The sequence below is a fragment of the Vigna unguiculata genome, chromosome 6 (assembly GCF_037176805.1).
Source record: "Vigna unguiculata cultivar grain cowpea cultivar isolate G323 ecotype 2 chromosome 6, ASM3717680v1, whole genome shotgun sequence".
NCBI lineage: Eukaryota > Viridiplantae > Streptophyta > Magnoliopsida > Fabales > Fabaceae > Vigna > Vigna unguiculata.
In genome coordinates, this window is record NC_140797.1 from 35,317,687 (window position 1) to 35,432,723 (window position 115,037).

At 29.8% G+C, this 115,037-nt stretch overlaps 7 protein-coding genes and 1 non-coding gene across 50 annotated transcripts; 4 read left to right on the plus strand and 4 right to left on the minus strand.

Moving 5' to 3' along the window:
* Window positions 1-39,474: 39,474 nt before the first annotated feature.
* On the plus strand, window positions 39,475-49,817 carry LOC114186901 (uncharacterized). Of its 31 annotated transcripts, none has more exons than XM_085675209.1 (12): window positions 39,490-39,687; window positions 39,870-40,057; window positions 40,156-40,308; window positions 40,386-40,908; window positions 46,692-46,757; window positions 47,544-47,681; window positions 47,787-47,823; window positions 47,923-47,963; window positions 48,114-48,256; window positions 48,874-48,959; window positions 49,051-49,078; window positions 49,272-49,817. In XM_085675209.1, the coding sequence occupies exons 9-12, from the start codon at window positions 48,241-48,243 to the stop codon at window positions 49,502-49,504; spliced, it is 363 nt and encodes a 120-aa protein (XP_085531335.1). In that variant the 5' UTR covers window positions 39,490-39,687; window positions 39,870-40,057; window positions 40,156-40,308; window positions 40,386-40,908; window positions 46,692-46,757; window positions 47,544-47,681; window positions 47,787-47,823; window positions 47,923-47,963; window positions 48,114-48,240; the 3' UTR covers window positions 49,505-49,817. The 31 variants fall into 31 exon arrangements, 14 of the variants coding, with proteins under 14 accessions (XP_085531341.1, XP_085531335.1, XP_085531337.1 ...); XM_085675211.1 differs by having other exon boundaries at window positions 40,182-40,308; XM_085675206.1 differs by having other exon boundaries at window positions 39,491-39,687; window positions 39,870-40,308; window positions 40,386-40,479; window positions 40,774-40,908.
* A 23,214-nt stretch (window positions 49,818-73,031) lies between these two features.
* On the minus strand, window positions 73,032-74,912 carry LOC114186967 (DNA sliding clamp PCNA). The gene is made up of 4 exons (XM_028075055.2): window positions 74,517-74,912; window positions 73,759-73,911; window positions 73,581-73,678; window positions 73,032-73,473 (listed from the first exon to the last, which is right to left on the minus strand). Exons 1-4 carry the CDS (start codon window positions 74,833-74,835, stop codon window positions 73,246-73,248), a joined length of 798 nt encoding a protein of 265 aa, XP_027930856.1. The 5' UTR covers window positions 74,836-74,912; the 3' UTR covers window positions 73,032-73,245.
* A 5,657-nt stretch (window positions 74,913-80,569) lies between these two features.
* On the plus strand, window positions 80,570-85,664 carry LOC114187792 (mitochondrial uncoupling protein 2-like). The gene is made up of 9 exons (XM_028076161.2): window positions 80,570-80,847; window positions 81,978-82,196; window positions 82,282-82,360; window positions 82,799-82,932; window positions 83,022-83,120; window positions 83,548-83,652; window positions 84,065-84,139; window positions 84,571-84,657; window positions 85,245-85,664. Exons 1-9 carry the CDS (start codon window positions 80,776-80,778, stop codon window positions 85,266-85,268), a joined length of 894 nt encoding a protein of 297 aa, XP_027931962.2. The 5' UTR covers window positions 80,570-80,775; the 3' UTR covers window positions 85,269-85,664.
* Window positions 85,665-85,794: 130 nt separating this feature from the next.
* Window positions 85,795-88,497, minus strand: GIL1 (glucose-6-phosphate isomerase, putative (DUF641)). Of its 2 annotated transcripts, none has more exons than XM_028076160.2 (3): window positions 88,338-88,497; window positions 87,185-87,885; window positions 85,795-86,927 (listed from the first exon to the last, which is right to left on the minus strand). In XM_028076160.2, exons 2-3 carry the CDS (start codon window positions 87,837-87,839, stop codon window positions 86,152-86,154), a joined length of 1,431 nt encoding a protein of 476 aa, XP_027931961.1. In that variant the 5' UTR covers window positions 87,840-87,885; window positions 88,338-88,497; the 3' UTR covers window positions 85,795-86,151. The 2 variants fall into 2 exon arrangements, with proteins under 2 accessions (XP_027931961.1, XP_027931960.1); XM_028076159.2 differs by having other exon boundaries at window positions 85,795-86,930.
* A 1,090-nt stretch (window positions 88,498-89,587) lies between these two features.
* Window positions 89,588-90,232, plus strand: LOC146885835 (uncharacterized). Its single transcript, XM_085675109.1, has one exon. The coding sequence runs from the start codon at window positions 89,588-89,590 to the stop codon at window positions 90,230-90,232; it is 645 nt and encodes a 214-aa protein (XP_085531235.1).
* Window positions 90,233-93,870: 3,638 nt separating this feature from the next.
* LOC114187004 (uncharacterized) lies at window positions 93,871-95,980 on the plus strand. Its single transcript, XM_028075105.2, has 4 exons — window positions 93,871-94,221; window positions 95,019-95,111; window positions 95,516-95,650; window positions 95,741-95,980. Exons 1-4 carry the CDS (start codon window positions 93,991-93,993, stop codon window positions 95,780-95,782), a joined length of 501 nt encoding a protein of 166 aa, XP_027930906.1. The 5' UTR covers window positions 93,871-93,990; the 3' UTR covers window positions 95,783-95,980.
* TRNAG-UCC (transfer RNA glycine (anticodon UCC)) lies at window positions 94,338-94,409 on the minus strand. Its single transcript has one exon. It is a non-coding gene; the product is annotated as a tRNA-Gly (tRNA).
* Window positions 95,981-99,294: 3,314 nt separating the features above from the next.
* Window positions 99,295-112,713, minus strand: LOC114187045 (uncharacterized). Of its 12 annotated transcripts, XM_028075156.2 has the most exons (14): window positions 112,567-112,713; window positions 112,359-112,471; window positions 110,364-110,440; window positions 110,175-110,289; window positions 109,348-109,388; window positions 109,046-109,261; window positions 108,758-108,850; window positions 107,941-108,100; window positions 107,340-107,428; window positions 100,929-101,032; window positions 100,425-100,537; window positions 100,079-100,336; window positions 99,771-99,879; window positions 99,295-99,696 (listed from the first exon to the last, which is right to left on the minus strand). In XM_028075156.2, the coding sequence occupies exons 1-9, from the start codon at window positions 112,593-112,595 to the stop codon at window positions 107,397-107,399; spliced, it is 876 nt and encodes a 291-aa protein (XP_027930957.1). In that variant the 5' UTR covers window positions 112,596-112,713; the 3' UTR covers window positions 99,295-99,696; window positions 99,771-99,879; window positions 100,079-100,336; window positions 100,425-100,537; window positions 100,929-101,032; window positions 107,340-107,396. The 12 variants fall into 12 exon arrangements, with proteins under 12 accessions (XP_027930957.1, XP_027930953.1, XP_027930954.1 ...); XM_028075152.2 differs by having other exon boundaries at window positions 99,771-100,336; XM_028075153.2 differs by lacking the exon at window positions 100,079-100,336 and having other exon boundaries at window positions 100,402-100,537.
* Between the last annotated feature and the right edge of the window lie 2,324 nt (window positions 112,714-115,037).

Sequence of the window (115,037 nt, forward strand, 5' to 3'; positions counted from 1 at the left end):
CCATTTAATTAGAGAAAAGGTCAAACAAGGTCTCATCAAGCTTCTTCACATCAGCACCCATCACCCGCAAGCTGATATTCTAACGAAGGCTCTTTCTCCAGCTCTTTTCAACACTCTTATATCCAAGCTGGGTCTGCTTGATATCTATGCCCAGCTTGAGGGGGCTGTCAGAATAATAAGAATAATGGTCAGGGTCACATTGCTCAGCCTAAAGATCACACAACCAATGATCAGTTTGTTAAAACTGATTTTACGCATTCTGTTATTCCTTGCATCACTTAGTCTTTGTATATATGTTTGTCTTCCTTTCGGAAAAGTGAATCAATAAGACTCTTTCAGTATCTTTTTCACACAATTAGTTTTGCCTCTCTCTCTTTCCCTCTTTCTTTTGTTTCTTGTCTTCTTTCCCATGGTTTCCGCAATCCCGTTCAATTTTGTTCAATCTCGTTCAATTGTTCTCTGCATCAATTTCATTCTTTATACGGAATACAGGTTTATTAAGATATTCCATTTTTTTATTTGCTATGGTTTTACGCTATGATGACTGTACTTAATAGTTTCAAAGATGCAGAGTTATTAGTAATTGCTATTTACCACCCTCTTTTTTGTAGAGTATAGCGATGTCTCTGCTTACTGACTATCTCTATCAGAGGATACAAAAGCTCTGAATCAGCTGGTATGCAGCTCTTGAGCTATTCTTGTTGTTTAATCTACAATTAATTTATAGTTAGACACCCATTTTATTTATATTTACTACATGATCATGTTCCAATTACTTACATTTTTTTGTTTCTTTTATTGTTGATTTATCATTACATCGGAGTAATTAATTCAAAAAATAATTACTACTATTATTATATATTATTTATATTATTATTATGATTAAAGAAGTAATTAGAAAAATTATTAACTATAATATACGAAAATTAATACTTAAATTAGTAGTGAAATTATTAGTATTACTATTAGTATTATTACTATTATATTTTGTTATTATAAAAAATATTAACATTATTAGTAATAGTAAAATTATTATTATTATTATTATTATTATTATTATTATTATTAACAATATTAACATATAATATATTAATATTATGATTATATAGGATTGTTGTTATTATTATATTTATTGATAATATTAGTAGCAGTAAAAATATTAGTATACTATTACTTATAATATCAATATATAATATATTAATCTTTTTATATATTATGAAAAGAAAACTAGAAAATTTATTATTACTAATAACATTAATATTAGTAGTTTTAATGATATTATTATTAATAAAATTACTATTATTATTATTTACGGTTTTTAGTACTATACTTATCATAAATAATATTAGTATTATTATTATTTCAATTTTTACATAAGATTATACTTTAATTACTTACAATTATATTAGTTAGATTGTAGTATTTAGATAAACATTTTATTTTTATATACTATGAGATTATATTTTATTTACTTACATTTTTATTTGCTTTGTTGTTGGTTAGTCTTTATATTTGAGTAATTAGTTGAATCAAAAAAAGTAATTACTAAATTAGTAAAATAATAAAACCAAAATGTAGTTTTCTAATTATAAATAATCATTTAAATTTAAAAAATAATAATTAGTATTAGTATTAATATTAATATAATAATAATAATTATTATTATTATTTGTATTTTTATTTTAAATAATATTAGTATTATTATTATCATATTAATATCAATCTTAGTGTTATTATTTGAATTATAGTATTTAGATACACATTTTACTTTTATCTATTACAGATTATATATTAATTACTTGCATTTTTATTTGTTTTATTGTTGATTTATCTTTACATCCGAGTAATTAGCTGAATTTTAAAAAAAAAAGTAGTTACTAGAATTAGTAAAATAGTAGAACTAAAGACTAATTTTTTTATTATCAATAATAATTTAAATTTAAAAAATAATAATTAAGAGAATATAATAAAATAGGAGACCATGTATCTCTATATATGTAGTTGTGTATTATTATTTTTATTTTTATTTGTATTAATACCGATAAGCTTGATAAATACTAAAAACTTGTTAACTTATTGACAAGTGTACCAATTCGTTTTCAAGTAGTAAAATGGTAGTCCAAGTGTCAATTTCCCAAGGGATTTGTGTTTGTTAATTTACTTGTGATTATTTATTGATTTTAGCAATTGTGAAAAACATTTTTAATTCAAAGTAAAATAAAGTATGCAAAATTGTAAAAATAAAGATGTGATTCGGTAAAATGCATCATTAGGATTGGATTTCATGAATCAACTTAATGTAACGCTACACAATATATAAATATCTACGTACTCACATTCATGTTAAAAGCATACTTACTCTAATCCCTTAGAAGCAAATTCTAAATCATATGTTAAAACTATAATTCCTTAGTCATTTTAGCATACAATTTGCATTAAGATCACATTTCTAGAATGACCAAGAGATAATGTCTATTCCTAGATCATAACTCTTGGGATGGTCTATCCATGTCTAGTTCCAAATTCATTTTCCAATGATTTAGTAACAACAAATAACATGATATTCCTATCATACACATTAATAATCAAGATAGAACAATTGAATACGAAGGAGATTATATTGCATAGGAAAAGTTACATAGTGTATGAATTCATTACATCCAATCCTAATGAAAATAGAGATTAGCTACTCCTAATCATCTAGAACATACGGATTTGATGAATTCACACGAGTAGATGGAAGAATTCGCTGTAATTTCATCCACAAGGTGCCCTTGACCGAAGCTTTCGAGTTTTTCTGCGTTTCCACAACAAAAGAACTAACTCATTTCCTTTGATTCTCGAAACTTAACCAACCAGAACTGTCTGCTCGTTGGGCGAGCCCTATCTCTTGCTGGGCGAGAGATCACTTAACTGCCACATTGTGTCTCGCTGGGCGAGACAGACTTCTCGCTGGGCAAGTGGGGGGCCTCTGGCTGGACGAGATGGTCCTGACAGACAGCTTTGTAGTCTTCCATTTTCCTATACAATTACCTATACAATGATCTAAGAAAAGAAAAATACTCCTAACTAAACAAAACACAAAATACTAATAAACTACCTAAGAAATAAACACAATACACATGAAATAAAGACAAATAAGAGAGGTTAATAAGCTTAAATACCAAGTATTTATCAAGCTTATCAAATACGGGATATTATTATTATTATTATAGTTAGACACCATTTTATTGATATTTACTACATGATCATGTTCCAATTACTTGCACTTTTTTATTCTTTTTGTTGTTGATTTATCATTACATTGGAGTAATTAATTCAAAAAAATGGTTACTACTATTATTATATTATTATTATTCTTATGAGTAAAGAAGCAATTAGAAAAATTATTAACTATAATATACGAAAATTAATACTTAAATAGGTAGTAAAATTATTAATATTACTATTAGTATTATTATTATGTTTTGTTATTGTGAAAATTATTAACATTATTAGTAATAGTAAAATTATTATTATTATATTATTATTGTTATTATTATTATTATTATTAACAATATTAATATATAATATATTATGATTATGATTATGTATGATTGTTGTTATTATTAAATTTGTTGATAATATTAGTAGTAGTAAAAATATTAGTATAGTATTACTTATAATATCAATATATAATATATTAATCTTTTTATATATTATGGAAAAAACTAGAAAATTTTATTATTATTAATATCATATTTAAATAATTAATTTATAACTATGACATAAAATCATGTTTAAAATATATAAATAGTAAAAAAATCGAATATGATAATAAAATGTGAAATATAAAAAGTTGCAAGTACTTTCTTATTTTAATAAACAAGATTAACTTACATATTTTATTTAAAATAAAAATAGAGTTACTTCATCTCAATTAAGTAGAATTTAATTAAACACTGCATCAACATGTTGACCAATTATTCATATCTACTTGTTCAACTGGAAATCTCAAAGTCCTTCGGACTTTTTACTTAATTCCAGCACTAACTAGGAATGTTATTTTCCTTCTTGCATCTTTTCTATTGAATTATGGTAAGTACGATTTTTTTTTCACAATATTTATTAAAAAATAATTTTTAAGTCTAATTTATTCTAACTCTACTTGTTTGTAGGGATGACAAATAAACTCGCTCTGTGGGTATTGTCAGAACCCATCATCGGTGTGAAGGAGAATCTCCACATTGACTGAATATAAAGATGAAGAATCTTCGACTTTTTTCAATTGGGGGACATGGGTATAGGTATGAGGATGTACATATCCGCTCCGTCCCCATCCCCATACCCGTCCCTACCGCATTCTCGTCCTCATTTAAATTATTAAAGTATTCATAGTCAATTAAGTAAATATCTATATTACTACACACTTTCTATTTTTTATTTCTTCTAATTGTTTAGTTTTTCATGAAATTTATTCGCATTTCTAATATATTTTACATCTTATCATAACATTCATGCAATTATATTCAATTGATGTATGTCAGTTAAATATTTTTCCTGTCTCACATTTGATGTATGTCAATCTAACATTTGAATATTTATTGTATAATTTTCTTTCACATTAGAATGTTGAACACTCTAAATTTAAGTGTTCAATAGCATAAACATTTTATTTATTAGGTAATATGCAAAATTTATCGTCTTTAGTTTATTATTATTAATTTTTATTTTATTTGAAAAACATTTTTGTTTCTCTAAAATAATTTTCTTTATTTTTCAACAAAGACTATGTTGATATTTGAAATTTTTTCTTAGATCTCTAAAGTATTATTTATCTTATCATATCCTTAATTATATTTTTATTTTTCTTTGTGTGATTTCATTTTATAGTTTCTCAAATTGTTTCTAAGACACACATTTGATAATATTTTAATATTTTTATTTATTGTTGATTTTTATCATGAAGAATACTATTTTGATACATTTTATATAATTTTTTTTTATATTTTAACTTATTATCATATTGTAATTTTGTCACTATAATTGTATAAATAAATTTTATTTAGTATAATATAAAAATGTAATGTAATTGCCATGAATTTCTTTTATCACCATCCAACATATATTGAATCTCAAAAGATACAAGATCTATGTTAAAATTTTATTATTATTAGTTTAATCTTTATTTTTGCGTGATTTTGATCAAGTGATCCATTATAACTTTTATTAGTGTATAAAAAATAGATTCATTAGAATTTAAAAAATTGGAGAAAACAAACATTTAAAATATATTTTGATTTGAATATTTGTTTTCCTTTTATTTATTTTTTAAAATATTCTTAAATTTTATGAACTATGTTTCATTAATGTTTGTAAATTTAATAAATATTTTGGTTTTTGTGAAATTTTATTTAGTATTCTAATTTGATACGTATACAATTATAATTTTTTTCTAAAAATTTTGTAGAAGAACAACCATTCTCTTACTATTGAATATTTGATAATATTTTGTTTCATTTACTGTATTTTTTATTATTTTATAAAAATTAATTAATTAATATTGAAACAGTAGACAAACATGTGAGAGTATGTGGATGAAACAAAAATTCGATATCCGTTAGTTTTTTATATGGGAATGATAATGAATTTTTCTATAAAAATGAATATGGAATAGCGAAGCTCGTCGTCGTCCCGTCCCTTGTCATCCATAGGTGTTTTCTTTAATGATCAATCATGTCTTAAATATTTTATTTATATCATCAATCTTATTTACACTTAATTTTGTAAACCCATTTGAAGATAATCAGGTGATTTTTAAGGAAAAAATCATCAAGGATGAATCACTCTTTACTTATAGATTCTTTCCAATAATTATATAATTATATTTAGACGACTTATTAAAGAGGTGGTCTCAGTTTGAAATAAAATGTTCGAAGAAGAAAATAATTATGAGCAAGACTTTTTAATAATGATTATATACTTTCGTATTATTCATACATGAATTTAATCTACAATTTAATTTATTTAACCAAAATATTATGCAGGAGTGTTGTGGAAAACTCGTTCTGAAAAATATTATACATGTTTCGAAAAGCTTTTTTTAGAAATATTATTTTGGAGAATCTTTTTAAAATGTATTTTATGTATTTTGAAAATCTAACTCCAAAAGTTCTATTTCGGAAATTTGATTCTGAAAATTTTGTTTCGAAAATTTCATTTTGAATATATTATTCTGAAAATTTCAAAAGGCCTCTTCCAAAATATATTTTATTAGTCACTTTCTCAAAAGGTAAAAAATGAAATTTTAAAGCTTTTGGGGGGTGTAAGAAGAAAGTGTAAAGATAGAGAAGTAAAATCCTGATATGTGTTAGCTCCCTTCTCTTTCCACCCACGGGTTGGCCTTGTGGACTGAACCCAACGAGTCAAGTAACTCAACAATGTAGTGGCACTGCGTCTCTCAAAGCGTGTATATGAAAAAGAGAGAAAAACAAAAAGTTACGAATTCCTGTGTGCAAATAAAAAGTGTTTTGATGGTGTGGAGTGGGAGAAAACAAATATATGAAGAGAAAAATATATTTTGTATTTTAGTTACTAAATCAGATATTTTGAAAATAAAATTTTTAGTTTTTAGATACTTATTTTATTATCGTGTGTTTACTTTTAAATGTGTGTATACGACAAAAGAAAGTACAAGATTTAAAAATATTATTAAATTAAATAAAAAATATTTCATTATATATATATATAGTAATTGATATTATAATAATTATTAATAATTATAATATGATAATAAAATACGAAAAAAGTTAATTTATATATGTAAATTTTTGTATTTGTGGGAGGATTCATTTTATAAATTCTTTTCTATAAATCTGTGTTAAATTATTTATTTTAATTTTTTCATAATAATATAAGATGATCAAAATGATAGATTAAAAGTGGATAAAAAATAAATTAAGATATTCTTGTCCGATAGAATTTTCATTCTTAGTGTTGTTGGAGAATGAGGTAATAATCAACACTGTATTGCATCGGTGTTTGAATTATCCAAAAAGAGTTAGATTAAGAAATGATAAGAAGCAAATGCATGCAGAATATAAGTCAGTGACCACTGACCCATCTGCTTCATGGCGCAGCTTTCAAACTGACGAGTGTGTGATTGGTGGGTCCTTCTTGTGCCCCCATTTGCTGACATGAAAATGATAAGTTAACTCTACATCCTGGTGACATCACTTGTGACTTATTTTAAATTTTCATTTTTTTTTTATTTCCATATGCTGACAGAGAAAGAGGAAACAAAAGACAAAAGAAGCCGGAAAGTTTTCCTTTATTTAAATCTTTATTAAATAAATTTATTTTTCATAATAATAAATAAAGATAAACTTTAATAACACTACTCAAAAATAAATTAACCAACATTAATTTATTAATGATTTAAAATTGTATACATTCATTCCCACGTACATTAATGTAAATATATAAAAGAAATATGAAATATTGAAAATTCTTATTTTATATCAATGTAAATATAAAAAAAAAAAAAACCATCAAAATTGTCTATAAAATGATTTTCAGTAAGCTTCCAAACTTTTAAGAGACCCTCCAAATCAACTTGAAGAACATAAATTGTTTTATATTTAAAAATTATTAAATTGCCTTCGACTATGAATACATGACTTATATTTTTCATAAAAATATTAGTAAGAATTAAAAATAAAAAAGAATTTATAACTATTCCAAATGACGACAAAAGTAAATTTTGTACCAAATTATCTTTATGTGTACAACCCGTTACCTAGAGTTTATGAAGTTCGATTTTTCTGTTAAGAGAAAACATATTCTGCGTCTGCCGGTTCATTTGAACGACACCATTTCAGAGTATTACAATTTAAATAAATTTATTTTTGACAAACATAAAAAATTTTGAGTGTAAAAAATTATAAAAATAAAAATGCAAAAAGTAAAATAATTTGAATAATTAAATGAAATAATTTGATATATAAATTCAAAAAAATTATTTTAATATGTATATATAAATTATAATTAAATTTATGGACTTAGGAAAGTAAAAAAAGAAAAAAATTGATCCTTTTGAAAAATAAAATATTAAATTAAATCAAAAATTTAAATAAAAAATTAAATTAAAAATAATTATTATCATTACACATATATATATATATATATATATATATATATATATATATATATATATATATATAACTGTTATATAATAAAAATTGACACATTTATATATTTAAAAAAATTATTAAATTAAGAAAAAAATGGAAAACGAGAAACTCTGCAACACTTTACTTTCATTGTAAAATTTTTATAGCATTAAAGTGATGATCACCGTTTAACCACATTAAATATATTTGTTTAAAGGGTTTTGTTAACCAGTGCCATGGCAATGGTTAAAGATAGTTAATATACACGAAATTTTACAAAAGTACATAGTTAAGTGTGATATTAATTAAAATCTGACCTAGTAATTATTAATGCAATTTTATTTTAATTAAAAGACAAAAATATCCAAAAATGCTGTACATATATGTTTAATATTTTATTTAATATTCATTTATAAAAATTAAAAAATAAATGTATTTTAATGTTTAAATACAATTAAACAAAAAAAAGTTGAAATTAACAAAAAAATCAAGAAAAAAAATAGTGTTGAACATTTAAAATTATAAAAAAAAAATAATTAAAGTATCAATTTTGAGTAGAGACTTTAAAAATTTTAAAGTCCTAATTGTATCAAAAATATATTGTCTAAAAATTAAAAGGATATTTTTGTTTTTAAAAAGATTGTAATATGCATTTATACTATTTTAATTAATGTATTTAATTATTTCAATTTTCAATATAAAAATTAGAATACCAATACACATTAATAATTCCTTAACCAGTGTTTTGGTCAGCATTCTCCTTGTTTAAATCATAATAGTTTAACCACATTAAATATATTTGTTTAAATCATAATAGTGAAACGGTGTCGTTCATGTAAATCACAGAGCACAACACGCTTTCTCACGGGCCGAACGCGAGTCTATGACTCTGTCTTTTAAATGACTTGAAATAAACTGGAAATTACCCACTCCACGCGTTTCAACCAAATAAAGAAAATCAAAACTAAAATGAAAGGCCAAACGACCAACCACGTTCTGACATTTTCCTTATTCTAATTGTACTTGTGTGTTCTTTTTAATGAACAACCGTACTTTAAATATTTTATTCATATCATGAAATTTATTTACATTAATTTTGTAAACCTATTTACATATAATTGAGTGGTTTTCTAGGAAAAAAGCATCAAGTACGTTTTTGTTTCTGTCAAAAGCAAGTGATCAGTGACTACATATGGATTCTTTCCAATAAGAACTAATGTAGTTGAATAAACTGATTATCGGTAGTTTGACTGAATAATATAATATTAAAGGATTATATCATTATACTTTCAAGTATAATCACTTTTTTTAATTATTACGCATTTATGGTTGAAAAATACAACCTGGACAATGTCTTGTTAAGATAACTTTTTCTCGTGCTGTAAAAGAATCAGACAGACACAGCAGACCACTCTACTGATATAAACACAAAGGTAATTATTTTTCAAAATATGCTACCTCCAGCAACAATAAATTATTTTTTCTTATATGTAAAAAACATATACTAGCTTTCAAATGTAATAATTGTTAATTTTTTTATGCCATTAATTCATCATATGACATGTCAAAGTGTGTTTATCATGAAAGTAAATGATTACACCACCACTGAGTTATGTTAACTGGGTGAAAGTAGATCCATTAACAATAACAACATAAGTTATTTTAAATATTCTTTATTTAATTTATTACAGCATAAATTAAAATTCTATTTTTGTGGAGAAATATATTGTTAAAGTTGCATGGTGTTGAAAAACATATCGGAAAAGTGTTGGTTTGAGAAACCTAAAATAATAAAAAAATCATAACTTTTATAATTTGACTTTCATCTTAATTTAATGTAAAACATTAATTAAAGTATCACAATTTTTTTCTTAAAAAATTAATTTTCAATACTAAACCACATAAAAAAATACAAAATAAAAATCAAATAATAAGAATTAAAATATAATTATCCAAAACATTACTACAAAACAACGCTCCATACTACAACAATATTCTGCATAACCGACAACAATTAGTATAATATATTAATATCCAGAGGTGGTGAATGAACCACGTACGCACAGTCCAGCGTGGCCTTCGCTTCAACACTCCGGAATAATATCTAAACACAAACAAAACACTTACCGTTTTTTGTTTTTAATGTTCCACTCATCTTTTAGGACGAAGAGCAACAAAGCTTACCTTGACCTTACGACATTACTGTTAACTTGTATTGGAATAAAGTAGGGATTTCTTCAAATATATTTTTAAAAACTAACTAATGTATTTAATTTAATTTATTTCACTTTATTATTTTTTTTTTTTACTTTATCACAGTACTTCTTAAAAATTATTCAATTTATTTTACAGTATTTGTAGAAAATATTAGAATATGAAATAATTTTAAAATATTAATGAAAAATTGTAATTTTGAAAAACAGTAGACTAGAATTAACACTCTTTTCCCGCAAGAAAGGAGTAATCACATACAAGTTAAATTTCATGCAGTTAAAGAAACATAAAAGGCTAGTGTAGTCTAATACATATATAGCAAGTAGATTTTGAGAGAAGTTGGAGTTTGAGAGAAAAAGAAAAATTGAAGATTGAATCTAAGAATTTATTTCTTGATTAAAAGTATATGCAGTACTTGTATTTATAGTCATAAGGAATGTAAGAATTTAGAACTGAGTTTTAGGGCTTGTCTAAAAGCTTCAATTTTTACAAGTTTGCAGAATGAGGGGCTGTTACAAGTTGTTGCAGAATGAAATTCTCTTTCAACAAAAAATCCTTTCTTAGAATGGAAATTGTTGTAAATGAAGTTGTAAAATCAACTATTAATGGCAGAATAGAAATTGTTGATAGAAAATATGAATGACAAAAACAAGTAGTGACTCTCAATTCATTTCTCTGCTAGAGTAGAAATTGTCGAGATATTTGAATAAGAAAAACCAAACTAAATTTTATCTTTTCACTTTAGGGCAGGAAAAACTGCTACAACTTGGTCTTTCATAAGGTGCTTTCAGTTTAGTTAAGTTCTTCTGGTATTCTTTATATATCAAGCTCCAGCTAATAGTTTTAAGTCCATCAACATCATCAAGAGCAATCTTTCCAGCAACTACTCAATACGGTTTTCTGTTTTAACAAAACAAAAAGAAAAATAGGATTGCTTTGAACGTGTGAGAATTTAATACATGTTATGTTATGTTTCAACTTTCAATTTTACCCAATGATATGTTTAATACTTAAGACGAAAATTTTAAACTTTAGATGTCTTCTTTTATTGTGTTTTTTAACTGCAGATCTTTTTTAAACACCGGATGTTATTATTATGTGTTTCCTTTAAAGGATTGTTTTTCTATGTTTGATGATAAAACTATTAATGTAGTAAAAATGCATTAAAAAAAACTTTTCTATTTGTAAACTCAATTTAATATTCTTAAATTATTAGATGGTTAAAACGAACTTTATAACACAGTATAAATGCAACACACACGCATTTTAATTTTTTTTATTTCTATTATAATTTTGTATTTTGACGAAATATTTCAATAATTTCAAAAAATTGAAATATATGATATTTGAATTTTTTTTATTTTCTAAATAATTTATTTGAATAAATTAATTAAAATATTTTAGATTTTAATTTTTTTTTAATAAAATAATTTAATTTCTCTTTTAAAACAAAAATTATATTTTAAAAATATTTATATAACTCGACTCTATCTAACTGTATCGAAAAGAAAATTACAAAATTGCATCGAATGGTGTTGAATTACATAACCTATTTTCACATTATGAATTACTAAAATATGTTTCTAAATATTTCTGAAAATATATGTATAAATTTTTAAAAATCTAAAAGTATAGTTTGATAATTTTATAAAACAATATTATTTATAGTTTAAATGATCTGATAGAAAATATAACATTTTTATGAAGAAAACTTTGTTTTAATTCGAGAAAATTAATTTCTATATATTAACTTTTCTTGTGAGATAAAATTTTAAAATATGTAACTAAAAAACATTATCATATATGGTATTTGTTAAAACATAAATCAATATCAGTGAGAAAAAAATAATGAAACATTTGGAACTTTCTCTTCATGCATCCTACGTAGGACACTTCCCTCACTGTTTCAGGGACGTGTACATATGTCATTGACAAATAAGTCTGCTAGTCAAAACTTAACTGAATTCAATTTTTCATCCTATTCTCTTACACTATACAAACCAATATTGCTAACCCTAATTCTATTATAATCACCTACGATTCCTCCAGCAAAAGAGGAATATGTGAAAGAAATAATACTGTATTATTGATTCATTTGAAAGAAAGAAAAAAAAACTGTATAAAAGTGTTTACAGTGTTTTATTATACTACCCACTAAACACTAACCATAACAAACTATAAGATCAGAAAGAAAGCCATCTCCGGTCAAAGAGTTTACCGAGGATCTCGTCGGCAGAGGTTTAGTAACGGAAGGAAGAGGATGATTAATGTTGGATCTGGGCGGAGAGAGTTGTTGACTTGTTCCAATGACTTTGTTGGGAAATTAGTTATGATAGGGGTTTTTTTTCCCTTCTAGGCAGATCAGTCTTCAATATTATAGAAATAGGCAGGTTTTTATAAAATTACGGAAATGGGCAAAACGTTCTGGGGGTGCACGTTTTTTGGGTGAAGAAATCGTGCAACCCCCAAACGTTTTCATGGTCAAGCGGGTCAAAGGGCGAAATCGTGTGGGGGGCACGTTTTTGGCTCAGTAATCGATTACAGCATGGTGTAATCGATTACTGCATGATGTAATTGTGCAGGGGGTACGTTTTTCATTGTGTAATCGATTACCACATGTTGTAATCGATTACAACATGCGTTGCAGTTTTCTGGGTGTAATGTAATCGATTAAGAATGAAGTGTAATCAATTACATGATTAGTGAAGTATGTTCGAGGGCAATGTAATCGATTACAAAGGTATTGTAATCGATTACAATGACAATTTTTTTTTAAAAAAAAAGTGATTAAATTAGAATTGGATACAGAGGCAAGCATAATAATTTGTAATGATTTTATACAGTTTTTTGGTCCATCAAAGAATAAAGTATTTGAAATTATAGTTCATGAAGGCATAAGAAATATTAATCTTCATAAAAAGTTGTCTTAGTTTTGACATTGTACAAAGAAGAAATAAACATTGAAAAGTAAATTAATTGAAATAAAAAATGTACAAATTATTGGCAAAATGGACATTGTCCCCTATGATGACCCTCAGTGCGACAATAAGAGCATTTTTTTGGCTTATCCGTAACGGGTTGATCCATTTCGTTATGGATCCTATTTGTTGTAGGTCGTCCGGAAGCCTTGCGCCTAGTTTGGGGGTCTGGAGTGAAATTAGGACCTGTAATCTTTTTTTTTTCATTATTATCATCGTTTTTAGTTTCATATTCAACTATGTCATATATCATTGCTTTCCTATCCACTAAAATGTTTGTTAACGTTTTTTTTTTAAATCACGCATGTAATCGATTACACTTCGTTCGTAATCGATTACATTACACCCAGAAAACTGCAACGCATGCTGTAATCGATTACAACATGCGGTAATCGATTACAGAATGAAAAGCGTACCCCCCTGCACGATTACAGCATGCAGTAATCGATTACACCATACTGTAATCGATTACTGAGCCAAAAACGAGCACCCCCCATACGATTTCGCCCTTTGATCCGCTTGACCATGAAAACGTTTGGGGGTTGCACGATTTCTTCACCCAAAAAACGTGCACCCCAGAACGTTTTGCCCATTTCCGTAATTTTTTAAAAGCCTGCCTACTTCCGTAATATTGAAGACTGATCTGCCTAGAAGGGAAAAAAAACCTATGATAGGGGACCGGCGTTGCACTGAGGTTCTAAAAGAGGGAAGTCATAATCTAACCTCGCAGTCAATCAAATATAAAAATTAAGTATCGGGTGAGATCTCTGTCTGTTTTTTTGGCTTCATTGGAAGAATATGATGGCGTTAAACAAACTCCGCTCACAGTTAAAAGAAAACATTCCGTTTAATCAACTGTAGGAGATTAAAAGTGAGAATAGAGCATAAGGATGATGTGAAGAAGTGCAGGACATAAAAAAAAGTGTATACTAAAACAATCCAAAAACTTACAAGGAAGAGAGCATTACTTGCTTGAGGTCACCAATTGAACAACTTGATAAGATTACAAAAACATAAGAAAAGTGGTATAAAGGGAAACAAACCAAAGGTTGATAGAGTGCGTTAAGTTCTGAGTTCCACGTTGTCAAAATTTTCAGTCTGTTGTATTTGTTGAAGTTGTTGGTGCTGGGCTTCCAAATCTGTGACGTGATGAGGTATTGAAGTTGGGAGGAAATGGATGAAATGATGGTTGAAGAAGAAGCATGCGAGGAGGAGGAGAAGGAAGGCATTTAGGAGATAATAGTAGCATCGCCATGAGTGAGGTAGGACAACGAAGACGAGGGTTTGGCATGCAAGTAGCCCAGAAGCGTGGAGGGTAATTGTAGCTATGAATGAAGGTTGAGGTATGGAGATTGCAAGAGTGTGGAAAAGCGTGGATGCGAGGAAGAAGATGATCTGGAGGTCAGTAATTGGGTAGGGCTTGACAGCAAGTAAGTTTATGCAGACGGCTATGAAAGCCGCGTAGCCAGCATAGGGTTTATGCATCATAAGAGAGAGATGAATCCTTCTTCAGTATATAGAATTGAACGCTTGTTTCAGTGTTAGAAAGGATGGAAACCAGAGGGAGGGAGCAGTTTGGTTTTTATAGACAACGGCTCTTTGACTAATCAATCCACGTATTTGCGTGAGACATCGACTTTAAGCAGAGTTGTCGGGGATGGGGTTGGGGGGCTTCCAAACGGAGAAGGAAAGGGGAGGGCCAAGGTATAGGGTAACTAACAACTATGACAAACTTGAGACAAATCTAGCTGGCTATTATGTGTCACCTGGCAAGAGAAAGAGGAAAAGAGAGAAACCCTCCTTTCTTTTGAGATTTTTGATTTCCAAACATTTTGAATGTGTATCTTTCATATCAAACTATCTCGCTTTCATGCTTTCTACTCATCTTTTAGGATGAAGAGCAACAAAGCTTACCTTGTCCTTACGGTAACTTGTATTGGAATAAAGTATGGAGTCTCCAAAACCGATAGTTTTCAACAACCAACACTGCTGGTTTTCCTCATTGCTATGTTTTTTCATGTTCTTGCATCCACAACTGACACAACTAAACCAATTACCATCATAACATTTCATGTCTCAGGGATAACTGCATGTTAAACACTCCTATGGATTCTCATTGCTCAGCTTTGTGGTGCTCTGTCATCAACTTTTTTCTTTTACTGCTACCCATTTTTTCTTCTTCTTCGACTCCCTCACCCAGCTGCTCCTTTGCTTCATCAGTTACATCACTTACCCGTTCCTTTGCTTCACCATATTACTAGAAATTTTTATATTTCGTGAAAATTTTTCTACAAAATTATTATAAAAATTTGCAGGAAAAGTATTTACCCTCATTTTATCTATAAATTTTGATTAATAAGAAATATCTTCGTGGATAATTAGTTACGTAGAATTAAAAAATTAGCAGCAACTTTTCCTAAAAGAAAAATCAATTAAAAAAACAGCAAGAAATGTTTCCTACAAATTTAAATCTTACAAATACTTTTATTTTTTTTTTGCATATTTTAAATTTGCAAGTTTTTTTTTTGCAAAAATAAATTTATAAATATATTTTTTCTATTAATAATTTTGTAAGAAAATTTGCAGAAAATTATTTTTATATTTTAAAAAATACATAATTACTCTTCAAGTTACGGTGTTGTTATTTAAGTCTTTGTACATTTTTAAATGTAATTTTATCTAATTTCAAATTATATATATATATATATATATATATATATATATATATATATATATAATATTATTTATTGTAGTTTTAGTTTGACAATATCTTTATACAAGATTTCAACTTCAAAGCAGATAAAAATATATCTAGAATGTAGACAGGGAAAAAAAAACTACCATGAATTTAATTACCAGGATGCCCCTCAAATCAAACTTAAAAATATAGGAAAATGTATGGTAACATTATTGTTAGAACAACTAATGCTCCTTGACATGATGTCTAAGGAAAGTAGCTTAATCAATTTTAGATCAAGAAGTGGTCCATGACTAGATGCTCTAAATTTAAGATGGTTCATGTCACACATCAATTTTCTCTTTTTTAATTTCTCCAGTTTTTCTCTCTAAATTTAAGATGGTTCATGTCACATCAATTTTTTCTTTTTTAATTTCTCCATTTTTTCTCTGGTGTCACCTAGTTTCAATTTTTTCTTCTTTTCACACGAAAAACACAAACTCGGACAACATTTAATTTTACAATGCACTCAACATTTCGTGAGGTCAATTTCGCTCCACATCTTCCCTGACTTCTCATCTTCCTGTGCTTCCCATGTACATAAATTGCAAACTTGCAATGGTTCCAGACTCAGTTAGGTTTTGAGTTTCTTCACCCTCTGATTTTATACTCTTTTCTATTTACTCATAAAAACTTCAAAAAAAATGTTGCAAAAGAGTTCATGATTTTGGATTAAGTAAAATGTAAGTCGGAAATAATATTAGTTATATTAATTAAATAATTATTAGTTAAATAAATATAATTGATATTCATGACGCATCTTTCTTGATCTATTTAAATATGGTATAAAATTATCTCATAAAAATATTATATTTTTATAAATTTGTTAATGATATAATTAATAATATTTATAGGTTTTTTTTCATTTTTAATAGAAATATTTAAATAAAATAAAAATAAAGATTATCAATTTTGATTAAATAAATATTTAACATAAAGAATATTTTTAAAATATTTTGCATGTTTAAAATATTTAAGATTGGAAAATGTGTATTCAGTAGTGTATTATAATACTTTTAATAGATGCAGTTATAGTGTTATTAAAAATATAAAATAATGTAGTGAAATGAAATTTCTATAACAATAAAGTATACGAAAAATATGAATTACTTCAAAAAATTTAAATAATTATGGTAATTTTTTGCAAATATAAATTTTTAGAAAATTTTCTAAAAAAAATATAAATTTACTTTGAATTTAGATCTGGTATGAAATAAAATTAAAAAACAAATAAGTTTCCAATAATTTTTTCATGAAGATCCTGAAAAAAAAATGTCAAGTGAAAATCAGCAAAAAAAATTACTACTTTCCTGCCAAATTTTAAAAACCATTTAATATTTTCTTACTAATTTAAACTTGCAGAACATTTTTTCATGAAATTCCTGAAAAGAATGTCAACTGAAAATCGGTAAAAGAATTTAGTATTTTCGTGCCAAATTTTAAAACACATTTAATATTTTCTTACTAATTTAAATTTGCAGAAAAATTTGCAACAGATATAAAAATTGTGTGAAATTTTTCAGAAATTTAAACTCTATAATGATAAATTCGTAACAATTTTTGCACGAATTTCCCGTAAAAAAAAATCGTAACAAATTTGACAGGTAATTAATAAATTTCTGGTAGTGTCAACTCCATCACTCAGTTCTTTCTTTTCTTCATCAACTACATCACCCAGCAGCTCCATCCTACACTTTCAAATGCCTTGCAGATGCAACCACATGAAGACCAGGTTTAGCATTGAAACACATGCAGACCAGGTTCATGAATATATTGCCTTTGACTTGTGTTTCACCCTCTATGCTTGTACTCTTCTTTTTGGCTACCAACATGTTTTATTACTGTAATGTTCTCTTTATGTTTATGTTTTTTTTGGAGTGCTGTTAAGGTTCCTAATAATTTTACGGTTTTAGGTTCACCTCAGTTATTTATTTTATCATGAGTCAAATCTCTCGGTCTTGAAATTTTTCTACTTAGATTTGGTTCAACATTTATAGTTGCTGCAAAAATTTCAACTCAAAAATCTAATACAAGCACAAAACTCAGTGGTAGTCCTCGTTAGATTTGATGCATCAATATTTCACAATCAAGAGGGGTGAATTACAAAAAGATTTATACTGTTCGATTCAATTGAATCCACATTCAGTCTCTAGTTTTCCTCACTAGAAATTCCACTATAACAACAAGAGAAGGATTATAAGAATCTCCTATATAAATCCTAAATTCTAAAAACACAACTCTTGAAACAACCCTTCAAAAAATACAAAAATTGTAATGCTCCAAGCAATTACAAGCAACTATTACAATCACAGTGATAAAAGGACAAAATTTCAGATCCAAAAAAACACAGAAACCGATTAAAAGCAATAGCAGTAATGGAACAGTAACACCTTATTCAGTACACAACTTTGATGTCAATATTACACCCTCTTCATTGGATCTTGATGATCATTCTTGATGAACACTTAAGCACTGCTGCAGAATTTGCTCCAAGAAAATCTTTAGCACACTTTTTTTTTTCTTTTGGTTGGAAAAACGTTCCACTTAACAGGTGCAGTGATATGACTATATGAATAGGTTGTTGTCTGGAAGTATAGTTGATTAGGTTATCTAACTAATCAACTAAAGTATGACAGAACTCAAATTCATGTTCTATAATTAATCTAGTTGACTAGATCAGTAATCTAATTGACTAGTCGCGACAGCAAAACAACAATTTTAACCATCACACACATTAGACATGACCTAATAGATTAGATTAATATTCTAATCAACTAAGTGTGAAAGATTTAACACATTTAACTTGATCCACATCAAATTCATACAAACATCCATGTCTTACTTAATTTCTATCTATTTTAGACAATTATTTCCCTATAAACATCATCAAAAACAGCATAAATTCTCTTTTTAGGAACAACAGTCCTATGAATCTCACGATGTGTAAGATAATCGGATGTACTTTCCATCAAGATTACTAGAAGAAATGAAGAAGAAATGAAATGAAATACGAAAAAAAAATGAAGAACAAATGAAATACTTGTAAATAAACCCGTCCCCGTGGGTATTGTCCGAACTCGTCCTCGTTTTGACGGGGAATCCCCACATTGACTGGGTATAGGTATGGGTATGGAGAATCCCCGACTTTTTCAATTGGGTATGGGGATGGGTATGGGGATGTATATATCCCCGCCATAATACCCGTCCCCGTTTAAATTATTAAAATATTCTCAAATAATTAAATAACCATATATATATATATATATATATATATATATATATTATTTTTTATTTTTTCTAATTATTTGGTTTGTCATGAAACTAATTCGTATTTCAATTATATTTTTCATCTTATCATAACCTTTATGTAATTATGTTAAAAAAATGTATGTCAATTAAAATTTTTTATGTCTCACATTTGAATATTTCTATTATTTTTTAATATTTGTATTAATTGTATATTTTTCTTTCACATCAGAATGTTTAATACTCTCAATTTAAGTATTTAATAGCACAAATATTTTGTTTACTAGGTAATATAAAACAAAATCATTTATTTATTATTCTTATTATTAGTTTTTGTTTCATTTGAAAAACTCTTTTGTTTCACTAAAACAATTTTTGTTATTTCTCAACCACTGAGTATATATGTTGATATTTAAACAGTTTTCTTAGATCTCTAAGATATTTTTCAACTTATCATAATTATACATTTGTTTTCCTTAGTGCGATTCTTTTCAATAGTCTCTCAAATTGTTTGTAAACATTTGTTAATTTTTTAATATTTTGATTTCTTGTTTATTTTCATTTTGTTATTTCTCAACCACTGAGTATATATGTTGATATTTAAACAGTTTTCTTAGATCTCTAAGATATTTTTCAACTTATCATAATTATACATTTGTTTTCCTTAGTGCGATTCTTTTCAATAGTCTCTCAAATTGTTTGTAAATATTTGTTAATTTTTTAATATTTTGATTTCTTGTTTATTTTCATTCTGTAGAATACTATTTCGATATATTTTATCTATTTATTTTTTATTTTCTAACTCATTATCAATCATACTGTAATTTTTTTACTATAATTGTATAAATAACTTTTATTTACTACAATATAAAAATTTAATGTAATTGTCATGAATATTGTTTTATCACCATCCAACATAATTGAAGTTCAAAAGATACACGATCTATGTTAAAATTTTATTATTATGATTATTATTTGTTCTTTGTATCATTTTGATCAAGTAATGTATTATAACTTTTATTAGTTTATAAAAAAAAGATTCATTAGAATTTAAAAGATTGAAGTAAATAAACATTTAAAAAATATTTTAATTTGAATATTTGTTTTCCTTTTGTATTTTTTAAAAATATTTTTAAATTTTATCAACTAGGTTTCATTAATGTTTGCAAATTTAATAAATGTGTTGGTTCTCATGAAATTTTATCTGGTATTATCATCTAAAATATAAACAAGTATAATTTATTTTAAACTTTTATTATGATTATTATTTGTTCTTTGTATCATTTTGATCAAATGATGTATTATAATTATTAGTGTATAAAAAATAGACTCATTAGAATTTAAAAGATTGAAGTAAACAAATATTTAAAATATATTTTAATTTGAATATTTGTTTTCCTTTTGTATTTTTTAAAAAATATTTTTAAATCTTATCAACTAGGTTTCATTAATGTTTGTAAATTTAATAAATGTGTTGGTTCTCATGAAATTTTATTTGGTATTATAATCTAAAATGTAAACAATTATGATTTATTTTAAACTTTTATTATGATTATTATTTATTCTTTGTATCATTTTGATCAAAAGTATTATAACTTTTATTAGTGAATAAAAAAGATATTTATTAGAATTTAAAAGATTGAAGTAAACAAACATTTAATTATATTTTAATTTGATTTTTTTTCTTTTATATTTTTAAATTTTATCAACTATGTTTCATTAATATTTAAAAATTTAATAATTGTTTTGGTTCTCATGAAATCTTATTTGGTATTATAATCTAAAATGTAAACAATTATAGTTTTTATTAAGGTATTTGATATCGAAGAAACAATCATCATTCTAATATTGAATATTTGATAATATTATGTTTCCTTTATCATAATTTTTTTTATTATTTTATAAATATTAAATAAAATTAATATTGAAGTAGTAAGAAGATGAATATGGGTATGGGTACACGATTATACCCGTTACCCGGTGAGGATGGAGATGAGACAAAAATTTAATACATGTTAAATTTGGATATGGAGATGTATTTTTTTTACGGGAATGGATATAGGATAGCGGAACACATGTCCATCCCGCACCATTGTCATCCCTATAGGTGTCCCAAATGATCAGTCGCCACAATAAACGCAAATCAACACAAAAACATCATAATTATCCTGCACATTTACGGCTATTCTTATTTAAATTGCTTGTTTTTGTAAATTGAGCTGATTTAATTTAAATGAGGAGGGTGAATTTATTATGACTAATTTATCCTGCAATTTACTATCAGAATTATCCATCTAAGATAAGAAATATTTTCCAATCACCATACTATAGTTTTGTGGTGACTAAATATTTTATTATTATTATTCTTTATAAATGAATATAAATAAATCAATTTTTTTAAAAGTTGTTTTATGCTATACTTTTTTTTTTACGTAAGTATAAAATTATATAAATTAAAATTAACAAAAATAAATTAAAACTCTATATAAATATATAATTAAATTTAAAAAATAATTCTTCTTTAATTACTGCACTGAGGGAATAACTACGAATGTTACTTTCCTTCTTGCATTTTTTTTTTCTTTAATTATGCTGAGTGAAAGTTTTTTATAATATTAATTAGAAAGTAGATTTTAAGTCTAATTTATTCTAACTCTACTTGTGTGTTCTTTTTAATGATCAACCGTGTCTTAAATACTATTCATATCATCAAATTTATTTACATTAATTTGTAAACCTATTTACATATGATTGGGTGGTTTTCTAGGAAAAATTCATCAAGTACGTTTTTGTTTTTGTCAAAAGCAAGTGATCAGTGTCTACACATGAATTCTTTCCAACAATGACGCCTTATTTATTAAAAGAGGTGAACTCATTTTGAGATAAAATGTTAGAAGAAGAACTAATGTAGTTGAATAAAATGATTATTGGTAGTTTGACTAAATAATATAATATTAAAGGGATATATAATCAAATCTGATTAAAATCCACATATACCAGATATCAATAGGACATATGATTAAATAATATATTAATTTTTTTATCATATATGTGATAAATTTTTATTATTTATTAATATTCTTTATTTTATACCATGCATTACATTACTGTCGCTCCGTTCACCATCACCGCCATTTTAGAGAAAGGAGAGGGAGAGAATGCTACAGAGGGGAAGAAAAGAAATTGTAAAAAAATATATATATATTTTGGAAAATTCTTTCTAAAACATATTTGATGTGTTCCAAAAAAGATTTTTTTTAAAACATATTTCATGTAGGGTTGTTTCGAAAAATTCGTTTTGAAAGATATTATACGTGTTCTGGAAAATTTGTTTCAAAAATTCTACACTAGAAAACCTTTTCCAAAATGTATTTTACTTGTTATGAAAATCTAATTTCAGAAATTCTATTTCGAATACTTCATTCCAAAAATATTATTCAGAAAATTTTGGAAATCCTATTTAGAAAGTTTTCCGAATATATTCCCAAAGTCACTTTTAAGATAATAAAATGGTCAATTTGAAAATTTATTGGAGTGTGCAAAGAAATTGTGAAGGTGCAGGATGTAAAGTCTTAATAGCACCCTTGTCTTTCCACCCACGGGTTGGCCATGTGGAGTGAGCCCATCGAGTCACGACAGCTTAACAATGTGTTGGCCTGTGTAGTACACTGTTGCCTTTCCAAGCGTGAATGGAATGTGTGTATGAAAAAGAGAAAAGTAAAAAAAGGAACCGATTATGGATTTTGATTAATTGGTTGATATGTTTTTTTTTTTGGAGGATTTTGCTTTTATTTTGGATAGTTGACAGGGTTTATAACATTTACATTTACCTCATTGTATTTTTGAAGCAGATCCTACTTTTTTTGTCGTATAAGAATGTTCATTTTGTAAAAGAATTTGCAATAGTTACTAAATGTGTTAAGATGAGAAGGAAAATTATAATTATGAATAAGTTGATGAACGAGTTCAAACTACAAGAAAACATAACTTGATTGAGATAAGTTAAAGAAAGTTAATATTAAATCTTCAAAAATAAGATATCTATTGTAGTGGTTAAATTTTTTTCATTTATGTATTTGTTTGGATTTTTAATAATAGGTATTTTTTGTCTATGTGTCTAATGTATTTTTATTCTAAGTTTGGTGTGGTCTCCCATATTTTTATATTCTTTTTATTTTACACCTTTTTTTGTGGATTGTGAGTAAGTAATAATAAATCTCTTAGGAGGAATTAGATTCTTGAGTTTTAGTTTTTTAAGGATATTGCAGTGGTTTAATTTTTTTCCATTTATGTATTTATTTGGATTTTTTATAATAGGTATTTTTTGTGTATGTGTCTAAAGTATTTTTATTCTAAATTTGGTGTGGTTACCCATATTTTTATAGTCTTTTTATTTTTATTTCATTTTTTAATAAAATTTTCATATTAGGACGATGATGCCTGATATGAATTTATTTGAAATTTTCATATTAAAAATAAGTGTTGTCTTGTTTGGAGTGGGAAAAAAAAGATAGGGAGACAAAATATATTTTATTTTGTATTTTAGTTAGTAAATCAGATATTTTGGAAACAAATATTTTTTAAAAATTTTTAGATATTATTTTATTAGGGTTAAAATACAAGTTTGAAGAAGACATTATGCTAGTGACAATTGATTACTAGAGCAATTGAATTAAATTAAAAAAAAAATGAAAACGTTTGCGGAAGCAAAGACTTGTGTGAAAATGAAGATGAAGAAGATATTCACTTTTGTTTTTTCTCTTAACACAGCACAAAAACTAACCAAACCATTCTTATTTAATTTAACCCTATAATTTAGCAAGAGTATTAAGATAACTTACGGCTAAAGACTAAAATAATTTAACCAGAGGAGTTAGTATTTAGAGAACTTAACATGTTATGTATAATATTAATATCATTTCTTGATCTTAACTTCCTATAATTTAGTTATAAGGATTAACTTGCATAATATAATCCTACAGTTTAGTTCTTATAATTAGTCTAAATACTAATGATTTTTAAGCAACTTAAAAGATTTATTCATATGAACTAATATTTAGTCCATGTAATTTTGAAAAATATTTAGCTTTCTTTTAAAAATAGATAAAGTTTTCTTTAATTTCGGAAGTTTTCCAAAACTTCAACATAATTTCAGACTTATTAGCAACCAATAACACACAACAATAATATTCTGTTACGAAAATATTAATCTATTGTTCATGTTTAAAATTTTCAAAATCATACAGGAATATTCATTTTTAATAACAACATGGAGATGATGCAACCATCTTGGTACGGTGGCAACCGTGATCAAATTTGAAAATAAAAACTTAATAAGTTATATTTACACTTTTGATTTATTTTGATTTTATATTAACTTTTTATTTAATTGAGTCTCAACTATTATTCGATAGAGTCAATATTATTCTTTTTTTTCTAAATTGGTGTTAATATTATTTGAAATATGATCACATATCAATCTAATAAAATATTTAATTAATAATTTGGTTTCAATATATACATGTCAGTCTAATATACATAAACAAAAATACTAAGTTAGGTGATATTTTTTTTAGAAGAAATAGATAATTAAGATAAATATAAAGCATATTTTGTCATTATGTCTTTTAAGTTTAAATTTGTTTTTAATAATTATTTTCTTAATTTACCATTACTAGAAAATCATATATTATTGATAGAGACAATCAATTATTAGTAATAACAAATATTCATCGGTGACATAAATTTGTCAATGGATTATCGAAGTAAAAAATTTATCGATAAAATAATCATCAATAAATTTTATTGTCAGATTTTGGTCCCAATAAAATTTGACGATAAATTTTATAATTTGACTTTCTTTTTCTTTTTCTCCTTTTTCATTGTTGTTGTCTTCTTTGTCATGGTGACCTCTTTCTCTTTCTCCACATTTTTTTTCTCTTCTTTCTTTCCTCCAACTTTGACTGCCATGGTCATCACTACTACTGCATTAGCATTATATATATATATATATATATATATATATATATATATATATTATTCTTTTTCTTTTTATAGATCTTTTTTAAGCTGTTTTTATGTGTTGGAAGTCCCTAAGGGTGTGTTCTCATGGAAGTGATGATTTGAGGGAGAGGAAGATGATTCATTTGGATTAATTAGAATGTGATATTTATGTTGTTTTTTTTTTATGGATTTGGGGATGATTGTAGAGTGAATTTGTGAATAATTTTTATAAAAGTTTGTGAAGGATTTGATTGATGTAATAGATAAAAAATGTTTTAATAAATAGAAATTAAAGATTACTAAATTACCCAAATTAATAAATATAATATAAAATAATCTTTGGAAGAGTTGAAATAATATTATTTAGAAAAGAGGTTAATGAATAGTTTTGAATAAAAGTTATTATTATAATAAATAAAGAATAAAATGCATTTGGTATAAAAATAAATATAAAATATTTAGATATTAAATAATATAGTGGTTAAATTAAAATGTAAAAATCACATTTTATTATTTATTTTGTATTTTTAAAATAGTTTTGTTTTCATCTTGATTTATTTATTTTTCCATTTTATTTAGAAATTAACATATGAATTAAAAAATTCAAAACTTTTTGACAGTGAAGGAAATACTTGTCTAGGAAATGTTTTAGTCAATGTCCATTTTTTTCGCTTTTTTTAGAAGAAAACACAATCTTACCATGGAGGTGTCCAAGCCATTCTATCCTTGCTGATTTTCCACCCTTACATGATAATAAAATAGGGTTATTATGGTAAAATATAATTTATCACCTTTAAATATGAGCTTTTCAAGAAGATGGGAGAATGGAAAAATCTCGCAAATACACGCTTTCTATCACTCGCAAATAATTGAAAACGAACATCAATAATCAGCGCAAATTCATCTTCACTGATTCTCTTCAATAGTAAATCAGTTCATAAGAACATAGTCTAAATTATCCATTATTTTATATATTTTTTCAGGAAAAATATAGAGCTATAAACATAAACAAAGCCCATATATTGATGAAGCAGGGCTAGGTTTGAATGCTAAACGTGAGCTTCATGTGGTTGCAGTTCAATATTTGGCATCTGCAAAGCATTTGGAGGTGTAACACGGAGGTGGTGAGTGATGTAGTTGATGAAGCATAGGAGCAGCTGAGTGAGGGAGTGGAAGAAGAAGAAAATGGATAGCAGTAAAAGAAGGAAGTTGATGATAGAGCACCACAAAATCTGTGCACTGAGAATCCATAGGAGTGTTTCACATGCAATTATCCCTGAGACATGAAATGTTATGAAGATAATTGTTTGAGTCATGTCAGAAGTGGATGCAAGAACATGAGAAAACATAGCAATGAGGAAAAGCAACAATGGTGATTGTTGAAAGGTTTCGGTTTCGGAGACTCCGTACTTGATTCCAATGCAAGTTAACAGTAATGCCATAAGGACAAGATAAGCTTTGTTGCTTTTCATAGTAAAAAAGATGAATAAAGATGCGTCTAGATACCGATGGAAGGATTTGTAGTGTGTCTGTGTGGGTTTATATAGTGTGGCAAGAGATCGTTTTTCCCTTTCAACACTCCCACTTTCCAGCTAAGGAAGTTTCGCATAAAGTTGTTCGTTTTTCAGCTCATAAATGCTTCAATACACTACCTTATCTTTTAAAAGAAAAAGAATTAATAAACAATCACTAAACATGAGTCAACATCAGTCATATCAAATTATTGACATGCATCAGTCATATACACCAATCCATTTTTTCGAAAGAGAATTTAATTTTAATAAGACATAGAGATAATTAATATTATTTTTAATTCTAAATTTTAAAATGATAAATTTATAAGTTTTTATTTTTAAATAATGTTTAATTTTCTCGATTTTACTTTATGTAAAACTTAAATTTACATCTAAATTTCCGATCTAACGTCACTATCACTATGGATAAAAGAGAGGATGAGTTTACTATACTCTCATTCATGATCAGAGAAGACCGGTGTGTGACCAATTTATCTTGAAATTTATTACCACAATTATTTATGTGATAAGAAAATTTTTTCAATCACCATACTGCAGTTTTTTGTGGTGACACAATATTTTATTATTATTCTCCTTTATAAATGAATAAATCATTTTTTTTAAATTTGTTTCATGCCCCGCTTCTTTTTTATATAAGTATAAAAGTATATAAATTAAGATTAACGAAATAAATTAAAATTCTAAATAAGCATAAAATTATTTTTAAAAAAATAATGAATTTTAAATTCATATAAATTTATTAATAAAAAATTAAATATTATTTTCATTTATATAAATTAATTACTTTAAAATCAATTACTTTATAAATTCAAATTATATATTTCTTCTTAATTTATAACAAAAATCATTTTGATAAATGATTATATAATATGATTATTTTATTTTATTTTATTTTTTTACATCAATCATGTTCGGTGCAACTTTTTAACTTCGTAATTGATAAGTTTAAATATGATTTTTCAAAGAATTTGTTGTGTTTAGTTAAATGTGTATATTTACTAATTTAGACTAGAAATATAAATATCGATTAATTTAAATTTTGCAAGTGATGAAATTATACAAAAGCAAAAAAAAAAAAAAGAAGCTACTAAATCAGATTGCTCACAACAAAGTTTTATAGGTTGAATTTCATAAATTAACTTTAATGCAATAATCTATGCAGTATAATTCTAACATAATTTAAGCATTCATATTATAAGCTAACAAGTTCTAAATTTTTAGAGACATATGTGAAAATATTAATCCTTTATTTATTTTAACACAAATTTTGCATTAAGAAAATGTATCTAGAATGACCAAAAAATGTTAAGTGTTTAGATACCACAAGATAATATAGATAGTAAATCATGCATATGAAGAGTAAGGAAAAAAAACAACAATAATGCAAGAGATTATATTCCATATGAAAAATCTACATAGAATTTTGATATATCATATAAGGCCCAGTTTTATTTCTCTGCCCTAATGTTTAAGGGCTGGCCTTAATCTGTTGGGCCTAAAGGCTGACCCATAGGATGCTAAGACCCTAAAGCTGCTAGGGTTTCCCTTTCAGCCTCACTCTTGCAAACAGAACCTAAATGTTGCCTCTCTTCCGTTTCAGAGCTCTGCTAGGGTTAGCCGTCAAATATCTCCAAGCGAACTTTGACTCTCCCACTCCATGTAAGTTGCTTCTGAACTCGTAGTGGTCTTCCTCTAGCTCTATTTTGGCGTTCCCTTGAGGCTCATCTCAATAACTCGTTCTGCTCTGTCTTTTTGTTCCCTTTCCAGCCACTTGTTTTGTTCCTAGAGCGGCTACGTTCTTACGTTCAGTGTCGAGGTTGCGTCGGGATAGTCTACTAGCTTATTTCTAGGTAAGGGAAGCTAGAAACCTTCTATTTAATGTGATTGGTGTTCGTTTTGTCTTTGTTCCGTGATTTTCGAGCTCGTATGCTACTGTAAATGCATGTGCTGGTTGATTCTATTGATTGGGTGTGAAAATATAGTTGTTGTAAGATGAACAATGGGTGAAACCTGTTATTCTCGCCCAAGTTACCCCATCTCGCCTAGGCGAGACTTGCAGAGGACAAACCCTAGCTAGTGCTTGAGCTCTCGCTCAAGCGGAGGGTCTTAGTTTGAGCGAGGTACCATCTCGCTCAGGCGAGAGACGCTCGTCTAAGCGAGAACGCGTGGGAGCTCGAGGTGTGTCACTGTAGTGCAGCCTAAGCGAGGGACCTCACCTTTGGGCGATGAGTGGGCTCGCTCAGGCGAGGGAGGGCTCGCCTAAGCGAGTGCGTGAAAACCTCCCAGGGCCTCTGTCGTGATCTCGCTTAAACAAGGGCCTGTCGCTTAAGCGAGGGAACTCCTCGCGCTTGAGCGAGGGCTTCTGGCTTGAGCGAGATGCGTTATGGGCCTTGTTGTTTTCTTCACTTGAGTGTTATAAATTGTTTGGTTGATTGATTGATGTGTTTTAAGTATGAAGTATGAGAAATGGCATGGAATATATATGGTATGGATTGAATTGATATATTGATGTGGTCTTAGCATGTAAAGTGAATGAGATGGATGTTATTGAAATGGCAATGGTATTGGTATGAGATGAGACTTTATACTCATGAAATTGGTGAATGAGGTGGTATGGTACAACATGGAATACGAATGAGAATTTGGTTACAAATGTTGACACGAGGTTCGAATGCATGATTATTGTTACTTGGTTGTATGAATATATTTGGTATGTGTCAGTGCGTAATTCCTTGGAGTTTCTAGGTGAGACTTCAGGGTCATGCTCCAGTGGTCGGGACGTAATTCCATGGCCCCTATTAGTGGGTGTCCATGGTGGTGCCCCATCTATATAATTTGGTAAGGATTCAAGGTAAGGATTGCATCCTGACACTCTAAAGAGTCAATTAGTCTCACCTAGAGCAGACTGACTCTTGTGGTGAGAGTAGCAGGAGGTCCGAAACCCATTAAGGACTAACCTTGTGCGTGGAGAATTGATTCATTGTAACACTTGTAACACATAGCTCGGGGGTGAGCAGAGATATCCACCACAAGTGCAAGCATTCGCTGAAACCAACCAGATTATATGTATCCGAATGAGTCGAGTCGAGTCATTGTGTATTGATGGAATGTTCATAACATACTTGGATGATGTATGTGTTGTTGACTGTGAAAGTATGTTTGACTTCATGATAAAATCACTTATGGGCTCTAGCTTACCCTTCTGTTGTTTGTTGTGTGTTTTGTATGTGTGGTTCTCTCTTTTGCGATGATCATCAACTTGTTGATGTGAGCAGATGCGAGGAACACCCGTGGTAATCAGGGAGGTGATGGTTTCACTGCTTAGTCATTTGGATCTTTCTACTCTGGGCTTTCTTTTTGGGTTGTGGCCGCCCATGTACCGCTTAACTCTTACTTTACTATTTTGTTCGTATTAAACTTTGTATCAGTTTAGTTTTGGCATCATGGTGTGTCTTTAATAACTATAAGGAGTTAAGTTTAAACTCTAGTACTGCACGGTTATATATGTTGTATGACGCTTTAATTTAATTATGTTCATTAATTAAATAGGGTGTTACATATTACATCCAACTCCAATAAAAAATGGGGGTTTATCTGCTCTTACACATTGCAACCATGGATCATAAGAATGAAATAGATGAAGGAAAATAAATTTTTGAGCTTTGGATGTCTCTTTGCCTATGTTATGATCTCTGGTTGCGTTCTCTCACAGGAAACTTAATTTTTTCATTCACAACCCGACTTTTAACCAATATGATAAGTAACTTTTCGTGCGAGCAAATCCTTTGCTAAACAATTCATAAAGCTACTTTAAGTTAAGTTGAGCATAAAGATCCTAGAAGTTTTTCATCAATCTTCTTTAATCTTCTATTTTTTTACAAAATAATGTAACAAAAGAATAATTACATTTATATTAAAAAAAATCTAAATCTTTTCTTGAAAATAACACAAATTTTTCTAACAAACATGAAAAACATGTAATTGGCACACTTGTCTATACCTGTTCATTCATTTCTCATACAAATATTTATATTCCCTTTCACCTTCTCTTTAATGGGTATACTTTCACATGTTGATATAAGTGGTATTTATAACCAGTTACTTTTCTGATAGCAAATTATTTTGTCTTTGATATATTTTATAATGAATTAATCGCATACAAAACTAACAATATTATTACATTTTAAAGCTGTTATTATTTTATATATAGAAGAAATTATCGTAGTTTGAGGTAGTATATTTTAAAATATGATTTTATTTTCTAAAGTAAAATTTAAAATATGTTTTATTAATATATTATGATGACCAGGACGGATAACTGCCGTAGGGATTGGACAAAGGAGATGTGGTTGAGAGATTGACTTGCCTATAGTCTTTTCAAATTTTCTACATATTTTTTATATTTAATAAATTTTGACCTAAAATTTTCATTTTTTTTACATTCTTTTTAGGTGAAAATACTTTTTTGTCCCAATTTTTGTCAAATTTTTTCAAATAAGTCGTAATGTTGATTTTGTGTTCAAATAGGTCCTAATTTTCGTCAATTTTGTTTAATTGAGTCCTTTTTTACTAACACTGTTTAAATCATTAACGGTCATGAACATTGACTGCCACGTGTCATTTTGTGGTTTTTTTGATTTTTTATTTTTTTATTTTTTTTTATTTTTTTAATTTTTTTTTAATTTTGTTAATTTTTGTAAATGTACACGTGTCAACCTAGCAGTGTGCCACGTGTCACTTTGTGGTTTTTTTTTGAATTTTTTTTGAATTTTTTTAAAATGTTCACGTGTCAACCCAGTAGCGTGCCACGTGTCAAAGTCAATATTCTAAATTTAATTTGGTCCCTATATTTGTTATTTTTGTTCAATTAGGCTCCAATTTTTGTTAACATTAACCAATTTGGTCCCTCTCCAAATTAAAACCAAATTTAATTTTTATATTAAAATTCATATTTTTTATTAAATATCTTTATATAATATATTAAAATTCACATCATTATAACTTTGATATAAAAATTAAATTTGGTCACATCTTCTATAGGGACCAAATTGGTTAATCTTAACAAAAATTAGGACCTAATTGAACAAAAATAACAAATATAGGGACCAAATTGAATATAGAATATTGACTTTGACAAGTGGCACACTACTAGATTGACACGTGGACATTTAAAAAATAATTCAAAAAAAATAAAAAATTTTAAAAATAAAATAAAAAAATTCAAAAAAACCACGAAATGACACGTAGGCGTCACTGTTCATGGTCGTTAATGATTTAAACGGTGTTAGCAAAAAAAAGACCCAATTGAACATAATTGACGAAAATTGAGACCTATTTGAACACAAAACCAAAATTAGGACTTATTTAAAAAAACTTGACGAAAATTGGGACCAAAAAAGTATTTTAACCTTCTTTTTAATATTTTTACCTTTTAAATTGATTCATTTTAAATTGTTTATATTTTAAAATAAAAAATTAATTATTTTATTAGAATTAGATATATATTAAGTAAGAAAATGATTCTTTATATATATATATATATATATATATATATATATATATATATATATATATATATATATATATATATATATCATCCTTATAATAATTATTTTAAAATTTATATTAATAATATTCATAACCATATGAAAATATTTAAATTGTTAATATATGAACAATAAATTTTATAACTAGTTTAAATTATTTAAAACATAGTTAATGAAGTTTTATTGAAACAATTCCTCCATCGAATTAACCACTTTTTATTTATAATTAAATAATTTTTATTTTAAAAATGGTGCTAGCTTGTATTGTATCCATTCATATGTTGTTGGACAGCTAGTTCACTGCCTTACATATATGTGTTTATTATTTTCTATAAATAAGGTATCTGTACGCAATTTATTTTAATTTTTTAATATAGTATCAATTATTTTTACATGATTCTTCATTTCTTACTAAATAATTTCAATTTAACATTTAACTTTTTAAACATATGAATAAACTATTTTTACATTTCTAGAATTACTCACTAGTATATATATTAAAAATATTATATGTAATTTTAAAATAGTAACTATTATCTTTTTATTTTTCTATTTTTAAATAATTTAAAAACAAAATAAAAACGAGTTTGTTAATCAGATGTTAAATACACCCTATATCAATTCTTATTTACATATATAAAATGATAACACATATAACTTATCATTTAATAAAAAATAAAATAAAATATACGCATTCAACTTCTTTAAATAATATCTTGTTGGAAAAAAGTAATCACTATTTAACAAAATAATATAAAAATGTATTGTTCATAGAAAAACTATGAAAGTAAATTAGATGTAATTGTTTAGAAATGGTTCATTTATTGATTCATTTGACAAAGCAAAGTTAGAATGTCGTATTCTTAGTTTTCTATTTATCCTACCCACTAACACTGAGCGTAACAAACTAACATCATCAAGAGACCACTTTCGGTTTTAAAGAGTTCGGAAGATAAGAAGACTGAAGATTGGTGAGGAATCTCATTCTCATTTTTTCAGGAATCTGATCATATCTATCTTTCCTGCATAAATTTATGATTCAGATATTAAATATATAAAATTTTCACATTTCTTAATTATTTTTTTTATTAATTAGATATTAATTGTTATCTTATTTAGTTATTATTACATCTTATCTTATAATTTTATTTTATAATACTATGTCATGTAAAATAAACCATTGTGATTCCTTCTAGAAGGATCAAGGAAAATCCGGTTGGAGACAAATGAATCATACTAGGATCCCACGAGGATCCCAGACAATGGCTCATAATTGGTCTCACCCATCAGTTTTGAGATGGAAAATTTGCATGGTCGTCCAAAACTGTTACTATCTTTATAACACGCCTAATATAAAAGTAACATCTTTAATTTTAGGCTTAATTATCATTTTAGTCCCCTAATTTGTTGGGTTAGTTCATTTTGGTCCCCTTATTATTTTTAGGTTCACTTTGGTCCTCTAATTCTTTAAAAGGTTCAATTTGGTCCCTACCGTTAAGTCAACTTTAACACCGTCTCCGTGCATGTCACGTGTCATTTTGTGAAATTTTCAAATTTTTTTTTATTTTTCTTTTCAATTTTTTTAAAATTTTTTTTTTAAATTTTCTTTTTAAAAAAATTAAACTGCCACGTGTCACCTTATGGTTGTGACACGTGTAACCTTATGGTTGTGACACGTGGCAGGTCACGATTGTGCCACGTGTCAAACTAACATTGGTTGTTTTCAATTTAGTCTCTCTTTTTACAATTTTGATTCAATTTAGTCCCCCAATTTTTTAAAATGATTTAATTTTGTCCTCTCCAATTTGAGACCAAATTAATAATTAAGCTTAATTACAATTTATACATTCATGTTTAAATAATTTTTTACCATTTGTACATCAAATCACTCCCTAAATACTCATGTTATTTCATTTGTTATATTTTTCACTTGTAATTTTTTACACTTGAAAGTTTCTATACATGTAAAAAAATAATAATAATTTGAATAGTTAGATGGAGTAATTTAATCTATAAATATAATAAAAATTATTTTAATATGTATATATAAGTTGTAATTAAGCTTAATTACTAATTTGGTATCAAATTAGAGAGGACAAAATTGAATCATCTTAAAAAATTAGGGGACTAAATTGAATCAAAATTGTAAATAGAGGGACTAAATTGAAAACAACAAATGTTAGCTTGACACGTGGCACAATCGTGACCTGCCACGTGGCAGTACATTTTTTAAATAAAAAATCTCAAAGTAACACGTGTCACAACCATAAGATGACACGTGTCACAACCATAAGGTGACACGTGGCAGTTTAAATTTTTTTTAAAAAAAAATTAAAAAATTAAAAATAAAAATAAAAATAAAAAATTGAAAATTCCACAAAATGACACGTGGCATGTACGGAGACGGTGTTAAAGTTGACTTAACGGCAGGGACCAAATTGAACCTTTTAAAGAATTAGAGGACCAAATTGAACCCAAAAATAATAAGGGGACCAAAGTGAACCAACCCAATAAATTAGGGGACCAAAATGATAATTAAGCCTTAATTTTATAGTTGATTCTTTTTAAGTTATTTCATATTCTAAATAGTTTCTATTTCTTATAAAATTAGAATTATTTTATATTTTGAATTTTGATATATTTAAATTTTAAATATTAAAAGTAATGAAGAACTGTTTTAATTTATTGAAGTTAATGTTTTCTATACATTTAAAGACGTATAACATTAACAATTTAGTTAGATCATATCAAACGTTGTTAACATTTTAAACATTCATCTGAAACTTATACATAAAAACTATTTAATTTAATTTAATTTAATTAAAAAAAATATTTATTTTAAAATTTGAAAACTATCAAAATTTAAAATAAAAACAAATTTAATTTCACATTAAAATCTAAAAATTAAAAATATATTTAACATTCATTTTATTTATTATTATATATTTATAATATTGACAATCAATTCTTCTTCCCTAATTTGCTAAATACTATATTACATTTCTTAACAAATATAGATTACCAGATCATACATTTTTATCGTATATTTGTATAATAAATATAATGAATTCGAAGAAGGAATATCTTTTTTCTTGTAAATTTGTTTGTCTTGTATAAGTTGATAGTATAATTTGTTAGGTGACTCATTCATTCTGATGCAAAGTGGATGAAAATGATAACATCGTACAATGTTATTTATATAACTTTATTATATAATTATTTTTTATTTATTTTTTGATTATTATAAATTAATATTAATTAATAAATTATAATTTGTTAATATTAATTATATTGTACAGTACTATTAATTTTATAAATAATAATATATAATTTAAATTTAAATTACATTGTTAATATTGGAGGGTCGTCTTCTTCTTGGGTGGGTCATCTTTTATGGCAACCCAAGTGTCGTTCCTTCGCCTTCCGTGCCAGCTTTGTGGTGGCACCTCCATCATACCCAACACTTCATTCTCCCTCACCATGTTTTCTAGCACCTCACCACCACACAACACCCACACTTCTTCTTCCCCTTTACACCCACAGGTTTCCAATCTACACACATACACCTTCACCAACATAAATCACAATCCCAACCACACTCACAAAAGACAGAAACTTCTTCTACACCACCCACTTTATGGAAAAAAGGCAAAATTATAGCTCCACACCTTACTTCGTGAGTTCAGAAAGAAAAGAAACAGGAAACAAAAAAGACCCGCCCAATCCCGCATTTGAGTTTAGAAAGCCGAAACGAAACGCCAAATTGGAATATTTCACGAAATTCCTTCTGATGGTTGAAAATAGTTCAAATGTGAGTCAAAGTCTCATATTGGATAAAATAGATAAAGTTAAACATTACAACATTGTCTTCAGATTTTAGGGTTAAAAGTGGTGTCTAAGGTCTTATATGTGTAAGACTAATGTCATATAATCATATAGAACCATCATCTCTCCATGACTATAACCATGATTATAACCATAATTCACATATGAAAGAATACTAGTTTTTATACCCGTGCAACGCACGAGACATTTTAAAATATATTTTTTTATTATAAATATAAAATTTAAATAAATGACAAAATAAAAATACTAAAATTTAGAATTTTAAGATTTTGATTGTATTTAAATATTATAACGTGTAAAAAAATTAAATAATATTATATAATTTGATTTTTTTTAAATTTATACGTTTTAATTTATATTTTTAGTAAAAAACCTTGTATAATTTAAATTATATAAAAATGATGACTTCTTTTTCAAATATCTAAAGTTTTTAAAATAAAAATTATAAATGAGATAGTAATGTAAATGTTTCGTACCTTTATTGTCGTCTTCAAAGAATAAAAGATTCAACCTTGATTGTGTTCTTAAAAATTTTCATCTATCTCCCAAAAAACATTTATTCATCAGAGGAAAAAATATCAAAAAACATTCAGATTTTAGAGAAGAAGAAAAGATTCATCGATCCGCTAGATTCAACAACTTTCGTACCTTTAATGTCGTCGTGAAAGAGTGAAAGCTTCAAAGATTCAACATTTATTGTGTTTTTCAAATTTTTCATCCATCTCCGAAAAAAAAATTATTCATCAAAGAAACAAAACATTCAGATTTTAAAGAAGAAAAGGTTCATCAAATTCAACAGCTTTCGTACCTTTAATGTCGTTGTGAAAGAGTCAAAGCTTCAAAGATTCAACCTTCATTGTGTTATTCAAATTTTTCATCAATCTCTGAGAAAAAAATTATTCATCAGAGAAAAAACATAAAAATACATTCAGATCTTAGAGAAGAAGAAAAGATCTGTCAGATTCAACAACTTTCGTACCTTTAATGTCGGTGTGAAAGAGTGAAAGCTTCAAAGATTCAACATTTATCGTGTTTGAGTAAAAAAGGTGAGGACGAAAATGATGAAAATAACCGAAAGTTGAGTAAAAATAAATGCTTTACATACCGTGGTCATTCTGCAACCAAAAAAAATCAAATCTTGTTCAAAGCTTCCACTGTTTGAGAGTCTTGCCTGTCTTCGACCTTTTCATCTCAGCCATTTAGACAAAAAAAAGCTTGTTTTTTCTGAAGCATTCTTGGCCGTAAACGATGAAGAATCGTAAAAAAGAAAAAGAGTTCACAAATCTGAATGTTTGAGTCAGAAACACTGAGATGAAGTTTTGTAAAAAAGGTGAGGATGTATGTAAAATGAGAAAAATGGTGTTCTGTGTGAGTGAGAAAGAGAGAGAGATGAAGCTGAAGATTTGATGTTCGCCATGGTGTTGTGTGTGAGTGATCCAGAAACAGAGGAAGAAGCTGAAGAGGTTTGAGAAAGAGAGAGAAGAAGCTCTGAAAAGGTTTGAGAAAGAGAGAGAGAGAGAGAGAAGACAATGAAAAGGTTTGAGGAAGACAGAGAAGAAGCTAAAGAGGTTTGAGAAAGAGAGAAGTTTGAAAGAGATGATATTCTGTGTGGGATACAGAGAGTGAGAACAAAATGTGTGAGATTGTTTTGTTTTTGATTTATTTTTTTATCTTGAAAATTTTGAGAAGATGACACGTAGTCATTTTTTCCTATTGTAGAAAGAAAAATTTGAATGCAAATGGTTCAGAAAGATTAAAATATTGAAAAAGTTACCCTTTGTTAGTTCACAATTGAAAAAGTTAAACACTATATAAGAATAAGGACCCATAACAACATTGTCTTAAGGTTTTGGGGTTAAAAGTGGTGTCTAAGGTCTTATATGTGTAAGACTAATGTCATATAACCATATAGAACCATCATCTCTCCATGACTATAACCATGACCATAACCATAACTCACATATGAAATAATATATAACTCATCAGTGGTATCAGAGCCGATGGTTCGGAGTGACTGACCGCATAACCACAACCAAAGGGGTCACTCATACACCTGAAGGGAAAGGGAAATATATCCATATGAAAAAGAAAAAAAATAAGGGACTCACCCTTGAGGGGAGATATTGAAGGGACTCACATTGGATAAAATAGACAAAGTTAAACATTATATAATAATAAAGACCTATAACAACATTGCCTTAAAATTTTGGAGTTAAAAGTGATGTCTAAGAATGTCATATAACCATATAGAATCACAATCTCCCAATGACTATGCCATAACCAATTGCTATAACTATAAAACTATATATATATATATATATATATATATATATATATATATATATATATATATATATATATATATATATGAAAAAATATAACCTATCACTAATCCAGCGAGACACAATTAAAATTAGGAAATCGAGGAGTGAGAAAAGCCCTCACAAAGAGAGTGAGTGAAAGCATATTCAAAATTAAAAGAAATTGAAGAGAAGGGGAGAGATAGAGAAGGAGAAGCTCACCCATCAAACAAACAGATCGTGTAGATTTGTTGAATTAAAAATACTTTTTAAATTAATGAAATATATTTTATATTAATGAAATTTAGTAGTAAAAAAATTATTTTCCATTTTATAATGTACAATTCAACATGTATTTTTGAATTCGAAAATAAAATATGTAATTTTCAATGTAGACTTTTTTTTAAATGCGCTCCGAATCATAATTTAGAAGGTATTTTCAAATTGGATTTCATCATAAAGAATATTTTTTTTTAATGTAATATATAATTTGAAAAAATATTTTTAAATGTAGAAATTATTTTGAATGGTTTAATCAGAAATACATTAAAATAAAGATGCAACCATAATTGTTTTTTAATTATAATATTAATGAGAGGCAGTTTAGAGTTTATAACTTTTATAGAAATGCAAAATGAAAAAAATAAAAAAGGAAAGAAACAACCTTTGGAATGCCACTGCATCACTTAGGGACTAATCTAATCCCAAACTTCAATATAAACATAAATAATTAATCTCACACCAATTAAGAGAGTCCATAACCTCACTTGATTTTATTAACATCAATAAGAAATCATTGTTTTTAAAGATCCCTCATTTAGACCTAATTAATATTACTCTTCCTCTTGTTTTTTTTTTTGTCAAACACATCTCTCGAATATTCGCGCTGTCAGGTTATTGACATTCTTAATCTGTTTATTCACAGTAAATTATACAATTTAATTAATTAGTAAGTGGATTAGGGATTGGTCGAGGCGCGTATGTGAGTAAAGATAAGTTTCGACCCAAGTCCTCATCCATTTTTCAGCTTCTGTCGTCGCTCAAAGCACATTGAAAGCATGAAGATTTTAGTTTGCTACCACAAGATTCTTCTATTTCCCCTGTCCATTGAGGCGCATTGGAAAGAAGAAAGGTTTGTGGCTAACCCTTTACGCATTTGTATTTCTTTTTTCCTCTTTCGTCTTCTGTCGACGATCACGAAACTCTCACGCACTCAAACAGTTCACGTTAACTTCTTCCTGTGGTTCGCCATTTGTTTTTTGCATCCCAGGCTTCGTTTTTTTCATTGTCTTTCTTTTGCTATCTCTGTTTCAGAAAATTGATATAGGACCTTGCCCTAAGGTGCACTCTCTTCAGCTTTGAAAAGAGTGTCTTCTCGATCTATAGGGCTTGGGTATTGCAATCGAAGCACAACACAACAATTTGGTTGAGTATTTAGGTCTTTTCGATATAAACTACGCCATTTCGTTGCATTGATTTTAAAATTAAACAACGAAAAATAGGTAATAGTTTGCGATTCCGGTGTCATTTAGATGTAGCAGCTTTTTTGTGTTTGTGTTACCTTCGTTGCTTAACTGTTCTTATATACGACGGGGTGAAGGTGAAAAGGACTGATAATTATGATAGGGAATTGGAGCATGTCATAGATAAGCTTATTGGTGAGTGTGATAGGAAAATTAGCAGGGCTCTCAAGCGGTTCGAGGACGAGGATGCAAAGGCTTCCATTGTGATTTCGGTCTCCACAGTTACTCAAGTGAGTGTTGATTATTGTGTTAGGTTCCCTTGTGGCAAGTTGTGATAAGTAATACTAACCTGTTTTTGTGTTTGCAGACCCTTGAGGTGTTTGAGATGTCAAAGGAAATTAAAGAGAAGTTGAATTTGGAAGAATATATAATCATCAACAAAGAGGAGGATTAAATTGGTGGTTGTGCCATATTTGTTTGTTGAATGAACAAATATCATTAAAGTTCTTTTTGTTTTTTTTTTCCTCATTATATGCATTTCTTTTACATGATCCTTAAATTTATGGATAATCATTGTTTAGAATAAGTGTTTACTTTTATGAATTTAAAATCACAGAAGCAAAAAGATGTGTGTGCCTCTGATTTAAGGAAAACATAAATTAAGTAGATGCTGGAATACTCTGTTTCACACCCAAATGGGGAGTTCTTTTTACTGAAGTAAAACTAATATATCATTTATGAATTTGTTATGGCAGCTGCATACTTCTGCTGAATGAAAGGTGAATCAAGAAGAGACACCTATGTGGTTGAAATAGGGAACTGCTAGTCTAATTGCTCAAGCACATATAACTCCAATCGTATTGTCAATTGTCCATCATGGTTTTCATGAGGTATGTCAACTTCTTGGCTTTCCCTGTAAATTATAAATCCTTCTACACTTCTAGCTATGTTTTCTACCAAAGTTGCAGCATTGTCAATTTAAAATTTACTAGTTAGCTTGTAAGTCAAAGAAACTTTTTTATTACTTGGTGCTTTTTTATTGAACTCTTTTACAGATTAATATAAAATTGCTCTGATAAACATAAATTCATGAGTTTTAAGGAATATGAAGTAAGATGTGCCAAAAACAAACTCAAGCATGTAGATAAAGCGTGTTTTTAATAGGGTTCTCTCTTTTCTTCCATTTGAGTGGGAGAAACGTGTTCAAATGCTTTTAACGTGGTTTTGAGGATCGGTGTCCATGGAAATTATCACTTGTAACTTTCACAATTTTTGCAATTGAACTTGTCTAAACATCTCATAATATGATAAACAAAATTGTAAAATTTAATCATTTAAGAAAAATAAAATTGATACTTTTTATGTTTAATTTGGAATTTGAAAACGGTAAAGTGGTTTCAATAGCCTGTTGCAACTTGTTTCTTCTTGCTTGCAAATTGTATTTACTTGATAAAACATCTTTTAATCATGACATGACAATAAAGCGAGGTTAATCATTCCATATATAACAACACAATAATTAATATCCAAGACAAGGGCAAGGCTTCCCTATAATATCCCTGTACCACTTTAGAATATACTATCAATAAAAAAACATGCTCCAAATCTCATATAAGTGAAAATAACAAGAAACCATTATATTTTGATGGATAAAGATATGATTGTATCTAACATTTAACCTGAATTTTTGAGTCACAGCTACCTTGAATCATTTATCATTGAACCTGAATTTTTAAGCCATTTTGATTTGTTTTTGTTGACTGACCCACTCATTTCAGCCTTAAACCTGTAAAACCAATATGCACCTTGCTATTGAGTGATGAAGAAGTCTTGGAATTGTAGTGGGAGTGTGTTGGTGAAATTCAAGTGTGAGAATTGTGCTGTTATAGTGAAAATAACTAGGAGAGTTGAGAAAGAGAAATGTGAAAGTGGTTGAAGAAAGAAAAGATGAGAAAAAAAAGATGTGGTCTGCAATGAAAAGAAAAAGAAAAAAAATGCTGAAAAAAAAGAGAACGAGAAGGAAAATGTGAGAGAGATTGATGTGAATTGTGATGATTTTTAAGTAACAAAGTAATGAAAGGAGAGTACTATTTTTTTAACCTTTATATTGAACTTTTTTTCGCATAATGTTATAACAATTTAATCTTGTGTTAAATGTTATATCTTCTTCTTTTATCCCAAAATGAATGGTCTCATTTTTTTGGTGAATTTTGTGTCATACTTCCTAAATCTGATGTTTAGAACTTTGGCTAATTTACCTTACTCTCAGGGTAAGGTACTCTCATTCTATTCTTTCTTTTATTATACGAATTATTTTCTTTTAATTTAGTGTATTGGGAGTGAATGAAAAATAATAAAATTAATAGTGTATTGGGAGTGAATGAATGTTGAATCTTACGCAACAAAATCTTACGCAGTAAAAAACAGATAAATGTACACATAAAAGCATTTATGTCTTTACTTCAAATTAAACTATCTTTACGTATACAAAATACAAATATATGTCTTTGTTGGGTGTGATATTGTGTATAAATAACTTTGCAATTGATGGTTTTTGAACTACTGAATTGAATAAGCATAATCTTATGTATAAAATCTTATGCAATAAAAAATAGATAAATGTATTTATATAGATAACTCTGCACATTGATGGTTCTTGAACTACTTAATTGAATAAGTATAATCATGTGGACTTATGAACAAATAGATAAATAGATAAATGTATATAGAAAAACACTTATGTCTTACTCGGTGATATCTTCTACAGATAAAAAATTTATATGACTTATGAACAAATAAACACTTATAAAAGAAATTGTCTAAAGAAATTGCCTTTACGTGTATACAATAACACGATAAAAATGTAAATGACTTTATGCGTACAACAATTTGTTTTTTTTCTTTCTAAGATTTTGTACACGTACTCATTCAATTAGTCACGGTAAATGGTTAATCTGATAAACTATTAATTATCATTAATTGCTTGTCCAAGTCAAACAATACCACACTATCTATAACAAACTCAAGTGTCTTACTGCAATGTCATTTGCAAATTAAGTGGCTTTCTGTGTACAAATATCTATTTTTTTTGTTGTAAGTTTTGGTACATATGTGTCTTTTCTTGTACAACTATTTGTCTTTTTTGTTGTGAGTTTTGCTACACAAGATCATTACTTACAAAGATAATGTGTAGATTGTACTTTTTTTTTTTTCAAAACATATTACTCTCATCTAGTTGTAATTATTTTTACTTATGAAAGTCAAGACAATACCACAAAATATAAATATATATATATATGGACAAAAATTAAATTTTATTATATATAAGAAAGGTTTTGATTAATAGTTTAAATTTTATTTATTTTTATAGTAGAATATATTCATTTTAATTAATTTTCTTAAAACAAATGAATTTTTTCTTTATGTTCATTTTTATTTGTATACTGAGTTGTATTTTTTTTAGTTTTATAATTTCCTTTATATAATTTAAATTATCATTATTATAATTTTTTTTATTTGTTTTAATTATAATTTAAATGATATACGATTATCATTATATAATTATTTATTTTATTTATAATGTCTTCTATTTGTATTCTGCCTTATTAATGTACATGAAATTTACCACTGTTAGTTATTTATATTGTCCAAAAAGTACGAAAAAGGAGAGAAAGGAGAGTAGTTATGTGCATCCAAATTAGAACCAAGTGAACCAAAAAAATCCAATGATATGTTGGCATAAAAGCATTAGTGGTGCCTCAAATAAGTATGTCACACTGAACTTTATTTTGTACAAAATAAAAAAAATCTAAAATAGGAAGACAATATTAGTGATCCTTCAAACAAGTATGTCACACTGAACTTTATTTTGTACAAAAAAATTGAAACAGGAGGACAGTTACTATCGAAGTGAAATTCAGTTGTGTACAATCATCTGTCTTTTTATTCGTAAGTGTTGTTTTTTGTAAGATCTTGTACATACGGTCGTGTTTATTCAATTAAGTAGTTCCTAGTAAATGGTCACTCTCAATACACTATTCATTTTCATTAATACATTCACCAACTCAATGTTCACTAATACCACAAAAGTACATGTGAAATGCTACTTCAATACCACATTAGCGATGACAAACGTAATTGTCTTTTTGTGTACAAGTAAATGTCCTCTTTTTGTGACAGTTTGTACACATGGTCATGTTTATTCAAAGTAGTTCTAATAACACTAATTGGTTACTCTCAATACGCAATTAATTTTCATTAGTTGCTTCACCAACTGAATTGTTCACCGCCACTACACAAGCACATTGTGAAGGCTTACTCTATACCACAGTACAAATGAAAGACTTAAGTGTTTTTTGTGTACAATTATATTTTTTCTTCGTAAGATTTTGTACACATGGTTGCATTTATACACTAAAATGGTTCAATAACACTAATTAGTTCCTAAACGTACCTTCACACTTTCCTTGAAGCAATAAAATAGAGTTGGAAGAACAAAATAAAGCCTAAGTACAAAGCTTAGTGCAAAGGAAAGAAGGTTAGAGTTTGTAAAACCTAAAGTTTACTCAAATTAAACCCCACAAACAAGAATAGCACGAAGGAGAATAAAAACCTTTCAACAACACGAAAGAGAAGAAAAAAACAAAACAAATGTGAGGCATAGAATCACAAGGCTAAAAGCGAAGAACTTACCAGCACCAAATGAAGAACTTTGACTACTTTCAATGCGTGAGCGGTGATCGACGACGATGAAGGAGAGACATTCGCTTAGGGCCAGCGACAAACCTTTCTTCTCTCAGACGCGTATCTAACAAGAGAGGAATACATAATAACGTTCTTTAGTGGTTTGGTGAGGGTTGAGCTATGGACGACGAAGAAAAAAAAAAAGATAGGAGACGCTCATCTCCAAATGTTTCTTTCTAACAAACGCGCCTTTACGAATTTTAAGCCCATCACGGGATATAAATGCCACATCACATGCGTACAAAATATTAAAAACTAAAAATAGTAATACCATGACACCTAAGCAGGTAATAAAAGACCAAGACCAAATTAACAAGGTCATTGTATCGTTATCTATTACAACAATATATTACACGTGTATACAATAATCATAATCTTTTATAAGTTAAGTATATAATTCTCTAAATTTTTTTACTTAAATTTTGTTAAAACTTAATTAAATAAAGTAATTAAATTATTTATATTTTCATATATTTCACACATACATAATCAATTTTATTGTATATAAATGAAATCATCATGGTTCATATTTAAATAAGTTAAGTTATTTATATTGTTCATCATTGTATATAAATGAAATCATCATAGAGTTGTGACTTACCATGGAATCAATTCTAATATCCATAATACTTTTATCCAATGTACATTTATGTTCAAATAATACATGTAAATTAAATTTTTTTATGTCTTATAATTAATTATTTCTATTTTTTTTAATATTTTTTATTTATTTTTATTATGTAAAATATTATTTTAATAATTTAATGTAATTATTTTTATTTTTTAACTTATTATTATAAGTATAATTATATCATTTTGTATATAAAAAAATTATTTACCATAATATAATAATTTACATTAAAAGGAGTAATTTTTACACCATTATTTTATGGCTATGAAATAGACAGTGAGAATTTTATTTTTTTGTGTTAATTTTATACAATAGCATCAAGTTTTTTATAATCATTTTATGATATAACAGGGTAAATATAAATAAATATTAATAAGTAATAATAATGTAATGTTATTAAGTTAATATATAAAATAAATTTATATTTATTAAAAATTAAATTAAATGAATATGTAAAAAAAAGAAAAGATAAACAATTTTATAAAAAATAATAAAAATAACCGTTAATTTTAAAAAAATTAATAAATAATTATATTGTAAAAGATATAATTGGTATCATGAAAGGTGGACAAGAAATATTTTTATATATTTTGTTACGTATCATTAATTTAAGTTTACGAACAAAATTGGATCAACAAACATGTCTCTTCCTATGACTTCTTTTACTTCTTTATATACTTTCTAGGGGTGAACCTACTCCAATATATACTTTCGATTTATAGAATGTTGTTTCTACTAAGTCAATTCGAGCAACGGTTCATTCTCAAATTACGGTGGTCTTACTTCTCCATTAAAGTTTAAAAACCCTAATTCTGACTCCCTCCACCTGACTCAAACAAATTGAGATTTGTGACTGAAGCATTCGATGGAGACGAACGAAAATGATGCAATCAATGAAAATATATTTTCTGATTTATTCTTTATTTAACTACAAATATATTCCTATTCCTGTGATAAAATGTTGTATCGTAATATTTTTTATGCGTGTAAACGAGAAACAAATGTCTTAATTCAAGTTTGATCAATCTTTGGTCCATACTAGAATAGAACAGGAAGATTTACGAGTTTGAAATTCATTCTGCATACACTAGTTATGAATGCAAAAAAATTCTTCCAATATAGTCAAATTAAGTTAAGGTTTTTAACTCCATCTATTCGTATTCTCTTCAGATAGGTAATAGTGAGCTATGGAATTTGTTCATTATTTATACACATACAAAAATTATCCAAGCATTCATGGCCTTATTGCATTTGTCTGAATTATTTAAAACTAAAGAATAATTTCGGTTCTTGATGCAGGACATTGTATGAATTGCATCTTGTAATTTCATCCTTCCAAGTAAAGGCCACCTTCTGTACAACAAGGTGATCAATACTATTCATTCTGACATTTAAGAATCCGCTACTAAATAGAAAAAAATGCTTCTAGTTTCACTGTCACTTCTGCAAATTGCACATGTCTTTTACAAATACAAGCTGTGCATCTTAATTAGGTACTATAAGACAAGAATTTTGATGACTGAAATTTATAACTTCTCATTGAAATATTTTATTTGACCCTGACATAGTTAATCATTAAAGATGGAAATCAAAACTCGAAATTCTGAATACTATAATGGATAGGATTTTATGTTCTGGCATACTTAGTTATAGGAACTACATTATATAAACTAGTTTTACATCTGTTTCAGTAGTTTCATAAAATTTACTAAACTGCCAACTATTTTGACGGAAAAGAAAAAATTTCTTGAAATGATTGCATGTGTTTCGTCACGTATATGAGTAATTAAAAGTAATAAATCAGGCTAAGGAATCTAGCTATACGTAGCAGAGAAGAACCGGCTAGAGTGATGTGCATGTGGCTCAATCGGTGTTAAGAATGCCACAACTTAGTCTACTATGTTCTTTTGGTTTATTACATGTGCCAGCCTCATTCTGTGGATTTGACCCCTCCAATATGACAAAATGTTTCATTTTATCTTTCATGAATTCTGTCATGAACTTGCATCGAAGACTTCATTTTAATTTTGTTCCGAATTGAAATTGTTCAATATCTCTCTGATTTCTTTCCAGTTTTCCATGTTCACCTAAAAACTATCCTAACGTGGTTTATATTATATTGTAATTTGGTCATTTTTTTCTCGGATGAAGAAATCATAGGCTATGGATGAACTCCAACGAAGCATGTTTCTGTCATAGTTACACTGCCAGAGAATTGTTGATTTTCTATCCCATTGTGTTCTTGGTGTTTGGCCTTTGGTCCTTGAAAGATGCATTATTTGAACAAGGGTGATTATTATTTATCCATCATATCAGCTTGCTCACCCTTTTCTATTCACAATAAGCTTGAATCTTGGACTTGTGTTGTGCTTATTGATTTTATTTGATGGACAGGGATGCTGAAGAATTGGCTGAAGTTGAAGCTAAATAGGTTAATATTTTTACCTCTCTTTTTCTGTTTCTTAGCACCTCAATCTCAATCTCAATTTTCTTATGTTTGTTTCACGTGATCCCCATTTTATTCTCTCAGGTCATGAAAAAGGTTTACGCAAGAAGCATTCTATGTGAAAGGTCTAGTCTTGGTTGTATGGTTTTTGATTCTTTGTAGTGTGTCTGTGTGATGAGTGCCAAGATTTTGTTTAGTATTGTGCAGAATACCGAAAATGTTGTATACTCTTTAACTGTTAGACATATCTAAAGGGTTGTTTTTCTCAATTGTAGATGAAGATGGCAGAGTGGTTGAGATAAGGGGAGAGGGAGCAATGAAAAATTGAAGATAATAACACTAATCCATGGCAGTGTCAGGAGAATAGCACTGGAATAAACTTCAGCATGCACGCACTGAGTCATGACAGCTGGAATAGGTAATAACAATGAAATCACTGTCAAGTTAATCAAGCCAAGAGCCATCAGCAAAACAATATCAGGAAAAATCATTAAGCATAAAATTTACCTGTATCTGATGAGTATGTAGTATGCCATTGAAGTTTTATTTTACTATCTTTATTTCAGTATAAAAACTCTTTTATCTTCCTATGCAGGTTACATTGTTGGTACTGCTTCTTTATCACACAGATTAGGTGGCTTTTATTCAGTATAAAAAGCATGTTTTTCATATCTCTGTTGTCAAAGCGGTGCGTAAGAAAGCAAGGGATCAATGAAAATTTTCGTGCCTTTGTTTACATGCTGGTGACTCATTTGGTCTTCAGTTTTTCAAGCCTGATTTAATATCCATGATATCTGTTCTTTTGTAAACCTTAATACCAGATAGGATATATGTGAAAGAGTCATAGAACATGATCTGGTATACAGGTTTAGCATTTGATATTTAACTTTTGGTTCAATTCATGATTCACTTCATATGATCATGAACTTTAACGAATGTTAACTTAATTTCAATCTGTTAATGTTGTGAATAGAATATGGAACCATTTTATTTACCAAAAGTCTAACAAATAGATTTCTTAATTCCAATGAAAAGGATCACTATTGATGGCTCCTGATATAGTGATGACACTGGTCGGTAATAAAGTTGATCTTCAAGAGAAGCGGGAAGTTGCTGTCCAGGTAGTGCAACCTTCCTCCATAATACAGTTGTCTTTTAAATAAAACAATTTGTTTCTTACCTCGTACAGTTTACTTTAATGTTTTCATGAAGGATGGCATTGAATATACCGAGAAGAATGGTATGTTTTACATGGAGACATCTGCAAAGTTACGCTTGGTGTTTACTTTCTTGTTTTGGTGCAGCTAATTCAATTTAATGCAGCTGATTGCTGTGCAGATTTTGATGAATAAATGTTGTTGACTTCAGGTAGTGATTGACATGATTCTTTCTAATGCGGTATACATATTGATGTTAAATATTCTTCATTGCAGGTTTTTCAGTTCCATTAAAAACATATCTTCCGGATGGAGATATTGATTTAACTGCACTCAATTGTCACAATATTGAGGATGGCTTGGTATTTGATGTTCGTGTTGTTCTTCATGGAGAGAAAATTAATGAAGCTGCTGAATATGAAGTGAAGGATGTTATTTTCATTGATGCAGAGGTTATTTCCGCTTTCTTAATTGATGGCTTATCAGAAATTGAATGCATTTTAGTTTAAGTTTATTTTATGCCAACTGCCAAAGTAAATTAGAAATACAGAGTTGTCAACTTGGTTGAAGGAGGCCGTATGCTCTTTTAGCATCTTGCATCAAGTTAAACTTATTGCCTTTTGATTGCAGATGTTGTTGCCTTATTCAGCTCACATTCCATCCTAAGTTGACATTTTGGGATTGATCATGGTAAATATCGCTGATAATTCATTTCAAGTTGTTTAACTATTGGATAGAACATCGTAAGAAATGTAGCTTAACACAGATTTTGAATACAACAGTATAGAAACTTAACTGTGATGCCATGGACATTATTGGTAAGATCTTGTATTTGGAATTTGCTACGTTAAATTTGTCATTATGTCATAGGATTATTTATGGTTTATTTATATAATCTTAAAATTATGGTATATTATTAGAGGCACAAATATATGAGATAATTAATTAAAAGTTGATTTTGTCTAATAATGCAATAGAAAAGAAAAAAGTGAATTATGGAGATAACTAATAATTAATAAATATTTTTTGGAATTTTTAAAATTTAAAAATAATATAAATAACTTTTTGATAGTTCGTGAAAATATGATATATTTTGTGATGAATTTTAATCATTAAAATATAGTATATTTTGTGATGATTTTTAACCGTTGGTTTTAAATTATTAAAATATGATAAAATATAATTCAATTATCATATATTTTGTAACAGTTTTTAATTATTATTATTTTTTTTTCTAACAATAATAATAGTCGTTAGACTATTTTTGTCACAAACTATTGGTTGACATGAGTAATTATGATGATTATTTTAACTGTTGAAAATTTTATTTGTGATAATGGTTAATTATTAAAATTTATAATTTTAACCTTTACAAATAATAATTATATCATTATTATTGATAATATTTAATAATTTTGATTGGACTTTGGATATACTATAAATTAATTACCAATCATATGCGCTTAACTTCATGTATTTGAATTAGATTAATTCATATTGAAGTTATTATATTATTCTATCCAAGATATTGTATTATTCTATCCAAGTGAAACCTATTTCTCAAAATATATTTTTACTAAAGAATTAGACAAGGCATCCTCTAATATTATTATAGTTAGTGATGTATTTAAGACCCTTAATTAATGGACCAATTAAAAATTATTTGAGTCTTGGTAATATTTTAAAGTAAAAGTTAGAAATTAGAACCTAAAATTAGAAAGACAAATATATAAAATAAGAAAAAAAAATAAAAACATTTCTTTTCAAATATTTAATAATAATTTTAAATTAGATGACCCGCTAGCACACCACTCATGTACAAATCTTCATAAATGATGTAGGTCTAATTAAATATTTTTTTCGCCGGCTCTTAATGTTGCGTTTTTAATAATTATAATGAAAGAGACATTTCGTAAATAAATAAAAACGTGAATGAAAAGAAGGGATAAGTATCGTGGAACATATGCTAAAACGTGTTCAACAAGTTAAAAATAGATGTCAACTGTAAATAAATTAAATATTATCATCAGTGATAAGAGGTTTCGTTTCTTCTTTTTGTTCTGTAACTAATTCCATTCTCTTACTCTTTTTTTTATTATTCTATCCATTGACTTTGACATTGACTTTATTTTCCGTGTTGATATATGAAGAACTTAAATTTTCTGTAATTGAACTTTTAGTAGTTAATTCATCGTAAATAAAAAAATTATTTAATTTTAAGTGTATAAAGAGTGCGTGTTGAATAAAAAAGGAAAATTATGATTTAATAAAATTTTGTTGATAAATTTTTAATAATGTATACATGACGGCACTTTTAACATGAATAAAAGTTTAATAGGAGTTAAAAATAGAAAAAAAGAAATATTTGGTTTGTGGTGAAAAATAAATTTTATTCAAAAAAATATTAAAATATATGGTCAAATAAATGAAAATAAAAATGTGAAAAGCAAATAACTTTTGGAAATTTCGTAATCTAATCCAAATCCCACTATGAATTATGAGAGTGAAAGTAAATAGCCTGGTTTATATTGCCGATGATGATTATTGGAAAACCCATAATCATCACAAGAGAAACAACTCGATAATAGAGAAAGCACTATAAGCAGAAACTCAGAGTACATAATACGAGCATAAGCATAAAAAACCAGAAACACAATTCAAAAAGAAAATTTATTTTTTAACTACTAAATAACTTTCTCTTCTCTTCTCTTCTGAACTTAGGTATTATTTTCTAAGTGGTTTTCTATTTTTTCTTCTCATTTTCAATATATCAAAACCACTTAAAAAATAACACAAGAGAAAGTTGTCAAAATTTAGTAGTTAAAGTATTATTTTCCATTCAAAAACTACATGTCGAGAAATCAGGTATCTGAGATGCTACACCTTGGAGTTCTGTATTTGGAGGTGTTCCAGTGAACCAGTGAGTGATGGAGTTGAAGGAGCGAAGGAGAAGGTGTTTGAGGAGGTGAAAAAACAAGAATTGGAGTATTAGTAAAAGAAGGAAGTTGATGAGACAGAACCAGTAAAGGTGAGCGATGAGAATCCAGAGCAGTGTTTCACATGCAACTATCCCTGACAAATAAAATATTATGATGGTGTTGGGCTGGTCCATGTCAGCGGCGGAAGCTATGGCATGAGAAAACACAGCGGTGACCAGAATCGACAGAATTGAATCCTGAAAAGGATTGGTCTTGGAGGCCCCATATTTGATTCCAATACAACTCAACAGAAATGTCATAAGAGCACCCATAGCCGCTTTGATGTTTTCCATGATGAAGAAGACGAAGACGAAGAAGATGAAGATGAAGTAGAAGAATGAAAAGGTTCTAAACCTTTATATACACGATTACAATTTTTCAACTAATGGTTACGTATGCTCCATATATTTTATTTTAATTAGCGTATTTTTCAACTTAAATTTGTCATTACACGCATGATTCACAATCCACTTGTTTCAGAGTGTTTTCACTGTTAAAAAAAAGTTATATTTTCTCTTCATTTTTATTTGAAAATTCTTTTAAAAATAATATAAATTTTGTTATGAAAAAAAAAATACAAAATTATTACTAATCTATTTATAAAATATTTTGTATAAAACACTCTTCGTAATAAGTTTTATAAAAAATATTTCCAAATTTTATAATTGAAAAGAAAAATTATTTACAAATGAATTAATGTCAATTAAAATTTAAAAAAAAATAACAAAAAAAAATTGCAAATTTTTATTAATAAATTTACAAAAAAAAAATATCATATAATATAAGAATTTTTAATAATATTTGACCATTAAAAATAAGGCTTTTATATTTGTAAAAAAATTTGAAAAATAAAACAGTATATATAAAATTAGTGTAGAAATGTGTTGGATGTTAAAATAATATTATCCTCGCCATATAAGCTTGTATATTTATTATAAAATAGAAAATAAAGAATAATATTAAAATTTATTGTGTGGATAAGTATCACTACTTAATGTGCTGTTGAGACTAATATTAATGTTTCAATTTCCACACTTTCAAGTATTTTACTTCCATTCGCTTGCATTAGGCTATCCTTTTGAATATGATATATATAAATAAACAATTGATGAGTTAATAAATCAAGTAGACATACTATAGGTTAACTCTGAAAAAGAAACAACCCGCTTTAACTCACTAATAAATATTTTAATTATATTTTTTTTTAATTTAGAGTACTAATATATATTATTATATTATCATATTGGGTTTGTCAATTAAATATGTTTTTTTCGATGTTATAATTTTTGTACTTAAAACTAAGGTTCTATTGTTTACTCATCTTAATTAGCGTGAATGGATGAGTTTCTAATAAAGTACTTAAAAGTAAGTTTCTAGTGATTACTCATTAGAATAAATATAATATGTTATTTCTCATCAATAATTATTAATAAGAAATAAAACAATTATAAAGATCTACGTCAATATATATGACTACATTTATTTTTTGTACATATTTTCTTTCTAACTTTAAATGAAATAATTATATTTTTATTTTTATTCTTTAAATAATAATTAAATATTTATTTAAATTAAAATGATTATTTTGTTATTTTATTTTTAAAATTTTTATTTCTTGAAATTCAGTTATTTTTTTAATTAAATTAATTATTTACAATAAAAAGAGACATGTTATATGTTTCATTAGTATATATAATGTAAGTATACAAAACGAATATAACATTTTATGATTATACATTTGTCAATGAAACAAAATGGAAAGAAAAGATTTATATTATCAAAAATTATAGTTTAACAAGAACAATTTTGACAAAGTTTGTTTTTTACACTAAAAACACTGCAGTGTTATTTTTTATTTTACAGTTTTTGAGAAAAAGAAAAGTTAGAAGTTTTGTTTCAATTTTCTTTGTTAAAATATAATTCCCTTATATTATAAAGCATCCCTCTTCTGACAGGACCACCTTTCACTTTCGATCTCACGTATGCTCGTTTTCAATCTCACATTATATAGTCATTTATCAAAATATTTCTAAATTGAAAGTTTTAAAATTCATACTTTAAAAGAAAGGAAAACTCAATTATTATTTGTTTTAAAATTGAAATAAAATAAAATATTTATTTTCACCAAAAAAATTTGATAAAAGTGAAAATACGGATTAAAAACAATATGTAAATTGCTAAAGCAGAAAATGTTCGTATAACACTGACTCTTAAGTGTTAAGTTATAGATACTTAATAATTTTTTTCTTATTTCATAATTGATTCTTTTTAAATGGTTTTATATTTTAAAATAATAATATGATACGTGATGATGTTAGTATTTACTAAAGTACGGACATCATAAAAATCTAACCTATAGAATCTTCAATTAAGATATCAACAAGTTGTTCGCCTCGATCAAACCCATATACCCGACGTGCATCTTATACTTATCTGTTTAAAAAAAATATTAACTTTTCAAGAAAGAAGTTAATTCATACGCTTATTAAAAGTATATTGAGTGAAATATTGTCACTACAAAGTTAATATCTGAGATGGTGTTGAATTACATAACATTAATTTCCTCATTTATGAATTACTAAAATATGTTTCTAAATATTTCTGAAAATATTTATATAAATTTTCTAAAATCTAAAAGAATAGTACGATAATTTTAAAAGATTATTCAAATATTTATAATTTAAATTATCGTAGAAAGCATATTATATTTTTACTAGGAAAACATTTTTAGAATTCGAAAACGTTAATTTCTAACTTTTCTTATGAAAAACATTTGAAATATGTAACTAAAAACATTTCAATATATGTTATTTGTTAAAACATAAATCAATTTAAGAAATGCATGGGTATGCGTCAATGCCACGTATATTTTTTTATTATTAATAAAAAATATATTATTGATCCATTGGTAGTCTTCCAACTAGATTTGAGTCAAATATTATCTTTAAATTAAAACTTGAGTTTTTTTTTTTGTTATTATATGTCGCTTTCCAGTTTCTCATTTACCGACAATAATGAAAATAATATAAATTGACATGCTTGCATGGGTTGAAAAATTGTATGCATTGAAGGACACGCTACCTGAAGCACAAATAAGGTTTCTGTCTGTATGCATATTTCGGACTGAATAGGAAGGTTCATGAGAATGTGGAAAGATCAGTGGCTGTGGAAATGTTGGAGCATATATTTAGTTTTTAAATTTACATGATTTAACAAATTTCAAAGAGAAGTTAACTTTTTCACGCAACTGTTAATTAAAAAAAATATTTGTGTTACTTTTTATCTTTTCTTTACCTTATGATAGTTTTGAACATTTATAATCTTAAGTATATAGTTCATAATGCTGTGGAAATTTATGATACACGGCACGTGTATCAAATATATAAAATATATAAAATATGTGATATATAAATATTGAATAATAATTTTTAAAAATATTATAAATATATAAAAACATAATAAATATATAAATATTATTAAATAAATTAAAAAAAATATTTAACATCATCATAAAAATTATAAATTATTATGTATTAAAGTTTTATAAATTTGATATTTTATTTATAGATAGTTATATATTTAAAGTTGTCAATATTATCATCACAAAAATATTAATATTTTATAAATTAGATATTTTATTGATAAATATTTTAAAATATTAAACACGAATACATAAATTAATTTGAAGTATTAGCATATGAAAGCTTTATGCTTTGCCTCGTGATTTCTTGGTGTTGATGACTAATAATTTCGGAAAAAAAATAATGCACTTAAATTTTTATTTAATCATTATTAATTATAAATAAATAAATTGAAATTAGCATATGTTTTAAATAATATGAAAAAATTTGATTCTTTTTTGTGTTTATATATTTACATCCATTTATCACGTTTAAATATCACTTTTAAAAAATATATATATTTTTATTCTTCATAAGTTAATATTTAAGTTCGTAATTACTGAAAGGAAGATATATGACAATTAAGTCATAATTAAAAATAAATTATAAAAAATACATAAGCTTAATTAGACGGATGATTTCCATTTTAATGAAGATGTGTCAATTTGGTCTTCGTTTTTAACAAATATTTCAATTACCAAAAGTGTCTTAATCAGGTATTTTTAAAAAAATTATTAATAATGTTAACAATGTGTCAATATGTAATACTTTAAAATTTTGTTTTAATCTTTTTTTAAATTACCACATGTCAAGTTCTTGATGTGATACATGACATTGTCCGTGTCATGTGGCAAGGCAATGCCCTGTGGTGTCAGTGTCATTATCAAGTCATTGTCTTAATTTTAATTTAGTGTTCACATCTGTCTTTTTTATTCAATTTAATATTCATATATGTCTTTTTATTCAATCTAATCCTAATTTTTTTTTTCAAAATAAAGCAATATTGTCTCTCTTTTAGATTTTAAACCAAATTTATTATTTATATAAATGTTATATTGATTTTTTTTATTGAAAATGATGTTTTAACATATTACATTTTTTCTTAATTGTTAACCAAAGTTTTATTAATCATGACTTTTTATCACTAAATTTTAATATAAATATTTTCTTAATAGTTAACCCAAGTTTTGTTAATTATGAATTTTACCACTAAATTTTAATATAAATATAAATACTTAAACTCGTAAAGCATTTTCAATAAAAAAAATCAGTATAACATTTATATAAATAATAAATTTGGTCTCAAATATAAGAGAGATGCAATATTGCTCTATTTTGAAAAAGAAAAGGATTAAATTGAATGAAAATAACATATATGGAAACTAAATTGAATCAAAATAACATATATGGGACTAAATTGAAATCAAGACAATGACACTTTAGGAGTGACACTAACATATGGCATTGTCTTGTTGTCACATGACACTGACAATGTCATCTGTCACACCATAGACTTGACACATGACAATTTAAAAAAAAAAATTAAAAAAATCACAATTGAGACGCAACTGAAACGTTTTTAAAAGCAGAAACAAAATTGACACGGTCCTACCAAAGTATGGATCATCCAACTAATTAAACCAAACATATAATAATTAATTTTTTTCATGTTTATAAAAGATTATTAAACAAAAAGACTTGAGATAAAAAAAATATAAAACTAATATTTCAATATTAAATGAGAGAAAAAAGTTATTTTTTTTTCAAAATAAATTAGAACGAACATATTTAACTTTTTTTCTTTCAGAAATATGAAAACCATATAGAAAAGTAAAAGACAAACAAAAATGATAAATAAATCAAAAGACAAAAAAAGAAAGAATTAAAAAAAATCTTAATCCTTTTTTTATTCTTTATTATAATTTACTTTTATATTTTACTACTTATTTATATTAAATAACATATTTTATAAAAAAATATGCCTAATTTAATTTCTATAAATTCTTATTATAAGTTTAGGGAGTACACAGCGTCCCCGACCTCCAAGAAGATGTATACTAGTACCAATGAATAGTGTTAAAAATTCACATGTCCCAAATGTCAGGTGGGTCACCAATTTATTGGACTCACACTGATTTATTTAAGAAAAATAAAATAAGTTTTTTTTATGGGTTCCTAGTCCATTATGCAATTTAAATATGTAACCCTTGCATCAGGTTCAGGTTTGTCATGAGAGACAAAGAGAGTGAGACAAAGAGAGAAGTTGTGAGTGTCATTGGTGAGAAGCCATAAGAGAGATTGAAGAAGAAGAAAAGAAGTTACCTTGGAGAAAATGTTTGATTCCTCATCTCATACATTGAGGTTCTTTCTATTGTTTATTTAAGGTACCCATTGGGGTTTGTTATCCACCTTGTTGATGAAGAGGATAGTGCTCTGTTGATCCTTGGAATCTCCAAGAGAACTTGTGGTGTACCCATTAATTTTTATTAGTGGAAATTTTTTTGGACAAGGTCCCGTGGGTTTTTTTCTCCATATTGAGGGTTTTCTATGTTAAAAGTTTTGGTGTTTGCTGGTTCCTCCCTTCTCTATTTGATGCATGTTCTTATTTTGCATATTATTTATTTAGGAAAGATTTGATCTAGATTTTGCTTTCGCGCTTGGTTATCTATTATTTTTTAGATCTTCCCAACAACTTGTATCAGAGCTCTGATTAGGGGCTTTGATTTGTGCTTTGAAAGTGGGAGATAATGATGGTGCAGGAACCATGATTAAATTGGATTTTACAAATTATTCAATATGAAAATCTCGCATGGAAGTTTTGTTATTTTGTAGATACCTGTATGATCCTATGGAGGAAAAGGGTGTTAAACCAACTGGTAAAACTAATGGAGATTGGAAGAAGATAAATAGGAAGACTATTGGTGTGAACAGACAATGGATAGATCAATCTATTTATCATATGTGTCAGGTGAGACTATTGCTTACAATTTATAGAAGAGATTAAGTGAGTTGTTTGAGTCTAAAAATTCCTTGAACAAGGCCTTCCTTATTAGGAATATAGTAAACTTAAAATACAAGGATGGTTCCTCAATGGCAGAGCACTTGAGCAGTTTTCAGAATATGGTCAATCAATTTATCACAATGGAGTTTGTATTAGATGATAAGTTATTAGCATTGTTGTTGCTTAGCTCATTACTAGACAACTGGGAGACTTTGGTGGTATCTTTAAGTAACTCTGTAACTCTGCTCCTAATGGAAATTTGACTTTTGACATGGTCAAAGATAGCCTCTTAAATGAAGGAATTAGAAGGAAGGGTAGTAATAAGGTTATCTCTTTTTCTCAAAATGAAGCGTTAGTTATGGAGTCAAGAGGAAAAAATATGTACAGGAATTCTCATAAATTCAATAATTGTTCTTAGATATTTGATGATCATTCTCAAAGATTTAATGATCGTAGTAAGTCAAGAGGGAAGTCAAAGCCAAAGACAAATATCACATGTTTCCATTGCAATAAACCAAGACATATGATTAAAGATTGTTGGTTCCTCAATCGAGAGAAGTCAAGGGATAGAGGAAATAATTACAATAAAAGAGAAGATAAAGATGAAACCACTACTATTGCAGTTGTGTCTGATGGTGAAGTTGTCATTGTTTATGAAGATGACTCTATTAATCTCACCAACCAGGAGTATGAATGGGTTGTTGATTTTGCTGCCTCATTTCATGTTACACCACATTGTGATTACTTCACATCCTATACTGTTGATGACTTTTGGCATGTGAAGATGGGAAACCAAGGGATAAGCAAGATTGTTGGCATTGGAGATATTTGGTCGGAGACTAATATTGGTTGCAAGTTGCATTTGAAGAACGTCAAACACATCCCGGATATTCGCCTAAGCTTGATCTCTGTCCAAGTACTTGATAATGATGGTTACCATAATTTCTTTGGTGATGGAAAATGGAAGTGCACTATAGGGAACATGGTGGTAGCAAAAGGAGAAAAGTGAAATACTCTTTATTAGATAACAACAAAGTTCTCTACACCTCAAGTAAATGCAGTTGAGGATTGTTCCATAGAGCTATGGCATAAACGGCTTGGTCACTTGAGTGAGAAGGGCCTTGCTACACTTTCAAGACAGGGGTTACTTTTTGTTAAAGGTACATCTCTTGAAACTTGTTCTGATTTTCTTTTTGGTAAACAACATAGAGTTTCTTTTCGCACTTATCTTCCACATAGAAGACCACATGTTTTAGATTTAATTCACACTGATGTTTACACTATGGGTGATAAATCCATTAGTGGTTGCTCTTATTTTGTCACTTTTATTGATGACCATTCTAGAAAGGTTTGGGATTTTGTTTTGAAGTCTAAAGACCAAGTACTTGATGTATTCAAGCATTTACATGCAAGTGTTGAAAGAGAAACAGACAAACTATTCAAGTGTGTTAGAGCAGATTATGGTGGTGAGTACATGGTCCTTTTGAGAATTATTACAAGGAGCATGGCATCAAGCTTGAGAAGACAGTTCCAAAGACACCTCAGCATAATGGAGTTGCGAAGAGAATGAACCTCAGATGCATGCTCTCTCATGCAAAATTGCTTAAAGCGTTCTAGGGTGAGGCATTGAGAATGCAGTGGACTTGAATAACCTTTCTCCATCCATTCCTCTTAATGGTGATGTTCTTGAGAGGATGTGGAAGGGGGAAAATGTTTCCTATAATCATTTGAGAATGTTTGGTTGTAAAGCATTTATTCACATCCCTAGAGATGAAAGGTTTAAGCTTGATGGGAAGTCTAAATAGTGCATCTTCCTTGGTTATGGTCGTGATGACTTTGGTTTCAGATTTTGGGATCCAGTTGACAAGAAAATTGTTAGGAGTCGAGATGTTGTTTTTCTTGAGGACCAAATCATTGAAGATATTGAAAAGAAAGAAAAGTCAAAACAGGTTACTTATGGGTTCATTAATGATGAGCTTGAACCTCCTGCCACAATTGTTGATCATGGGGGAGATGTGAATGTAAATGTGGAGAATGCAGTTGATATGCCTAAGACTGAAGATAATGAACTGACTGAAGTAGCACCTCCTGAACCACTTGTAGAGCCTCTTTTGAGAAGATCTACTAGAGAAAGAAATCCCTCACAAAAATATTCCCCTCATGAGTTTGTGTTGTTGACTAATGGGGGGAGCCTAAATGTTATGAAGAAGTTATGTTGCATAAAGAGAAAGATAAGTGGTTCAAAGTCATGCAAGAGGAGATGAAATCATTGCATGAGAATCACACTTTTGAATTGGTGAACCTGCCTCAAGGTAAGAGAGCATTGAAAAATAAATGAGTGTTTAAATTGAAATCAGAAGAGAATAACTCACAACCAAGGTACAAGGCATGGTTGGTTGTGAAGGGCTTTGGTCAAAAGAAGGGTATTGATTTTGAAGAGATATTTTCACCCATGGTTAAAATGTCTTCAATCATAGTTGTACTTGGTTTGGCAGTAAGTTTAAATTTAGAAATTAACCAACTTGATGTGAAAATAGCCTTCCTTCACGATGACTTAGAGGAAGATATTTATATGGTACAACCTGAAGGTTTTGCAATCAAAGGAAAAGAAAATTTTGTTTGCAGATTGAGAAAGAGCTTGTATGGGCTCAAACAAACTCCAAAGCAATGGTATAGAAATTTTGATTCCTTCATGATGGATCACGTGTATGATAAAACTTATTCTGATCATTGTGTTTTTGTGAAGAAATTTCCTAATGGAAAATATATTATTCTCTTGCTATATGTTGATGACATGTTGATTGTTGGTCATGATAAAAATGACATTCAAAGTCTTAAAAGAGAGTTAAGCAAGTCCTTTGCAATGAAGGATTTGGGTCCTACAAAATAAATCTTTGGCATGAAAATTGTTCGTGATAGGAAGAACGAAAAATTGTGGCTATTGCAGCAAAAATATATTGAAAAGGTATTAGAGAGATTTAATATGAAAAATTTTAAGCCTGTTACTCCACTTGCATGTCACTTCAAGTTGAGCTCAAAGGATTGTCCTACAAATGAGTATGAGAAAGAAGAAATGCAAAAGATTCCATATTCATCTGCAGTTGGTAGTTTGATGTATGACATGGTGTGTACAAGGCCAGACATTGCTCATGTTATTGGTGTTGTGAGTCGTTTCCTTACTAATCCTGGAAAAGAGCATTGGCAAGTTGTGTAGATATTTAGGTATCTCAAAGGTACTTCTAGAGTTTGTTTATGCTTTGGAAGTGTTAAGCATGTGTTGAATAGTTACACAGATGCAGACATCGTTGGTGATGTGGATTCTAGAAAATATACTTTTGTCTATATGATGACTTTTGTTGGGGGAGCAGTGTCATGGCAATCCAGACTACAAAAATGTGTTGCTCTATCTTCTACAAAGGCAGAATATATTGCTATTACAGAAGTTGCTAAGGAGCTCTTGTGGATGAAAAAATTCCTAAAAGAGTTGGGATTATCACAAGAAAAATATGTTTTGTATTGTGATAGTCAAAATGCAATCCATCTTAGCAAGATCTTAACTTTTCATTCAAGGTCAAAGCATATTGATGTCCAATATCATTGGATACGGGATGCATTAGAGGTGAAACAATTGTCATTAGAGAAAATCCATACTGATCAGAATGGGTCAGATATGATGACAAAGATCTTACCTACAGGAAAATATGTTATATGCAAGGAGAAAGTCAGTTTGGTTGATTATGGCTCCAATTAATTGTTGAGGGTAGGGATGGCAACGGGTCGGGTCGGGCATGGATAGTGCCTACCCGCAACCCGACCCGCAAAAAAAATCCCCCCGCTACCCGCCCGTTTACTCGCCGAGTATCCGTTTAAAAAATACCCGCGGATATTTTTAAAATCCACAGGTACCCATGGATACCTGATACCCGCAAATATTTAAAAAATATATATATTTTACGAATTTTTTAATATAAAATTATAAAAATTAAATATAAATTAAATTAAATTATAATTATAATTATAATTAAATTTGACATAATAAAATATATTGTTAATATTAATTTTAATTAAATTTAACTTAATAAAATATAATTTTAATTTTAATTTTAATTTTTTACGGGTAACGGGTACCCGCGGGTACAGATAGTATGATACTCATACCCGACCCGTTTATAAGCGGGTATTAAAATACCCACTACCCGCTACCTGTGGGTAATAAATACCCGCGGGTACTAACTATCCGCCGCGGATTTTATCTGCAGATATCCGCGGGCACGGGTATTTATCTCATCCCTAGTTGAGAGGGAGATTTGTCAGGTGGGTCACCAATTTATTGGGCCCACACTGATTTAGTTAAGAAAAATAAAATAAGTTTGTTTATGGGTTCTCAGTCCATTATGCAATTTAAATTTGTAACTCTTGCATCAGGTTTGTCATGAAGAAAAACAGAGTGAGACAGATAGAGAAGTTGTGAGCGCCTCTGGTGAGAAATCATGAGAGAGATTGAAGAAGAACAGAAGTTACCTTAGAGAAAATGTTTTATTCCTCGTCTCATTTATTGAGGTTCTTAGTAGTGGAAGTTTTTCTAGACAAGGTCCCGTGAGTTTTTCCTCTATATTGAGGTTTTTCTACATTAAAAGTTTTGGTGTTTGTTGGTTTTTCCCTTCTCTATTTTATGCATTTTATTATTTTACATATTATTTATTTAGAAAATATTTGATCTGGATTATACTTTCGCGTTTAGTTATATGTTATTTTTGAGATCTTTCCAACACTAAATAAGGTTCACGTTCCACCAAGATATAAATAAATTGGTAAAATGAAATAAATAGAAAATAAAGTTCAAAATAAATGTATTTAATTGTATATTTGAGTAAAAAAACAAGAAATAAAGTTATTGTGCAAATGATCAATTAGGTTTATAAAAAGTTAAATTTTATTCTAACTCATTGGTACAGGAATAAAACGGTCTACCCATGAGTATGATTTTCTTAGAAATAAAACATATCTAAATAAGCATTCAGATTACAGTTATAAAAAAACATGATCTGTGGAAATGTGAAAGGAATAATTGTAAGAATTGAAAGATAAGTTGCCGTGGAGCTATTTTTATCTAATTAAAATATTTAATTGACACTTGTCCTTGTTAGGAGCATGGACGAGAGAAACATGTGAGTTAAAAATTAAGAATATTCAGCAATTGGGAATCAAAACCATAATGTAATTGTTGAGGGGACAGGTCTCACACAACCCATCGGGTGTAAAAAGAATCAAATCTTATAAAATGACGTGTAAGAAGGATCAAAGAGGTTGAAACAATGCATCATATTTTATAAGATGGTGCAAGAGAGTTGCTCTACGAGACAAATATGTAACTCATTAGAAGTTGATCATTTATCCCTTGTTCAATGATCCAAAGAAAAGTGAAAACAATATATTCAACACTAATCGAGAAATAATAATTGAAATAGAGGACTAAAAAACAATCAGAAGGAAGGACATAGCCAATGTGAATTCAAGCAATGAAGAGCAAACTGCAGAGGTTGTGGTAAGTCAAACAGTTAGCCAAAATGCATTTTGAATGCAAACTAGAAGTGGTCATGTTGATGCTTATGTTGGGCAGCACACATGCATTTAGAAGGAAATTTTAATGGAGCAAGGTGACATGCATTTTCTGAGCGAAAGGAAATTTTGAAAGAGGAGTAATGACTTGCATCTACATCAACCACCTTTCAAGATGCCAGCCACAAAACACATAGCTGAAAAACACAGTTCCACCGCGTGTAGGTCTATGAACACATCAACCCAAATGCAAACTACCGTGCCTCACTTCAATTTTCCTTATCCAAAATCATAAAAGACTTTTCAAGACTTATTATTTTTATGATCCCACCAGAGTCTTATTAACTCCACTCCTAGGTTTGTAATTTCAATGATAGCCGATGAGAACTCCCCCTTGTGTTTCAGAATTCACCTAATTGAAAACATAACTCTTGAAACACCACCTCCACCTAACTTCTCACGCATCACCCATTTCCCCTCTCACCTCTCTCATTCCCTTTATCCCCAAAACCCCTTTCCTCAATCAACCCTTTCCTCTACCTACCTCATAAAAATCCTCTCTTTTCAAATTTCACCCCAAGAACAAACACAAAAACAAAAAGTAGCACCACATTAACACGACAATGAAGGTTTCGGTGTCGAGAAAGCTGTTCACAGCAGGCTTATAAGCTTCTGGTACGCCTCCAGCATGGAAGCGTTGCTGCTGAACAAATACCTTCTCAACAACCACGGTTCAGGTACCCATATTTCTTACGCTATGCCACATGTTGCAGGCGTTATGATTATACATGATCACTTCTTTCTCTATTTTATATCAAAAGTAATGTTTTTAAATTTAGAAATTATATTGTAAATAGTATCAATGGATGATTAAGGAGTAAAATGAAGTTGTGATATGGTTGTTTGTACGTTTAAATGCGGTTAATTGGTATATATTATTGTCTTCTGTGCAACAAAATTTTGATGTGATGCAGAAAATTTGATGGTATATGTATGCGGTGTTAATTTGGTGATGTTTGAGCGGATTTAAGTGTTTATAGAGTATGTAAAGACTTTCGTTTGTTTCTTTTTGAAAATTCTTTTTAAATATGTTGTTTTCTGAATTAGTTTTAGCATGTTAATTTTGAGAATGGGTGAAATAGTCTTAGTTTGGAAAAAGTAATTAGGTAATTCAAGATCATCAATTGTATATGATCTTAACCAGTATCGAAGATTATTTGTTCTAATGTTTAACTTGGTAGGTTGTTTGTCATAAATATAAATGAAATTGGGGTTGTGGTTGGAGTAACAAGCTATAATTCATTACTTTATTCAAATACTAGATTAAAATTACATTTCTTAAGTGAAAATAAGATAGGGATTACCCTTTTCTTTTTACTTTTCATTTAAGTGCTACTATTCGTTCAAGCGATAATTTTAATAAAGTTCATTTAATTATTTGCTCAGTAAATTTAATAATTTTATGACTTGGATTGATATTATATCAATGTGATTATTATCAAAACGTAGATGGAATGAAGATTTGTGAAGTGAAATTTAGTCTCATTTAATATTTTTTATGTAATGTAGACATATTCTTTGGTAAAAAAAAATCTATTATACTGTTATATAGTAGTAGTTAATATAGTGAATATACACCAAATAGAGGCATAGAATAAAATAGAGCTGTAACTTTATATTTTTCATATGGAAAACGATTGTTTAACAAAGTGAATGTTACAAACTTTTTGACAAAGTGACGTGGCATGTATTAAAAGATTTTTTTTAGTTAAAAAATGGAAACCGCACGTGTGAGAGAGAAAATGAAGAATAGGGACGTGGGTTCAAAAAAAGGATTGTATTTCACAGAGCTGCTCCCGCGTGCTAGAGTTCATTTTTGGACTCTCTTAAAGCTCTTCTTTCCTAGTGATACACAACCATTCTCCTCCAAATTTCCATCGCTCAAAATTTTCGTTGTATTTACCGAAACCCATTACCGTTGCACATCGAATCCCACCTACACGAAAGCAGTTCGTCCGGACGGTGGTAGACGAAATCGCAGCGGAACGTTGCCGACGGTGGTTGACGGAGAGCATTGAAGTTACAGATTAGCATTTTCGATTATAAATCAATTTGGGGGCTAGGGTTTTGATTGAAATCATGGCTTCTTGGAGTGGAATGTATTTTTGGGGTTTAGGGTTTTCATCTGAAACTGATGTGCTCCTTGTGATATTTGTGACAGCTTCGTGCCATTGCCGGTGGTGAGACGAATGCTTTGACGTAGTACCATGTTTGTTTAATGTTTAAATGTTTAGGATTTCAACTTTTAATTAAGTCACAAACACTAAGTACTTATATGGCAAACGCAGTTAGTCTTATTGAACAACATGTTTTTGTTATTTCCGTGCAGTATTAGGTCTATGCATGTTGTGGGCTGTAAATATGGGAAGGACATAAAGTTCAAAAATAATTTGGTTTGCCTAAGGCTGCAACTTTAAATGACAATCAATAACTACCTATATGGCTAACACTTTAAAGATTTTTGCACAACAAGGTTTCACGGACATGTGGCAACTTCATTTGCATTTTCTTTTCACTAAACTGTAGTAATAAAAAATCAGTACAACTTTGTTGGTGTGACCTATGTAAATGGAAAGCACATCAAGATCCAAAGTAATTTGGTTTCATAAAGGATGCAACTTTAAATGGCAATCAAGAACTACCTAAATGGCAAACGCACTTAGATGTTTTGCACAACAGCTTTTCACCGACAGGTGGGAACTTTATTTGCAATTTCTTTTCACCAATCTATTTATTAAAAAATAATTACAACTAATTTTGTGTAACCAAAATATGGGAAGGACATAAAGTTCAAAAAGAATTTGGGTTGACTAAGGCTGCAACTTTTAATGGCAATCACTAACTACCTATATGGCGAACACTTTAAAGATTTTTGCACAAGAAGGTTTCACGGACATGTGGCAACTTCATTTGCATTTTCTTTTCACTAAACTGTAGTAATAAAAAATCAATACAACTTTGTTGGTGTGACCTATATAAATGGAAAGCACATCAAGATCCAAAGTAATTTGGTTTCATAAAGGATGCAACTTTAAATAGCAATCAGGAACTACCTAAATGGCAAACGCACTTAGATGTTTTGCACAACAGCTTTTCACCGACACGTGGGAACTTTATTTGCAATTTCTTTTCACCAATCTATTTATTAAAAAATAATTACAACTAATTTTGTGTAACCAAAATATGGGAAGGACATAAAGTTCAAAAAGAATTTGGTTTGACTAAGGCTGCAACTTTTAATGGCAATCACTAACTACCTATATGGCGAACACTTTAAAGATTTTTGCACAACAAGGTTTGACGGACATGTGGGCAACTTCATTTGCATTTTCTTTTCACTAAACTGTAGTAATAAAAAATCAGTACAACTTTGTTGGTGTGACCTATATAAATGGAAAGCACATCAAGTTCCAAAATAATTTGGTTTCATAAAGGATGCAACTTTAAATGGCAATCAGGAACTACTTAAATGGCAAACTCCCTTAAATGTTTTGCACAACAGCTTTTCACCGACAGGTCAGAAATTTATTTCAAACTTTTTATTACAAAAACAGTACAACTTTTTTTGTGTAACCAACATATGGGAAGCATATAAAGTTCAAAAATAATTTGCGAAGACTAAGGCTGCAACTTTAAATGGCAATGACAAAGTACTTAAATAGCAAACGCTGTAAAGGGTTGTGCACAAATTGTCCTCAGGTGCCCATTTGAATTGGAACAAAATTTAACCAGGGATACATGTCTAACTTTCTTTTCCAAATATTAGTGCATCATTTATGTGCCTGGGTATGTCCTTCACACATTTTGGAAAAAAGAAATTCAAATTTCAGTTGGAGATTACAGTGGTAGACATTGACAACTTAAATGGTAAATGAAGTTATTGTTTTTGACCAATATAGATGTACATATTTGTGACACATAAAACCTCATAAATGACACTAATTTGGTCAACACAAAGTATATATCTTATACATAGTAAGTAGTTGAACATAATATTGTAGCAGAAGCTCTAACTGATGTCCCATAACAAGGTCTTGCAATGTCATAATAACATAAATACATCAACTATTTTGTCCACAAATTTGAAAAAAACAAGTACACACATCTATTTACGAAATTTTTGTCTCTGATATGTGGCAAATGGAGTTCGAATTCTTGCACTCTTCAAACGTAATCGTGGTTGATGCTTCATTCGATCATACATATTGCTTTCTTCACATTCATTTGTGTCTTCATTATCAAACTCTGTTGCTTTTTGAACTTTCTCATCATGGTCCATATCTTTACCAAAAACGGAATAACTGTGTTGACCACTGCAACAACCGTTGACATCCGCAACACCATCGCCACTTATGTCATCAAAATACTCATGACTTTGATGGGAACGCCCTTCAGATCCCTCATTAAATTCACCTGTCCTATCAGCAATATGCCTTTTCAATTCCTTCAGTTGAGCTTCTAGTTCATCAATGAGCTATTCTTGTTGATCTACCGCAAGTTCTAACCCATCGTTGTTTGTCACGTCTGCCTTCTTAGCAAAACCACGACCAAAGGCTTCAAAAGCTTCTCTAACAATTAGATAACCAAACTCTTCTGGTGAGGCAACTACATCAAAAACAACCTGCATACCATTCCAAAATCAAGTAAAAAATCAATGCATGTAATAAATAAACCATGTAATAATTACAAAAACATAAATAACTGAATTGAAAATTACCAAATTCTTATTGAAACTTCGACTGATGACAAAATCACCCACTTTCACATTCATCCAATGCAAAACATGTAGGAATTTGGTTGACAAACATCGACCTTTTTGGGACCACATAAGCAGATGGTCATAAGCCCATAACTACAAAACATATGAATGAAGAAGATTTGTCGATCAACAACCAATATTATAACATCATTCAAGTAAAGTAAACACTAAATCAAAAATTCATACCTGTAGCAAATATACACATCCATCTACATGGAAGTGTCTTTTAGTTCCACCACTCTTAAACAAGAAAGAAGCACGACATATGCTCCCAACCAAGTATTCATACACAACAACACCCCAATTCAAATTTCCAAGACCTTCAATATCATCTACCAGCTTAAACAGAATTGGGAAAACCCTACCAATACGATTTGGCAACAAAAATTCACAAATGCCTAACAATATATAAACTCTACAAAACTCAAGTACAGAAATTTCTTTCCTATTTCGCATTAGGAAGTCATACAACGTGCTTAAGTCGACGTTCTTACTTTGAAACATTTTCCTACAATTACTCTCCACTTCGATTTCGTTTAAATTGAATTTTAGACCAACCACCCTAAGACCAAGACCTACACAAACATCCAATAAAGAAAATCGAACTAATTGGGATCTAATTTGAAAACATCCACTCTTTTCATCCCATCTAGAACATAATTTACTAAGAAGGTTTCTAGACAATTTCGTAGGCTCCTTCAACATTGTTAACCATCCGAAACATGTCCCTTCAATAAATAATTTTTGCTCTGCTGTTAACTGGTTGTTAATACATGCAAGATATTTTGTTCCACAAGAATGCCTCAAATGTATCTGCAAAGAAAATTAAACAGCTACACTAATGGGACTTATTAAAATGTCAAATACAAATCAAATGTATGGTAACGCTATTCATACCTTATTCTCAATGGAGTCATTACCTTGTTGCATATCCATACTTAGTAGAGTTATCAACAAACACTCACTAACGCCCTAAAACCTAAAAATGACCACACAGAAAACCAATCATAAAAACCAATAAAACACATCACCAAAACGGATAAAACACACAACACCACATGATCAAATAAAGTAATCAAACTAATAAAACAAGGTATTAAACCACCGGCAATGGCACGAAGCTGTCACAGATATCACAAGGAGCACGTCAATTTCGGATGAAAACCCTAAACCCCAAAAATACATTCCACTCCAAGAAGCCATGATTCCAATCAAAACCCTAGCCCCCAAATTGATTTATAATCGAAAATGCTAACCTGTAACTTCAATGCTCTCCGTCAACCACCGTCGGCAACGTTCTGCTGCGATTTCGTCTACCACCGTCGGGACGAATTGCTTTCGTGTAGGTGGGATTCGATGTGCAACGGTAATGGGTTTCGGTAAATACAACGAAAATTTTGAGCGATGGAAATTTGGAGGAGAATGGTTGTGTATCACTGGGGAAGAAGAGCTTTAAGAGAGTCCAAAAATGAACTCCAGCGCGTGGGAGCAGCTCTGTGAAATACAATCCTTTTTTTGAACCCACGTCCCTATTCTTCATTTTCTCTCTCACACGTGCGGTTTCCATTTTTTAACTAAGAAAAATCTTTTAATACATGCCACGTCACTTTGTCAAAAAGTTTGTAACATTCACTTTGTTAAACAATCGTTTTCCTTTTCATATTTTAATACATTTATTTTCTAAGTAGAGACGGGTATTAAATAATAAAAAATATTATTTTGTGACTTAAGTTTTAATATAAAAAATAATTATTTTTCATATATACTTTTCTTCTCAGCACAACAATTTCAGTCTCATTACATTGCATTAAACATACATGGCATCATAAGTTATGCTTTAAGAAGTAAATCAATCAATCAATCATGGAAAATACCAAGTAATTTAAACAATTTTCCTGTTAATTTAGCTTAAGCTAAAGAAGCTAAAGAGCTCTCGCTCAAGCCAAGAACTCTCGCCTGGGCGAACTTGCAAAAGAAAGCACTACGAGTTCTCACTTAAACTAACCCATCTCGCTTAGGTGAGATTACTCTCGCTTAGGTGAAAGGCCATCGCTCAAGCGACAACTCGAGACAGAGAATATGGATGAGTTTCTGTTATTCTCGCTTAGGCGAGAGCTTCTCTCTTAGGCAAAAGCTTCTCGTTTGGGCGAAAAACCTCTCGCTTATGCGAGAACAACAAATCCCCACCTGTGCTCACGCATGTGAAACCAACAACCAGTGCAAAAACAATACGCCATTCAATGCAAACATCAATCCAACACATAACACACATACAAGAGTTAAAACAAGCAAATCACTTCGAAAATGATTAAATCATAGCTTCCCTTACTTTTGACTGAAAGCTAAACTTTAGGAGGAGAAAACCCTTTGTGGGAAGGCACCTAGACCTGGAATAACTTAAGAAGCTGAAAACAGAGCATAGGGGATGAAAATGAGACCATGACAAAGATCAACTTAAAACCAGAGCTTAGGAACTGAAAACAGAAAAGGAACACAGGTTGGAGATTGACTTACACAGAGGAAATAAACTAGCTCAGAGGAAGGAGGGTTTCGCCGCCCTAACTCAACTTCTACTTTAGAAAGAAAAAAAGGAAGTGAGATGTTTTAGTTTGAGAAGACAAAATGAACAGTAAAGGCAACTAGATTCCTGAGAACAAAAGTGGTTGACTATGAACCTTACTCTCTAAAGTTAGGCCCATAAACTTATAATAAAAGTAAACTTTACAATTTAAATATAATTTATAATTGTTTTCTTCATAAAAAAAAATCCCACTCTATGGTTAATAAACTTTTTACATGTCATTTTTAATTAATGCTACCTACCAATATTTCCCACTTATTGAATGAAACATTAATGCAAACTAATATTTAGAGGCTCTATAATTCATTACTTTATTCAAATATCATGGGGGTATCACCATTGTTGACAAATCTGATATAAATCCCGGATAGTTTTCGACTTAGGAATCTAATAAGTTTCCTTTCTGGCTCCATCTCGTTTGAAAGTCAAATATTCAGAGAGAAAGAATAGCTTGCCAATATAGATTTGGTAAATACACAATGTCATAATCACTTCCGTCCAGAAAATCAATAACCTAGCCGACGGATTTTTCATATTACATTAACAGCCCTGAATCCTGCTAGGCAAATCTTAGCTCACTGTAATCCGTTTTTTCAAAACATGACTCCCTAAAGAGTGATTCTACTTGCATCGTCTTTTTCTCTCACACCCATTATATATATTTTTTTCTTTCTTACATTTCAAAAAGTAATTCCCAGTATCCTAGAAACTAATTTATGGAATGTAAAAAAGCGAGGCGGCGGAACCAGAAAAAAAGTGATGCAAAAAGAACTTCCCCTCAGAAAAAACTTCATGTTCTCGCTATCAAATAAACTCTGGCCTTTATAACAGACCCATTCCCAAGCTTCCAGGGCTAACGGGAAACCCTACAACTTGACCAGCAGACACTCGAACTTTGCAGGCATTGTATTTGAACACTGCTGCAGATTGAATGAGTGTCATCCGTATTCCACAACATAGTACCTGAGATTTTTTGGCCAGGTCGGTGCTGAAATGATTTCTTTGGCTTCTCAGGGAAAAGATGAATTCTTAGAACCTTCTTATGTACATGGCTCCGGTGGCTGTTGCTTTCCTTCTTCGAGCAAAGATGTAATTGGATTCAAAATTGCAATAGCTAGAGAAGATTCATGTATTGGGGTTTCTTTTCTTCAACTCTGCGTTGCCATATTTTGTCAAAGTGACCAATTTCCTAGTCACAAACTTTTAGTATTTACACCATTTTTAATAATAAATATTTGACATCATCCTTTTCGGATAAATGTTAATGATCTTCAAACACCACACAGGTTCCATGTTGATAATTAATGCCTAATTACTTGAAATAATTTAAAAATACTTAATGATCTTCAAACACCGCATATGTTCGATCTTCAAGCACATTTTAATTTTATAACTTGAAATAATTTAAAAATACTCAATCACTTACTATAAAAGTAGTAATATTCTAAAACCCTGCAATAGTTTCTCGTTCTTTTAACTCTTAATACTTTGACCAATAAATTTAAGCTAATTCAATTTCGCGAATTCGTACTACAGGCCCCAAATTAATACTATATTATTTAGGCAGCCTACACCTACACTTCAACTCTGTTATTTTTCATCTTATTATCATACCATATGTTTTGCTTACATAAAGCAGTATTTTGTGAACATTTTGAAAACAGATCCAAAACATTAAAAATACATCAACGGGAAAATTTGCACAGCCAATTGTTATACTATCACATTGTCCTGAACAACAAATTCTAGGCAAAATACAGTGGCCTGAGGGCAACAATAGACGTAAAATACTTGAATCCTAAATTCACTGATCACAGTTTAAGTGTCTTCAAGAGAAATGTATTAAGAAAACTACAAAGTTCAACTGAAGGAAAATCCCTAATCTCCTAACCCAACAACATCAAATAGAGATTAAACTTCAGGTTTTTCTTCTTCCTCCTCTTCTATCTTGGGGGCCAAATAGAACCGGACATAACCCATCTCAGCAACCTTGTATTCAACAACAACAGGCAACTCATTTGATAGACTTATGGAAACTGTGTTGGATAAAGGTGTTGCTTTTGTAAAAGAATTCATGTAACGCAATGCAAATGTCAATGACACTGGTTCATTCATCTCAATAACAGTTGATTCTTCAGGCTGCAAGATCAATCAAGAAATTAAAAATGCCCACTAAATAAAAAATAAAGGCGTTCGCTATGTAACAAATAGCGGAGCAAAGAGTAAAACAAAAATAGTCATCTCACCTTGTCCACAGAAGTATTTTGCCTACAAACTATGTTTGCAGATCCAATATCTCCTTTGGTGGAAAACTTCACACCCTCCTTGGTGACAGAGATGACAACTTCAACCAAAGTCACTAAATTATCAGCATAACTATCCAAATATAACAACAAAATAACAAATCAGAACAGAGCTAGTTACCAGTGTCTCCAATGCTGCTGAGATCCCTACAGATCCTTGCAAACTCAGTGGACGGCATTTTCACAATAGCATGATACTCTGCCTCCGGTATCCCAAGATGCTCGCTATCAATATCCATAAGCTTCATCTCAAAATCGGAAATTTTGTCTTGCGCTGCAAGACAACAAGACCAAATTCAAATCACGTCCCTAGAAAGTGATATTATTATGAGATCACACTCATGCAAGCACATAGCACTCTGTAACATCCTATTTTATCACTAGATATGAATACCTAGGTAACCATCATACTATCAAAGAAAACAAACATAAAGCATACCAAACCACGAAACAAATCACTACACCGCAAACCTATAAAGTCAGACCATTCGCCAAAATCGCACTCTTTGTGTAAAACCTAACAATTAACCCAAATTTAATGCATATCGAACCAAAATAGTCAGTCCATTAGTCAAGAATCACACTCTGTGTAGAAGATAAAGATTAGAAGTGAACTTCGAACTCCTCTTTGAAAATAGAAATAATTTTTCAACAAGTAATTAAAATCAAATATGACAAATAATACATGCTCAGTTTCAATTCAAGAACATGCATCTCAGTAGGTCAGCACAACAAGTTCATCAACATAACAAATCAAGCTAAATCTGCTGCTCGCGCACCAAATGCACAAAAGTAAAACCAAAACAGGATTAGAAAATAACCCTAACTCAACAAGTTCAACCGATAATTTCAAAAACGTTGGAGGAAAAAGAAACATACTAGGGCTTTCGAACATGAAAGTGACGGTGTCACCACCGTCCTCGGCTTTGATTGTGATGATGTCATCGTTACCCGCACATTTTAACATCTTAGCCATGTTGTTGAGGTTCATACCCATGGACATGTTGCGGTCACAGCGGTAGTGCTCGAAACCCTCCGATCGGAGGAGAAGTGCAACGAGGGCCACGTGGCTGGAATCCATGGCCTGAAGGGAGAAACCGGTAGACGAGCAATCGAAGTTAGCATCGGTGACTAGCTCCTTGATGGATTCAAGAACCTTCTTCAGAAGAGAACCTTGAACCAAACGGAGTTCCAACATTTTGATATTACGTAGAAAGGATTAGGGTTTGAGATCGAAAAGAAGTTTGGGGGTTTAGAGTGGAAATGAAAAGAGAGGGAAGGGAAGGGTTTTTATATAGAGAAGCTTCTGGAAGCAATTGGCGGGATTTGGGAGGATAATTGGATTCCCGCCAGGACGTTTGGTGGGATGGGCGGGGAATGGAAAAATTTTCAATTTTTTTTTACTTTTTTCACAAAGTTGAAAAACAAAATTGATATATGCAAAAATTCTAATATTTTAAAATAAAAAGAAAAAAAATGACTTTAATTTTATTTTGAATAATTGAAATTTCACGTAAGAAAATCTAATTTAGATTTTATAACACCTTATATTGGGGTAGGTTAGTTACAATGATGTATTTTATCCACAAATAATGTATTAATGTAAACGTAAGAATACGAGATTGTAATAGTGATTGGGTACATGAAATGTAAGGAAAGAATATTTGGATTTAATTTTTATTTTCATAAGCTTAGTTGGAACGTTGAATGTGTAGTTATGTGTTAATACTTTGATGTGATACATTTTTTGTGAATAATATCTTTTGGTGTTTTTTTCCTTGCAAAAATATGAGCAGGAAGTCTATGACGTTTTAGATTTTTTTTTTTACATAACTGACTCAAACAAAAAAAAGTCCATAAATATGGACTTGGCTCGACTGAGTTGTCCTTAAGTCCAAATTTTGTTTTGGCAATTACTTCCTACACCCATCATTTTTTAAATTTATTTTCCAAAATATAATAAACAATTTCGAAACTTTTATTTGAGAAAGTCAAACATCCTTTTCTTTTACAGAAAGCATTTCCTGGAAGGTTATGATTGGGGAGGGAGAAGAAATTTGATAAGATAGAGGAAACAATTGGCATCTTTTTGTTGAAGTTAAAATTTCATATTTCAAATACTCCCCCTTGTGTTTCAGAATTCACCTAATTGAAAACATAACTCTTGAAACCACCTCCACCTAACTTCTCACGCATCACCCATTTCCCCTCTCACCTCTCTCATTCCCTTTATCCCCCAAAACCCCTTTCCTCAATCAACCCTTTCCTCTACCTACCTCATAAAAATCCTCTCTTCTCAAATTTCACCCCAAGAACAAACACAAAAACAAAAAGTAGCACCACATTAACACGACAATGAAGGTTTCGGTGTCGAGAAAGCTGTTCACAGCAGGCTTATAAGCTTCTGGTACGCCTCCAGCATGGAAGCGTTGCTGCTGAACAAATACCTTCCCAACAACCACGGTTTCAGGTACCCATATTTCTTACGCTATGCCACATGTTGCAGGCGTTATGATTATACATGATCACTTCTTTCTCTATTTTATATCAAAAGTAATGTTTTTAAATTTAGAAATTATATTGTAAATAGTATGAATGGATGATTAAGGAGTAAAATGAAGGTGTGATATGGTTGTTTGTACGTTTAGATGAGGTTAATGAGGAGACAAAATGGACAGTAAAAGCAATTAGATTACTGAGGACAAAAGTGGCTGACTATAGACCTTACTCATCAGGCCCATAAACTTACAAAAAAAAAGTAAACTTTACAATTTAAATATAATTTATAATTGTTTTCTTCATACAAAAAATCCCACTCTATGTTTAATAAACTTTTTACATGTCATTTTTAATTAGTGCTACCTACTAATAAAAAATGAAAAAAAAAACATATATTAATAGTTTGAAATATTTTTATATTATCATGGAATAATATAATAACATTTTATTTTTGTAAAAAACTAGTTTTTTTGGAGTTATTTTCGTTATAAAAATATATATTAATCTTCAGAGGAGATAGTACAAAAGTAATCCAGGTTAGCAAGTTCACAATTTTAAAAAATTATATTAAATTTAATCTACTTTTAACTAAAGTTTTCTTTTAATGTTTTATTTAAACAAAAATAATTAAACTTATAGATTTTTTATAAATTACTTTCAATATTAAAATATTTAATGGTTCCAAAATATTGATTAATCATGTTTGTTTGTTTAGTGTTGTTTAAAGTTTTTTGGGGTCAAATTTTGCTACTTTTTTTTCGTTAAAATGAACAAATATTCTTTTAGAGTGATACTACTATTATTCTTCTAATTAACATGAATAAATGTTATTTTTCTAAATTTCGTTAGTTAAAAATATTTTTTCTAATAATTTTAATAAGTATGACTAATATTTTCTTTTGAGAAATCCCTTATAGCTAAGATTGATCGAAAGTAAAACTGATTTCAATAAATAACTGTAAAATAACAATCACTACCTTTGTCCTTAAAGAAACCTTGATTAAAATCATAACAAAAGAGATGTTAGGTCCATGATGTGGAGATGCTAACCAAACAAATTATGTCGAAATCAAAATTGATCCAACAAATTTACGTATTGTGTTTCAGTGTTTTTTTTTTAATTATAATTATTTAATGTTTCGTGTTTAAGTATTGTGTAGGGTGGATGTTGTCTTTAAATTAATGATATTTGAGTGTTATTTAACTGTAATTTTTTTTTTATGAAATCAATGTGACTCAAATTTTAATTTTGTAAGATTTAAATTGCTTATAAGTATTAAAAATAAAAATGATAACGTCAACTCTGTTAGAGACAATGAAAAAACAAAACTCTTTTAAAATTATTATTTAAACAGTTAAATTGTTCTCTTTTCTTACAATTTTTATACTCATAACACTCGTTTATACTTTCTTTTAGATCGATATTGTATTTTGGTTATACTTCTTTTCTTTTAACAGACGTTCGTAGTTTTGATTATATACATATAAAATCCTTTCGGACATTAGCTTAATTATTATTTATGTTTTATAATTTGTCAGGTGTTTTCTAAAAGCTGCGTATGATTGTAGTAGTCATCAAAATATTCCATTGAATAACATAAGTTTTGAGACAAGACAATCAGTAAACATTTTCATTTTATATATCTTTATTCCTTTTTGTATTTTTTTTTTCATAATATAAATTAACTTATTTTTAATAAATATATAACTTTTAACTCATTTTCTAATAAATATATATAGTAATATCCTGATTTAATAGAATAATTCTAATAAATAAAATATCACATAACTATAAATAATCAGGAGCACAAGACAGAAAACATAATGTATTAACTATTACAGTTATCCATAATACACGGAAAGAAAAACAATGTTAATAATAGGACTAAAAAGGACAATAATATTTGCAAGAGGTTGCTCACAAAGCAGAAAACTACAAAATAACAATTTATCAAGAGATGCTCAAAGAACATATTCCCACGTGCTTATTTAGACAACAACATCTTCATTACCATGATGACCATCGGGTTTTCCACATCTGCTCACACCAAATATTTGGTGATCATCACAAAAAGAAAAGCCAAACAAAAAAACAAACATCAAGAAGAAAGGGTGAGCTAGAAGAAATAATTTTTAACATATCAATAAGTAAGCAATTTATTAACATATTATAAACAGACATCTTAGTATGCACACAAGGCATGTGATGACAAACAATAAAGACTCTATAACTCAATTATTTGGATACATATAATAAGATTGGATTCACTATATGCTTGCACTTGTGATGGTCTCTACTGCTCTGCAAAACCATTACCAATGGGTTTCACCCTACCACGCACAAGGTTAATCCATGATCATCCAACGTTCTATGTGAAAATTGACGATTCTTTAGAGTTTTAGGATGCAACCTTGCTTGAATCCTTATTTGATTATATACATTACAACACCATCATGAAATCTCGCCAAGAGTTTCATGGAATTACATCTAACTCATACCATCTAGGTTTCTCACACCAAATCCACATGTAATCTCAATCATTATATTTTCATGCCAATGAACAATCAACCAGTCAATTCATGTCTCATTTCATGTCGAGCACAACATATAACAATATCACCACATTGCATTAAACATACGTGACATCATACTTCATAATATAAAACTATAAAAAAAGGTAAACAAATCAATCATGGAGAAAACACCCAGTTTAGAGAAAAGAACAACACTAAAGCATGTCCCTGCACCAATCTCGCTTAAGTTAGAAGCCCTCGCTCAAGCGACAGAATGATCTCGCTTAAGCTAGGTGTGCTCTCCTGAGCGAGAGCTCGGACTGCAGGTTTCTAGAAGTTCTCGCTTAAGCGAGACCTTCTCGCCTGAGCGAGATTACTTGTCGCTCAAAATAGAAGCTCACCGTCTCACCGTCTGAGCAACAACTCGAGCAGAAACTATAAGTGAGTTTCTGCTACTCTCGCTTAGGCAAGACTTACTCGCTTGGGCGAGAATATCAGGTTTCACCAATGTTCACGCATGCAAGCCAGATTCAAACAATACCAATCAACATTAAGTTTGTTTTCATACACACACAAACATCAAACATGAATCTCAACCATGAAACAAAACTAAAACACACAATATACATAAAAAACACGAATAAGTATAACTCCCTTTACCTTTAAACTAAAATTTGACTTAAAGAACCCTTAGTGAAGGAGCACCAGGAGGACCCATAACAACTTAAGGAGTTAAAAACAAAAGCACAAACAGACGAGACTGAGACCACAACAAAGATTTATAGGGAGTTAGAGCTACCAAACACAGAAGAAACGCAAGGATAGAGGTTCGAGTTCAACTTACGTGAAAAAAAAAATAAGCTTAGCTAGTTTGGAGAAGAACGTGGTTCAAACCATAATAGAGCTTTTACTTTCATAAATAAGGGGAAAATGTGAGTAATTGTTGCTAGGCGAGAGGACATAATATGTAATGAAGAAATGAAATGAGAAAAGTTGAATAGTCTTTTTGAAACTGTCAAAAAAAACTAATAGGCTGACTTGGACCCTTTACTCACTAGAATTCATAATTTTAAACGAAATAAAGTATATATATATTATATTAAGTATGAAATCAAACAATGATTTGATTTCACAATTCCAAATGAAACACAGTAAATTTTTTGTTATCTTCTATCCCAAAATCTAAACATTAATAAAGAAAATAAAGTTAATGTAAATTCTATTGTATATAATTTGTTGTGACATATATTGTGAGATATATCGTGTTTTGGTAAATTATTAATTGAATTAGCATTTAAAATATATACTTAATTATACACATTTTATATATAATTTATTGCGGTATATATTTTAGAGTATTTTTTTAATGTTTACTCCCTTGTCTGATAAACATGGTCCCATCCTGCTGGTACATTAATTAGAAAAGTAGGTCTGCCACTTCATGGCAGAGGGACACAAGTTTTTGTCATTTTTTGAACTTGCACATGCATACCCTTCATAATTTGCGGTGATACATTTTAGTTGGTCTAAGTGATATTAATAACTTAATTATTCTAGTATATAAGAAAGATTAATATTTAACCTAATAAATTTATCTTAAAAATTAAATTAGTTTATGGTTGAAATTTCATTTCATCTCACTTTACATTTCGATTTCAAGATAGAAAAAAAATAAAAACTTAATAAATATTAAGTGTTGACTATGAGTTTTTAACGATACTAGAAGTATTTTAGTTTGTTTAGTGTATTGTTTTTTATACAATTGTAATTTTCATATTGTTTTTAACTTAAGTTTTTTATTAATGTCCATGAAAAATGTAGATTTTGATTTTTCTGAATTAAATGATTTTTTTTTTAACAAAATAGTCACTGTAACGAGACAGTTGTCAACAACTATATTATCGCAATGTAATCAACCGTAGCATAGCTTTCTGATTACTCACATCTATTTCTCCCTCTGTTGGAGTGTGAAAGGAACGCGACTAACACTGTTTTAACCGTGAACTGGATTGAAGTAGAGTCTCGTTAACGAAAGTGGTTACGTTAATGCCACTAGTCTCCTTCAGCTTCTTAAACTCTCACACCCAAACCCTTTCTTCTTCCCAGTGCTTGGCTACCGTCAGCAATGTCAGATCCGAACCAGATTTCGTTCGCTCTAGCCTTCTTGTGCAGCGCTTTCGCCGCTTGTTTCGCCGAGGTAACCATCCTTCTCTAACTCATTTCGATTCAGCATTTGGATCTTGTAATATAACTTCTCGCATATCCGATTGTTTTGGATAGAAACTGAATCTTACATTTATAAGCTAAAGGAATGATATGTCAGGATTGCGTGACTTGAGTTTATCAAGTTCATTTGTTTGTGTTTGTGTACAAGTTGTGAAAAGTCAAATTGTGCGGGTTGTTCACCAGACGATGTGAATTATATAACGTTCTTTGCATTTAGTTTTTGAGTGAATAGTGTCTGCCCCGAAAATGTGGAGAGTTCGGTGCTGTAATCCAATTATAACACAAATTTGTTGATTCTTATATTACTATAATAGGATGATGATAATAATAACTGAGTGGTTCCTCAGTTAAAATTTGCTTAAAGTGACAGTTCATTTGAATTGATATTAAACGCGTTAGTAGGATTATGAGCAGAGTGAATACCACGTCGCTCATCACGCAAAAAAATGGAGTCTAAATACTCATAAATGAGTATTATTGGACGAAAGAATGGAGGGATCCTAGTGAATGCAGAGAACATATATACTTGTTCCAGTTTTAAGTGAATGTGAGTCGAAATCTTACTAAGGTGTGCGCACTTATACATGTTATTGTTGATCCTTGATGCTTTTATTATACAGATAATCTGGCATAACTGGTTACCTGACACATTCTCTTAGTTATAGGTTTTTCTTTTTCAAGAGTTTTACTCTACTTTTCTTCTTTAGCATTTTTTTTTTCCTTTTGTGAAAGATAAAATAGTATATGCATTAATGATGTGTAAAGTTTTTGCACTATCAATTATAAACCACCATGAATGGTAATTTTGCTGACTTTAGCAGTAACCATCCTAAACGTCATATTAAGGATGATTTCTAATTAGTTAACAGTGTAAAAAAACTTTTACAATGACCCTGCCCATCTTTTAAGCTCTAAAAAATATAGTTATCGTGCTTCAAGCTTTTTTACACGTTTCATTCCTGCCTTTCTTAAGTTACATTATTGGTAAATAGATGCATCTATGCCATTATTCTATCAAACGACTGCTGTAGAAATTTAACCTAAAAACTTGCCTTTGAGAAAGTAATTCTGATATTTCTTTTGGGGTCGGGTTTGGTGCAGTTTTGTACCATTCCTCTGGACACAGCTAAGGTCAGGCTTCAACTACAAAAGAAGGTAGGGGTTGATGATGGAGTGGGTTTACCTAAATACAAGGGCATGCTAAGCACAATTAAGACCATTGCTAGAGAAGAGGGTATATCAGCTCTGTGGAAAGGAATTGTCCCTGGTTTGCATCGCCAATGTTTATATGGAGGCTTAAGAATCGGATTATACGATCCTGTGAGTATATACATATCTAACTTTCATTGAATAAGACTGTGATTGGAGGAACATGGGTTGTACATATGAACTGCACCATGAACAGGTCAAAACATTTCTTGTTGGTAGTGCCTTTGTTGGAGAGGTTCCAATATACCATATGATCCTGGCTGCTCTGCTCACTGGTGAGTACTTCTGAACAGTCTAATGCGTCATTTCAGATTGCATACCATTCATTGATTTTCTCACCTTTGTGGGGAAATTAGCATCTTCGTTGGTTCCAGTAGGACAAAAAAAAATGATAAAATAAAAGGCAAATGATGCTTGAACTATGTTCATTTTTTCCATTTACATGGAAATTAAAATTCTAGCTATGCTTTTTATTTGTTAGTTATCTATCAAGAAACTTTTTCATCTTCATATTGTAGCACAATATTTTATCATAAATGTGAAATAGTAGTTGCATAATGTAAATTTAGGGTGAAGTTGTTGACTTTACATATGGATAATAGAAGTTGAAAAAGAAAAGGCTAATAATTTGGATAATAGAAGTTATTGAATTTACATTTTGTACTATATTATATATTGCAGTCACCGACTCGCTTTTTTTCAACCTGTGATAGGTGCTTTAGCAATCACGATTGCTAATCCAACTGATCTTGTTAAAGTTAGGCTTCAATCTGAAGGTCATCTGCCATCTGGGGTACCTAGGCGTTATTCTGGTGCCATAGATGCTTATTTAACTATATTGAGACAGGTAAGCCTTTCTTATTTGGTCTTGCTTCTTCGATTATATTGAAAATATACTAATTGAGTCTAATTCTCTATATTTTTTTGTTAAACTAGGAAGGAATAGGGGCCTTGTGGACTGGGCTTGGGCCAAACATAGCAAGGAATGCAATTATAAATGCTGCTGAATTAGCTAGCTATGATCAAGTGAAACGGGTAATCACATTATTGGGTATTCTAAATTAGATTTTTTGCTATACTTCGAAGTACAGCCTTACACACAATTTAATTTTGTTGGAAAAAAAATCCCTTTCACACACAATGGGAATCAGAGATATGAGACACAATACAAGACCGCCCCTCTCTCTCTGTAACTTCTCACTTCATATAATCCCTTTATATAGCAAAGGTTGAAAGCTTCCTTCAATAAAGAGACTTCGTGATCTTTAATTATCCACTTTTCATATACATCTTGTAAAATAAGATGTTATATCATCTAACACATCTCATTATGATAGTGGATTCACCTTGAGTCTAGAAACATGCATCCTTGGCTTTCCACTTACTATCATTAATGCTTGGAAATTTGGATTGATTTTCCCAACAAATTGCAATGCTGCTCTGATTCTTTATACTTATGCAGACGATTTTGAAAATTCCAGGGTTCATTGACAATGTCTATACTCACCTTCTTGCTGGCTTAGGGGCAGGTCTTTTTGCTGTATTTATTGGTTCTCCTGTTGATGTGGTAGGTGCTACAGCATCCCTCGCCCCTTTTTTTGTCTTCAGTTTGCACTTATGCTTAAGAACACATCGATAGCAACAAGTTGTGCTTATGAAAAGAGACTAAAAAAGAAGTAAGGGGAATCAAATAGTCAATGGCACTATTTGAATATTTTGATTTAACATTTTGGTTCTGGATGATGTAGAGTTAAAGTTGACAGTGTTACTGGATCTTACCAAAAATAACCCAAACACTTTTTACAAGGGCAATTTGTCTATGTTCCTCCATAAACATTCTGGGGAAATTATAAGTAACTGGGTATTTTGAAATTCTAGAACTATTGCTAGATTCCTTAACAATATTGGTGAAATTTGTATGAAGAAGCACACTTTATGAAGCCAGTGGATGACTTGTTTCAATGCCCATAATTTTTCAGGTGAAATCCAGGATGATGGGGGATTCAACCTACAAAAGCACATTTGACTGCTTTCTCAAGACTTTGCTTAATGAGGTTTATGAATTTCCTTAATTGATTTTATCGTTGGTATAATTGCTGTTCAAATCTTGAACCAAGGGGAATTGAAAGATTCATTACAATTGTTCTATCCTTTTCTTGCTATATTTTTTATTTGTTTCTCCAATTTTTTTGTTAATTGAAAGATTCATTACTATGGTTATCACCTTAATTGTATGAGGTGATTTGGGAGAGCGGAAGCAAACTTTTCGGTGCATAATTTAAGAGGCTATTGAGCAGCGTACTTAATTCCTATACAATGAATGTGATTTTCCATAGCAATCTTTGTTGTTATGATCCTTTAACAAACTAAAAATATTTTTAACAATTGACCCTGGCGTGTTCATTTGATAATAAGCTAGCGTGAGGTCTGCATATAGTTTGTCCTTTTCTCTGCAGCTTGCACTCATGTTACAAATGTATTGCAGGGATTTTTGGCCTTCTATAAAGGTTTCCTTCCAAATTTTGGTCGAGTAGGAGCCTGGAATGTGATTATGTTTCTTACTTATGAACAAGTAAGATACACGTTTTATCTTGGCCATGCTGTTAGATTTATCTATTGTAATTTATATATCTTATTGCAGCCTGATATCCACTTACAAATGCGCTGCTTTAAGGTTTAAGCCACTTGTTTATGTTCAATTACGCAGCTTGCAAGTGAACGTAAGGTTTACCCTAGTCTAATCAATATTTTCAATGAATTTTCCCCCTTCTGCTTCAGCTTCAGCTTCTAGCATTACAAGTCTTAAGAGAAAATAGCTTTTTGTAACTTATTTGTCTCCTTAATCAGAATCAAATGTCTGAATTTTACCAATGTCTAGCCGACTAAAGTAGTCAATTTTCAAATGAAGGGTGGACACACTATTACTTTTTCACTTAACATGATTTCTTAAGAGAATTCAAATCACATTTCAAGACTCACATTGTATGAAGACAGCTGTGAATTTTCCCATTAAACTAGCCCTGTGAATATTACAGAAAGACTGCTTTTTGCATGATGGTATCATTTGTTGATTCGAGGAACTGCTTCGTCTAACAGGAAGTTTTAATGATTATGAATTTGGTCGTCGATACTGAAAGTGTTATTTGATTCATGTGGCAGGCGAAAAGATTTTTGAGAGGATAATTCTTACTTCATGATTGATATTGACGAAGGAAAATTAGTGTTCTTTCTCTGTTGAGTGCTATCAGAAGAACGGCAAATTTTTTCGAGAGGTGGTCTTTCTACATTCATTCCCCACTTCTTCCTTGTGGACGGACATCACGCTTAAAGTATTTAGTTAATGAATAAACCGTCAAATCACCTCTGTATATGATTGTCTCCTGCTTGTGCCATGTGAAAGGCCACAATTCAAAGTTTCAAACATTCTTAGCCAATTAATAGACCCTGAAATTACATTTACTTGAATGACCTACATTGTACTGGATTGATGTCAGATACATTTTTCTGGGAAATAAATTGCCTATTTCCCTACTTATTGAATGAAACATTAATGCAAACTAATATTTAGAGGCTCTATAATTCATTACTTTATTCAAATATCATGGGGTATCACCATTGTTGACAAATTTGATTTAAATCCCGGATAGTTTTCGACTTGGGGAATCTAATAAGTTTCCTTTCTGGCTCCATCTCGTTTGAAAGTCAAATATTCAGAGAAAAAGAATAGCTTGCCAATATAGATTTGGTAATACACACTGTCATAATCACTTCCGTCCAGAAAATCAATAACCTAGCCGACGGATTTTTCATATTACATTAACAGCCCTGAATCCTGCTAGGCAAATCTTAGCTCACTGTAATCCGTTTTTTCAAAACATGACTCCCTAAAGAGTGATTCTACTTGCATCGTCTTTTTCTCTCACACCCATTATATATATTTTTTTCTTTCTTACATTTCAAAAAGTAATTCCCAGTATCCTAGAAACTAATTTATGGAATGTAAAAAAGCGAGGCGGCGGAACCAGAAAAAAAGTGATGCAAAAAGAACTTCCCCTCAGAAAAAACTTCATGTTCTCGCTATCAAATAAACTCTGGCCTTTATAACAGACCCATTCCCAAGCTTAAATCCAGGGCTAACGGGAAACCCTACAACTTGACCAGCAGACACTCGCCCACCTGAAAATTTCACTACACTGTCCATATACTGTTGATGGAACTCGGCTCCACGACTTGCCTCAAACTGACTTGGTGCAGGGTTCAACGAGAATGCAAGTAAGTGAAGTAACCACACTGTCTTGGCCACCCCTAAAAACTCATTGTAGAACTCACTCCTGGGATGGTTCCCTGCTTGGACTTGACTGTGTTGCTCCAAGTTCCCAAACAATGACTCCTCCATCTTTGGATGGACAATGGCAAGGTACTTCTTGGAACAGAATTTCCCAAAGTGACAACTTGGTAGGATTCCAAGAAGCTCAGTAGGATCCATGGACTTCATGTCCCGGTACTGAGTGAAGCAATCACGTCGAAACTGATCAGGGTTGAGGAGGGAGGAGAGGCTTCCATCCATGTAGAAAGTCTCGTGATCAAACCCTTGAAAGATTTTCCTGGATATATAGGATTCAAGGGCGTACTTGGCATGGTGAGCAGAGACAATGGATGTGGTTGAAGTATTGTGGTATTTGTCGGTTGAGGCAGTAGCAGCTTCAATGGAACGAACAGCAGCTGTTATGTCCCAATGTGCATTGTGCATCAGAGACAGCAAAAGAGATGTGAAAGACTTTGACGCTTCTCTCACTTGAACCATTGCTGCTTCAAACAGTTCTGGAGTTGGTACTGCTGCAACTGCTGCAGAAGTAATTTTGTAAATTTACAGAATCAGAACTTTCATTCATTTCCTCTCCTATAAAGTGTCAAATGTAAATCACATAATCTCAAGTCATTTTAATTGAAGATCAAGTTTGCCATTGTTTACCCAAACACACTCTAAAGAGACTTTTCAATCTTTTTCTTCTCAATATTCATCCATCTAAATCTAAACACCACATTCCATGATATCTATTATATTAAAAAAAGAGTGGCATGTATATTGCTTAACGTACCTTGAATTCCCAGCCTCCTCTTAGACAAGGACCTCCCAGGCTTCTTTTCACCACTCCCATTACTAGTGAGAGCAACAGCACTATCAAGCTTCTCCCTCAGATTCCTCACCTCCAAATCCTTCACTTTCACCTCCTTTTTCAGCTCCTCCACCACCGCCTCGTACGGCGCCACCACCTCTCTCACCGACGCCACCCCACCACCTCTCCTCCTCCCCTTCCTCCTCCCTTCCCCGCCTCCGCTCCGTCGGAACCGCTCCCTCAGCACGGCGAGCTTCCGGAGCTCCGTCACCACTGCCACGTCGGCAGCCCGCATCCTCTCCGGGTCCCACGGAGAATGCGCCTCCTGAAGCCTCACATACGCCCTCTTCATCGACGACACCGTTTCGAACACCTCCTCCATCAGCCCCTCCATCTGCTTCACTTTCAGAGCCTTCAGAGGTCCCACCGCTCTCTCTTCGTCGTACTCGTACTCCTCCTCCTCCTCGTAGTCCTCATTCTCGTCTTCTTCCTCGTACTCCTCGTTCCTGTTCTCCTCAGAGTCGTAGTGCGAGTTCTCGTCCTCCTTGCCGGAGGCTGCGGTGGCCAGAGGGTGGAGGAGGCAGGAAGCCGTGACCCTTTGGATCAGATCGGAGAAATTTGAAACCTTTCGCGTCATGGGTTCACTCTAGATGCACTTGTGTTGGCCTTTGATGGAGACGCCACTGAGAATGAGAGAGAAGTCAAGCTCAGAAATGGTGGCAAGGAAGTGAATGTGAGTGGGACCTGGTGTGACTCTATAATTATAATAAATAAATAATAATAATGGGATAAAAAAATTAGGAATGGATATTGGTAGCACGTGCTGTGTGTGTATGTGGATCGCAAGAGTGTGACAGTGAACAGTGTCAGACCACCCACGAGGAGGGTGCGCGCACCATCACCATGTCACTCATTAATGATATTGCAAATGTTTAACTACGTTTTTAATTAAAAAAACATGATTACTTTTTTATAATCGGTTATTTGAAATTACTAAAATTATAAAACGTAGATTTTTACGTGAGACACAGTTTTCAAGAGTGGGGATTGTGTTGAAGTTAACCCGAAAAGAAAAGGAAAAAAAAAATTGAAAAGCGAAAGCAATGCAATGGCTTTGGTAGGGTGAACTGTTGACCTGTTGCCGGAGTAAACTGGTAGCGTACGGTGGTTAACGTGGCAAGAGCTGTGAGTTACGGTTGTTAGAGTGGTGGTGTTTGTGGTGGCTATGTATAGCAATGTGTGGAGGAAATAAGACAGTGGAAGTGATTGGGAAGAAGGTGGTTATAGTAATTGGTTGTGATAGAATAGCATGTGATGAGATAAGAGGATACAGTGAAATGTGTGGAGACAATAAATTTTCTTAGCCGTAATATCCTTGGCCTATTTTTTTAATTGAAAAAAATCAGATGAAATTAAAGGTAATATTAATTGCAATGTTTTCTAAAAGAGATATTTATTCTTGCTATTGTTAACATCTTTAATTCCCTGCAAAATGTTACGGGGATTATTATGTATCTGTCTCCGATATAATTTCATGTTCAAGTAACAAATTAAATACAATAGAATTGAAGATTGAAAGAACTACTTATAATTAAAAATTAATTAATCAAAAATATGAAAAGAATTCAAAATCTTAAAGCACATGCAAAAGAGTAAATTTGTAGATAATTAAAAATTAAAGGGTTAAACATGTCTTTGGTCCCTTAACTTTCGGTGAATCTTGAAATTAATTCATTTTGAAACTTTAAACCAATTTAGTCTTTCATCTTTCGAAATATGTGAATTTAGTTCTTTTAATCAAATTTTGTTAGGTTTATTTGATGTTTTGTACACGTTTCAGGATTGTATTGGAGTTGTTTACAGTGTTTGACACATTTTTGCTTTAATGTTAAGTCAAATATTATTATGAAATGTGCTTTAAATGTCAAATAAACTTAACAAAATTGGATTAAAAGGACTAAATCCACGTTTTTCGAAAGATGAAAGACTAAGTTAATCTAAAGTTTCGAAATGGACTAATTTCAAAATTCACTAAAAATTAAGGAACTAAAAATATATTTAATCCAAAATTAAAAGAATAAAGATATTGAAAAAAATGGAAAAGAATTTTGTAAAAGGTTGCAATTAAAGCTTTAATTCATTATTAAAAATTGGTTTGATTACTCGTTACAATTAAAGTTTTTACTTTCCATAAAATATGCATGCAAAATTTTGAAGCAGAGGATGAAGTATGGTCTGGTTTGATAAAGGTAATTGAAATTGCATACAATAATGATCAAAAGATTATTATTTATTTATTTATTTATTTATGGTCTTGTACTATAATTTCAGGCAAAGCCCACTGCAGCTAAATGGAAAGTCACTACTATTAGGCACTACGACCTAATGGAGGAATTATGGGGAGCAAATCGAGCCACTGGAAGTGGCGTCCGCACAGCCCGTCAAGCACGACGTCAACGTCAACAACAAATGTTAGAAGTTGATCTTAATGATCAAATGGAATACGTGCCTGACCCACCGTTGTATGAAGGAGGTACTTACCCAACTCCACCATCACCACCTGCTATGGATGAGTACAATCCTGGGCCAACTCAATCACAACCATCAGTTCCGTCTTGTGGGACCTCTTCGTCAAGAGGGTCCAAAAGAAAAGCACCAATGGTTGATTTGATGGACTCACAATTCGAGAAACTAACAACAAAGCTAGATGGGTTCATGGATGTCATGGGATCAGGTAACTCACATTTCGAAAACATATCACAGACAGCACAAAGGCAAGTTGTTGCAATTGAGAAGTGCAATGAAATTCTTATTGAACAAGTTAGCATGATGAGGCGCATGACAAATTTCCAATATTCAGAGAGCGACATATGGGAGATGTTAGCCACCATGAACATACCTGATGAAAATGTCATGGACCAATGTTATGATTTCCTCTGCGCAAATCCAGGGCATACAAAACGGCTAATTGGCATACCTTCGGGTCTACGATGGAATAAGTTAGTTAAGATGATGAGAGGGACTACTTGACTTAGTTGTTTTTAATTCATGACATTGTTTGCTTAATTTGTGTATGAAAGATTGTTATGATCTTGTATGTTAATGACTATTTTTAAACCTTTATATTTGCAATAGTGCTTTTATTGTGCAAATAGTTTGTATGTTAAATTTAATTAACATTTATGTCTTGAAGTTTTTTTAGCATGGCGTCTTCCTCAACAAGATCTAGAAGCCGTAAGGGAAAAAATCAAGCAACAGACGAATTGAATGAATTGAAATTATTTTCATCTTGTATTATGTGTTTATCATTTTTATTTTAATTGATTCTTATGTGTGTTTAAATCAGATGGATTCCAAAATAATAGAGTTACTTGAGGAAGCAAATGCTCTTGATCGACGAATGCTTGCAGCTACTAACCGCCAACTTCCAACTATTGAACGACGCAATGCACTACTTAATGACCAATACAACCTAATTCCTAGAACACCTTCAGCTCAATATAGAGGAGACCAAATTTCTGAGTTACTAAGAACCATGAACATTTCAGATGACAACTTATTAAGAGAGTGCTACGACTTTCTTTGTTCACATCCACTTCATACCCGACTTCTGATGGGGATGCCAGCAGAAAATCGTTGGAATAGGTTGCAAACTTATATGAGTAGAGAGGCTTGACTTTGATTGTATCACTCATCATATTGTATGTTGTCATGTGTGTACTTTTTTATATATTATGTTATGCTTGGAGTTGACTTTTTATTAATTGTGTGGTTGGAAATGTTTTTTTTTTAATTAAAATATTAAATTTTCTAAATCAAATATAATTTAATATTATTTTTTTTCAATAAATAAATATTTAAAATATTTTTATTTATGATAATAATATATGAGAAACTAATTATAACTTATCTAAATATCATTTTATTATACCTTTTTAACACCAAGGACAATTAGGTCATTCTACATTTTCATTTATTAAATTTAATTTTTTTTAGTCACATCAGTCAAATCTTTCACAAATTTTCACAAAAATCACTCTCAAATCCACTCCAATATCACTCCCAAATCCATAAAAAAAACAACATAAATATCACCTTCTAATCAATCCAAATCAATCATCTTCCTCTCTCAAATCATCACCCACAAAAGAACAAAACCTAATAGGGGGACAAGAGAATATTTCAGAAATTCTAAATTTTTAGTCGACTCTGAAGATATTCATTAAGATGAGGGCTAATGTTGTAATTTCAAGTTTGTACGAATTTTCTCTTTATGTTTTGAAAGATTTGTACTTTTTCGAAGTAGCTGTCATATGGGGTCAGACACCTTATCTAAATGCTTCAAACCAATTTTCCTTTTTCCTCATCAAAGTACTAAATTACAACTTTGCATTTTTCACACAGTAATGTAAAGACTTTTTCTTTTAGCTTGGGTAAGAAAGTGAAGATAAATATATCAATCAGAAGTTGTTTGGTAAGAAAAAAAAAATGAAAATATCTTTTTGGGTTTGATTATACAAAAAGTAAAAAGAAAAGTGTATACCCAATGATACAAATGTGTATATCAGAGACAAGATGTGTAAAGATAGGAGTAAATTGATATTTCAAAATACAAGAATAAGCTTTTTCTACTGAGCATATCTTAAAAGTAACGCATTTCACAGTTTTTGTTCTATATTTTTTATTATCAATGCAAATGCAATAAATTGTGAACAAATGTAGAATACTAAATATATATAATTAATTAACTTTTTATTTTATTTTTACTTCCGAGAAATGATGCTGAAAAATAATTGAAAATTAATATAAAAATAAAAGTTGATTCTTAGATTTAATTTTCTCCATGGAAGTCTATTGTCTCATCTTCTTCTAACATATTCATTACAATATATATATATATATATATATATATATATATATATATATATATATATATATATATATATATATATATATATAATTTGTAGTAGTTGTTTAATAAATAAATTCTATAACATTTTCTTCTTTTTTTCATTAGTAGTATTTGAATTTGTTTGGAATATACTTTTTTCTCATGAAACATATTAGTGTCACAATTGAAAAATAAATAAAAAAATATACAAGATAAGCTACTATTTTTTAGAAAGAAACTTCAAACACTCCTACATATTCAACATCTATTAAAGAATACATTTTCATTTTGCATCCATTCAAATCAATGGATATAATTGCACAATTCATTCATATAAATTAAGTGTCTAATATGTAATTTAGATCAATTGACTATCTTTCATGCCATCAATTATTGACATCATATTATCACATACATTTACCATGTTTCAAAAAAAAAAAAACTATAGTCTTGAATTATATTCGGTACATATTATCTCCACTTTTAAAAAAAGTTACATTTCAATAAATTAAGTCATCTTCATTTGACAAGTAGATTCCTCATAATTCGATAAATTCTTTATGACTTATCAGACACAATCTTGTCTACGTCGCAAACTAGGTCATAAGAACCTACAAAAACTTTGATCACCTAAAATCTCTCAACATAATATTTTCTTCTTGAAAATATCTATGTTTAGTATATTACACATATGAATTACATCATTCCACATTGCACCCATACATATAGTCTCAATCAAAACTCATCCAATATGATTAATCCTAGATACTCTGTCTCAAATTAAATGTTAATAAATCACTATTAATTTTTCATTCCATTAATATAATATTAAAACACAATATATTAATCAAATATATGAAGAAAAAAAAATCAATTTTGGCATTTAAAAAACATTTATTTTAGTTTCTTATTCATATACTTTATTATTATTATTATTATTATTATTATTATTATTATTTTCTATTTTATTTTAGTTTCTAACAAGATGGTGGTCTTTTTAATATGAATTTTGAATCATCAGTTTTTCTTTATTTGTAAGCTTTACATGTTAAAAATACAACATTTAAATTTCATATTACATATACCACTTTTTACTCTCAACTATTTTCTAAATGTTTAGACAAATAATAATCATATCAAATTAAATTAAACAAAAATATTGTTATATTTAAATATACTATTATGTATTTTAAATGAATTATTAGCTAGTAAAATGATATAAATATGATTTTCAGATGGTGTTTGATGATTTGATTATATTATATTTATATTTATCCAAAAACTATAGGTTTTGAAAATAAAAATGAAAAATAAAAGTCTCTTATAGACTTAATTGTATATTAATAATATCTTTTTAAAATCACGCACATAATAATTACTAAAAAAACATAATTAATAATAAATTTCAAATAAAAATAAAAAAATTAACTTTTTTAGTAAGACCTTTTTTATTATACTTAAAATGTAATATATTTTAGTTAAAATAAAAAATATAATAATAATTTGGTATAACTAGTCATAATATATCTATTTTTATTTTAATGTATCTAAATAATATTTGTTTTTAACTTTGTATCCTCTTAGACATATTGAAACGAGAATAAATATGTTGCGACTAATTATATCTAATAATTTTTAAAATATCTCTTGCAAAATACATTTTATCATAAAATGTTGAATAGTTGTGGTGTTATTCCACCAAACACAGCGATCTAGCAAGAACAAAAGGATAAGATTTGGTAGATATTTTGCATGGAAAAGCCTTCCCTCAAACAGATATTTTTTCATACCTCAATTAAGTTTTCTTACAACCAATCCAAAAATATCTGCAACAACCCCCAACTCTTACAAATACAGACACACATTCTCACACAAACCTTCATCATTAAGAGAAAAAATGGAGGTTTACAGGCCAAACAGGAGTGACGTTCATCTCTCAGCTCAGGAAGAAGCTTCCTTAGAGGCCAAAACAAGAGACTACTTTGATGGAGTCGCTCCACAACGCCACACCAAACCTCAACGCAGTGACTATTCCACTCGATATGTTGATGCTTTTTCCAATACCAAACAATCTTCTATTCCAGAATTCATACACTTTCAAAACCTTGAGAATGATCCCCAAGAGAAGGTACCCATTTTCTGCTTCACTTTTTATTTATTTTAACCTATTTCTCTGCACTTCATAAACATTTTTGCAATTCAAAATTATTTTCTAAAAACAAAAAACTAAAAATAAAAAATATTTGCGTTTGCCGGGAGTCGAACCCGGGTCTATTGCTTGGAAGGCAATTATCTTAACCGTTGGACTACAAACGCTTGATGATGAAATCTTCATCATGCTTTATAAAACAATTAGCTTCATGATCCATTTCAGATTTTGAACTTTGGGCTAAGCAATTTATATTTTATTTTAAATTGCTTTGGCATAAGCTAGATCTGAGTATTTATCTATAAGGTAAGACCCTATTGATTTTATAGCTTTAATTTTGTTTGATCCACCATATAGGTATGTTTGACTTTTCATATCATAATTATTGGAGTAGATAATTGATCATAACGTTTTTCCATGTCCTTAAGAAAATTGTCTTAATAGTTAATGAGTGAGTGGGGGTAAGTGTAATGTATTTATTGAGAGGATGAGACCTTTTCTAGTAAAATTGTATACAAAAATACATCTATTACCAATCTATGGTAAAAGCTTTGACTTGTACATAATTTGGAAAGAAGGTAGTACTTTTTATGTATTTTTACATGGATAACCTATTAGAGATCAGAAATCAGGTTATGAATCTAAGAAAAATCTTATTTTTACATAAACTCGTATGGAACAAGTTGTAATTGAATGGAAACATAGCTTTTACTTTGCATATGGAAACATAGCTTTGTGTTAATATTTCTTATATTTTTCTCTTCAATTATATGCAGAAACTGGTGTACAATGGGAGTGAAGTAACAGAGGAATTTGTGGAAACAGAGTATTACAAAGATCTAAACAGTGTGGACAAACACCACCATACGGTATTCACTTGCATTCTTCTCAATATATTTTGTTTCTGATAAATACATCTCTTCATTGATTTAGTTTCTTTTTGTTATAGTGAATTTGATTGCAAAATACTGAAACCATGCTTCTTATAATGGAAAATTTATGTTGAATGTTAGCCAACCTTATAGTGGACTATTGAACCATGAGAAAATGCGCAAAGAAAAGATAGAGAAAGAAATTCTATAGAGGAGTGAATGAAAGATTCAATCAAACTTATTTATGTTGTGTAGTTGATGCAATCTAAAAGGAGTTTTGTTGTTGCAGATTCAGAAAAGAATGAATAAAAGATATAAAGACTTATATATAAATATTGAATACAATATGTATAGTTTATTGCTGATGTTAAAAAATTGATGAATATGTGTGTCATCCACAGACTGGAACAGGATTTATCAAAGTAGAGAAAAGTGGAAAAAGCTTTCACATTGAACCAGATAATGACACTACTTGCCATCATTCTTGCATGTGCAATCCAGCAACCAATGATTGGGTTCCTGCTACTTCCAATGAGGTAACTGTATAGGATTTTGCTGAATCTGCTCTTTTACTGCAAAACTGTTATCTTTGTTTTTTCTGAAGAAATTACATGAATATGTTTCAGGTGGATTTCAATTCAGACAAGCCTAAGAGGAGTGAGAATTAAAATCAAGGAGTGACCAGATGAAATGTGGATTCAACTTGGTGTTTTAGGTTGCAATCCAAGCTAAATTAAATAAAAGAACTTGTGATTTGAATGCAAGTTTATTGTGTTTTAAATATGGTACTAGTTTGCATTTCATGTTGTATCTTTGATGTATTGGATTTCTGGTAAAATGGTATAAATTAGAGACTGTGTTTAGTATGTCTGGTTTACAATACAATATTCATTATCTGTGACTATTTATTATTCATACCAAGTTTGAAAACAATTGAAAACAATATATAGCCTTATAAAATGAATTACATATTTTGAACTCTTCTTGAAAATAGAAAAGAGAAAGAGAGAATAAAACTCTTGTTTTTAGTAGGTGTAGAAGGAATAGAGTTGTAAAAGGATGTGGAAAAGTTATGACTTTCACTTACCTAAGGAAAACAGAACAGTGATCCCTGTAAGAAGTTTGATGACACAAATCATTGTTTTTCAGTACATGTAGGTGAGATTTTCAAAGTGTTCATATTCAAAGCAAAGTATATATTATAAGGGAAATGCTTACTATGAACTATAGTTTATAAAATCTGCACTATGAAGTTATATAATAGCAATAAAGAGATGAGAAAATGTTTACCAAGAAAGAATTGGCAATTGGAAAATCTTTAAGTCAAGAGTAACTTTTTGTGATGGAAAAGAAAAAGACGAAGAAATAAGAAAGTGATAAATGTAATTGTAATATGATGGAAAAGTTTATGGGATAGAAAAATGAAGAATGTGTTTATAATTACTTTTCAACATGAAGAAAGAAAAATGAAAAATGGTTGTAAAGATGATGGTGAAAGTGAAGAATTGTAGGGTGAAAACATTGAAAAGATATCATATGAGAATTTGAGAAGAATATATTCAAAAGCAGTAAAATAGATGTGATTAAAAAACACCAAAGAAATAGAAAGAAAGAAAGCATACCCATGATGTTACGTAAAAAGGATACAAAACTATGCATAATGCACAAGTTCATTATAAAGTGATTGAAGTGGGGTATGTGATGAATTTTTAAGATTTCTTCTTTTCATAAAACCCTTTCAATCAAATTTAAGATTTTCAAGGACCAAGAACTTGTCCCAGAGTGAATGAAAAATTTATAAAATTGATAGAACTGTTTATCAACATTTGTGATTTATATGTTGTTTTCGTGTGTGTGGGATTTTGTGAGTTCTTACAAATGTATTAAATAACGACATATAATAATTTATCGCATTTGTATGTATTATTATCCAACATGTACCACACCCGGCGGATCCCATTAGCACACCAACACATAATCACCTTTGACCGATAATTCATATTGGCTAAGGCTGGGGGACTGGTGTACCACACCTAGTCAAACTCGACCAAATAAGTAAACGATACATATATGCCAAGGTAGTCAAGTAGTCAACCTAGACCGAGTTGGCCTAAGCCTTACCAAATTAAATCGATAGCATAAACCGTTAAGGAAAGTAGTCGGCTTAGGCCGACTACTCCAATGCACTTAGTAAAATAAAGTCCCCAGTATTCAATAGGTCCTAAGGGCCTGGGCTAGGGTCCTGGCCCACTTACAGCTCAAACTAAAGCCCAAGCCAGAGTCCGGCCCATGACATAACTAAACATGATTAATACTCTATAAATACACGTGGACCCCAATAATTAAAGGTACGCATTCATTAATTACTGATTTGACCTTTTGAGAGTTTTGACTCAATTGAGCTTCAGAATCTCTTCTACAGGTAAATAATCGCAAAAACATTTTAAATTGACTTTCCTACACTCATACTTCGTAAACAAATTGCAAACTCGAGCGTGAAATTTATTTTTTTATTCTCAGAATAGAACTTTAGTCTTTAGATATTTGATAAATTCAGAAGTAATGGGAAAGGTTTGAGAACTGGGAAGGAATTAAGATTGCAGAAACATTTTTTTTTTCAATTACCTGGCACTTAATTTGGTGATTTATAAATAGAAAGCAGGGAAAATTTGTAGCTTTGGAGGTGGCATTGTTTTTGGGATATCCCACAACAACCTTCACTTAAATAGTTTTGTTTTTTATGGATAAAAAAGACCGATACTATTATAAAACTTTATTGAATTTATCAAATATCTAAAGACTAAAGCAATATTGAATTTATTGAATTTCTTACCGGTATGCTTGGTTGTTGAATACTGCAACTGTTAGTGGCAACAGAGTAATGAAATCAAACCACTATTAAAATTATGTGAACTCTAATTAACTTGAAGGCTTTGCATGTGCAAACTTTGCTTCTTTGATATGTGGTAGACATTCAGTTATTGAAGCCAAAGCCAGTGAAGACAATAAACATATATGGTAATCTATGCAAACTTCAAAACAAAATTGGACACTTCCATTTGACAAAACTAGTTCTGAAAAACACAAATGTATTGTATTACAAAAACAAAGCGATGTTGGTTTTGATGAATTTAAATACTGTCTACATATGTCTTCTGCAACATCAATGCTGCACAAATAGATGGCAGATAGATTAAAAAAATTGAAAAATGGAAGCTTCTAAATATTTATCAGAGCCTGGTTTCGATCCAGGGACCTGTTTATGGGCCCACCACGCTTCCGCTGCGCCACTCTGATACTGAGACCTACTCAAACGAATTGAAAACTTGATGTTAAATTATGATTTTGCTTTCTGCAATTTGTGGTAATTCTGATTTTGGTCCGTTGAATTTAATTGTTTTATTCTCAGAACATTACTTTAGTTCTCAAGTACAAAATTTTGAGAAATTAAGCCCAATTTTAAACCTCAATTCCTAAATTTTAAATTTTACAAAATTTATTTTAGTCATCATAATTAGTGATACAGTCAAATTTTTCAAATTTTGAGAAATTAAATAAAATTCTTTGAACTTTGTAACAACATCATAATTATTTCAAATTTCAGGAACTAAAATCATAATTCAACTCAAAATTAATAATGAACAAATTGGTCGTTTATAAATAGAAAGTTTGTAGCTTTGGAGGTGGCATTGATTTTGGGATCTTCACAACAGCCTTCAGTTTTGAGATTAACTACATACCTCTTCAATTACAGAAGTTTATTACCAGGATTTGCATGTTGTGTTCCATTTTCTGAGTGTTCTTTATTTGGGGCCTGAGAAGTATAGAATGCAGAGTTTTAAGTTAATTGAATATTCATTTTAAATTTGATCATTGAAGAAGTATAAATATTTATTTGTGCTTGATAATTCTGTAATATTCAAACTTATATTTTTTATGTTCTTGAATTTTTTTTATTACTAAAATTAAAATATAGCATACTTTTTTAATCCTGGATAAATTTCAAATTACTAAAGTCCTGTTTTTTCAAAGATTAAAATATACCTAAACTTTCTCAATTGCTTAGTACTACTCTCTTGAGGAGAAAATAAGTAAACCCTTAATTTAGTATATAAAATATGAATTTGTCATCATTTTAATATGTAAAAGATAAGTGACTGATATGAATTTAGCTTCTCAGTTTGGAAAAGGAATAGCAAAATCATATTGATCTGCACAAATCAGAAGTTCACGAAATTAAATTAAAGTACCATCCTAAGTGAAGCATAAAATGGAAACCAGGCTTCACCAAAGTAGAGAGAGAAGTGGCAAATTGTTCTATAAATAATCCAAAATTGGCACCAAAAATTATACTATAATATTTAATAAGATAACTCTCATTCTCCATTCTCCATGGATGAAAGTTGCATTCCTCTGATGCACTTGGGGGACAACCCTTCTCATAACTAGTTGAGCAACTTTGACTGAATAAAACTACTTGTGATTTAGTCCTGTGTAGTAATTCTTTAGTTGACTTTCTGCTGAAGCTACAAGTGTCACCATGTTCCATCATTTTCTTCACTAAAAACATGCACATGACTTTCTGCTGAATATATTATATATCAGAAGCATTCATACAAGTTCATTAAATCATATAACTTTAAAACATGAACATACACGTATGGCTGATTTCTAGTTGGTGTATGCTTGGTTGTTGAACACTGCAACTGTTAGTGGCAACTCTTGCATGCTTTCTGGTAAATATCTAGCCACCTATCAATGCCTCCTGCTCAACACACCAGTTATTAATTAAGAAACTTTCAAAAAACAAGGCAAAATGCAGTTTCAATCCACACCAGAGCCTAAAGCCAAATGGAAATACAGAAAAATGTCATTAATATATAAATGACCAATGATGAACTATGGATATTCACAATGGTATTAGTATTGCTTGGAGTAGAGGCTTTAGGAAGTTCATAGTTTACTCAGATTCTAATGTTTCCATGGACAAATATTGGTATCTTGCACTTTCATTGGTTGCAGCACATAATAACATTTCTGAGGCCAACAGATTCGGTGGGTGCACGTGCTCAGGTTGTTGATACTTCAGCTAAGTATGAACTATTTCTTCAGCTAAAAAATGTCAATATTTTTTATGTTGCTCCCTCCTCGTATGTCTACAGTGATGATGTAGCATGTTCCTTCCTAGAGCCTAGAATTTTCTTTTTTTCTTGGAATCACACCTGTTTGATGTCAACAAAAAAGAATCACTATGATACAATAGTGTTAGCTCTAAAGAGATGCTTACCGGCTACAAATGAGATGATTTACAGAATAGGAATCTTAGTGAGTCAGCATCTTTAACGTCTCCTTTGTTGTTCATTTGTATTGGAAGAAAAAGAAAAAATGGTCTTATGGTAACTGAAGGATCTCCAGGTGCTGCACTGAAGACAACAAAAGAAGGCTGGTTAGGAGCAAAAGATTGACTGATTCACAAAATTACAACTAAAACAAAATGGCAAAGTCAATAAACTGTTATTGAAGATTAAGCTAAGATGTGAAACTGCCAATGCAATAGCCCGTATTTCAGCTATTATATACTACAAACAAAGGAATTTCCGAAAGTAAAAATTTCTCCACATTATTAACCTTAAAAATTTGTAGTATATATAAGAAGAAAAAAAAAGAAAGAAAGGCTTTGAAAACATGTTCAGGAAAATAAACCACTTCTTAATACTGTGGAAATTTCCTTCTATTCCTTCTGCTGAGTGATCAAGAGCTTACTCGGGTTAGCTCGTAATCTATGCAAACTTCAAAATAAAATTGGACACTAACCATTTTCTTTCCTAGTTGACAAAACAGTTCGGAAGACTTTTCTGCATGCTAGTTGTACATCACAAATTAGCCTTGATACCTCTGTTGTTGACAAGATTCGTGTTCTAGAAACAAAAACATAAGTTCAACCAATGAGAAATCAGGAATGGGCAAAGAGGAAGGAAACAAAACCATATATGTTGCTTAAGAGCATAGGAATGACTTAACAAGAAGTAGGGAGTATTCATTCCCACTCTGCCTGATGTGGTACATGTGCATCTTAAGGCAATAAATATAAAAACAAAAATGTCCTCTTTTACAAAAAAAAAGGAGATCTTGGTTTTGATGATTTTAAAAACTGTCCACATATATCTTATTCAACATCAAACAAGGAATTAATGCTGCAAAAGAGGTTAATATATCCTCTTTAAAAAAATTTAAAATCAGATAAATGTGTTAAAGCTATGTACAATTACATACCAAACAAGGAAACCATTATTATAGAAATTATGGACAAAACCAATGACAGACCTATTTATAGGATCCTCATCTTTGAACACTTCCTTCAGAAATCCCTTGCTTTACAATTGAAGGTAGTTCAATATTTTAGAATAGTGAAATTTTCCGCTCCTTATATTTCCCTCCCTTCTCTATTTCTCTTCACTATTTATATTAAAATTGGTATCAAAACCTGATTTTCCAATCACATACCACTCATATTGGGCACATTGTTCGTTGCATACTTTGTTGAGCCCAAAGAAAAATATAGGTGAATGTCCAAGATAGTAGGATATATAGATTCCCTATCAATCGTGACACAAGTTAGTGCAATTGTTGTAAGAGTCCGGAGAGTGAAGGAGGGGAGGGGGGGAACCCAAGGGCATGATCCCAAAAGGTCAGCATGTACCTATGATGAGGTCCTTTCTCATAGTTACAAAGACCCGTTCTCAATATTGTTACTCAACGAATAGTGTCCTAAGTTAGGTGTCAGAGTCAGAGTTCTTCTAGGTATCACCCTACCTTCATCAATAATTGTTCATTGGCATGGCCAACATACAAAATCACAATCATAACTAGTTTTCCCAAAGATACCTTCACAGGAACTGCCCGACAAAGTAAGATAAGAACAAAGATACATGTTAAAAACTACTTTTGAGATTCTTAATATTATATGTATTTTGTCCTTGATTAGGCCAGTTCTCACTTGTATGCTTTGAGAATTTGGATTTTCTACTGGATTTTTCTGCATTGTTCTTCTATCATGTCTTCAAAATACACTAATAGACATTAATTTTGATGTTTTAAAATATATTAAAAAGATTTTTAAAGTATCAATGTCAGTTTATTTTAAAAGCACAGCAGAGGACAACACCAAAAAACCTAGTAAAGAATCTGGATTCATGCTTTGAAGATAGATTAATCTACGTAAGTTATCGAACGATTTTAGCCAGCATATATAGATGTAATTATTTTCATAAGAAGTGATTATTTATGGTAACTTTAAATTCAAACAACACTTATTACCTTATTTTAGGTTAGACAAAGGATTTAGTTGTTCTTTGGTATTCTCTAGCTATTAAGGTAACTGTATAGATCTGTCTACCACTCCATAGGATTAGTGATGGCATATGATTGATGTTGTTTGTGGTGTCAACATAGTTGGGATAGCAAATAACATAATGATGCTATAGCATTCTCATTTCTGTTAAGAGAAAAGTTGACATACTATTGATGACCAACTTGTTAGTGATATGTGATTGGTTAATTTCCAAACCTCTAATTGGACAAAATATACCTAAGCTAAAAAATCCCTTTTGCTTTGTGATTAGTTAGTTTCTACGCGTTAGTGATTGGAACATTGTGACTAAAATCCTTGTGCTTATTGAAGGAGCACTAGGACAAGGTTTCTTGTATGATTCTTACCGTAGTGATTGGGTTTCTCAACATCCTTACATCTTGAGTACTAATTCACCATCACACCAACAAAGTGCCTTCAATTTAGATAAAGTATTATGGTCAAGGAAAAAGATAAATGTGCATCTATACTTGTACCATTTCCTTCGCAGCCATGAACTCCTTCTTTAACTACACCATATAAGCCTTGGAAAGACCTTACCATGGACATTTTCATGATTGCATCCCTCTTGATAAATTCTAAAAAGTAACACGTCTTTTAGAATTATTCCAACATCGGAACTTGACTCTGATACCATATTAAGGATGGACTTTAAGCCTAACTCAACCCCACAAACCGGCTTGTAAGGTAAGGTTTGCACCCACTTATATACTATGAAATTGCCTTATCTCTATCGATGTGGGACTTCTAACAATAATTATTCCAGCATTGTGACTCAATAGCTCATGTATATTGAAGGATCATTAGGCTAAGGTTTTCTAGTATAATCCTTACACCATGGTGATTGGGTTTCTCAAGAGCCTTACATCTTGCATACCGTCTCAATTCATCCTCGAGGATGTGATATGGTTCCAAAGGGTGAACTGGACAATTCCAATAAGATTTTATTCTTGAACAAAAATCCAATAGACTTTTTGGAGGGAGGGTCCCATTGGTGTGCATCCAGTAGGAATTGAACCTAGTAGGAATTGAACCTACGAATTCGCCAATTATGAGTTAGGCGCTTTAACCATTCAGCCATGGATGCTTAGTGGGAATCCTCGTACATGGAGAATAACCAAATTCCAATTGAAGTGAAATCTTTCGAAAAGGCTTGTGATAATAATGTGAATGAATGAACCATATACGTACGTACATAAATTCTACATCTATATTCGTATAACATTCTCGAAAGTAGAAATTACTTTCTTTATCTATGGTATGTCAACCTCGGAAGGACCTCATCGTAGACTTTGGTCATGATTATATCTATCTTGTTGATAATTTTAAAAAATGACAATTTTTTTAGAATCTAAAAATTATGATTCAAATCCTCAAGTTTCTTGAATGCGGACATGGGTGAGGTGTCCTAGTATGTTCCTTACCATAATGATTGAATCCTTTCAACAACCTTAACATCTCACATAAAGATTTACATCACATCAACAATGTCTTAGGTTCATTTCAAAGGATGATAGTGTAAAAGAATGATAGTGTAAAAGGAGGTCTTAGGATGATAGTGTAAAAGAATGAACTACGGAGCCATATAAATTGCGTATCTTTACTCATCACATTCCTAGTTCTTTCTTTATCTACATCGTATTTTCCTTGGAAGGACCGTACCATAGACATAGAAAATCTTTTACGATGCCATCTCTTACTGAAAAATTTTAAGAAATGACACTTTTTTATTGTTAATTTGTTTAGCTGTGACATTTGAAAGTTGTTACTTGTTTTTGAAAACTTTCCTAAAGATAAAAAATGATCAATTAAAGACCAATACATTGATGGTTAGACCAAGGTAATTGGCCATATTTGAAGAGACTTGCTTAAGATTTAATGTGACAAGAATAACATATTTTGGATTAGGTTTCGGATTAGATAATTACAAACCCCTTGTGAAGCGTTTGGTTCAGCAATAATGATATCCCCCAACATGCCAAAACTAGTTGCCACCACACCGGTAGTAGGATATGTAAGTATCGATGATAATAATATAAAGTAGAAGAAATTTTAACCATTTGCATGAAGCTCAAACTTCCTTCTTGCATACGCGCTCCTCTGGACAAACATAGGAAAATAAGTGGAAAGAGTTTATTAGTAGAATATTCTACCAAACGAATGATTTTCTCACCTAATACGGATCCCATGCTAACTCCCATAAACTTAAAATCCATAATACCAATTGTTACAGGAATAACTCTATGTTTTGTCTTCACACATATACCTTTGATTGTTTTTATGAATACCAAAAAATACTTTTCATATCATTCATAATTGGCAGGCCAAGGTTATATAATAAATTGCATTGAGCAATAATAATATAAACTTGCTACTAGTGTCTATTGGCACGTTTGGAAACTTAATTACAGCGTAATATCATACTTTGTATTCGACTTGAATATTACACATTTCCGATTAAAATCCCTTTGTAATGTGTTTCAAGGAAATTTGAGTAAAGGATTTTCTTACTTGATTTACCTTCAAACTTGACTAATAGTCTATTTGTAAGCACTGAAGGCTTCTTTGTTTACCATGAAACCTTTGACACTTCTCTGTTCCATGTGACTTTGCATGTACCCAAACACATGCTTATTTACATAGTTTAGATCTATACACAGATACTAATGTACTCCTTAGAATTGAGTACTTGTTCCCTTACCAAGGCACCTTTAAGCCTTCCAAAAAATTTGAGTCGATGACTTACACCTTACCATGCCATTACTCACCATTGAGTTAAATAGGCCTCATCTGATTCAATTCCTATATAAGGAGCTAGACAATATGACTAGTATAGCTATTAGTTAAATGGAGCTACTTTACAAAGAGTCTCTGTGGATTTATCTTCGTTGAGCTTTCTTTGTGGGGAGGAACTAGTTATGGTAGACTACAACTTCTTTATCTCAATGAAATGGGAAGAATTGTTATTCCAATGCCAAAAAATTTGCAGTACCCAACCAAATCATGAATTGCACCATTAATTTCATAAACTTTTCCATCTAAGAAGGTTGATTCTATAATGACACTTCAATTGTTGATTCACTCCATGATATTCTCCATCATTATCATGTTAGTTAATACCCTTCTTCTCGTGGATTCATGTATCAAGAAATAGAGAAGATTTGTATCATGTGTATAAGAAATATTAGCATCATATTTATTTTGCAAATCTCTTGTGCATTCATTTGCATTGCACTTTTTCCTTGGGAAAACCTAGTTGCCATAAACCGTCTTCTTTGTCTTGGAGAAATAGCCATTATCACTATTCTAATGCCAAAATATTCACAGTACCCCATCAACTTCTTTGTCTTGGTCTATCTATGACACTTCAATCGTTGATTCACCCATGATCTTCTCTATTGTTATAAACTTTATTAGAAGAGTTCCCTTGTTTTGAGACTTCAAGAGTCATATGAACATCTTAACTCTCCAAAGGATAGCTTTACTTGTTTAAGAAAATAAGTAAATTCAAGCATAAATTGAGATCCCTAAGCTCATATTGAGATCAAAGGGATGTCCTATAAGAAAGCTATAAGATTATAATGTTCTACAATCATTAATGGTTGTAGGTGAAATAAATATGCATAGTAGAGTTAAAAATGATGAGGTGGATGAGTAGACATCCACAAATATATCCAGGAGAAGATTAGAGTAATAGTTAATGAGGAGAAAATGACAATGAATTGGCTAAGGAAGTTGGAATAATGCCAAAAGAGACTTCAACAGTAGAAATGGATCAAATCACAATACATAAAAAATGATGGGTTTGTCAAGGGAGAAAGTTCATTGGGGAGAATGACACCACCTTTAACCTAAAACTTTAAGAGAATGGATTTATGGGTCTTCTATCTTATATGGTGTTCAACTTTCTTATTTTTACATGAGTACCCCTTTTTGTACCCCGTTCATCTTTAATGGGACTCGCTTACTTGAAACCCTTATAAAAAAGACTTTCGATACAGGGATCATAATGTACTCGTATGAGCTAATCACCAAGACTAACCATTGACTCTAATACCATTGACGTCAAGGGAGGAGGTTCACTAGGGAGACAAAACACTAATAAGACCTGAGCCAAACCGCATAAGAGAATAATACCACCTTCAACCCAAAACCTTAAGACAATGAGTTTATGGTTCTACCTTATATGGTGCTCGACTTTCTCATTTTTATCCAATGTGGGACTTAGACTTACACTTGAATTCCTAATAAAAAAGTACCAGACTAAGCTAATTAATCCTTGGTCTAAATTTATTAAGTATTTATTTTATGGAATAATTAACAGAAGAATTTTCTAGTTTACTTTCAAACAAGTTTTCTGTATGACAAACTAAACTAATTCCTCCTGTTATTAACTTCTCCAAAAGATTATAAGTACTGTAATGTGTATGCAAAATGTATATTCATATTGTATTTTGTTACCAAATACCAGATAGCATGAATTTACAAATAATCTTATCACCACTATGTATAAATGTATTAACATGATGTTATAAAGAGATAATCCTATAATACTAAAGAGAATCTCATATCTCTCAATTAACTTCAACAAATGTATCACAATATTATTAGATAGCATACATGAAACTAAGGTCTATGGATGTATGTATTTCCCAGTTCTCAAATCCGACATCTGCTCATCACTGTTTCCACCCAAAAGGGAAAAAAGAAAAGAAGAAACAACAACATAGATATTATAGGTAACTAGCCTAAGTGTACGACATAAAACTGAAGCAGAAGGATATAATTCAGATAAAGCTTTTTAGTAGCATTGCAGTATTGCACATTGATTAAATCATAATAACAAATCCTCTTACAGAAGGGAATTCATTATTGCAGACAACATATCACATTCCATGCTTGAAGATACCGATTTATGTTTCTGCATTGGATTCCAACTGAGGGTCTGCAAGCCAAAATTTCCATAATTAGAACGACACATAGGTAGGTGTGTGTGCGTGTGTTTGTATATATAAACATGAATAGTTAAAATCATTAAGTAAAAAAGGTGCCGAGTTATTGACAATATTGTTAATGCTGAATCCTTTAATTTGATTGCATGCTTTGTTACCTCAAAAACTCATTCTTAGTCTGTACTAAAACTTGGAGGATATAGTTGATCTCCCACATAATTTGGAGAACAAGAATATATTGTTGCAATTAATATGTTACTTCAATACTTGACCATATTGATCTCTATTTGTATGGACAATTCAGCATTAATTAGGGATAAAACTGTTGGCGTTAATAATAATAGATAAAAGTAAGGGAGCTAACTTTTCAATCACCAGGGATGAAATTGTAATTAGTCCTAATCATAAGGGAGGTCAATGTAAAAATTAAGTTATACAGACTGCAAAAAGATAATACCAATTAATGCACTCAAGTTAGTTAATCCTCCCATAAAAAAATAGTTACCCGTTGAAACATCTTCATCAGTAAGAACAAATTGGAAACTGCTGGAAGAATCACTTGTGTCACTTGTGTTATCATCCTCTTCCAATGGTGAACCAGCAATTGTATTCATACTAGTGTTTCCAATTCCACGTTCCACCAAACTCTCGGCATTTGTGCTGCTCTGTAATGCCAGAAGCACGAGAAGTTTAGTATTATAGAGAATACCAAATTGTTTTTTTTCTACCTCTATTTTTATTTTAGTCAATTATACAAGGGTATCAACAAATCTATGTTTACATATACGTATAGACACACACGCATGTGCAATATTTTAGATTTTAAGTAGCCTTTCAAACAATAATTAGTGACCTATTCTTCCATTGATGAACATTGAGAAGCAAACAGTGGAAGGAAAAAAATTATTGAGAGGATGAGTAGATTCTCAAAGCACATGGACACAGCACCAAATTCTCACAATTCGAAAACATTTCATATTTTATTTGAAACAAAAAAACGTCTTATTCCAAAGAATGTGTGCCACAACAAGAAAGTAATGAATTGACTTGAATACCTTACAGTAATACATTCTAGCGTTTGGGAACAACTTTCGTTGGAGAATAATTACCTTTTCTTTTCAAAAGCTATTTCAAGAAACTAGGAGATAAGTATATTATTCCTTCAAATTAAATTGAACCAGACATACACTAAATCATCCCTCTTGTGTATGATAGAGTATATTACTTCGACAGATTGAGTTAAAATTCGCCATATAAAGTAGACATGACCAGTTAAGTTGTATAACACATAAACCAGTTTGGAATATTTTATTATGTAATACCTGTCCTACTGTTGACTTGTCAAACAGGCTTGGTTCATCAGGTTCAAATAACCAAAAAGAATTTAACAAATTCTCAATGATCGGATCTGTTTCCTGCAAAAATATTTTATTAAAACAATTAGTTAAGCTCTTCGTAGTAAAAATATTGTATAGAAACTTTATATTTATAAAAACATAAGCAGTCATTGGCAACTCTATCACAATTCTCCCAGTGTAATGAGACTACTAGAAGTATAACTACATGAAATCGGGCATAAAGTTTAACTTAGCCACCTCAATTGAGATTACCTCAATAAATCCAGAATTTGCTTCTGAACTATTGACATTGGAAACCTCTGTTGTTTTCTCTACTGGTGTCATCACCTTGTCTTGATGTGAAGATGAAAGTCGTTGCATTTGACCAAATGCCTCTTGATGGGAAAATGGGAATAGACATTGTGGCAGTTTACCACTACCTTTGTGGTGTGCAGAAGATGAGGAAAATACTGGCCATTCACCAGTTACCTGCCCAAAAAAATGCCTTTATTAAAATATCCAACAATAGAAGTTAAAGCAAACTAAAATATATTAGCTGAAGTAATGTTCATTACACGTGATGGCATCAAGTTGCTTCCTATGTTGAGTGCTTTAACTGCAACAAAAAGAAAAATATATATGAAGAAGATAGTAGCAGGTAAAGGGCGGGGGGAAGGAGAACTATGTGCTTGCATTGACTCTGAATACCCAAACCTCACTATGAAACATCCAAGTTTTCAGTGAAAGAATAGTTTTACTTATCCTCTATTCATAATAATTAACTATCAAGAACATGTTTAAGGATATCATCAAGGTTTCTAATGTACCATGTTAATCTTTCACATGTTTAAGCTTTAAATGACATTGATGTCCTTTTTTTAGCCTGTTTAAATACTTTACTATAAGTAAATTAATAGAAAAAGTGAGTATCTTTCAAGTTCTAAGTTGTAAAATATTGATGGGTTGTTTTTCGATATTAAAATCAGATGGGAAGAAGAAATTTATTAACAATTTTTAACAGACATAATTGTCATCCACAGAAAGTATAGATTGTCAGTTAACTAACATCTAGTTTCAGCACTTAATGCTAAAGTAGATAGATCCTACTCTTGTCATGCCTATTTTTCTAATTCATCCCTGTTAGAAATTCCACATTAAGTAGTATGAGCTACTTGATATAGTACTATACTCTCTCACTTGATAGACTAGTTTTTTGAATTTAGTTCTCTTGTGCTTAATTCCAAATAGTTGGTGCTTTCACTGAAGACCCCCTTAAAATGTGGATTTTCTAGGTCAGTGTAAAGGGAGTACCACATTTGAGGAAAGACGATTTCAACATTTTCTAGGTCATTCAACTTAAAATGCTCTATTGTGGCCTAATGAAGCAGAGCAAGAAACGTACCAGGAGTAAAATTATTAGGAAATTGATACTTTGGTCGAACATTCATGGAAGACCCTACTTCTGGAAAAGCATTACATCCTTGCATTCCTCTGAACAACCCACGTTTCTCCTGCAACTAGTTCCATCCCAGGTGAGATTTGATCACATAATTGCATTGATAAACCAATAAGAGGGAGGAGGGTAACTCACATGCATTTGTCTGAAGTATTCAAAATCATTGTTGAGAGACCACCACTCCAGCAAAAATCCTTCTGGGACATCCACAGCTGAAAAAACCAATCCAAACACATTTTCCAGTCACAAAAACTGCCACACAACAATTAATAATCCCCAGACATAATAATACAATAGAAAGGATATAAATGAACAAAAATTACTAAAGAGAAACTACCACCAAGAACTTCTTACTAAAAAATATTTACATTTCGAATCAAGAAAACAAAATAATCACAAATACCCTCTGTAAAATTAGTTCACCAGCTACATATCGTAGTTTTCCACCGACTACAAAAAGTCGTGTTTGGTTGTAGCCATTGCAGGGTTTTCTTGGGAGTAGTGAAAGGGCTTAAATACACTCTTCCAAACACTCCCTAAATAATTGGGATCATTCTCTCAACAATACTCCTACAAGAAAAGCAGCACAGAAAAGAAACAGAACAGACAAAGTTTTCTCACGTGACATTCAATTTGCCAACTAAGTCAAACTTCGTAACTGTTAAATAGAAATGATACTTTGACAATCCAAAAATCAAAACAACTAAACCACAATTCCAAAAGTCAATATTTCTCCACACACTCAATGAGATGTCTCAACTCTGGAATAATAAAATAATATTAAACTTTTCACAAAATTGGTTGTTTAATAATTACAAGTGATAACACCCAACATGTTAAAATACCAATACCCATTATCAAAAAGGGCATTCTTTCACTATATACAGTACAAAAAATCATATTTTGAAGAACACCCAACATGTTAAAATTCTTAGTTTACAAAACCATTCCAATTTTAATTCTCATCTCGGAACCTTCTTTTTACTTTTGAGAAATGCTATTTTTACAACCAAAAGAAAAGTATGAGATAAATAAAGGGTGTTGTGGAGAGATATAGATATAGAAGTTTTGATGTTTAATTAGTTAATTGTACACATATATTGCAATGCATATCTTTGGCTTAGTAGATATTAAAGAGCCTATTACATTTAGAAAGGGAGAGATAATTTTTTTTTTCATAAACAATATTAATACGGATGGTTCATCATTGAAAACAATGAGTAAATCTGTTGAAAATACATATGAATCAAAATCTAGATCACTTGTAATGTAAATTTTAACATGAAAGGATTTCTTTATAACCTTCATAGTTTTAGAATATCCAAATGGATATTGATTTGGTGTAACTTATAACGCCTCAAATGAACTTGTTTGTTTAAGAGGGGCAATTACTCATGGGAGAGAAACAAATAATGGCAACAATAAATGAAATTTTGGACTATGATTTAATACATTTGTAACCGTAGCCTAAATTCTAAAAATTTTGTCATATACCAACATATGATGACAAATCAAACTGTATCCATTTAAGGATTTATCATCCAAGGTTCACATTTTAGGAATGATGAAATGTAAAGCATAACTCTCAAAATTAAAAATCAAGAACTGAGATTTTAACAATAATTTATTTCCCAGGTGCGTTTACTTTTGTAACAATTTTCAACATTTGAATTTTCAATCAATGGTTATTAAATGATTCGAGACCTTGCGATGCAGATTACGTTTTTCCATAAATTGTGGTTGTGTACAGTAAAACAGTTTCTAACTTTTTTTTCAAATAATTTCTTCTTCCTATCTCCTTTTCTACCCCTGGAATAAAAAAATAAAACACAAACAAAAAACAAAGAAAGAGAAAACGTGCTTTTCAATTTGAGGGACAGGACAAGAATTGGATTATAGAGATTTCATGAGGGAACCAACAAATGAAAACCTTAAAGTGAATTTAGTAATCATCTACCAAAACCCAACATGAACAAGAAAAAAGACAATTTTTTTTTCCAGAAAGTGGCAGATAATTAACATGCAGGGAGAAAGAAATCCTCCCACAAGAGGAAGCAAAGGAAGAACCACTGAGAATAAACAAAAGAAAACAAAACAGAAAAAAAACGAAGTAATTGAAGAATGTTATACCATCAGTGGAAGAAGCAGCGGGACCCAGATGAAGATTAGTCTCGTTCCTGAAAACCTCAGCAGTGTGGTGCATGTTTCTTTTGACAAGATAATCATAAAGGTAGCGTTCAAACCTTGAAAGAAAGAGAGTGAAAAACATGATCAGAAAAAAAACGACGACCCAGATGAGAAAAGGAGAGAAGAAAAGTGACGGTGGTGGAGATGGTACGTTTGGCGAGAGCTCCAGTGCGAATCCATGGCTTGAAAGGTGGTGAATATTGAGACAGAGAAAGGGAGAAGAAGAAGAAGAATAAGAAGAGAGAGAGAGAGAGAGAGAGAGTTAAATATGCATTGACACTGTGAAAGAACGGTTTGTTGCATTAGATAGATGTTAGTGATGAGAGATAGTGAGTGCAATGTGTAAGTACGAGGTTCCATGCAGACACCAAAGTTAAGAACTTAATTCAAACAACGGTTCTATTAGGAAGTGACAGTTACTTCAATTTCTATAACCCCACTCACTCATACAAATTTTTTTTATTGAATTTTCTTGTGTTATTATTATTTTTAAAAAATTAATATATTTGAAAATATTAAAATTAATTTTTTTAAATAATATAATTTTTTTTAGGTCAACAATATTTTAACTCGCTTTTTCAACTTACTTTAAAACTATTATTTTAATCATTAAATTATATATTTTTGATTTTTTTTAATAATATAATGTAATCTAATTAGAATGATAGATTAAAAATAAATCAAAATTGAGTTAAAATATCGTTATTATTTTTTTTTTATGCATAATTTTTTAGTGAGAGAAGTTAGAAGAAAGAGAAAGAAAAAAATGTGGTAAGTAAGAAGAAGTTTGAAGATAAGATTGATCCTCCGCTAATAATAATATAGACAAATAAAATTGATTTAATGAGTTTAAACTGCAATAAAAATTAACGATTAATATTTATTAATAAAATAATATATATACTTACTCATTTGCTGCTGTCATATATAATTTCTTTTGTCTTCTGTCAAACGCATTACTTCCCATCATAATATTATTGTTATTAATATTATTGTCATTAATATTATTATTATTAATAATAATAATTAATAATAAATGAGGTGCTGATATGGTAATACATTTGTTGTACATAGCGTTATTTCTTAGCTGTATGTAACGGACTTTAGGGGATAATTCAGTGTAATTAGTATTTAATGAGTCTGTAATTTTGAGACTTCAATGAACTTTGTATTCTTCTTAATCCTATTAATTAAGATAACAGGAATTTATTGAATTCTGAAAATTATAATTCAGGCTCATTAAATATATGAAACAAACTTCACATACGTTTTACGTAATTTTGAGAAATAATTAATAGATGATACATTGACATGTGTTTTGAGAAACTAGTTTATACACTTGATGGAGATAATTAACTAGTTATTAATTAATAAACTTTTAATCATAAATTTTAAGTTGAAAAATAACTTATCCAATTGAAATTCTTTAATAGGACTAACGGATAAGATATATATTTATTAAATATTATAAAAAGATATATCTATGTAATTTTATAGTATATATAGCTTTTTTTATAAACTAAATATTATTATGTAATTATAATTTTAATTTTTTTTTAAAATTATTGAGTTTTTTATTAAAATAATCCTTAAATAAATCATAATTACCTACAAATTTTATCTATTATTTACGAATTTTGACGATTAATAATTTTTTTTTCATATATATAATTTATGAATGTATATATAATTAATGTAAACACACTTTAAAAATACTATAATTATTTTTTATTCATTTGATATTAAAAATTAAGAAATAAAACTAAAATATTTCTCTTAATAATACTTTTCACCTCTTTCTGTAATATGTTTTGTTTTCTAAATTTTTTATTTTACATTATCAGATTTCAACAAAGAAAAAAAATAAAAATATTATTAATATACTACCATCAACTCCATTTAATGTTAATAATAAAAATATATTTAATATTAATTATGGCTGACAAAATACACTAGTCCCATTCATTCGGTTTTATCTATCAAAAACCAGCTAGAACAGACCAAGTTATGACAAAATCAGACCACAAATCTTAATCCGTTTCCATTAAAATACAGATGAACCTACAAATTTTTAATTTTTTTTTTTAAATTCTTATATATATATATATATATATATATATATATATATATATATATATATATATATATATATATATATATATATACTCCTCTGTTACTTTTTTGATATATCACGTTTGATTTTGTATCTTACTAAAGTACGAAAGTCGTGTATGTTATATCTATACACCTATGTTGTTATATAAAATTGATATCAACTTAATTTTTTTTAACATTTTTACCCTTATTAGGCCTTTGATTATTCTTGTAACACCTTTTTATTATAGTAAATGCATTTATCAACAAATAATACAACACAAATAAAAATGCCTTCTAATTTCGTTTAAAATGATAATTTTATACTAAATTTATAATTCGTGTTATATATACACAGTTTTATATTAAGTATTCTAATATAACTTACCAGAAATATTTTAAAAAATAAATTATCAATCACCACCTGGATATATTAACATGCATATTTTATTAAAATGTTATACACATTATCATCATTTTTTCCTAATTTAAATTAGTTCACAAACTACAACCCAAGTGTAATTAAAT

Bases quoted from the DNA above. Each gene is read 5' to 3' on its own strand.
- LOC114187792 (XM_028076161.2), top strand. From the start codon at position 80,776: ATGTCAGATCCGAACCAGATTTCGTTCGCTCTAGCCTTCTTGTGCAGC. The intron at 82,361-82,798 runs GTGAGTACTTCT...AACCTGTGATAG, and splicing joins CCTGGCTGCTCTGCTCACTG to GTGCTTTAGCAATCACGATT. The intron at 83,653-84,064 runs GTAGGTGCTACA...ATAATTTTTCAG, and splicing joins TTGGTTCTCCTGTTGATGTG to GTGAAATCCAGGATGATGGG.
- LOC146885835 (XM_085675109.1), top strand. From the start codon at position 89,588: ATGGAGGAATTATGGGGAGCAAATCGAGCCACTGGAAGTGGCGTCCGC.
- LOC114187004 (XM_028075105.2), top strand. From the start codon at position 93,991: ATGGAGGTTTACAGGCCAAACAGGAGTGACGTTCATCTCTCAGCTCAG. The intron at 94,222-95,018 runs GTACCCATTTTC...AATTATATGCAG, and splicing joins AGAATGATCCCCAAGAGAAG to AAACTGGTGTACAATGGGAG. The intron at 95,651-95,740 runs GTAACTGTATAG...AATATGTTTCAG, and splicing joins TTCCTGCTACTTCCAATGAG to GTGGATTTCAATTCAGACAA.
- LOC114187045 (XM_028075157.2), bottom strand. From the start codon at position 112,595: ATGGATTCGCACTGGAGCTCTCGCCAAAC. The intron at 112,472-112,566 runs GTACCATCTCCA...CTTTCTTTCAAG, and splicing joins CACTGGAGCTCTCGCCAAAC to GTTTGAACGCTACCTTTATG. The intron at 110,441-112,358 runs GTATAACATTCT...TGGTTTTTTCAG, and splicing joins CGCTGCTTCTTCCACTGATG to CTGTGGATGTCCCAGAAGGA.
- LOC114186901 (XM_085675215.1), top strand. The intron at 48,960-49,050 runs GTAGTGCAACCT...GTTTTCATGAAG, and splicing joins AGCGGGAAGTTGCTGTCCAG to GATGGCATTGAATATACCGA. The intron at 49,079-49,271 runs GTATGTTTTACA...TCTTCATTGCAG, and splicing joins TGAATATACCGAGAAGAATG to GTTTTTCAGTTCCATTAAAA.
- GIL1 (XM_028076159.2), bottom strand. From the start codon at position 87,839: ATGACGCGAAAGGTTTCAAATTTCTCCGATCTGATCCAAAGGGTCACG. The intron at 86,931-87,184 runs GTACGTTAAGCA...TTACTTCTGCAG, and splicing joins GAGGAGGCTGGGAATTCAAG to CAGTTGCAGCAGTACCAACT.
- LOC114186967 (XM_028075055.2), bottom strand. From the start codon at position 74,835: ATGTTGGAACTCCGTTTGGTTCAAGGTTCTCTTCTGAAGAAGGTTCTT. The intron at 73,912-74,516 runs GTATGTTTCTTT...GTTGTCTTGCAG, and splicing joins TTTCATGTTCGAAAGCCCTA to CGCAAGACAAAATTTCCGAT. The intron at 73,474-73,580 runs GTGAGATGACTA...TTGATCTTGCAG, and splicing joins AAAATACTTCTGTGGACAAG to CCTGAAGAATCAACTGTTAT.